A 144,179-nucleotide genomic window follows, 5' to 3' on the forward strand; every position below is an offset into this window, starting at 1 on the left:
AGAAGTCATCAGTACAGAGTGCAATAGGAGTTTTTACAAGGGACAGGGGGAAAGCACACAGTCTGTGTTCCGTGGGCTCCAATATGTCACAGCTACAATAAAATCAGCATCAATGGGTTTGTTCCAAGCTTGCGTGTTGCATTTCTGCAAGTAAAACATACCTGTGCACCCAGTGCTGCACCAGCTGCCCCATCTAGTCTGTGCTTCTGGATAAGAAGGAATACAGAATCTCACTTGCTTCCCCCATTCTTATTTCACTTGCATATCAGGAATATAGAAACCCTTTGTTTGCCATTGTTCTTAGTTACCACTGCTGTTTGTTTGGTCACTGCACAGGAGGAATCAGCCCTGATACCAAGGGCCTTAAAGGGCAGGCATGGATGTAACCCAGCACAAGACAGGGCACGTACCAAACACCAGCTTTGTTTTCATCAAGGTGCATCACTCTTGTGCTTAATAGCCAGTTTTGTCTAAAACAGGAGAGGAACAGGGCTGGGGATTGGAACTGACTTCAGAGAGTTTAGGAGTATATAGCTTTATATATATATATTCCTCAATGATTAATTTATTTGTACATTTGGTGGTTGTACTATGTAACAATCCCTTGAAGGCTTGGCTATCCAGAGGCTTCTAAGAACTGCCTTACAATACAGAGGTAGCATTGTGTTTCTAATAGGTTACTTTGTAACCTTGCTAAAGGAGCCAAGTGCAGCTCTTCAGTACTTAAATTACAGTCCCACTCAAAGGAAGACAGTTCCATAGCCAGTGGCTTAGTGACTTCTGAGAGGTTTTCTTCTCTGTTTGAAACCAAGTTTTATTTTTTCTTCTTCTACTGTTAATCCCTCTGATCTCAGTTTAGGATTTGATGATGAACCTACATTCTCCTCATGCACAGAGTTTCATAGTCCAAGTGTTGCTTCCAACCACACCTCATAGACCTCAAATGATATTCAGAGTTGCCTGAAAGGAATTCTGATATGATCAATTGCACAGGTGTACGTGATAGCATTGTCTGGAGCCAGTCCCTACAGAGGCTTGCTCTGAAGATAGGCCACTGATTAACAACTTGTTTTGTGTTTTTTTTTTTTTTTTTTTTGTTTTTTTTTTTTTTTTTTTTTTTTTTGTTTTTGTTTTTTTTTGTTTTTTTTTTCACTACAAGAACAAGCCAGAAAAGAAAAGAATCCAGTTCATGTTTCAGAGTTTGGCTGTTTTGGTGAGACAAATGACACCTTGGAACCACAAACAAGCAAGTTTTCATTAAAGCAATGAAAGGTAAACCCAAATGCAAGGAAAAAGTACATCTGCAAGAACTGTGATGCTGTTTTACTGCTGAGACATAATAATAATAAACATTTTAAAAGGTTAAACCCTAGTTTATAAATAATAAGATCAAGTTTCAAACACACATTGCCAAACAGCTGTTTGATGCTTTTTTTCCTTCACACTAAGGTTACTCCATGTGTTCAAGAGCATGAAGCAAAGGCTCTTCTTACCTGAACACAATGAGGTTTTAACTGGAGGCACTGGGAAGGCAGGTGAGGTTTCACAGCTAATTTACAGGGGGCTCAGTGACCAAGGTGGACCAGGGATAACAATCTGAGTCCTGCTGCTGCAGATTAATACTACAATTTCAAACGAGCACCTTGTGACAAGCTAAAAGAATCCAAACTTAGGGAGAGAGACAATGAAATGTAAACTGCAGGCTCTCACGCACAGCAGAATTTTCTGGCCAGGCAAAGACCAATACCTATCCTGGCAGGTTGACTGCTGTCACGTGGCAGGCACCTTGTGCAGTATTTTCAGCCAAATTGTCCAAGACTGGTTTTGCAGTCTTGCCCCTGGAGCAAAGCTGACTTTGCTGGGTACAGGGAGATGCCAAATATAGTGGTGGAATTTAAGACTTGTAGCTTAAGGACTAGGAAACAACTTCAATGCTTAATGAGCAAAATTAACCATGTACAGCAAAGGACCCAGGGGGGTAATGTCAGAGCTAAGCTGAGCACTGGAGGCTGCTGATTGCCAGGTACATGGATTTAATGCTGATGCCTAGACTGATGCCTAAAGGGGTGAGTCTCTCCCAGCAGCTTGCACAACCCCACTAACAACAGATCACACCCAGCTCTGGGATGTGTATTAAATACACTGCCATGACAAATGTGGTGGCTCCCTGCAAACACCACCTCTTTGGAGGGTTGTAGGGTGGAAGAGAATCAGCTAAATTTGGTGGCTCTGAAGTGGTGGCCTGGATACTCTGGTGGGGCATAGCAAATTCTCAGAGGTGCCATAAATCAAAAGGTTTTAAGCCCAACATTAAAATGGGTCATACAATTCAAATACATTATTGCAAGGCTTTCAGTGAGTAAGCAGAAGCTTCCTGTAAAACACTGCTGAATTCAGCCCAAGACGAACAGAGCATATAAAGTATGGGGCAACCCTGTAATACTTCACTGGTGTAAGGAGTCAAACACTGACAAAGTAAAATGAGACAATTTTCAGGTGAGACTTAAGAAAGTTTGGGACTTTAGTCTGTGTTTATTTGTCATGAATGTTTGATATTTGATAGTCTTATGTTACAGCTCAGATGTAACCCACTTATGGTATGCCCCTAAACCCTAACCAAAGTCGGTATTTTATTTTTATTTTCAATATAAGTACTTGTGAAGGAACTTTAAGGATTTACCCATGACCACGTGTGTGTAACAATTTAACACAAAATCCAGTAAGCCAGAGTTGAGCCTAATTTCAGAGGCACAGCCTATAGAGCTTTTCTGCTGAAATTGTATCTAGGACTACACATTGTATCTAGGAGAGCTGACAAACACCTTCCTCACTGGAGTCTGTGCACCCTTTAGATAAACTGCTGTCTCTCAAAGATTAATCAAGTACTTGGAAGAAGCTCTGCCGGCCTGCCTGGGAAGCCACACACTGTGCTAACTTGGGGATACCTTAATAAACAATATGATTCACTTTGGATTTGTAAAACACAAACACTTTAGACTTAAACATTTTGGAGGAAACCAAAATGAAAAAAACCTGAAGTTAATTTAGCAACTGTTCCAGCTTGGATTACTTTCCCATGCATACATGCATGCACACATACATGTGCACACAAAATATTCACCAGAGTTCAAGCAATGTACTGATTTTTAGGAACTGTGACTTTTCAGGTTTTCTGCACTACTTAGCACACATCAAACAGAGATCTGACACATGAAAGTGACACTAAACCATTCTTTGTACGTGGCAGTTCAGTGCAACAATGAGAATCAGCCCCACAGGTAAAATATCAAGGGATCAATTCAAATGATTTCCAGCTCAGCCACAGCAGGCATTACCATGGCTTGTTCTCAGAAAGCTCAGCTGGCAGCTGATGTCTTTTCAGTCACCTCTCAGGCAAACCAGCTCTGTAGCTGGTGATCTTGTGATACAAATATCCCCAAACGTAAAAACGCTGAGTGATGACAATGACAATGAAGAATAGGATTGTTCACTATATTTTTTACAAATACTTATTTCTCTGAAAATGTTCATTACTTGAGGACATGCAGATCAATAAATCAATAAATAAATGTATAGAAAGATAAAAATACCAGGCAAAGGGTTACATCTTTATTAGGAGAAGAGAACTTTCATACTGAATTACCTGGGATATAACACACAAGCAGGAACTTGAAACTTCACACTACTGCTGGGGTTTGTAATTTTCAATACCATTATCTCTGGTGTTGTTCAAAACAGAAATACAGTGTTGCTGTTTATTTGCTAAAGGCCTCAGCTTACACTGATAAGCACCAGTTAATCTTCCAAAATGCTTCTTGAACTATTAAGTACAGACTCAATTTTGTAACAGAGTTTATCTTGCTGTCCTGCTTGCTGCCTGTGTGTGATCGCCAATCCTTCTGTGCCAACTACAGCAGCTGCCACTTTGGAAAACTTAATTTCTATCCGGTTTTATAGAATGTTTTGATTTGCAAGGCAGGGAAACCAACAGCATGTAGCTGCTCAGTTCTTGCTCATCCAGCAGTAGCTCTGTATCAGTTCTATTTCTCTGTCAAAAACCAGTTTTCACCCTAGGACATGCTTGTACGCGGAAAGAAAAAGAAGGTGTAAAGAATGAGGAAAAGTGAAGGGGACTCCTGGAGGACAGTGAGACCAGCTACAGAGGATACTGTAGAACCATTTTCTGTACCTTCTTATGCAAGTTTTGGAAAGAAGTGGTTACAGGAGAGACAGAAGGGAAGATGTCTGTGACTCTGAATTTAACAAGGAAATTCTGGAGGGACTGCATCAAGAGATCTCTATATAACACACAGATGTCATCTGTGCAATCCCATTCCAATTACTGCAGAGGCTGATGGAATTTCTAGAGGCTATCTGCTTGGAATGAGGGCATATTAAATCAGTTACAGTGGGTGAGACCAGCTAGGACAGCAACACAGTGAATGGGGTGGTTTTCTCTTGAGGGTGTGTGTGGGGGGTATGTGTCTGTGGGTTATAAATTGTTTTGCAGAGTACTTCATATCATAGAGCATGTGTTGAGCTTTTGATTCTCAAAATAACAAGGCCAACCCTCTCAAACAAGTTAGAAACCTGTGGCACAGAAGTGATAAGTCAGCTCAGAGGAGTGGGGTAGGGATCACAAGAAAGGAAAGATGTCTGCATGTGGAGAAGGTGAAAACCACCAACTCTAACAATCATTTCTCTCCAGCTGGGTTACAGCAAGGAACCTAAAAAGCCAAGATTTGGGAAAGAAAGGAACTCAAAAGCAGGGAAACCCAGACAGTGCTAAAGATGTTAACAAACCATGTTCCAAAAAGCAAAGAAATGTGAAATGCTACTCTTTTACTTTCCTGGCCAACAGTCTATGCTGGGGAACACCTGTGGAATGAGCAGAGGTAACTCTCTGCAGTTGTGTGCAGGCTGCTTGTCTGGCTGTGAGGCACCTCTTCCCCAGGCATCAGCCTGGCTTCTTCAGAAGTCACTGCCAGGCCAGACAGACATCTATGGGATCATCTATGGGATCATCTATGGGATCAAAGCAACTGAGTTTCTCCTGGAAATACTGCAGAGAGGCATCCAACATACTGTGTCTAGCACATGGCACGCCCTCAAAGTTTGTCCTGCAAACTACAACAAACAATGCATGAGACTTGCATGGATCTGACATGATGGGGAATCACCTACGTGTCCCAAAGGAATGGTCCCACTATGGACACCCCATACTTACCTTCCAGTGTCTCACAGTGTTTCAAAGCACAATTTGATGGCAAACTCAACTGCTTCCTTCGGTTCAGGTCTGTCTTGTCACAGACACAGCAGCATCATCCCATTTGTTCCTTGGTGAAATCATGAAACACAGATATTTATGCCTTAAGATTTTCTGAAAAAATGACATTTTACCAGCCATAAATTATAAAGACAGTTATGCCTTTGCAAACTACTCCCAGCAAAACTGGATGGACTCCGTAATTACTTCTTGCAATCCCAAACATGCAGATCAAGATTATCTATTGAAATGCCAGGCATAAGTTATTCATTAACTAAAACCATTCTGTAATTTTATTGATATATTTTGTGGAGTTCACATATTTTTGTACAGCAAACGTAACACTGTAGGCCACAAGAAGCTGCAGCACTATTGTTTAATAGCAGCAAGGTATATTTTATAATCAGGGTATGTGGACAATAAATAGTCTGTTTCTTTGGATGTGAATGTTTAAAATGAAGTTCTGCTGCAGCTTCATAACGTGATTGCTATTTTACAGAGCTTATACACAAAAATATATATGCAATCTTTTTGTCTATATTTTATACAAATACAACAGTAGTTTGTGAATACATTTTAAAGTACATATACATGATAAGCAACTCAATTTCCCATATCACAGGATAGCAAATTTTAAATGCAAGAAACATATACAAATTCAGTCTGGAATGCAGGGTTTTCTGTGTTCTTTTTTTTTTCTCTATTTTTTTCCGACTCAAAACTTTTATCATTAAAAACATTTTAGCATACAAGTCCAAACAATTTTTCCAAGACCAAACAATTATAGCTAAAAATATCATTTCAGCAATCTGAGTCAGGTTTGGGTGTGACATCATTCACCAATATACTCTTCCCAGTTTTTGTCTAAGGCTTTTAGTAACATATAGTATGTTCTTCACTCCACACCATACAAAAAGCCCACATTTAACATTAACTAGCAGTCACCTATTTTTGTGAACAAGAGCTGGGCTTGTCAGCGTTTAAATTTGCATGTCCAAAATTTTACTTTTGCAAGTGCATATGAATACATTGTGGTGTTGCACAAAAGTTCATTAATGACAAATTAAGTCACAGTATAAAAATATATCATACAACTATAGGTCTAGTATAGTCCTTTTTTTTCTATGGGTAAAAATACATCTGAATGAGACAGGGAGGTTTGTAGCACCATGAGAGGAGTTGTATCCCAAGTTACATTAGCAGCATGATCCAATATAACAATATTGCAGGAGTGTTTCTGAGGAGATAAACATTCACTCTGGTTCAACTGTACCACTGAAGCTTATACTGAAAAGTGTTTACATATGATTAGCAATAGTTCTGTGTCACTTCCAGGGCTAGATAACTGTTATCAAAAGACACTGCCTTCCAACAAAAGTAAGACACCCTTATTGCATAAAAGCTTTGGGACTACCCAAACACATTTTGAACTACTGTGGCATTACTTGTAAGTTGAGCATGATGCTAAGTAAGCTGTGGTTTAAACTGTACACTGGGGGGAAGCAGGATGGGCAGCTAAGCCTATAATGGTTTACTACATACCAGATAAGTACATATATTTCAGAGGCTTATCTATAGACTGAGAAGAATACAGGAGAAGCTGCTAAACCAGTGTATGAGACAGACATAACAAAGGATGCAGGATCCCCATAGCATTTACGGATGCAGGATCAGGCCCAAAGTTAACTTCAGACAGCAGCATAGCGATAGGATGTGATAAAAAAAAATGTATCAAATACTGCATGTTAAATATTTTTGACAAAGTTTACCATCAAGAACTCCAGAAGACAGTTTGCAAATGGTGAGGACAAACTCCTAATTGTTTTTGACTGGTATTTAAAATGGCAGTAGAAGACAGTGTAGTTTGAAACATGTAAACCTAGTAAAAACCATTGTAAAACCCTTAAGAAAGACACACTGGTTCTGTGCAATATAGCAAATTGATAAGAAAACACTGTAAAAATGTACCTGTTTAAAATTACAATGTCTACCATTTTGTACACAAAGCATTATACCAAAGGCCTACATATATGTAATCTAATGGCACTTGAAACAAATTATAATAAAAGGTTTTATAATAAAAAGCATAACCTGTAAGAAATTTTCTTAAAAGGTTTAGGTTTTCTTTTTTGAAAGTGCTATATCTTGTAATATGTGTAACATAGAGGTTGACCAAGCTTTATTTTAAAAAATATTGGCCTATAATACAAGTTTAGCTCACTAGGCAAATGATCCTGAAAATATGTACTCTTAACATTCATTATTAGCTTAATAAAGCAATCAGCTCTGGCTCATGTTTCAGTCAGTATATGGTTTTTAAAAACCGCTACTGCCAAATTAACAATAAATCACTCTATTCGACAATTTACTACTAAATAAAGCACAAGCAACAAGTACACAAAAATATATATATTTAAAAAAAAAAAAAAAAACAACAACAAAACAACCTTACTAGAAGTTTAGAAGTTGCACAAAGAGTGGTGCATGATCAGCCAGCCCTCCCCCCTCCCACCAAGAATCCACGGGAAATCAAGAAAACGGGTTTTAAAAACTGATGGTTTAGTAGTGGCCAATAGTGACTGCCTAAGTGATGCTCAAAAGCACTCTGGTGGTGTTGGTATTGCTTTAAGGGTCAGTCTGCTTCCATGTTACCCTACATCCTAGTTCAGCTGCAAACACTCTGGGTGCAGCCACCCACTGAAACCCTGACTGAATGAGGTTCAATATCTTGTCTGAGGTCTCTATTTCTCAAGTGAAATGTATATCTAACACCAAGTGAAATGTCAATCCCTTTTCAGGAAGCTAAGGCACAAACAAGGTAGTAAGGGTTCTGGCTACGCACTAAGAAACGGGCGTTGGCAAAGTGTCTGTGGGTTTTGGTTTTCACAAGGTCTTTCAGCAGCTGAGGCCGATAACAAGTGGCTCCAGACTAGAAATTTGTGTGTCACAGGCTGCCCAGGGAGGGCAGCGCTGCCTGGCCACACTGCTGGGCCAGCTGCAGGATGCCAAGCACCTGCAGCTTTCCTCTGCGGCAGGAAGAGTTGCAGATGCTCGGTTCCACATGGGACATAACTCACTGCAGGAATTAAGTCCATTTATCTTCATCTCAGATTAAAAGGATTGAGAATAAATCCAAGTTTTTCTTAGATGCGTTACAGTCGTTCATGTAAACTAGAGCTACATTCAGTTGCATTCAGCTTGTGCTCTGTTCATCTGTGTTTTTCTTTCCTTTAGAAAGGTGAATGGAAAAAAAGCAATATTGAACAAATCATTCAACTAAAGATGTAAGCAAGCGAGCAATCTGTTTCACAGAAACCAGAGGAAGCAGTCGTGAAGCAGAGCTAAACGCCCACTTTGAGATAACCTGCTCCTAAAACCAAAATCTAGGAGTAGTTTGCAGAATTTCAAAAGGTATTTTCCTTATTAATACATCCTTATTTTAATGCCTTTGGAACACAAACACATTTATAAAAATGTTATTTTTCAGTAATAAAATTTAAATACACATATGTATAAAATAGTAAAACTACACCTGCATATTGCTCCTAGCATTAAAAAAAACAGTAGGAGCTACTGATAAAACATCCGGAGCATGAGCTCCTTAAATGGGAGCAACTTTTGTTTCTGTGAAGTATATTTAGTTTAACCACTTAAAACCTTGTATGAATTCTCATTATTCATAGTTTGAGAGATACTAATGTACTTGAGTTCCATTTTTTAATTCCTTGTACAAAAATGACAAGGAAAATAATGTTATTGTTGAATTACAGCAAATCTAGTTTGCTTTTATGCATCACAGGGTTGGTTGTTTTTTAGGGGTTTTTTTTCCTCTTTTGGTTATTAGGGGTTGGGGAATAGAATATATATTGCATTAGGTAAAAGTGGTGTAAGCAATATGCTTTTACTTCACTCCTAAGAGTCCTGTCTTTAAATCTTGGCAATGGGCAAAAAGTCCCTAACCAAGTACCCAGGTGTAGAAAGTGTGATTAACATCTAACTTGTTGCTTAGGAGGACATAACACACCATGTAACACAACTGAAAAGATCACTCCAATAAAAACAAAACAAAACAAACTGGTAGTTGCAAATTTACATTCACTTTCTGACTGCACACTAGTTTTGAACTGAAAATAGGTACACACTTTCTGGCTGGACTTGATCCACCCTTTGGCGGTGGCAGCGGGGAGAAGACTGACGCCTACAAACGTGAACACACTACTGGAAGGTTCCTATGCAGTACTCTCTCTATGCTACTAAAGAGACAAAAACAGCAAGTTAAGAATTCAAACAAAAACTGCGACAAAATATTCTGCATTACTACGTTACAACACTTTTATATTTCAAGATCAGCCATTAATTTTGCCTGTTTCCCTATACCAGAGTCACGAAAGCACAACAACAGTTTCAAATTCAACTTGAAACATCTGTCATTTAGGCAAGCAGAGATTCTCTGTCGAAATTCTGTTCAGCCCTAATTTTAGAGAATTACACTAATTTTTTTTTTTTCTGTTATCCATAACAGGCCACCAAAATTTAAGCCAGAAAATGGCAAAATTCTTAACAACTTTTATAATGACTTCAATACAAGTCAAAATGCTATATATATGTACATGTGTATATATGGACTTCTATATATACACACACAAGTTTTCAGAAAAATCTGAATTCTATATTAATTTTAAAAATTTAGATTTGTCATTATAGAACAGGTCAGATGTGTCACCATTTGGGAAGAGGATTTGTTTGGAAACAGAATGCAGATTTTTTTCCCCAAATCTCAGGAATCCTTGTGATACATATTTTAAATGGATTATTTGCAAATAGTAGAATATATTAAAAGGTAAAAGTGGCAGTTCTACCACTGACATTAATAAAACAGACTAGCTGGTATGGTTGAAAAAGTTTTAAAAACGGGATGAGTTTGTGAGTTTGCTTGGGATGACTTTCTACTGAACATTTTAAATGTGTAAATTGGCAGTGAAAATGAAAACAATACAATGAGACTGTTAAAAAAAAACAACAAACCAAAGTAAACACAGCTGAGAATAAACACTTTCAAAACATTTTAAAAAAGTTAATTTAAATTTCTTACTGGCTTCATGAGATTGGTACTGTACAAAAGCAGAGAATTCATAATGTCTTATAGTAGGCACTAAGTTAAAAATGGTCACCTAAGGCATTTCTACAAATAGACAGTTAACAAGCCAGCTTTGTACATCCTATTGGAAAGCTTGATGAAATCGTGGTAGGGTGGTGGTTGTGCTTAGACTGCTTGTGAAAGCTGCTGACAATGAGTGCAGAGACCCAAGACCTATACTATTGCTAGGATCTTGTGGATCCTGGGTTTGTGGTGGGAGTTGAGTCATAGAAGAATGTGCCTCCTCTTGCGTATAACTCATCCCGAGGTTTCCCACTGAAACAGAAGGATTATAGGGAGGGCCATTTACAGGTATGAAGTTGAACAGCTGAGAGAAGTCCAATGATGGGGCATTTAGAGGTTCACTAATAGGAACGGAGCCCTTGGAAAGGGAAACTTCCCCAGACCCATCATCTAGTGGCCCTACTTGTGGATCCAGCCCTAGTTTTGATGAAGATGCTTGAGAATCCTGGGATGAAGAAGGCATACCACTTTGCAACTCCATTAGGTAACTTTCTATTTCCCCTTTCAATGGCTGTTCTTTTTCAGGCATAGAAATTGAGTATGAGGTAGTACCGAGTGGGTATTTCAACGATAGCTGGTGAGAAGGGTGGACAGACTCCATATCTATTGGACAAGGCATTCCCAATGGTAACGACGTGGCAACCATTTGGTGTGCAGATGCAGAACTCTGCATGGACTGAATCTGAGTGTTGTAGAGATTTAATTGCAAAGTGTTTGTAAATGGCTTTGATGTCAGTTCACTGGAAGGTAAAGACATCACTGGAAGCAGCTCATCCTTAATAGGCACAGAAACATTGCAGGTAAAGGGATCTAGAAGGTCCATTGGCTCTGTTTTGACCTTCAGAAGTTCCTGGTTGTGACTTTTCTTCATGTGGCGCGTGAGGTGATCCTTGCGCCCGAATCTCTGTGCACAGTACTGACAGAGGAAGTCCTTTCTTCCAGTGTGCACTACCATGTGTCTGCGGACATCCTTTCGGGTGTAGAACCGACGGTCACAGTGTTCACACTGGTGCTTTTTCTCCTTCACTCCACCCGATGACTTGCCTGCATGAGTTTTTAGGTGCTCCAGCAGCACTCCTGTGCTTTCAAAAGTCTGCAAACATACCTTACAGGTGAGGTCACCACTTGTTGCAGCATGCAAAGCCAGGTGACGTTTGAACCCAAGCTTGGTATTGTAGTTCTTTCCACATTCTTCACACTTAAAGGCCTCTTTGTTGGGATTGTGTGTATGTAGGTGATTCTTTAGGTGATCTTTTCGGTGAAACATTTTCTCACAATAATTACACTTGTGGGTTTTCTCAGGAGAATGAGTAGCCATATGCCTTTAAACACAGATATATTCTGTAAGTAATTATTTTGATCAAAAAACACATGAGCTCATTTTTTAATGGCAGCTATATACTACGCTAAGGGCTGCTTTGCAACAGAACCTTTTAACTGAAAGCATGACACTACAAAGACAGTTTGACAAATTTAAATATAGCAAACCGCGAGCCATTTCTCTTAAACTGACACTTTAGTTTTGGTGGGTCTTAGCTACGGTAACAGGGGTATATGGGCAAGTATGAAAGTACTCGTGTAAAAGTCCATAGCCAAAGAACTTTCAGTCCATACTCTTTTTCTTGTGACAATTCCTTATACAAATGAAAATTCTACGCTCATTAAAAACAAAACAAAACAAAACAAAAACAAACAAACGGAAAACAAAAGCAGAAAACAAATTAAGAAACAAAATCAAAGACATTAGCTTGCAAACTTAGGTAATTTAGAATTCTAGAAACAATCCAATAGCTACTTTAATTAACACATCCTCTCTGCAATCAGCTGAAGGCGTACAGAAATATATACTTTTACACGGCTTAACACGGCCAACATAAAATAGATAATATAATCTGAAAGATAAATAGAGTTTAATACCTTAGTAATTTGTACTTAGAAACAAAGGCCTTGGTGCAGTCTTGTTGTGTGCACTTGTAGGGCCTCTCTCCTGTGTGAGAGTATGAGTGAACCTTTAATTTCTCAACACTGTTAAAGGCCTTGTCACACAGTTGGCAAGGAAAGTTTTTTCTTGGTTTGGTTTCACCACGCTTACGTTTCCCTGAAGGGACTTTCTGGGTATCTCTTACTTCTGACAAATCACCAGGAATGACAGTGGCCATCGCAGCCTAAACCAGGCCTTCTTGTTGGACACTTGGGAATTGCCCAACTCCACTAAATGATTTAGCTTTAGATGGCTTCTCAAGTTTCATGTGGTCGTAAAAGAAAGCAAAAGGGGACTGGAAAAAAAAAATAAGAAACAACTAGTTTGTAACTAAACTTAGATTTTGAAGTTTACTTGCTATGTGATGCTTCTGAATAAAACTTAAAAATAAAGTTAGGTTCAGCTGGTCTAACGTAATACCTACAGGTTTCTTTATACTATTTGCTGCAACTCTTAAAATGCATTGCTCAGGATGAACAGATCCACATATGCCCTGAGATCACACCTCACAACTTTCCCCTCAAGCACTGATGGAGAAGAGCAGAGTTTCTGTCAGATCAAGGGAGGCATCAGGCAAAGGCCTACCTACCCAGGCACCTTTTGGCAGCTTCCAATTTCAAAAGATTTACAGCCACGCCTCTGGTGTTTGCACAGACATCCCCCCCTCCCGACACACACACAACTATCAAAGCCTGTAAGCCTCAAAATGTTTGAAAACCTACAGAAAGCACAGCAGTACCCATGCAGACACTATGGAGGGCAAAGCTCATGTTCCCGATTGGATGTACCTCCCTCCCTGTGATTACTGCACATCTACACATCTACGCTGGGAAAATGCACGCACTGCCAATGATGCCTAACACCAGGTGAAATTCTCCTGTAAACTCACTCACCCTCTACTAACCGAGACTTGATCTATGAATGACACAAGTCCCATGGATTAGGGTTAGATTAGACAGATCAGGGTTTTATCAGCCCAGTGCTGGAGACCCCCAGCCTTCTCATGCTACCCTGTGAGACACGAAGGCTGTAAGCATTCAGACTCAGGTTAGCTCAGGATGGAGGCTCCAAGTCCTGCCCCTGTGGCATAGCAAAATGTCAACTAAACAGGAGGCTTTCACTGTCAGGAAGTGCATGACGTGATCCTCGTGTCTGACTTGTGGGTGAGAAGTTTTAAATTTGTCATCTGGTATCATATAGTGGCAACGGGGCACCTGGCACCACAGGGCACTCAACAGCCCTCCTTTGTCAGGGCTTGCTGACAGCTTCACTTCATCCTTGGAGCACAACTGCTACTATAGATACCAAAATCCTGTGCTACCCAGAGTGGGAAGGGTGGAGCGTGAGGTCTGCAGCAGCAGGGACAAGGAGGACAGCAGGACAGCACTCAACGCAAGCATTTTTGAGGGCTGGAAAGCTCCAAAATTTAGCCTTTCTCCCTTGAAAGTGCCAGCACCAACCCCCAGCCCCGGTGTCATGGCTGGCAGCTGCTGTCCCCTCCGGTCCCTGCCGGGGCAGCTGTACAGGAGGCAGCCAAGCTGGGCCGGGCCGGGCTGGGCCGGGCGGCACCGGGGCCGGGCAGCGCCTCAGCCCTGGCAGCAGGGCCGGGAAGGCCGCAGCTGCTGGGACAGGTGGGGCTGGGCAGCTGGAGCCGGGCAGGCACCACCAGGCTGCAGCTGCTCCAGCCCAACGCCATCTCCTTGGAAAACAAACCGGGCTCTTCCCTGCTGGCAGTGAGGGAGCCCTGGCCCTAGCTGGCCTCTCACCCCTGCTGGGGCTCAGCAGAGATGGAGGCAGCAATTGCTTCAGAGAGAAGTGGAGAGCAGCGCCCAGGTGTGCCAGGGGGGAAACTACACGGTCTTTGCAAGTGCCCCAGCATGGTCCTGGAAGAAAGCAAGAAGGAAGGAAAGCCTGTGTTTCCCTCAATGCATGACAGCACAGGAGAAGCAGGGAGAGGAAGCGGAAGTGCCTCTTTAATGTCTGCATTATAAGAAATCCTCAGACTTGAGACCTCCATTTGAAATGTGTATACAGAGTATGTCTTTGTCTAAGCCTTTTCCTCCTTTCTTCCCATTTTCCCTTGTCTTTAGAGGAGGAGAGAAGTACTGGTACACCAAGATGGAAATCTGCTTCCTTTCAACCCTGAAGTCCTTGAACGACAGGTTAAACTATGCTACCTCCTTTAAACTAGCAGTTTTGCAAGACCACTTTATTCCCTTAAACTTCCTAAGGAAACACTAACTTCTTTTAAAGATACCTCATGAGAGAAAAGGCATTTCTTTAAGGACTCTCTTGATTTCAGATTTGTCTCAAACTCATTCCCACTCGTGGGATGAAGCCTGGAGACATCAGTTCCATGAGTGGGAAAATGCACAGGTTTTCAAAGTATCAGCTTAATTTTATTTTCTGTCTCATAATCAACAATCTAGTTCACTAATTCTAGTTCAAAAGGAACAGTTGTTTGGAGATGTAAGAGCAATAATTTTCTTCGATAAAAGTAAATGAGGATCAGTTCCAAAGACTTCAATGAAGCCACCAATGTAATCAAAAGGAGAGTCTGATTCACATCAAAGTTGTGATATATCTGTGGATTGAAAGGTTTTTTTTAAAATATAGGCTTTAATCAGAATACATTAATAAAATTAATTTTGTTCTTCTGTTAATGAGCACACTGGTCTTCAGTGCATATTGGCCTGAATGTAGAACAAAATTTTGTTTTAGTTTAATCTCTCTTGACAAATGAAGTTCAGGGAGGAGAAGAAAAATCCAACCTGACCTACACTTGCACAGGGTACTTTTATACCACACAGGCACCTGCATGAGACGCACCACACAGAGCTGAGAGCACAGCAGTCACAGCCCTCACTGCATGGCCAGGGCACACCTCCAGCCCCAATGGGGTACAAGGGATCCAGCCCCTCTGGCCCCCCTGCCAAATCCATTCCTAGCCTGAGACAGGGAAGGCAGGATTAGCAGAAAAGGCAAGGAAACAGCCTCCACAGTCTGCTGCATAACAGTGGCACTGCTTCAGCTCAGCAGCAAGTGGAGTCTGTGCCCAGGCAGTGACAAGAGAAGCAGGGACAGCAGGGAAGATACAGGGAAGGAGGATGAGCCACATCAGGGAGGGAGAGTGCACAGAATCAGGATGGGGGTGTGGGGCTAGGGAGGCTCAGGGAGTGCTGCATAGGCATTGGGAATATCTAAGGACATGAGGATAGGGGTGAGCTGATAACACTGGGTGGGTGGGAAGGAACTGAAGGTGCAACAAGCTGGGGAGTTGCAGGATATGAGGCCATGCAGAAGGGTGAATCTGATATGATGTCAATAGCAGCCTTTGTTATGAAACAGCATATTAAGCTTAACAAATTAACATCTGACAACTTCTCACTCCTTTTCTCAATGCAAAGATCACACCTCAGGCTGGAGACCATCCTATATTCAGGCCAATATAAGATCACTGTTGTTTTCTCCAAAATTTCAGGTAACCTAGCTGCTGTACCAGTCAGAACATTCACAGGGATGAACAATTTGGGTTTTGCTCCTCTACGATCAAAACTAATTAAGCTGACTTTGAACTGTGTCTAAGTGTCCTTAAAAATGCATCACTAGAACAAATATAGTGTGGATCCAATCTTTCATAATGACAGAGTTCTATCAAAGAACACGTATGCACTATTATCTCAGTATCACTTCTCAATAGGTGAGGCAATTAAGAATGTCAGTATTGATCTCTGAGTAGCAAATAACCACTTTTTTTCCTTTTTTGGATGTGGATATATAGACTGAGCAATGGAGATAAAACTTTAAAAAAACACTGATCCTCAAATATTAAATTTTCCAAAGACCAGCTGAAAGAATTTTATGAGTAATACTGCCTGCTTGTGTCTCAACATATTATCACTTAAAATCCACATTCTTACTGGTGCTTTCACAACTGCAGGATGAATGATTATATGCAGTATCAAATACAACAAACACATTACACAAAAGCTCATATATAATACTATTTTTAAAGAAGCATATACTTAAAGAGGATTAAAGCAGCCTTTGCTCAATGCACACCTGATGTTTGCCCACTAAAGTCCTCAGATTTTGGTCTTAACCAGTTCCGCTGACTCTTCTTGGAGGAAACCAGAATCCAGTACTTCCCATTTTTACTGGTCTGAAAAACAAAAGGAACAATGGACTAGACTCCAGCGAAACGAGCGCATTCATAAAGGCTGTGATGCGGCAAGACCAGGGATTGGAAAGAATCACAAAGGAAAAGTTAAAAGGGACAGATCCAACCCATGCACAGAACATATATACTGTTAATTATAAACTGTAGGAATCATTCTTGCATTATCAGTAGCAATTATGCACTTCAATTTGCAGTATACTTACATAATTTCAACTAATGCTATGCTGGACAATGACACATAAAGAGATAAAATTAGACAAAAGCAAAGGAGTTTTCATGTAGTTAAAAAAAAATAAAAATCCACAGACCACAAATAATTTAGATGTAACAGCAAAACATGTGAAATGCTGGGCCCAGACTTGAGTTTCTTACTCAGAAAGGACTGAATAAGAGAAGATTCTGGATTAGGCCCAAATTTACTAGAACCTAATGCCTTCATTCTGCTTAATTATACAGGAAATAGCAGCTTAAAAGGTGACCTGCAAAGGAAAATAAAATTAATTTAAAAAAAATAATAAAACCTTTTAATGATGAACATGCTACAGGTAAATCTCAAAGGAGGACAAGTCTAGGTATGCCTGAGCAAACCGAGAGGGCCTTTTTGGAATTTCCCTTGTATCTCCCTTTCCCCTGCCATCATCCTTTTGTAAATTTGCAGCAGGTCTTCCTTGTCTTGCTAGAAGGCCTCCTGGATGACACAGCTATACACAAAAAACATGTTCAGTGCCTCATTGTAATGGGGAGGTTAATCCTGTCCAATTCTTCCAGATGTGTAAGGGCAGAGCCCTATACATACCCCACAGCAGGCTGAAGCTGTTTGGCAGAAGCCCTATAGTAATGTAATGTTTCTTCCCCCCACACAAAACATTTTCCCTTCTGGCTTTCCATTCATTCCAGAAATCATTTTTCCTCTTGATACCGAGTTCAGCTCTACACAGCCCCAGCATCCTGTGTTGGTGGGTGTGAATGTGAGCAAACAGGTGTCCCTAAACACCTATTGATGTCAGAAGTGCTTCAGAACAACCGACTGAAGCTCTCTGATGGCTGAGGAACATTTATGTGGGGCTTTGTACATACAGGCAGGAGGCAGAAACAGCTCCAGTACTCAAATACAAAGCTCTGTTTTCAACTAATGAGCACAACTCTCACCTCCACTTTTTGGGGTTCCCAAATCATCTTGTTTAAGGGAGAAAATGATGACTCCTTACCTCCTCCCCCAGCAAGACCCTTATAAATCCATTCCCCTGCAATGCCCATATCAACATCTTCCACCATCACAAAGGAAAAGTTTCATTCCCCAGATATTTCTACTGAGGTACTACTATTGTTAAGTGTTTCTACTAATGTACTACTATTGTTAGGTAGACAATATTAAAGACAAACACATAGATGTAATGGACTAAGTCCTCATGGACTTAGCTCCTTCACTATTCACATTTACAGACTATTTCCTGTTTGGAAAAAAGACTCCAACAAATCCTGTTAAAATATTATCAAGTCCTCTCAGTAGCATTTAACATTTTCTCTTAAATGTTTATAGTCCTCAATGCTCACCACACATCTAAAGCCACTCTAGCAAAAAGCAGATGACCTCAGGGACAGGCCACTAGAGACATGGAAGGACTATGGAATCAGGGGAAAATGAAGCAGCTGGAACAAGTAAATAAACAAGATAAACACATGATGTAGCTAAAATGCTAAGGAGAATGAAGGAGGACAGCGAGGTACTCTCATTCATTCATTCATTCATTACCTTACAAATTCAGCAAAATCACAATGCAGTGGATCCAGGTGAGGGCAATGCTACACCAACAATTAGTGGGATCTCAATTCCTACAGGGCCTTTATTATGTAAAGAGCTCAACAATGTACACACAAAAGGGGCTACGTTTGCATGAATAATGAAAACATTTACTCCATTTGACAGGATTAAGTGAAAAGATAAAACAATTCCTATTTTTCAACAATAAGCATGCTATTGGATAAAAGACTTTTCCTTATGCACAGAAGACAAAAGTTGCCCATGACAATGCTGATTTCTAGACCACCTTTCTCAGAAGCTTTTGGTGTTAAAAAAATGTCTGAGGCATAATACTAGACAAAGACGTACCACTCTCCTTGTAACTGCTTATAGTCATAGCGTTACTAAGCTTTTCACCCAGATGAGGTAGGAAGAATTTTTAATGAATAACAAAGTTCAAAGTATTCTCCACATGAAGCAGAGATGCATCACACTACAAAATGCATCGTCACATGCATGTGCCCAAAGCACATGGGTATAACACTTGGGTATAACAAAACACAACTTCTCTAATTTGTCAGAATTCTTAGAATTCTTACAATTTACAGATCTTCCATAATTTGTGAAGCACTAATTTTGCTAAGTCTCCAAACATCCTGATAATTGCAGGTTAGATAATATTTCAATTTCAACTAAAAAAAAAAAAAGTGCTCCAAAACCCTTAGGTGGAAGATAAATAATATAAAATATAAAATAATATATTCCTTTTTATTATTAAAAAGAGTAGCACTTTTCCCCCCAAATTCACAGTTCCTATTTAAAAATCTGATAGTTACATTTGAAAATATTTTACAACATTTGGAATCTCAACTGAAAGGATAATGAAGACAATACAGAAATATAACCAATAATCCTGCTCCTAACTTGCGTTTCATACTTGAGAGGGTTCAAGCACAGTAAAGGCAAACAACAGTTTCATGGTTATTTTCTTTCAAAATAAAAGAGCAATAATGAGAACACAGTACTGAGAACATACTATTTGTCATTTCACCTTTTATACAAAACAGCAAATCTAGCTTCAATTCCTGAAATCAATCAGTTTTAAACCAAAGGAAGGGTCCTAGAAATATTAGAATCATATTAATGGTAGAACTCAGTAAGGAGTTAACAGCATTAGAGTCATCGTGAGTTTCAAATACTTCTTTAAGGAAACAAAATGGAAAGCGGTTACTTACCCTACGGAACTGTGATTCTTTAAGCAGTGCTGTCCGCACAGATCCCAGGTGAGCACGTACTCACACGGACAGGACCAAGTCCTCTGAAGTCAGTAATGTCCATCCAGGCTGTGCCTGTGAACCACCTCAGCTCTGCACAAGGCCAAGGAGTCCCCAGCAGTGCCACCACTGCCCCATCTAGCACGGCCAGCAGCAGGGGCAGCTCCCAGCTCTGCCCTTCGCTCGCACCGCGGCACAAACCCAATGGCCCGCACCACTGCTGCCAACGCGCTGCTCTGGCAACCTCCCTCTGCCCTGCTGCTCCCAAACCACTGCTGCCACCTCAGGGGTTTGGGTGCTGATGTGACTTGAGCTGGCAAGGTTTGCTGTGGTTGATGAAGGGGAGCGGGGGCATGGGAGAGCAATACATGGGCAAGAGTTGATGTCCTAGCTGCAGTTGTGGTGTGAGGTTTGGGAAGCTGAAACACTGACCGGCATCCTAGTTGAAGAAGAAAAGAGGATGAACAAATGCAACCCAAGGAAGCAAGGAGTTGCTGCTGCTCAGGGTGGTAATGGAGCAAACTAATCTCAGGATGCCCCAGTCCAACCTCTCTCAGGTTTGCCAACAGTAAAGACCCATTCAGAGTAAAGGACAATAGATGACTTCTGGTGCCTCTACTGCCCATGTACCATAAGAGCCACCATTACTGTAGCATAAGTAATGATTTTTCCTCTTTTCTGTACCAGGTGACTAATAGTTTAAAAAGCACTGACAGGCAGTCACCTGACTAAAAAGTACTGACAAATGAAATCTGCTCTGTTGGAGAAATCAGGGACAGCTGGGGGAGCTGAGTTGATGATATCATCAGCAAGAGACAGCTGATCTCATCACTGTGGCTCAGAAGAGCCAAAATGACTATCAGACAGCACCTCCATTTGTAGAGAGGCAGTCACTGGAACAGGTTTCCCAGAGAAGCTGTGGATGCCCCATCCTTGGTTCAAGGGGACAGGCTGGATGGAGCTTTGAGCAGCTTGGTCTAATGGAAGATGTCCCTGCCCATGGCATGAGGGCTGGTACTAGATGATCTTTAAAGTCCCTTCCAACCCAAACTGTTCTATGACTCCAACTACAAACCCCGTCCCCTTTCAGCTGGAGCTCTTAAAATGGCACAAATGTTGCCAGAGCTCCTGAAGATGAAAGAATGTAGCCCTACATTAAGGTGACAAAAACAAGGAGCACCATGTAGGCATCTCTGGCTTTCCCTGCGCTGTGAGCTTACACACAAGCCTCTCACCAGGCAGTTCCATTTTGTGGGGAAGCAGATTCAATCCTCCAGCTGATTTAGCTGCTGGAAGGGGCTGAGGGTAGAAGTGGCAGAGTGCCTGCACTGCTCCAGGACAGCATGCTGGGACCTGCTGCCCTGCAAGGCTCAGACACCCTTCCTGGATCAACAAGGACCAACGTGCCTACTGCACACTTGAACAGGCCTCAGAGAGAGCAGGAGGTCTGACTGGCTCCATAGAAAAACACTTGATTTTTTGCAGCAGACACTTCAACTCAGAGTAGCTGCAGGCAGCAGAAGATCCAGCTTCCCACCTATGACTTTCAGAGAGAGAATTAGAGAGAATTCTCCCTCTTAGAATTAACTTTCCGCAAGGGAGGATCTCAGATGGAGAAGCTGATCCCACCAACGGGAACAGTCAAGCAGGTAAGAAAAATCCATGCAAAGATGTTGAAGTATTGATGCTTCAACCTTTTTAGGGTGCCTTTCTCCAGTTGAATTAAAATCAAGTCTTCTGACTGATTCAGGGGTCTACCTCCCTGCTTGTGCTTGGCAGGCCATTTGATCTGCATTTATTTGAACAGCATGTCATTTTTTAAAAGAGACAGCTGAGGGAGCCTTCTACCTTTGCTCATACTTAGAAAGAGAATCCTGGCTTTGGCAGGAAGATGCTGATCCTCTCCCATCTGGTCTTGGCTGAATAGGGGTGGAGAGGGAAAGGGGCAATGAAGGTCTCTCTGTGCTCCTACATCTGGAAACTCAAGCTGAGGCACTGATGCTGGAGGGCAGAAAGGAAGAATGGAAGAATGGGCATTGCTTGGGTGAGACAACAGAAAGTGAGCTTGGCCATGAAGCCTGACTAGGCCAGGAGAGGCTCACACCTGCAACTTTCACAAAGTGAAATTTAATTTTCTGTCTGCTTTTTTGTGTAATTTGGAAGAGATCTGAACAGCAAGCAACATGTGCAGACACCTGGCAAAATTGTCCAAAAATAAGGCACTGCCAAATGGCAGGAGGGACAGATCTTGGCCCCCAGAGCCCTGCATCTGGCACTGTGGCCTTTTGGATGGCAAGCAGTGAGGGGGGAGAGCTGGCAGGTACCCTACCTGAGAGCAGCTGGGAATCACCACGCTTTTACAGCTCCTCTTCTCTCATAAGCTGACAGACAATGTGAAAAGACAAAGGGGTCCAACAGTGAGGCCCCGGTGGGACAAGATGGCATTGAGAGGTGGGTGATGCCACCTGGCCATCTGCATTTTCTGACAACTGCAAAGAACCATTCAAAGATGCAGGCACTGGCCCTGTGGTACAGCGGTGCTTCTCGTAAAGGCAGCACGCACACACATGCAAACTCATCACAAAAGAACAGATAGTTTTGCTGTGTGGGTTTTTAAAAAATACATAAAAGGCTGTATTTATTTTATCTTGAACTTCAGGACCTGCTTATAGCACACAGCTCAATTCAGGGAAATCCTGCTCCAAGGATTCAAGCTCCAGCCTACAGTGCAGAGGGGTGGCTGAGGGAGCATGGTAGGACAGCAGTGAGAGCATGCACAGGCTGCAGGAGGACACAACCAAATCCCCAAATCCAGGCATGCAGCAGGAGAACTGCCTGCAAAAGCTGCTACAGGAAAATGGGATGATGTGGGCAAAACAGTGAAAATATCTCTCCAGCGATCTTAGATATAAACATAAGAATGACTTAGAGATAATAACACATAAGAGTTCCCCCCTGAGGGAAACAGCCTAACATCTAGAACACAATGAAACAACATAACCACTGAAACTAAAACCAGGCAACCATTGTAGTCTACTGTTAGTGACAGCACATTACTAATATCTACTGTGTGCAGAATGATGATTATGCTGCAAAGAATATAATACAGAAGACAGAAAAATGCAAGATTCATCAATACTAGATTTTATTTAAGGCTTTGCTGTTTTGGTTTTTTTTTTAAACACCCACAAAACAGAGAAACCTACAGAAAGTGCAGGCAGTAGAGCAAGAAAAAAAAAATCTCAACCCCTTCAAACCAGTCTGAAATCTGGGTAGCAATGGAAACAAATGCACTAAAATTATTGAATGTATTTCTTCTCTTGTGGGTAGCAAACACAGGGATTTCAGTAGTAAACATCTGTTAAATATACATATCTTTTATTAATTAATAAAGCAAGCACTTGGAGGAAAAAACCCACTAGATTCCTGTGGGACAGTAACCATCATAGAAAAATAGGTATTTATATACATATGACTATTAAGTTTAATGTTTCTTTTCATTGTCATAATTCTATGCAATTCTGAGAGCTATACTACAGTCATGAAATTTGGACAAGTTACTTTTTAATTTTAGAAAGCAACTCATTCTTATAATATGCTACGCTAGAAAAAGGATTACATAACTTTTTTCAGAATATAGAAGAAAAAATTCTATCATGCTTGTCCTTTTTTTTCTCCTTAAGTTTCTGGAAAAGTAGAACATGAACTTACTAATGTTTATTTTAGCATGACCTAATAGTCTGTAATTTAAAGAAAAAAAAATCACAATAGCATCCAGCATCTCTTTGTGGGCTTTCCATGTTTCAGATTACTTAGGTCCACTTTAAATCTTGAGAGCTCAGTTTTGGTTACTAAATGTTCCAAAGGATTCCTGGTTATATACTAAATTAAAGGAAACAAGAGCTGCCTAGAGCTAACCCATCTGATGATTGTGGTTTTATGGACTTTTTAAGAATCTCCACGGTACTGCATAGATGTTTTTCTAAAAACTTCGGAGAGACTGTGATACAAATAACGCTGTTAGTGTGATTACTGTTAGAATTTTTAAAACCTGTGGAAGTGTTTTTGTGTGTTTTGGAATCACACCATCACCACCACCACCACCCCTGTTCCTCATGAATAATCTGGACCCATTCTTGAAGTAATGATGCTTTTGTGAAAACAAGCTTTGGTTACTGTTTAATCTCCACACTATTTTTATAATAAAATGCAAAGGAAATCTTGTAGATGCACATGCAAGCATGATCACACAACCTAAAGGTGCATGAGATTATACACTAATATGGTCAGGAACCAATTTGATATTTTTAAGGAAAAGTATTTTCCTTTGCCACAAGACATCTCCAAATGAGTATGGGTGTGAGGGCAAGATTAGTGCTACATCTAGGCCAGTGTTCTATCTTCAGTAATAGCCAAAAGTACAGGACAGGTCACAGATGTGTGATATTTCTCTGGCTCTCTTCAGAACCCCCACTCCTTTGATGTCAGGGACTTTCTGAACCATACGTGGTTTGTGTTTAGCAACCTTGAGCACATCACCCTTCCAAGCAATAGTCCACGATTCTCCTGGAAACCACATAATTTTTTACAGTATCCACAACATATGTTTAACAAGTCATCCCATAGGTCTCTCCACCACTGATTTCATGGAGAACCTCTAATTTTTGAAGGCATTGAATGTGCCTTCCCTCCTAACTGAGCATGCTTTTGTTTTGAAAGGCAGTGGTCAATATTCATTTTCCTTGCTCTGCACATGTCCACAACATTGCCCTCAACTAATTACTTCCCCAGACCAAAGTTCCAACTTACAGAAAAGTTCTTTAATGGAAGCCACCTATGTAGCTCATCATCCTTACTGATCTTCCCTAAGCTTCTTCTAGTTCTAATACACCTTTGAAGGCTCCAGAAATACACACAACTTGGAAGCAACTCGAACATTCACTCTTGTAATGACATTCTCAAAATTTATTCTGTACTTTTTTACTCTAATACTTGGACTGTGTTTGGGTGACCAATGAGTTCATGATCACCAATCACAATTTCCAAATCTTACTCCTCAATGGCAATACTCAGCACAAACTCTTAATCCAATATATAAAAAAAGGGATTGTTCTGCCCAGTTGTCCTTCTTAGTTATCGTCATAATTTATCTACACTGAATCTTATCACCCATTTTGTTGCATAGTCCTCAGCACTTTAATGTCCTTCCACTGTTCTCCACAGCTAGCTCTGTTCTTCACGGCAAAGTTGCTCACCCAACTGCTCATCTCCTTAGTGATCCCATTCATGAACATGTTCCACAGATCTCTGTGGAAATTAACTGGGACCCCCCTTTAACTGAGAATTGGCCTTCTACCTTTTGACTGTACCTCTTAGACTGTAATTTACTTATGCAAAGACCTCCCCTCTTACATCATCTTAGTTTCCTTAAAAAGTCTTTTTTATAAACTTCACTTTGATTTTTGAACCAGAACATCTTTACTTTTTGCTGATCCTCCCAAAAACTCCAATTGCCCAAGGCAGGACTTCCTCACAAATACTTCTTTGACTCTTCTCAAATTATCATTCCTATGCAGCTGGCCACCAATGCTATGCTTTATTATAGCATCTACCAACCAAATGAAGATTTCAGATTTGCCTGGTACAGGCCTGCCTGGCCCAGACTACCCCTGAAACCATGATTTTCCATACTTGCATTTCAGAAGATTTTTCTGAACCTGAATACTCAAACATGTACCATTTGGACAATGTAATTAGGTAGCAGAGCACAAATAGATTGGACACGTGTTAAGTTTTGCTTTTTGAGACAGTTACCTAACAAATCATAACTAAAGATGTTTTTAACAGTTTCAGCTATCATTCAAGTAAGAGGGTTACTGTTGCTCTAGTCCTGCTAGTTAACACAAGCTCAAATAAGAGGGGCAAGTTAGGGGTTGAAAACAATCTCAACCTCATAGAAGCTGCAAGGACTGTGCTAGGACAAGGCTTTCCACAGGAGCTGATTTCTCTCATGATGCTACATTAGATGGTTGAGAAGATCAATTCTGGAACAAAACCACAACTCATGCAGGACAGATATAAAGTGACTGAGAGACAGGGTAGTCTCCCCACTACATCACACCACATCCTGGGTATAGGTGGCGACCATGCAGTAGTGCAGAGCCTGTAGCAAAAGCCCAGTCCTGCCCAGAGTCACACTGTGAAAACAACATTGCCTGGGGGCAAAACCTGTGACAGGGTTTAGCACTGTTTTTTTGTAACCTTGGATTTCTTTTAACCACATTATTTATTGGAGCTATTCCAACTGAAATGCTGATGATCATGGTTGCTCTCTTTCCCCTGCCTCTTATCCCAGCCTCAAGAAAGGCAACAAGAAAGAATGACCTATTTCCAAGCAGTCACTTCTAATACAACCTACAGTCAAGGAACTGGTGTTCTATCTGAAAAGAAAATACTTCACAGATTATTGTAGCTTTACAGTAAATAGGAAATGGTCATCCAGCCATGACTGCTTTTGCTACTACTGCTACAGCTGTGATGCTGGATGATGCTATCAATGACCTTATGAGCTAAAACACAAAATCCTTAGGGAAGGTTAGCTGAAAATGCAGAATACTTAAGGTAATGCCAAAATCCCTTTTCAAAGCTGCAACCAGTGAGCCTTTCTGAAACTGCACAGCACAGACACCAAATGTATTTCTGACTCTGTTCATGTACCAGCTTTGTGCAATGCTATTAGTACACACCTAAATTAGCTTACTCTGACTGAGTGACTACTCAGAGCCCCCACAAGCCCTGTTGCTACCAGAGCATCCTTGTGAACAAGGTAAGTACATAGCTCTGCATTTGTTCCCATTTCCCATTTGGCATGTTGAGCATTCTGCTCCAGAGCACTGTGATGCCATGCAATGCAATTTGGGATGCACAACTCAATGCATAAGAATTCTGAGATTTGAAGCCAGATTAGTGAACAACTAAAAGCAGTCATGCATAATTTAGAGCTACACAACTGAACACTGCAGTGGGAGATAAGGCAGGCAGTTAGTATCCAGAATAGCCACCCGGATTACAATATTTGGATTCAGGTGACCAGAAGCAACAACTAGATCAGTTTCAGCCAGCAAAGCCAAAATCTGCTAGAAGTCCACATAGATTTTGTCCTGGAGCTCCACCAACAGAAAACCATTTTGGGAGCTCCTGTCAGCCTGATGAAATGTCCTAATGATGTGGTCACCAAACAACTTTACCATTAAATCACAAGATAATCATCATATTATTGGCAGGACAAGCAAGCCAGGAAGGCTGACAGTAGCACAAGATTTCTCCATGTCATGTCAAGGGACAGGGATAGGGGTCCCTGCTGTCACAGAAACAGGTTGTGAAATGCATACATGTTCCCCTCCTCTGTCCCAGCTCCACCTCCAAACACACCGGCCTAAGACTTTCTCAGTCTTGCTGGACACAGTTTACCACAGTAAGCATTCACCAACACTCGCTGATCTATGATGAAAGACCCGGATTTCCTGAAATGTAAATTTTATTCTCCGCAGTCTAAGACACCAGGCCACTTACAAACTCTCTTTTTTTAAAAACAATTTAGTAGACTCTGCTTCCCTGATTTCAAGCCTACATTAAGTGATGTGAGAAAAACACATGCAAGACTTTGCCTCGAACAGCTGCAAACTGCTAGTAGGGCAGGCTTCCAGAAAGGTGGAAGGAAGATGGTGACAAAAAAGATGGAATAAAAATAGTCTTATGACTGTATGGTATGCATCAATGTTTCATGCATGTTATGGGAAAAAATTCTGGAGGGCAGATGGAAACATGAGATAGAGATGCTTTTGTGAATCCCAGAGAATGTCTTCCTCTAAAGTGCTCTCCAACAAGACACTTGGGCTCCTTTCACGCTGTGGGAAAGGAGCTCTAGGCTAGCAAAAAAATTTGCAATCAAAAAGGTATGTTTAGTTTAATTTTATTTTTAAAAAGTTATGAAGAGATGAATTTTACAATAGTTATGTGTTCAATTCATTTTTCAAACAGGTGTCTAGAGAGATGATTTATTTACTGATTTAGCTGATGGTGAATTTTTTTCAGTGAAAAATAATAACCTTAAAAACGAAGCAAGTCTTGCACAGAGTGCTTCTCTAGATGGTATACATAAAATCAGAGTAGTCAGGAGACATTTCAGCTCAACTGACATAGAGGTCTCAATCTGAAATACCTTCTATGTTTTGCAGGGTGTTGAAGATAAAATGCTTGACCAGCGTTTTGTCAGAACTGTTTAGGTTTAGCACCTTTGCACTGCCTGTTTCTTGTCCCCTTCCAGAAATGCATAATCCATCACAATCTTCTGGGGCTTCTCCAGGAAACCCTCCTTTCACCATTCTGCCTTTGCTGAGCTGACAATTTCAAGGTTCAGATCCACCTTTTGTTTATCTTCTGAAATCTGATGGCTATCTTTTAGCTATTAATTCCCTCTTCATATGGGCTGCAGCTTTTTTATGTGCTAAGAGAAATCAGAAAAAATAAAGATGTTACTAGTCACCCCACTCAATACCAAGTCTATTTTAGTACTTCTAACTAGCTTCCTCCTTCATGACAACATTTAGGTTCTTTTCTTCCAGTTTCTCTTTTCACCGTGTGCCCTTCAAAACTGCAAGATGCTTTCCAAATTACTTCCACATACTACATATGCTGTTGTAGGTTTTTCTGAGACATACGTAATGGGGTAAGTTGGTTGCTATTGTTTCAAAACTTGAAATAGTCAGACACTGTCGGATAGGAAATTTGAGTATAAAGGGTTCTGCTTTTGGTTGTTTGTTGGTTTTTAAAGAAAAAAACTAGTATGCATTACATATTTAACTGCATACATGGGAAACTCACTGTCCTTATGCTGAAGGACAGCGCTCCCTAACAAATTCTCCTGGGAGACCTAAGGACCTCATTTATAAAGACAACAGGCAAATTGTGATAACTGCAAGGTTACCTATCAACAAGTTTCATCCACAAGTGTTACTGTTAGTGTAATTTCCTTAGAGGGGAAAAAAAACCAGACCCCAAAACAAAAACCCAACGCCTCCTTTACCAGCACTTTTTGTGTCAAACCCCCCTCTTACACACTATTTTCACTCCTTTTATGGCTCCTGAAGATTACTGTAAAATACACTGTGAAGGTAAGAAATTTCTGTTGCAGCTTTTAGATCTACACAAGCTCATTTTACCACGCAGAAAATACAGAATAGCCACAGAGTTCAAAATTCTTTGTGTACTTCACCTTGAGTGAAGACTGAGCACAGAAATGAAATTCTGCAACAGCACAGCTTTGTATTTGAGACTGCTCTAGGATGAATAAACACTCTGAGCATGACTAAGGTCTGGAGCAGGGGGGCAGCATAACCAAAGCTGGGGAAGGCTGTGATTAGCGAGGAGGAAATGACAGATCAAATCAGCAGAGAAAGGAGGCAGAAAAGTGTGAATCATGTCTGGGACTTGGCACAGCAAAGATATACATCATTAAAGCTTTGAAGTAAAACTGATGAGAAGATGACATTTCACTGAGGGGAACAAGAGTGAAGAAAAAAAGCATGCAAAAGTATCAAAAGTGTGATTGAGAGCTCTTGCAATTGTGGAGTCAGGTACTGGACAAACTACAAAACATGAGTCAGCAGCACAGATGTGACAGTCACTGATTGGGAGGAAGGCAAACCAGCACTTGCTAAGCCGAAGGATGTCACACAGGCAGGGGTGCAGGCAGCAGCAGGAGGAAGCAGTCCCATACAACACCATCCATTCTCTATGTCAGAGCACACACCCTGAGCACATGACTCCCTCCAGCCTTCAAACTATCTCCCCTTGCACCAACCCGAGGAGCAGAGCTCCAGGGAGCATGGAGGTGAGCCATGCCATGGCTTCAGCTCAGCTGGCACAGGCAGCTCCTTGCTGTGTCTCACTGGGCTGGGCTGCTTTCTGCCTTCCCCACTGCCTCAGGGCCCCCAAGGCAGGGAGCAGGCAGTGAGCTCCACGGTGACATCAACACCAAGAGCAGGGTCAGCACTCTTCTTCTGGAGATCTCCAGGCTTTCCAAACAGGGCAAGGTAGGTACTGGACAGAGTTGCAAAGATTTGGACAGTGAGGAGAACTGATCTGGGCAGCTAAGATAATTTGATGCTATTCCTCATGAAATGGGCCTTTTACATGGAAGGTACAGAGCACAGAGAACAAGGGAAAGGAGAAGACATGGGAGGTATCAGGGAGCCGATACAGGAAAGTTTCTGAGAAGTCCTTCTGTACAGCTGGACTGGTAAGAGGGCGAGGCTAGCTGAGCAAAGACCAAGGAGAGGGGTAGGGGACAGTAAAGGTTGATACTCTGGATGACAGAGTAAGAGAAATTAAAGGATGGAGGGACAGTAGTTGGAGTGCAGAAGTTTAGAGATGGTCAGTAAGCGACAGCGCATCTGTGTGGATGAGGAGCTCACAGAAAATAAATAAAACAGGAGTCTGACATAAGTTTGAGAATGGCTAAGTTAAATTGCAAGGGAAAGGCTGCTACCTGAGTGATGGAGCGATGCTCCAGAAAAAGCAGTTTAAACCCTCCTGTGAAGTTATTTTGCAATTGGGCATGCAATACTTACCGGATCAGTTTCCTCCTCCAGCCTCCACAGGATCCTGTAGCTGTTTCTTGGGTATTGTTCACAGCTGAGGAGACACAGTGCTTTGCAGCAGACCCAGGCCAGGAGGACACTATGGTATAGGTGAGGCTACTGACTTTTTTTTTTTTGCTGGTTTGTTGTGGTTTTTTTTTAAATTCATTTACCTCAGGCCTCTGTTGTGGCACTGTGTACCATTAGAGAAAAGAAATATTCACTCCTGGATTTGGTGGCGATGTCACTTGCAAAACCACAGCCCTGAGCATGTATGAGGGCACTGATCAAGAATCCTGCTGAGTTTCTTTGTCTTCTGTTATATCCTTTGTGGTCTCTTGTGCTGGTTCATTCCTGAGGCCAGGTCCAGGTGTGTTTTCTCTCCTTCATTTATGAGTGTACCTGTACCTGCCCATCCCGTTACGATTCATATCCAGGCTCAGCCATATATGAACTGGAGGCCACCAGAGCCTTAGCAGACCCTTCAAAACTAATAGATTATTATAACCAACTTTCTTACAACCTCCACCACAAAAACAGCACTCTTGCCTACCTGCCAACATGTATGGAACATCTACCTCTACTCAGAATGATCCTGGAGTAAAGCACAACATGGGTAGTGAGCCAAGTGGGAAGAAATAAGAACTCCAGCGCATTATAAACAATCCAAAGAAACCCTGAGTGGAACCCAGCTCACCACAACAAGTATTTACTACAGTAAATACTCCTTTGTGATGCAACATTGAGAATTCAGCTCAGCACGGACACATGATGCTGTAAGAGGAACTGCACTGTATTCAAGGTAACATCCTACTGGGGACTAAGCCATAGTGAATTGGATTTGTTAATTATTTCTCAGTAATCATCAGCCTGGAAATTCTTTCTCACTTCATCCATTTTAAAGTTCACAAAGGGACAATCCTACCTATTGACTGCTTGAGTGAATTCTATGTTTCCGTACTTACAAAAGGAAAACAGAAGTAAAGAACGGAAATGCAGTGAATTTTACATGCAGTTTCTGTTTGTTAGAGAAAAATCTTTTTCAGTATATAAGAAGAATTTAATAATGTAAAAAAACCCCCAAAAAAACCAACAAAACCCCCACAATGGGTTATTCCTCATCCTCTACCTTCAAGAGATTACTCTAACAGATAACACAAATGGATTTGTAATTACTGTATTCAAGTATCTTCTATAAGCCACTAAGACACCAAAGGAATGGGTCAGGTGGATATGCACATCTCAGATCTGCTAAGTCCTGGTCCCATCTCTCTCACATAAGCAGCTAAGGCATATCAGCTTACACATTTTGATCAACTTCCAGTCCTTGCTTAAAGAAAGAAACAAAAATACTTAACCAAATCCAGCCTACCTCTCTGTCAAGTCTTCCCTCCTCTCCCAACAAGACCCATCTATTCCTTGTTTCTAAAGTGCAGCCCCAACCACCATGCTCTTTCAGAGCCTCCACTGCCCATGAGCAGCTGCAGAGCCACACTCCTCCTTCCAAGGCTTCCCTGCTCTGGTGGCAAAACCCAAGGAATCACTTCAGCTCCTTGCTGCCAAAGCGGGTAGGTCACTGTGCATCACAAACTGAGTCTTGGAGATTTCTATCAGATGCACAGGCTGTTCTTTGTTTACAAAGGGTTGGATATTAAGAAGACATCACTACAAAAAAGGAGGAGTATTTATTTACAGACATCATTAGCAATTTACAAGAAAATGAAACAAATAGGTCACACAGGAACAGCTGAAGCACTGAGCAGCTAACTGGATGTTTCAGCTATCGAAAATTCAGTATTGCATCAAATGTTGTAAGAGAGCGACAGATCACAAATGCCAAGTTAGTCATTTTCAGTAACAGTTCTCATGGAATTTTTTCCTTCTAAATAATCAAAACAATTGGTCATTGGTCCTTATAAGGAAAAGTGCCATACCAAACAGAATTTCATAAAATACAGCTGTTTTAACTTTACAGTTCCCTTTAGCATATCCGCAGCACCTGAATTTTGAGGCTGCATTTTTATGCTTGTGTCTTTATTGTTTTGGTTTTCTCTTTTATTTTTTTTTTTTACCAAGATAAAACTATTAAAATTATTGGCAGTGGAGTAACTTGTTCAGATTCAGAGTAACAGGTTTCATCTGTTCTTAGGATAGAGACTCAATAAAGCCACAGCATAGCAAATTTTAAATAAACAGCCACAACTTGTTTTTTAACAGCAACGTATTAGCCTGTGAGATTAATTGCCAGAAGGTAGCTTACAGTCAGACAGGAAAGATTTGCATAGATAACTGCATCATCCAAAATTATAATATCATTTCAAGAGGGCTTCAGGAAAAAATAATAGCAACCCTCTTTCTCTAGGACAAAACACAAATCAGCATAGAGTTAAATAAGAGAGGATCATCTCCTCTGTATCTTACAGTTATACCAACCCCTGAGGCATTTGATAGCACCTAATACCAAGACAAAATACAGGACTAAACAGAACAGTAGTCAGAATTCCTGTGTTGTACAGATCTAGAGAGGATAAGACCTTTGTGGACTCCAAAGAGCAGCCTCCCATCTCCCCAGAGCATCTTTTAAAACATGCAGTTGAGCTTGCCTCGAGTATAGCAAAGTGTATGCTTTAAAACCTCGGGCACTGGGATAGCCGCCAAGTCACAACAAATATGTATACATAATCTAATCTACTTAAATTCTGAGGGGAAACTCAGTGCCCTCCAGGTATATCCCTCAAGGCTACGAACAGCATGCTTGTCAGACAGGATGAAGTTTCCCCGTGTAAGTAATAACCGAGTGCTTCTGGCGTCTAACCACGCCTCCCAGCTTCGTCCAAACCCCAAGATCAGGGAGGGAGGAGTCATCAGCATGAAGGTGAGGAGGTTTGGAAACAGGGGCAAAATGAGATTAAGGAAGAGGAAACCAAGACAAATTATAGTGGAGTAGGAACAACAAGGCTCTCTTAATAAAACAGTTATAAGAAAGCTCTCTTTTTGCTTCACCTGTAGCAGATGAAAAGTTGGTTACAAAAACCCCCAAAACAAGGATCCTGCAAAGAGAAGGCAGCCTAAAAAGTGAAGCAAAGCCAAGCAAGGCAAAGCAGCAGAGTTAATGAACTGCAAGGCAGTGCTGCAGACAGGATTTTTCACATCACTGGTATGGTCACCTTATCTTAGGGAAAAGTGTCTAGAAATAAAGCCAGTGAAATCCTTTGGAGCCTGTAAAGGCTTCTACTGCTAAAAATAAAGATAACAAAACAAAAATCAAAACAGTTTAGGATACAAATAAACGTAAACACACAGGGGCATCTGTTGACAGCAAAAAGCAGTAGCTGTTGTCTTCTGAAATGATGGAATACAACTATTTTTCTTTAAAAGCAGGTGACTATTGAGTATGAAATTTCATACTGCACTTGTTTCTGTGACCTATGAACCCTCTGTTAAGAAAAGCTAAACAACTGGATACATTTTAATAAGAGATCTTTGCATTTGGACTCTAGAATTAAGATTTCACTGGCAGCCTTACTTCCTACCACTAACCAATCTCTTAAAATATAGTATCTACTAATCCTTTAAAACACTTGGTTTAATAGCACATGATAATAACAGCTTTATCTGAAGCAGATCTAGCGTGTTCTACGCTACTTATTTTAGCAGGTTTTTTTTTCCCTTTACTTCTAACAGATAATGTTACAATTACAAATTTCAAACTGCAAATGCCCTACTTACTGAAATCTGAGTACCAGAGGGAGGAAAGAGAGATGTGGAGACTCATGCTCATTCCATCAGCGTATGTAACTGCCCGCATGAGCAGTCTTCAAGGAAAAAAGCAATGCCTGTGAACACGAAGCAGGGATTCATGACCAGCTAACACTGGGTAGCGCAGTCTGACAGCGGGGCAGCCACCCAGGCCTTCTATCAGTAAGAGCACATGAAAAAGGGACACACAGAAACTCAGCCGTAAAAATGACATTTCTTTCCTGCCTCCTATCACCTCACAGAAATGTGCCAGAGCAAAGGAAGGTGTGCACCCCCTTCTGCAGGAAGAGCTGGAAGCTCATCTTACTAAACCACACTTGCTACATACCGTCAACCACACACAATACACTTATTTATGACCTGCAGCTTCCATCCCTCTCCCCAAACTCACCCAGTCCTGCCACCTTGCACAAGCTGCCACCATGACTAGTGCTGGGGGGAAACATCTGCTGAAGAAAAGGGTACAAAACGGTCAAAAAGAGCTAGGGTTATGCAAATGAATGGCTGAGAAAAAAGACTCACTACCAAAACAGGTACAATCAATGGCCTGATGATTTCAACATGTTTCTTTCTGAAATCATTTGCTTCCTTACCAAAGCAGAGGGAGCTTTTGGAGGAGCCTTTCCCAAATGAAAACACAAGAATGTATCAAACATTTACATTTTAAATTCTCACTGCTACCCTACTTGTCACCACAACTTTGAGGTTTGTACCCAAAAGACTGTACTTGCCAAGATGAGGGCTGATATTTCCCTTGAATTACACACGAACCAGCACTCTGAGGCATCAACTTTTCACAACAAAACAAAACTCAACACAAAACAAACAAACCCCTGAAAAAAAATCACTCAATAGATATAGCTACAGTAAAGATAATTGCTGTTAGTTAACCTCAAGGCCTGATCCGTCATCAGATTTGATATCTACCTTGGCAAGCAACTTCAGCAGTTACCTTCTCATCTCTGGATCTAATCCCAAAAGCAAAGCAGCCAGAATTAGGTAGCTCCACCTAAGCAAGCACCTTGTTTACTGGGTCAAGCATAGGCAGAGGCAACCATGCCCAGCCAAGGTGCCAAGCTGGTCAGACACAAGCCACGTCCTTGCTGGAAGCCAGAGCGTGCAGCAGAAGCAGCTGAGCTTTCAGCTTTTCATCCATGAGCAGCTCAGAGGCAGGGGTAACAGCTCTGGCACAGCATCTTGGCTAATGCTTTGGGATCAGAGATGGACACATCTGTCCAGCTGTCATGCTGAAGACAGCACACGTCAGCACTCTGTTAGTCTGCCCAGAACTTATTTTCAGCATGCCTCCACACTGACACAGTTCAGTGCTTCTTCCTCCTTTCCTTTCCTTTCCTTTCCTTTCCTTTCCTTTCCTTTCCTTTCCTTTCCTTTCCTTTCCTTTCCTTTCCTTTCCTTTCCTTTCCTTTCCTTTCCTTTCCTTTCCTTTCCTTTCCTTTCCTTTCCTTTCCTTTCCTTTCCTTTCCTTTCCTTTCCTCAGGTCAGAGAGCTAAAACATTCAAGTTAACTATAGAGAGCTAAAACAGTCAAATTAACTCTACAGGAAGAATTCCAACCATTTCCATGCAGTCTAAGTCTTTGGAGTGGCTTTGTGCCAGCACAAGAGGAAGCAGAGAAGAACCATCTCATGAAAAGGGATGAGCAGTTTGGGATTCCCATATCTCTAGCCCCAAGAGCATGCACAGATTTCCTTTGGTCTCTTGGTACTAACTGTATTCAGTAGCCATCCAGAGTCAGGAACAGCAGCAATTTCAGCACCCTGCTGAACATGGGGATTTGGCACCAGCTCTGTCCTGCAGACCCAACATCCAAGAAGAACCCACCTGATGGAACAGACTGAGCACAGCAGACTAATGGAGCATCACAGCACTGCAAGATGCTCTCACCTTAGCAGAGGTGATGAAAGGTGCTAAATGACCAAGTTCATATTACTATTGGCAGTGCATAGATCTCCTTGAACAAACTTGGTGCAATCTAAGTCTGCCAAACATCTACAATCACAACAGGAAGAGCGCTGGGAAACTGTTTGAACTCACTACTCCTACTAGAGTGAAAAAAATGTAGAAGTTTACAGTCCTCTGCACCATAGATGGCTGTCGACCACAGAGACCAACACAGGGCCTTCTAACAGGTGAATTTAGGAAAAAAAAAAGCATCTGCCACTCTTATATAATCTTACCTTTCATACTGAAATACTATCTTCTGATTTAACAGGAAGCAAGGCTGTGATGAGATGAAGCAGTCTCACCAGAGCATCAAATCCAAGTACACACTTTTTTGCCTCATTTCAATATTGAGAAAGGCGGAGAAAAGTTATCTGGACATACAACTAATGATGATAGCATGGCCTCTTGCTTGGAGCACATTTTCAATGAAAGAATGAAAACATGAAGGTAAAGAAAAAAATCAAACAAAATGTCACGTGATTTTTTAAAAAATGAACCATGTCGAACACCCAGTTTTTCTTCAACATTACAAAGAGTCTTTATACAAAAGAAGCACAACACTTCTAGTCTCACTCCTAAGGAATATTCTACACTACCACCAGTAATTTGTTGAGCTGAGGAGAGAGGAGTTAGTTCAAGAATAGCATGACAGGAAAAGCAGCTGATCAAGAGGAGATGACAACAGATTTCTTTCAGAAAAAGGTGGAAGGATGTTAGCAAGGGACTTCTGCCAAGATTGGTCTTTAGTCTTTTTTGATTCAACACTTCCATTTAGGATTTTTTTATGCCTTTAGGTGAGCACTACAAAAACATGCAGAAAATATGAAAGTAGGGGAGGTAGCAGAAGTACAGTGCAGACTGAAACAACACACAAGAAAAATTGTAACAAATCTTAAGGACAGAAAGAGGATGAAAAGAAACAACAAACAACAGAGTAATGCTCTCGGAGACAGTGGTTTCTGCTGAGAAGTGATGAACTGTTAGTTGGAAGCAGCAGAGAAGGAAAAAATTTGAGTATAACCCTCCTATAAGCAGCTAGTAAAAGTCACTAAAGAAAGCTGTTTCAGAAGAAATAAAATATAATGATTCAAAAAAAGCAGCTGTATTTTCAGTGCAGAAAGGGATACAAAGACACCACCACAGTGGACTACCAAGATCTCACTGGGAACACCATGTATAAATCTGGTAATAGATATTCACAAAAAACTTATCTGGGATAGTACAACAAAACATCTGACCAAAGGGAAAAAAAAAGACTAAAGTTCTTAATAAGTAAACCAAAGAGACAGTCAGTAGAGCTGGAACAAAGAAGTGGAAGTGTAAGCTTATCAAAATAAGTTTAGGCTGGAAATTAAAAGGCTTTCTAGACAACACAACACTGGCTTTCAGTTTACACAGAAAAAACTTCACTAGTTTGCAAGTGGCTCTATATAGGTTCACAGAGACAGACGTGGTTTCTGTGACAGCGAGGCATCTGGCTCAGCCAGGGTGATTTGTTCCAGTTCTGGGTGATTTGTTCCGGTTCGGGGTCCCTGAATACTCACTGCAACACAACGATGGTCCTTGCAGGCCAGAGCAAAAGTCCAGCAGCCCAGCAGCCTTGCTCCAGGAACAGCCAAGAGCAGATCATGAGGAAGACAAATGCCCAGTATTTTGGGGAAGTATCACCACCTGTGATTTAGGGACTTAGATCTAGATAGATTTCATACCCCCCTTTTCCACTATTTTGGCACTCTCTGTCATGCCCATGTAATCTTTTGTACTGACAACATCCCATGGCAAGGAGTGCCACAGCTTAATTTCACATTTTATTAACAACAGCTCTCTTTTAGCTTGTTCTGAGCCCATTTCCCACTACTTCTTTTTGCTCTTAGCTAATGATTTTGCTCACCCTTTATCCCATCAATACCACTCACTGTTCCTTTATCATTTTGTCTATGATACGAAATCTCTGTTTTCAAGGAGTGCCACAGCTTAATTTCACATTTTATTAACAACAGCTCTCTTTTAGCTTGTTCTGAGCCCATTTCCCACTACTTCTTTTTGCTCTTAGCTAATGATTTTGCTCACCCTTTATCCCATCAATACCACTCACTGTTCCTTTATCATTTTGTCTATGATACGAAATCTTCTGTTACAAAAGGGACTACTCTCCCTTTTGTAGTCTCTTACAGAGCTGAAAAGTCTAAACCAACTTAGGCCTTCTTTGAATGGAAACTGTTTCACTACTTTTTTCATTTATCACCTTGTCCTGTATCTTTGCCATGCTACATACTGTATTGTAGCTCTTGCACTGTATTGGGGAGACACACCACAGACTGCTGCCTGTCTGATTTCTTTCCTAGAACAGAATACCCAATGTGCAGTGAGGTACTGTAGTAAGCCTGACATCTACACCAGGCAAGAAAGCATTAACTTCAATGAACAACTGGGGTGTGAGTAGGAGGACACAAGAGTAAACATATCAGTGAAGAAGCAACATAGTTTAGAAAAGGATGTCAAGCTCCAAGAAGCAAGTGGAGTTTCTGGAGAAATCAATACAGATGCAGAAAAGGGAGATGCAAATGAATAACATGCAAGTACCCCTCAGCTGAAGTGGCTGGAGAGACAGAAAGCTGAACAGACTGGCAGCTTTTCCAATGAAATAGCTGGAGATGTGAAATTAAACAAAAGGACACAGGTATGAGAAGGCAATGCACTTGCCTTTTAAACATATCTGCAGTTTAACTCCTTGCAACAGCACGTTTAGACACTTTGCAAAAGCTCAAGACAAAACATAAAAAAGTTATGGAAAAAGTCCAGTAAAGGTTAGTAAATACAAACTCATTTTGCTTAGCTCAGGAAGCCTTTGACAAGTGGATTACTGAAGATCAGGAGAATACTCTGGGTGTATCACCCCTATTCCTCCTAAATTCTCATGACAAAGTAACTTTGGTTTTGCCAGTGCCAGAAACAGAGCACCAGGTTTTAATATACATACAAGTACAATTATTCTTACTAAATAAAATGCAAGCATAGAATTTGATCAGCATTTATCAGGTTAAATAAAAGTACTGTCATATCAGACCTTGATCAGGCTGTAAAGCCCTCCTGTAACAGTTCTTTAGCCACCCTTGATTTCGAAGCAGGACAATTCCTCTGTTAATCTGCACAAGAACCAGCGCTGCTGTCAGTAAGTACAAATGTGAATTCAAATCCAGTATATTTGACTATTTGTAGAATGAGTGGGATCACATTTCACCATGCTGCCAAACACTTGCCATTATATGATAAACTCCTCTATTTAAGCCAACCTACAACTTTGCCAAACTGCCATTGTTTGGGCTGAAATTTTACAAATTAGTATCTGCTTCCCTGTTTTGTTTCTTCAGTTTTTATTCATTCCAAACAGTGCATTTCTAAAACATAAAGGTTAATAGAAAAAAAAGTTTTGTTTGTGTCAAAAAATTCTGGCACACATTTCCTACTTTTCCTTTTCCTTTGAACACCTTTCTTTGAGATGGAGATTTAAAATTAGACAGGGATAGTGGTGTAGCTGTCATTCCTGTGAACTCCACCCAAATTCAAACAGTTTTCTAATTACTTATTCCACAATCCCATTAGTAACTCAGAAATCAAAGTTTTGAGTCAGATAATTGAAAGCTGTCCTAGAGGTCTCAGATTCTACTAGAGATCTCTGTGTCATTTAAACTAAATGCTACAGAGAAGGTCATTAATTTTCCCAGTCCTTGGCATGTGTCTACAAGGAGTGATTTGCAGAAATACTTAGTGCCTGAAGCTGAAGTGAAAGGCAGTGAAAGCTGCATTCTAAACAGATTATGAAGACAATGGTTTTGAAAAACGCTGCCTAGTAATCTCAGAACAGGTTCTTCCAAAAATTCCACAGAAATTTGATTCTTAAATAAACAACTACAAAAAAAACCTCACCGGAGTAATTTACTTTATTCTCACTACATTTTATCCTGTGCATGCACTGCAGGCTCTCCTCCTTTGGAATCAAGGTGCTTTACAGTGCAAGCATCACAATGCAGTTGGGGCAAGAGGTGTCTCTCCATCACAAGAGTGAGCAACAGTGTACAAGCAGCTTAGCATTTCACCAGGGCAGGGACTGTGGCTGTAGGGCAGGTTTTCTCAAAGAATCCAAAGCCTGAAGCAAAACATCCAACGTGCTAGAGAGCATACCAGAACTCTGTATAAATATGTTCCATTGTCAAGATCCATGTATAAGTTTCCAGCCAGAAAACTGGCTTGTGAACTCCCATCTGTGGGATACATACTGCTCTGAGAACCAGCATCCCACTGGGTATTTTCCTTCAAAGATCCTCAGCCTGAAAAACAGGATAGCATAGGAGTGCCCATGGTGATGACTGAGAGGAACATAATTTGGCTTTGTGAGCCTCTGTTGTGCCATACTGTTAAATTAACACACAAAATTAAACAGTGTGCACACATGTAACTGCAAGTACTCTAACTGCTTTTTTCCCTTTCCTTTCCACATGTCTCAGTTCTCCTCTTTCAAGCAACACTGTTAGCTTGTCAGGGGAAGGACAGATGCCTGCTGTGTTTTCCTTTTCAGCCTCTAGTACACTGAATCCTAAAAATGGATGCTATTTTTTTTTAAGACATTAACAAAGCAACACAACTCCTAAAGCCTCCTTTAGTTCTATTTATTCTTCTCCGGTCACCGGTGCTTGGAAACAAACATTCTTCCTGTCCACTGCTCTCCTGTGAAAGACCACAGTATCTATAGTTACTGGAGAAGAGTGTTTCAGTTATCTAGGCTCCAAACCTTTCCATGCTTTACGTTTCAGCTTGCCCCACAGGGCTTGCCCTCTCCAACATCAGAACCAAGATTTCTTGCTTTGGCTACTAAAATTCTCTCTCCTCACCAGGAAGCTTGTCAGCTCTTTAGAGAATCAAATACCACGATCACATCTGAAACTGAAGAGCTAAAGAGTCTCTTCTGATCAACTTACAGCTTCCAGACAACTTGCCAGCCCCCCCGCTACCCAGGGCAAGAAAGAGGTGAGACAGCAACTCTAGCCCTAAGAAATGCTGTCAGAGAGCACGGGTTGAGGCTTTAAAAAAAAAAAAAAAAAAAAAAAAAAAAAAAAAAAAAAAAAAAAAAAGAATTATCAGCTTCCCCAAAACCATTTTTTCTCATTTGTAGGCCTTCCTGCCAAAGAAAAGCATATTGGGCAGGTGGCACACACTACCACAAGTTGACGCTGCGAAACTCTCACCGGAAGGATACAAATAGCATCAGAAACAGCATCTCAACTTCCTTCAAAATATCCATGATTTTTTGACAGCCCCAAGAAGCAAACACCAGGATAATTCCTGATCCTAAGAATGGAATGGCAAGATTGAGCAGGGGGAGGAGGACTATATCAAGAAAGAATCTTTCCTATTCCTTTCTGAAAGCATGACTGCTTACAAGAGGCAATCTCATACAAATACACTATATTTTTGTCTGATCTTGTTCAGCTGTTTCTCCTTGGACATTTGAATACTGCATTTATTAAAAAGAATTCTGTCTTTTTGGTTAGAGGTGGATTAAGAATTTTCCTCCTTAGCATCTATAAGAAGATGCTTCCCTCTTTAGTTCAGTGGAGGAGCACAAACTTGCAGCTAAGAAATTTTGGGTGTAATTCTGAAAGGTACAAACAAACAAGCCGAAGTCCAAGTTCATGCAAAAATCCTCTCGGGGCAGCTGTTTATTTTATATAATTCTTCCAGCTGTGCAAAGGTGCTCTAACAAAACAAAGCACGCTGCAGAAGAAAGGATAAGAGCTCAGCACAACTGCAGTATGGCAGAGCTCTTCCCTGGGGAGGGGTGGTGGGGGCGGTGATTGGGGCGGGGTAGGAAGTCCGAGCCTGAGAAGCTGCTGTGGCACACAACACAGGGCAGCAAGACCCAGGAGCCGAAACCCTGCTGGAAGATGGATATTTCAGATGGTTCATCTCAAGGAATGTGTTAAAGAACAGTATGCAAGAATCCAGTGAAACATTCACGTAATCAGAGGATCGATATATTTTGCAGGTATGTAGATCCTCAGTCACAATCTGCTAGTGCTTTATCTAGAAACTACTTGACAATACACAAACATTCCTGTTTCCTAGTGATCCTATGTCACAGACCATCATCAGACTAAGAAGTGCAGAAACATTTTTTTCTGCAACTGATGAGTAATTTAGGAGTGAAAACTAAAAGCAGAATACAAAAGAAATCTGGTACAGAAAAATGGTAAAATGAAAAAAAGTAGTAATGAAACATTCAGAAACAATGAATCAAAACAAAACCTAAAGTGAACTTTTCCTATAAATCAAAGATTTCAAAGCACTAAACAATAAGAGACTTGATTAAGAAGAAATCTAAATGTGCAAAAATAAAAAGGTCAGATGAAGGTGTTTGGAAGCATTATTAAAATGATCATCCACCCAAAGAAGGTAGTTTTCAGATGCACTGACTACTCTGAACAATCTAATTTTATGCTCTCTCCATCTTTTCTTAGACATATAACTGAAAACCGTTGTTGAGGAAAGCTGCAGAAACTTGGAATAAACAGGAAAGAACAACAACATGAGAAACAAGTCATTGCTACACAGAAAAACAGAGAAAGCAGAAATCTGGAAAACCTGAAGCAAAATAACAAACAAACAGTTTAACCTTGTTAAGGACACTGGGACACAGTGATGATAACTAGGAACACATTCTTCTGGTCCTCTTTTACTGTAAGGAATTTATCATGAGCTCGACTTCTTGGCTGATTTGGCTTTTTAAATATAAAAGCTCCTCTTTGGTAAATACATTCTCATCTTTAAAACATAATTATGGTATGAAAGTTGACACTAAAAATAGCACTAAGGAGCTTCATATTTACATCTTCTTGATTTCTGTATCAATTTACTCGATTGCAACAGTCAAGTGTATGTGCTCTGGTCATCAAGACTCAAAGGAGTCATCCTGAGGGTTAATCCCGAAGATAAGTTTGACAGGGTGACAGATTTCAGTTTAAATCCATAAATTATAGTTGAAATTCAATGTGTAACTGTAAACACATTATGTCTAAAGAACAAAGCATTAACAAATGTTTAGCAACTCTCTTAAGAAAAGCAAGTATCTGAGAAAAAAAAACAAAAAACAAAACAAAACAACCAAAATTAGATTAGGGAAACATAAGAAAAAATAAAAAGAATACATATTCCACTAATCCATACTGGCATGCCAGGAAAACTTAAAGACAATTTGGAACAAACTTCACAAATTCTTACAATTAGGAAATACATGAGGAATAACATCATGAATAAGTCTTCAAATTAGCAAGTGACCAAGAAGTACACACTTTGCCAATTTCAGTCCAAATCAAAATACTTCATGATACAAGCATATTTTTAGTACTTTTACAAATAAATGAGTTCTTTGGAATAAGATCCTTCACTCACTAACATTCTCATTTTTTTCCCTGCAGTGTCAGAAACAGCCATTTCAAGTTGACTTTTCCAAATATCAAAATTGAAAGGGACACTTCACATGTAATCTCATACGAAGTTAGAGTCTGAAAAAAGGACAAACATCTTTTAAATATGAATCTTGGAAAAGCTGCATTTGGGGTTTTTTTTTCCCTTCATTTAATGACTATCTGAAATAACTACTGCACTAACCTGATGACACACTTATTTATTATATTTTCTTATGCCTGTTATTCACTTTCTGGCAGTAATACAACTTCATTTAGCAATAGTTTGGACCCCTCAGTAAGGGAATGTGTACATAGTAGCTCTCTAATCTTGCTGCCCAGCTGCTAAGACAGTCACATGAGTCACTTGCTGCCTTTAGAGCAACACACACCACTTGCTGAATTTAGAGACATTCTCTGTTTCTGCACTGGCCATACATATAAATTGAGTAATACCCTATCCTAACTACATACAAAACTCTCTAGGTATTTGTTTTTAGGTTTTTTATATTTAAATCAGTGAGTCAAAGAACATATTTTCCTAGTAATGCAGTTAACAACCCAGCTCTACAAAGTGATTTATGTACCAGTTTTCAGTGTTATCGCTCTCACGCCTGTTGGGATAACTTCAGCAGTCAGTTCAAATGTAGGTAACTGCATCTAATTGTTCAGTGAAAATCCAGCCCTGGAAGAATGAAGAACTCTGTCTGCCAGGACAATTCAGTATATAGCTTCAGAACAAAACACTTTACAATTCCCTCCTTATCAGTATTTTAAACTGTGACTATTTGGAACACCACCATATTCAACAGTCTATTTAAAAACAATTTACTTCAAGACTGGCATAGTTGCTTCCATGCAGCACCTGCTAATACATATAATTCCTTGTGGAAAATACTTTATTTACTAACATAATCCCTGAGTGTTATGTAGGAAGTACTATCTCATGCTATTTGGTGCAGTGCCTTACAGGAAAGCACAGTGAGGAGCCAGTTCTTTGGACTATTGCTACATTGCCAGGGTAGGCCTGATGATGTTTCATTTTTCCCTGCATCACATAATACCTCCTTTCCCATACTCTCCCTGTGTCTCTTTACAGCACTGCTCTTTGCAGATCAAAGCCATGATGTGTTGTGCTCTGGCCACACGTGTTTACTGGCCACCAGAGTAACAAAACCCCCACAGAACCAAACCCAGGGAGTCTCACACTGTATGAAACACACTTCTGCATTCTACAGTCCTTCTACACACATTGCACATTCTACAGTCCAAAACCACACTGGCACAAATTCCAAAAGACGTTTCAGCAGGCCTAAAGAAGAAAGCAGCGTATCAAACCTTAGCTAACTCTGTTAGTTTCAAGTATGGCCAAGCTTGCCTTAAAACAGACTTCTTGCCAGTAGGAAATCACAGTAGGCACTGTCCCAACTTGCCAGTCAGGCAGTAGCACATTTTCAAGTTAAATATTCTAATCTGTCAGATAACATGAAATAGACTTCCACAGCTAGCCAGAATAGAATATCACATAGTAGCAACTAACTAAACTTTTCACTGATGTTGTACCATTCTGAATTAGCATTTAAAAAATAAATGAAAATTGTTACTTCCATGCTGTTTCAGCAAAGTTTGCACAGTAGTTTAACTAAATACAAACAAATTCCTTGTAGTGGTATTTATTACCTATAGTCATTGGTGTACACAGAGCCAGTCAACATACACGTAAATTTCAGATTACCAGACATATATGTACTGTCCTTAAAAGCAACACTTCAGATTTCTGAAGTCAAAAGATAGGACAGAACTCTATTTTTCTGTTGCATTTTTTCCACTTCACCGAGTTTTCTGCCAAGTCAGTACTGCTGTTTCCCACGTCTGTGTGACTCTTTACTCAGCAACAGTATACAATTACAAACACTGAAAGGACAACTTCAGAAAACAAAGTGGCAGGGGAACATGGGGCAAGATTAGCAATTGAAACAACTAATCCAGATGAATCTCAGAGTCTCCAATCCAGCTGGCATAAATTCTCATACTCCTTTGTCTTTTCCCTAATCAGTACAGTATTCTATTCAGGAATTTGGTTATCACAATATAATATTCTCCATCAAAATTAGGAATTACTACTCTCTCCCACTGCAAAAAAAAAAAAAAATTGCATATGCCAGTTTTAATCATCAATTTGTCCCCAACAGCCAGAACTCCTTAGAGGAGGCCAAAACATGTTGTCAGTTCTTGGAAAAAATATCTCTAATTTGATAATGAAGGTATCATGCACTCTATTTAGGACGTTTCTCTCCTTAAGAACTCAAGTTCATGGGTAAATTTCTGGGCTATCCTGACATCTCTCAGATGGGCTCTTGTAAGAGGTAGCTGCTTAGAACAAAAACATTGCCTACAGAGTGATGTATGATGGCTTAGTGGATTAGCATGTTAAAAACATAATCTCTTTTGACACAGCTGTTTTTAAGTGTTCTTAAAAATATTACAAAATGTTAATTCTGTTTTCCAGTAAACATAACTTTTGATCTGCTGAGTCAGAGATGTTATGCATAATAATCACAGCAGGAATACAATACTATTTGTATTTTTTTGGAGGAAAAAGACTGAGCACAATTTTGTGCAAATAATAAAAAGAAAAATCACAGAGCAGAATTCAATTAATGTCAAATCCACCAGAGGGAACCTGTCGTTCTAACAAAACAAAATACTTGTTTTCCTAGGTAATGTCCATATTTCTAGAAAGTTAATTTCAGAGCCATGTAACACTCACATACAGATTTTATAATATGTACTTTCAACACTGGACTAAAATACTTTGTGCTACTAAGTCAGCACAGTATCACTTTCTATGTATCATTTTTAATTCTGAATTCAAATCCCCCAAACCAACACTCACTAACTTTAGAAAGCACTTTATCATGCACTGTCTGAATGTAGCAGAAGAGCCTTGTGTTTGTACAGCTCCCAGAAATCACCATGGAAGCTTCTGAATACCTAGGCATATCTAGGTTATGGATGTATGCAGACACAATGTAATTTTTTTCTGTGATAGAGTTATGATGGTTTTGTTATCAAAAACTATATTCTTTTAAATTATGTACATAATGTATTATATCAACAAATATGCTAATATACCAACATTCTTTTATTGAGGGATCCAAGCTACTGCTAAATGAATCTCTCATGACACATAAGTATTATTTACTTCACTGAAAAATATTCCCAGATTAGTACAGTAGTTATTTTTCTTTGCTTTCAAGACAGTTTAATATTTTTTTGAACATTTTAACTTCATTTGTGGTTACACTAATTGCCCTTTCAAGTTGACAGGCTTGTAAAAATCATCCTGAAGCGTCCATTTCTGATACTGCAGGAAAAAAATTAAAATGCCAGTAAGTAAAGGAAGCATCTTATTCCAAAGAATTAATTTATTTGTAAAAGCCAGAATTATGCATCTCCCTGTTCGCACTTTAGAAAGCAATCAATCCTTCACTGCTGGTCTGCTCCTTCCACATTCAGGACACCGTAGTTCCATCATTAAGAGCATCCCCTGCAGAGAAGCACATGAATCTACTGTTCCATGATGTACCCTCAATGACCACCAGCTTCTGAATGAAGCTACAAAAATACTGGGTTTTACTTACTAGAGAAAACCCTGAACAGCTTGCTTCTTGCCAACCTGAAAGACCATCCCTTTCAATGAGTGCCACCTGAAACAATCTCAAAAAAAAAAAAAAGATCTTGGGGAAATACCACTTGCTCCCTGAGAAGCACTACAGTTTTAGCTCAGATCGCCCTCTCTGAGATGGGCTCAGTATGTTGGCATTACAGACCGTACAGCTACTACTATGCTTTTACTAATGACTGACCTAGAATTTGACAGATGGAAATGGTGATTGGAAAGCATGAAATAGAGGCTTCATATCTCAAAGATCCACAGTGAAAGGAATTATTAGCATCCAACTAGATTCTAATAAACTTTGCAAGAGGAACATGGGGCATGCATTTTTACTAACTGTTTAATTTAATTTGTTTTCATTTATAGCAAAGCACTGTTGAAAAGAACAGGAAACTTTCAAATAATTTGGTCAAGATCAGATGGGAAAACATGTCCCTCTTCCACTAAGAAATTCTATAGCTCAGATCATTCAGTAACTTTGCCAGCCACCACAACATACTAAAAAAATATATCAAGAAACAAACTTCCTAAACAAGTGACAAATGCAGAAAGTAGAGGTTAAAAAAGGATTAATTTTTTTACCCCCTTATAACAGTCTAAAAGTACTCAAAGCAAGAAGACATAACACACACTCTTTGGGTCAGAACTCTGCCATGCACAGGGAGTGAAGTAATTTTGACTACATTCTCTCTCAGATGTACCCCCAAGGACAAAATCACATCACAAAATTATAAAGTTGCTCAGTAACAGTTAATTCATAAGTTAATTCACAAAGGCAATATAACCTTTGTCCAGAAGACCTCATAACCTTCCTACAAAGGCCTAAGTTACAAAAAGTCTGGCTATATTATAGAATTGTAAAATGGTTTGAGTTGGAAGGTACCTTAAAGACCATCCAGTTCCATGGGCAGGGACACCTTTCACTAGACCAGGTTCCTCAAAGCCCCATCAAACCTGGCCCAGAACACTTCCAGGGATGGGACACACAGGGCTTCTCTGGGCAACCTGTTCTGGTGCCTTACCACCCTCACAGTAAAGAATTTCTTCCTAATGCCAAACCCAAACCTACCTTCCCTCAGTTTTACTCCTTGTCTTATCACTACACACCATTACGAAAAGTCCCTCTCCAGAGGCTGTTGTCAGCCAAAATGGTGGGAAATGTTATATATATTTGGGAAGAACTAACAGTTAAGCTCTTTCCTAACTGTTCTTAAGTGCTCTAAGTTAAGCTCTTTCTTCTTCAAACTACAATCCCAAGGTAAGAAATGGGATTTAGGTATACTTCACAGGACAGTTACCAAGCAGTTGCAACCTGACAGCTAATTTCTGCCTGCCTTTTAGCTTTTTTTGTTAAGCTGCCTACATGAAACTTTCACGCCAAAACTACCTTCAAATACCAAGCTACCTCCTTTATGATGAAATTCAGATGCTTAGCAGAAGGGATTATTTGACCATCAACCACAGTTTAACACCTAAAACTATGACAAGAACAGACATTTAGAGCATCCATTAAATCTTGGAGGCTTTGCTCACAGTTGAGAGACTTTCTATTGTTTGGTTCCTGATGAAAAATGGAATAAGCAGCACAATACTCAAGTTCTTATTCAGACAAAACCTTTAGGAAATTTTATCTGCTAATGAAGAATTATGGAGTTCACTTCAAGACAACTGAATATATTATCAGTTTCAAGGCTGCAACATGACTATGTGACTGATATCACAAATTCATATGATTTAAATATTTTGAGAGGACTGAGGGGCAGTGATTTAAGTCACCAGAGCACCTTTTTGACCACATCTGTCTTCTAACTTGAGGACTGAAGAAAGATTCAGTCTCTTTTTATGTTTAGTTGTTTTATTAGTCAAACTATAGAAAAATTGAAAATAACAACACATATCCAATCTCCCCAAATGAAAGCATCTTGCTACTCCAATCAAACTGACAAGCAATCAATGCAGTTAGAAACTGCTTAAATGCACTTTCCTTTCAGTACAAATATTTAAGTATAATAAAGAGCAAGAAATTTGTTTTACATGATGCATAGATAAAACCTGCACTAGAAATCGAAATGTATTTTTCAATATGGACTTAACTTACTTGTTCTCAAATATCCTGAAGTGGCCAAGGTTTCAAAGGTGAAATAATAAAGGGGAGACCTCTAAAACCATTCCCCCCCCCCCCCACGAAAAACTTATTTCACAGTTTAACATTTCTGAAAGTATAATCTAGATTTCTGTTTGCCTTCCACAGAAATTGACACTAGAAGTGTGTCTGAGTATTTCTTATGAGAAACAATGATAGGACATATTTGACAAGACCTGGCATCTTTTCCTCACAGGTAAGTTTAATATTCATCCAGTTAGGGACCATTGCCATCACCCAAACACCATCATGATTAAGTTTCCTGTATTATTCTGCACTCAATTTTTCTATTTGTAGCATCACCAGCTCAAGTAAATTTCACAGTACTCCTTGGCACAATTTTTGTAGTACAAAAATTATCAATAGCTAAACTTAAAGGGACACAAATAGATTCTGAGATAATAAAAGAGTTTAAAACAAGTTAAAGAAGTGCTGAGTTCAGAAAAGAGTGTATCCAAAAGAAAAGGATACACTCAGGCAGCTAAGACAAAAAAACCCTTAAAATTATAACTGGGAAAACATTACATTTTACAAGTAATGAGAAATTAAACAAGTTTGATATAAGTATTTCATGTATACTTTTTAAAGCAATTTCAACACATACTAAAACCACCCTAAATAATTAGGATAATTAACATATTAGGATTCTTGGTTAACTTTTTAAGTAAAAAATAATGTAACTTTGTTGTTTAGGAATAGAGCTGATTTCATTGTACTGGTATGCTTATAACTGTACTTAAACACCATTTAAAATAGCATGTAGCAACACCATCCTTTGACAGATGCAATAATATTTTTATTACTTTTTCTGAAACTGATTAAAATATAGCCATAAGCAATATGTTTGTGCTGGGGCATAATTAGGAGTGGTTTAGTCTGAGCACAATCCTAGTATTCAAAATAATAAAAGAAAACTTCAAATCGCAGATGAAAAAAAGCCTAAAGATTTAAATAACTGGCATTCATGTCTAAGCTCTTCCTAAGCTAGGTGGTTCAATATTTCCTAGTGTCCTAGGTGAAACAAATTATGTAAGTATTGATCACAGTAACTTCCAGTGAACAAAATAAGCTTGAACAATATTGTGTTTAACTTTTAAACAGAACACAAAACTCTGACACTATTTTATATTTGTTTTATTTTACTTTAATACTCTTCTTAAAGTACTTGTGAGGAGAAGAGCACCAGTAACTGATAGCAGGCAGCTAACACCATAAATTTACACCTTTGTAATGTATCGTCTTATGAAAACATAAGAACAGCTGCAGGCAATTTCTGCTTTTATATATTTATATTTTATCTATACTTGCATGTGATAAATGCAGCATTACTAAGCCTTGCATGTAGGCAGCTGCAGTAAATGCAAAATAGTATAAATGAAAATTCCACACGTGACAGTAGGAGTTTGAAGAAACTTAACATTTACAAACTTGTAAATGTTTTATTACTAAGTATACTGGCTTGATTGAAATTTAATAGCAAGCTGCCAGAATCTCTCATTCTGCCTTTCCTTCAAAATGATCTCTTAAAAAAAAAAATATTCCTATTCCACAACTGATTCAAATACACGATATTGTCCCTAAATGTCTCCTAAAAATGTGTGCATGTCTGTATCTATCCCACATGTAAATGGAACATTCATGATAAATACATACACCCCACAGTAAACAGTTTTATTACAAGTGACAAGCACTTGAGACAGTAAAATCTCATTTGCCTACACAGGGTCTTTCTGCTGCTCAAACACGCAGTATAGTGAGATCTCATTAACTCACAATCAGATGATTTGCAGGGTTTTTTAGAAAACTCATGCACTGCAAAAAGAAGGACATACTCAATACATGAAGAGGTAAGCTAAGTTTTCTGACAGCCTCGCTCCTTTTTGGTTATTTGGCAATTCACAGTAAATGTGCATAAGTAAAAATCAGCAATCTACATCTTATTTCCTAAGAAATACTTTACACTTGCAGACTGCCAAATCTGATGTGACTCACAACCATAAAGAAAAGCTTTTAGGGTTAGAGATACACAGTGTCAGGCTACTGGTAAATTACCTGCAGAATACATAAGTAAATCTACATGCAATCTGTATTGCTAAATTGTATCAAATAAAGTATTATTACAGCAATATGGAAGAGATTATTATTAGTTATCCTAACTTAAGTGAAAAAACAACTTTGACAAATAATTCCCTTTAAACACTTTCTAATCTGATTTCTAGGGATATTTTCCTTGAGAGAGGAATTTAGCACATTAAGTGCAAAAGAAGATTATAGCAATTCAGTTTACTGTAACAGACACTTTTTGCATTTTTCCAAGTTTCTTTACATAGTTATTTCTTAATTGCATCTGATGGCAATTCTTGGGTTTTACTTTCCTGATTCCCACTTGACTTTCTCAAATCTGATTTGAGGTATTTTACTTCAGAGTTCTGAGTTGCTGTTGTATGCATTACAGCCACACTTGTCTGCATTCGTTTTTTTAATCTCACTTTTTAGTTTTATAACAGTTCAGACCTGTGGGTTTTTTCCCCTCTCTTTCCTTTCCTCTAAACAAATAGCTATTGGGCCACATTTTATTTCCTTTGTGCCCCCCTATAAGTGTATAAAAACCACCAGATTTGGTCATGAATAGAACAGGTCATCACTCTGGCCATGTATTTTAATGTATTTGACAAGGTATCTCTACACTCTGGACAGGCAATGAACCAGAAAGGAGAGAGAAGAAGACTACAGAGAAGGATATAATAGAAATTATTTATTCCTTCAACATGAGAATAATTACATATCCTTTCTCACTCCTCACAGTCAGGTATGTACTTACACAGTCACCTCAAAGCCCTGACATATATGGTGGCTAATTTCAATGCCATGATCCTACAGTAACCGTTTGCTAGACATGCAGGGTCCATTTAAATATTAAAAATTTTAATACATCGTATAAGAAGGCCCCATTCTTTAAAACTGTGAGCACACAACTACTCTAAAAAGCATGCTGTATCTTTTCAAAAGTCAAAAAACTCCCTCCAGTTCTATGAATTTCTGCAATTTGTCCTAAGATGAGACAGTAACAGGTGAACAGTGATACAGATGTAGATAGAAAACACTTTGACAACACAAACTAAATAAAAATAAAACTTAACCTGCAGTAATGGTGACCAGTTCTGTTTAATATTAGGTTTTCTGAACTTGCATACAATTAGGATCTTCTGCATTTGATATTTGGTGGACAACTGTTTATTTAAAATGAATTAGTAACTGCAATCTATGCAATTTCAGAAAAATGTTCACTATATCCCTTGACAACTAAAAAAAAAAAAAGCATCTGTGTAAGTGATTATATTGAGAGTTAATCAGTGTTTTACATTCAAGTTACAAGATCACACAATTTAAAAATCAATATAAATTGAATTAAATTCTAGATGTGGGGTTTTTTTAGATTAGATGAAAATACACAATTGTCTATTATCAAATGCCCAGATAACTGCAAAAAAAACCCCTCTCCAATGCTTCAGAAATTTAAACATTTTATGTTTGATCAATACAAGTGTTACTTTGTTCTAATATTTGAATTATTTTAAATAGTTTTTTAAGGCTACCTAAACATTTGGTAATCAGTTAAAGATGCTTAGCAGTTCAGTGGATAAATGCTGCACATTTCTTTCAAAAGCTCTGCAAGCTAAATCCTTACTAGGAGCAGATATTTGGAGAATGACTCCTTGAAAGCAAATTCTCTATCACTTCAGTGGTGGTCACTGCTAGCTCCTTTTAAGTCTACACTGATTTGAGAATGGTCTAAGTACTTGAACAGATTTCATGTTTTCCAGAATATTTCTGCTTGGTAAACATTTAAATTTGTTCAAGAACCCTACCAAAAAGTATTTGTTCACAAAAACTGGTTTTAACAACATAAGGGGTTATAGACAGAAAATTTAAAAACTTATGGTTTAGACTCTGAAGTAAAAACATTTATTTTACAAAATAACCTTGAACAGCTACAAACAGTGGTTTATTTAGAACATGAGTAGTGCCCTCCTTAACCCATTAATTTTAAAACACATGCAATACTCTGAAAGGAGGAGACTTTAGGGCACCATTTTGACTAACCAGCTGCAGAGATGGACAACCATTAGAAGTGGCTGCACTTTGTGCACAGTGCCTTTTGGAACTACATAAACTTTTTAAAAGTTTCTTAATTGAAATCTCAAAAGTTCTACATTGAAAACTAAATTTTCAGGATAATTACTAAATTAAAAGTACACACCAAGAGACACATTTGAGCTAAGCATTCAAGGAAAGCTGAATGCATGTCACTTTAGATTCCTGTATTGGCTTGAACTGTTGTAGAATACTGTAGTTATTAATTTTTAAACATTACTGGATAGGATTGGTAAGTCTCTAAAAAGGATTTCAATACATTTACACCTCTCCTGTTTACCTAGAAAAAGTAGGTTAACTTCACCAACAACAGACCATAGTATTTGTTTCCTCAGGTGTTTTAATTTCAGAAAATCTTGAAAAAATCAAACTGTATCATCTATGGAATCAGACCAATACATAATAAACAAGATTATCTTAACTCTTAGAACAAGGAAGCTTTGAAAGTTACTTTGTATTTTTATTTTTTAAAAAACACTTCTTCACTGTAAGAATTCTGTTTTCTACAAAAGAGTAAGTTTGTAAAAAAACAATCCTAAACAACATTCTTTTCTGCTATTATTATCTCCATCTGGATTATACCTTAAAATTAAATCCAGTTTAGAAGAGTATCAAATTCTGAGAGAACACCCTTTCCTCTTTCTCTACCCTAAATCCTGAATTTTGTACTATGGTTGGATACACCAAATTTACTTTGTAATACACAGGTGTAAGTCAAGAAAGATACTTCACAACACTGCTTCTTTCACATTGTTACTATCAGTGTCTATACCTATTTTCAGCATTAAAATATTAATGATTAAAAAACTCCAAATTAGGTAAAAATGTAGAGGCATGTTAAGCACTTCACACTGATGGTCACAGAAACAGCATTTGAAGAGTTCTCAGTACCATTAACTAGTTTATTTAAGTTAGTTCTGCACATCTAGTACCATCTGTCTCTCTACCCTGGTACATTAAAACTACCAACATATGGTGAACTGCTATTAATTTATCAAATTTCTATGCATTCCAGGGTAATGTTACTTCAGTCAATAAAAATAATAGATCAGTTTAAGAAATATTCAGAAAGGAACTTTAAAGTCTGAATTCTTACTAACTATAAAAAAGATCTCTACACCATAAAAGGCAGTTTTGGAAAAACATTCAATATCATTCCTTTATACAAAATGATTAATTTTTCTTCCTTAATGACCCTTTTTCTGACTTAAGAGCAGTTAATGTGATTTAATTTTCACAACTGTGAGTCACTGGAAAACTTGGAGATTTCTGCCCAAATCTTTAACCACAAGGCTATCCTAGGCAACAAGTTTCTTTGGTCACCCTTGCAGAAAGGGTACAGATCATTTGCAAGCACATGCTATTCAACACAGAGGGCTATCACAGCTCCTGCCCAACTGGCACAGCTTCACAGCAAACATGTGCTGCAATAGCCCCCACCAAGTCCAGCAGCCCATCTCCCCTCTCAAGAAGCGCATACCTGTACTCAGTTTTCAATCTAGAACTAAGTACAAAGGCTCCAAAACCAAAGCAAGTGTAAAGGCAACATTGCAACTCCTCATAAAGGTATCAAATTGCCATGTTAAGAGGCGATGCTAATTTTTTAAAATAGGACATTCAAAAATAAAATTAAAATACATAGGAGATAATAGAGACAAGCAGAGCATTTCACATCATCGCAGTTAAACATTTACAAGTTAAAAATTAAGAAAAAAACCAGTATCAGCCAGAACCCATGCTAAAAGCATGCATGCATACACTCATGCACACATATACATGACACCAGACCACAGTTAGAATGACTTTTCTTTCTTTAAATAAAGCCAGAGGCAATTCTTCCAAGTCATGTTTTAACTACACACCTAAGGTGTACTTGTAAAGAGCCCCTTCTTTGGCCAATTAAAACCTACAGTTATTTTTCAGTATTTTCAAAACCTTTGGGGATGGTTTAGGAGATTTAGGCATAGAATAAACTTTTGAACAAACTCAAATGTTCCCAACAAAACTGAATGTATTCAAAGTAAAAATAATGCACTTCACAACTTTCACAAAATGTCTGTGAAATTGCCTTACACACAGGGAATTCATCCCCTCCCACAGAATTCGCAGCTAGCAGAACAGCACTAGATCTTAATATTATACAACCTGAGACTATTCCATTTCTGCAGCATACAATCCAAAAAACACTCTCCAAAACACAGCGTTTTAATTGACACACGAAGAAAACTTCCCTGAAGACCTGCTACACACAAAAGAATTGCTTTGATCCCAACGATTCTGCACGTTTCCCACTGCTATCCTTCCCTAATTTATCAGACTAGGGCCGATTTGATACCTTTCCATTAAAAAAAAAAACAACGAAGCACCCCTCTGCTAGAGGCAGAGGTGCTGCAGAGGTGATGATAACCCCAGGAAAAGAGAAGCTGTCTCTTTAAAATGCCCTGCTATGTCCCTGATCCCACGTGGAACCAACATCAGCAGCACTTTCGCATTAACTTCAACGTGAGGCGAGATGAGGCATCATTATTTCATATAAATAAAACGAGGAGACTGCAGAATACATTCTTTGTGGGGGACAAACAGGTGAACTGAGCGTGCCAGGGAAATCAGCAACCACCCGCAGGAGAGGTGCCCTGCCCCCGAGCCCTCTCTGCTCTCCCCTATGGAGCATTAGCTCAACCCCACACCACTCTCAAGAATCCAGTTCAAATAGAGGAGTGAGCCACCAAGAAAACTTGAAATTCAAAGGCAACGAAAATGCACTTTATAAACCGGAAAGGTTTACTCTTTGCCTCACACATCCTAATTAGATCAGGAAAGTGACACTACAAAAGCATAACATTCCGGTCCGAAAAAAAAAAAAAAAAAAAAAAAAAAAAGGAAAGAAAAAGACAGAGGAAAAGAAAAGAGCCCCCATCTCCCCAAATCCCCCAAAACCACACACACACAAAAAGCATTAAAAAAGGAAGTTATAAAGCACCACATCCAGCATTTATCTTATCTAGGATCACTCCACATTACCCCCAAGTTATACACTTTCTGCACCATCATCTCCCCCTACCTCTCTGTCCTGAAAGGGATTTTCACGTTTTCTCATTGTCGGTGGCGAGTTATAAGAGGCTTTTGCCTTTCCAAAGAATTCATCAACAAAAAAAATAATAAATATTAACTCCTTGCTCCCTGAAACCTTAAAACGGTCTCGGGAAGACGCGAGTTTTATACTGTTACCTTGAGGAAGAAAAGGGGGAGCAGCCCCGATTTTTAGGTATTTTTTGGCATTTTTTTCTGATTTTTATTTTGTTATATGCCTCAGTTCTCCCTCCATTTTGGTTGTTTATGATACTGACAACAAGCTGTCCCTGCTCTCTCTCTCTCTCTCTCCGGATCTCTCCTGCTTTCAGTTAGCAAACCCCCCTCCCCAATGCAACACGACTCAGCACTTACTTGGGTTCACACTTTTCTCTAAACACACACCGATGGGGAAGGGAAAAGCTCCTGGGCTACTCGGAGGGGGAGAGCAGGCAAATTCGTTTCTTTATTACGAAAAAAAAAACTTTTGTCCAAAAAACGACGGGAAAGGGGGGTCGAGTGCCCCAAAGTCACTCTGGATCCCCCCAAAGACGCAGCCGCCAGGTCCGGGGGACACCCCACGGATAGCCGGGTCCACGGGGGAAATTTCTGTGCGAAATTTGTCCGGTTTGAGGCGGCGGGCGAATTTATATTAATTTTTTCCCTCATTTTTCGGCACCGCGGTCTCTAATGTCTTCCGCTCCCTCTCTCGCCGCTCTCGCCGCTGTCACTGCATTCACAGCACAGGCTCCGGAGAGGCGAGGAGGGGAGGGGGCGGCCGCGCCGCTCCTGCCCCTGCCCCTGCCCCGCGGCCCCGGGCCCGGGCCGCCGCGGGGGTCGGCGGCGGGCACCCCGCGCCCTCCTGCCGTCCCCCGGGCAGCCCCGCCGCCTCGCCCGCTCCTCGCGAACCAGCAGAGCGCCGCGGGGAGGGAGGGGAGGAGTGGAGGAAACTCCTGAGAGAGGTTTTTCTCAAAATCATCTCTTTCTCCCTCCGAAGGGGGGTGGGGGGGGGGCACCGCTCGCCTCGGCTCCCCTCCCCTGCTTTTCCCCCCGGGGGGGTCCGACGCGGGGCGGCGGGGGGCTGCGGGAGATGGGGGGAGAGGGATGGAAGGGAGGGATGGTTAACACAAACTTTTCCTCACTGCTCGCTGCTCCTCTCTCCTCTCCCCCCTCCTTCTCCTCCTCCCCCTTCATAATTTAAATAACCCTGATATTTCCCTGCTAAACCCCGGCGCCTGCCCCCCAAACCCGCAGCAGACTCACCGCGGGAGCCTCAGCATCCCCTCTGCGCCCCGTTTCCACCCTTTACAGTGTTCTCCGATTTTTCTGTAATTTTTTCCCCATATTTCGGGCTGGACGCGGCGGGCCTGGAAATTGTTTGCTTTCCCGTCTTTCCAGCAGCCATTGTAGTGTATGCGCTGCGGTGCAGCCCAGCCTGCCGCACACGCCGCGCCCACACCGCCCGCCGCCCACACGCACCGCGGGTTGGACGCCTCCCCCAGTCAGTCAGGGCCGCGGCCGCGCCCCGCCGCCGGCGCCTGCGGCCCGCGCCGCCCGCCCCGTTGGTGGAAGGAGGCGCCGCTCACGGCCGGGGCGGGCGCGGCGCCGCCGCCATTGGCGGCCCGGCCGTGCCACTCAGAGCCGCCGGGGCGTGGGCGGCGGCGGCGCGGGGCCGGGGGGAGCCGCGGGGCCGGGAGCGGGGTAGGCTGCGCCCGTACTTAAGCGCGCTGCCCGAGCCGCTGACGTCTTTCGAATTGGAGACGGGCTGCCCCGCTCCCGCCCCGGGCTCCAGCGGACACGGCCGGGGACGGAGGTGAGTGCCGCCGGCGGCGACCCGCGCTGTGCCCGCCCGCCGCTCGCCCTTCCCGGCCGGCGCAGAAAAGTCTCGCTCGACCTTCGCCGCCCGCGGGCCGGGGCAGCCCCGCTCGGGCCCGGCGGCGGCGCGGCCCGGGCACCGCTCCCTGGCGGCAGGTGGTGCCGAGGGGAGGCGGCGGGAGCGGCCGCGGGGAACGGGCCGGGGTGGGGGAAGGGGTCGCCGGGCGCCTCCGGCCGCTCCGCCGCCGGCGGGAGGCAGGGACCGGGCGGGGGGCACGGACATCGCCTCCGCACCTGGACGGCTCCCGGCCTTCCCCGGGAAGCTGAGCTGGGCAAGGCGGCAGCTCCGCGGTGCTGAGCGTCAGGGACCGCCGGCTGCCTCCTCCTGCCTCCGCCGCCGTAACAGCCCGAAGTGCCGTAGGAATTTTAGTACGGCCTTGGCTCCAGGGTTCGGAGTTTTAATGAGCTGGTCTACATTGCGGCATAATTAGCGATTTTGTGTCTATATGTATGCATTTAAAGTAGACCAAAGGCTTTTCAATGGGCGGGAGACTGTAGCGAAGTGCCCTGATTGTTTATGAACTGAAAAAGCCCCAGGGTTAAAGAGTGCCAGCTGCAGCCCTGGTTCTCTGTGGTACGGTTTACAGCTGTTAATGTGTTAAAGCATAATTAAGAGCTGTGGCATAGACAAGCCTTCGGTTGTGGTTGGGCTCTGACCTGTAATCTGAAAGCAGGAAGGGAAGCCCGTACATGTGCAGAACCTGGGAGGAGGGGGAAGCTCGCTTCCTGCCCAACTGCTCATTCGGTCACACAGCCGCGTTTCGGCGTGACCCGCCTGCCCTTCCAGCTGATAATGTTTCAAGTCTGAAGTACTTCGGAGAGGGAGAGAGAGCAACACGCGCAGGAGCTATCAGACCTTTTGGGTTGTACTAAGAATGTTTGAGCATTTGCCTGCTCCGAGCTGTGAATCTTCATTAGAACCTGAACTGCTTATTCGTTAAGTAGGTGTTTAATGGGTTGTGTGCATTGTTCCTTAGAACGGGCGCGGTTGCAGACTCTGGTAGTGTAATCAAGCTGAAAGCGTCAAGTGCAGTTTGTGTAAGGAACACTGATTATGACGGCCCATCCTATGACTCCCAAGCATTCTTTCGGAGAGTAAGTCTGAAGTCAGAGTATGTAGACTGAAGCAGACAACGTACACCTTGAGGCATGTCTGCTTAGGCGGCAATAGCAATGAAATGCAGAGTTAGAAACCAGACACGTGCAAACAGCTAAAAATCTTCTTGTATCTGTTGTGGTGAGTTAGGTGAGGCATTGTGGTATGCTGTTTTTGCTTCCTACTTCTCCCTTCTCGTTTCTTAAGTCTGTGATGATGCTAGTGTACGTGCTTGTGTTTCCATTTGAGTTGGAAATGCCTGATCAAAAATGCACTTCCTCCCATCACAAAGGAGAAAATTTGCCTGGCTTGTTAAATTAACTTAAGCACTGCATAGTTCTCAAAAGGAAGTGAAAGCATTTCCCCGATGTTGTTAATTAAAAGGCCCTTTTGCAGAAGATGATCATATGGAAAGCAGAGAGAACTCCAAGTACCAGGAAGGTATACGTGCACAGCTTGTAAAACCTAGGGCATGTTTACTGGAAATAGTTTACTCTTACCCAAAGAAGAAAACCCGTCTAAAACATGGTTTTCTATGAGCTACAAAGAGCAGTATTTGAATTTTTTTTTTTTTATCTGGTATCAAGCAAAACAGGCTTTTTCCTGCAGACTTGCACTTATCATTCCCTAATGTGCACAGAAACAGGTCTAAGTTAAGAATTAACACCGATTATTTTTTTTTTGAGAAAATAAAAAACAATATTGTGTCCTTCATTAGCAGTACTTTAATTTGCTCTCTGTGTTTCTGATTGCATTGATTCAAGCAGTCATCTGGTCAACATTATTTTTTGTTAGATTTAGTATTTGTTTGGAACACATACCTGTATTGCCATATGTGTGCCGGAGGCAATGTATAGGGAGCTGTAAAGGGAAAGAGGGTCTGCTGTTCATCTTGATGTCATCATCTTGGATCAGTGTAGAGTCTTGGCACTGAACTCCGTGTCTCTCAAGCTTCAGAGTCAGTGTCAAACTACTAAATGGTAAGAAATGTGATTCAAGCGTTCATACACAGTGTAAGTGGGTCTGGTCCCACCTTGCGGTGAAACCAGTTCTTTTTCTATTCAATATTTGCTGTAGCAACACAGGAGATAGTGGGCACTTGTTGTACCTGGGAAAGCTCAGTGACGATGCAGATGTGATCCAGCTAAGGAGTAGGGACAAATCTGGAAAAGTTTACTTGTACATTCCTCCCACACACTATTAATTGAAGTGTCTACAGTGTGTTGGCTGTGAGCAGCTTCTATGGAGCTGTTTCTCCTACACGTGGTCACTTCCTCCATGAGACACAGGCTGGTGTGAGAGCTGCTGCGGTGGCTCCATTCTCTGCAGGAATTTATCAGGGACTGAGCAGTCTTGGTGCTGGGCTAAACTTGCTGGTGTTGTCTTGCTGTTACTGCTTTGGAAATAACACTTTGCAAAAGAAGGTTGGGTTTTGTTTAGTTTTTTCTTTAAGATAACAAAACTGTGTGTTGCTAGAAGGCCTTTATTACATCCTGAAATTCAGACTTAATTCCTGAGTTACTGGTAAAAGTAGATACTTAACCTGTTTATTTTTCCTTTCTAGCCAAGGTACGAGTGTCTTTCTAGAATGTCCAGGCATGCAAAAAAGCTTAGAGATCAGGATATAAATCCATGTCTAGCGGTAAGATGATCAAATTGAGTTTGATTTGTCTGTACATTTCAGTATTAAATAATGCACTTTCTAGGGGACTGTTTTGTGGGTAGAACACTGGCATTCTAGCACTTTGCATTAAAAGTTTCTTAAGAGTCTGAAGGTGGGAAGGGCTGAAAATCTTCCATTATAGTAAGTGTGAAATAACAAGTTAATTCCCTATAAATAGGAGTAATACAACTGCTGGCTGTCTCTTAAATTTTCTGTCCCTAAAACCAGAGCCTGAAATCCTGGTTAGACAAGCTTGGTTATTTTTTAAAAGCATTTTGTGAGTTATACCAAGCATCATTGTAAACAAATATTCTGTGGCCTCTGCACTTACTGTCTGAAGAGTACAGACAGCACTCTATTATCTACAAATTAAATCACTGCTTGGAAGTACTGGTGATCCTTTGTAATAGGTGTTACTTTGCTCTCTTTGATAGTGTTCTTTCATCTGAAGAGCTCACTCCTATCTTCATAGATATTCTGGGACTTGTTAAAATATTTAAACACTTAGTACAGTAACTTCCCTCAGCTCTGAAGTATATTTTCCCCTATTAAAGGAAACAGATGCCACTACAAAATGTATGAATGACAACAACTATAACAAGGATATGTGTACTGATTACTTTTTGAAGTACAAAAACTGCAGAAAATTCTGGGTAAGCACAGTAAACTTTCTAAATTTTACTCCCTGCTTTGCTTTATGTATGTTACTTCTGACATCCTGCTTTCTGAACCCTTCAAACTCAGCTAAGAATGTTTTTATGGTAACTTACCAACCCAGTATGCATTGCTGTAAGACTTAAAGCACATGCACATCAAAGTACTTCACTTGATTGTTCTGGGTTTACTCTCTTAGATTGTGAGTCAGTGTTCTTGCAGTACCTGATGTTTTCCTTAGAACTTGAGTCACACATTTCTAGTAATAATTTCTTTTAAACTGATGCGGTGAAAAAATTCTGAGGCGAGGTAAGGTTATCTGGTTTCCCACTGGCTTGGATCATGGTTACTTTAACCTGATATAAAGCTTAATTTGGTGGTGGAGAAATACCATGAGGATCTACGTGCAGTTAAACTGTTTTCTGCTGTTTCCTTATGCCATTGAAGTAAAGAGGTTTTAGCTTAGCCTTTAAATACTTGTGCAAACTACAAAAAAAAACCCGTTTGCAGACAATTGTGCATTGGTCTGGCATAGAGTAATGGGAATACTGATTGCACTCTATTCTGAAGCAGCAAGGTAAACTATCAGATATCTTGAACTAACTACTAGTACATTTAGTTATCAGCTAATCAGGCTTTAGAGTACCTGAGTTAATATATAAAGCATTTTTCTATTAAAAATCTTGTTCATTCAGAGCTCAGGGAAATCTGTTCTCATGGTCGCTTTGTTCTATTTTCAGCATGGCATTATGATGCAAAGGAAGAGAAGTGGTGTGAAACCAGAGATGCCCTCAGCAGAAGAAAGAAAGAAAATCTTGGAATCAATGGGGAAGCCCTACTGACTAGAAATCTGAATTGACTGTTGTCACAATACATATGAAGACTTGGCAGCAGCAAGTTACCATTTCATGAACCGGATTTTACAGTTGCCATATGTTGGATTAAAATAAGATCTTAAACTTTGAAATGTGGGAGCTTTCTAGGATAGAATTTCCTGGGTTTGTTCCTACTTCCTGTCATAGGAACCTGGCCTCTTTTATTGGAAGATACGGGTCTCAATTCAACTTGTATAGAAACTTTTGGAAGTAGAAACTACCTTGCTGTGAAATGCTAAATATAAAATTAATGGGACTTGAAGAAAGCCTGTTTGAAAAGATGGGTTGGTGAGCATTGCAGTGTGGCTCTAAGTTCTAAGACTGGAGCAGGTTGAGAAGCTGGTACATGCAATGTGTTTCTTGCACTCAGCTGTTCTGCTCAATAGTATGGATTTACCATGTATGAATGTTGAATTCTGTATCCCCAGTTTAAATAAGACTGTTCATGAACTAAAATCCTAAGTCCAACAAGCTTGTCATTGGGTCTGCCACTGCACTTGTCAGTGACAGCAGAAGCTTGCAGTAAGTCAGATCTGCAAGCTGTGCTAGTTAGAAGGTTAGAGAGATGGGTGAAGATAAAACTGAACTCCTCAGGTCTGAGCTGCATAGTAATTTCTGTGGATAGTAAATAGATACTTTGGTGGCGGGCAGGCAGGGGGGACTTGCAGACATGTAAACAGATCCTCTGAGTGACATGGCAGGTTTAACTATAGCACATCTATCTAAGACTCTGGACAGCTGAAACCTGGGGTTTGGAAATGCTTACTCATATGAGATTACAAAGCTCAGTTTAAACAGGTACTCTAATCTTAAATAAAGTTGATTCTTTAGCTAAATTGAACAAGTAATAAATGTAAACATGTTGCTGTCTAGGTGAAATAGCGTTTTTTACCTTTTATCTTCTGGTGTCCTGGCTTAAAAGCTTGTATCCTGTGATAAAACAGAAAAACTACTGTCATGAGCTCAGGTTCCATGTGAAATCCTTTAGTTCATACTGGGATCAACTTGGCAGAACTCTGACTGACCTCATGAAGGGTAGTGTAAAAGTGTTGTCTCTCTATTTAGACTTTTTGGAAAGACTCCATGGCTTTCTGTTTCTCCTGTCTGGCTTGTCTTGTTTCTTTCCACTGTAGGCCTGTTTCTTTGCTTGCTGTGATTTTCTTGTTGTTTGATCTGACTAGCAATTCTACAAAATCTGCTTTTGCTCTTCCTTTCTGCTCTCTGTTTACATCTGAGTTTTGAAATTGATTAATCCTACCCTCTCTGTTGGAATGAGTGTGTAACTCTATGCCTTTTGAGTATGCAGTACTCCAAGCAAAGCTGTACAGCCTTCAAACATGTCACAAGTTTCTCTTGTCGGTTCCTGGCAAGGAAAATGTACTTTCTTCCATCAAGACCATAAGATTCTTTATTTCAAATTACTTTCTCTTCACCTAAAGTGCAAACTTTGACATTTTCTTCTTTTTGTAGTTGGGGTTTTTTGTTGTTGTTGTCTTTGGTTGGTTGTTTTTTGGTGGGAGTTTTTTGGGGGGTTTTTTGTTTTTGTTTTGGAGGTTTTTATTGTTGTTTGTTTTTGTTTCCCTGTGTGTGGAGCTGAATATACTTTCAAGGGCTTGCTCTTTGCTGCCACATCCTTGCTATCTTTTAATACCCTCCTACATACCAATCTTTCCACTTTTTTTTGGCCCATTTGACACCAGTTCTTTTTTGACTTTAACATTGATTTTAACATTTTGGTCTCTTCTCATTGCAGTTTTTTTCTAGTACCTTTCTTTCATCTCTGATCTAATGGTATAGTCTTGCAGTGACTTTCTAATAGAGCTCCTTTTGAAGGTTGTGTGTTCTCTGTTCTCTTTAATAGTGAGAGAACTTGCTTTCATTAAACCTAGCCATAATACTTCCTCATTAACTGTGCCTCTCTTTGATCTTCTTGTTCATCTGCAGATTTTGGGGAGCTGTTGTTCTCTTCCTTAGGGCCGTGTCTCTTCAGACTCTTCTGCCTTTGCTGCCTTTCTGGCTTTTTGCCTCCCTTGGTGTGTCTAAGGGTTCCTTCTCTCCTACTTGGCACAGGTTTGTCATTTGCCACCTCTGCTGTATCTTGGGACATGTTCTTTGGTCCTATGGCTTTAACTACTATTCTAGTGCTTGCTATTTTTCTGTTGCTGTGCTCTTAAATTCTGGGCTTATGTTAAAATCGACAGTATATTTTATGTGCAAGAAAAACATCATTCTTGAGGTGGGTATGCCCATTCTTCTTTGCATAAGCTCAAGTTCCTTAACATTACCTCATTTATCCCAGGATTTCCCTTCAGGTCTTCTTTGCATGTAGAAATGCTTATAAGTATAGTATGTAGCAGTGCTTATAATGCACTTACAAGTTGTTTTTTTTTTTCCTGACAATATTTGCTCAGGAAGCTTCCACTAATGTTATTTTCTTTTAAAGGATAACTGGCCTATCTTTTGGCATTGATAGGTGGCCTGTGCTGCTTTGTAAAGTGTTTGTAAAGAACTAGCACTGGTCTTCAAAAAATCAGCGAAGGAGATACATTACTGCTTTCAGGTGTCAGTGCCAGAATGTGGGATCACAGGATGGGCTAAGGCACATGGAATGCAGGAACAGCAGTCTAACGTTAGACTTCTGATCATCAGTGGATGTACATGGTAAGCTCCCTGTGCATGTTGCAACAAAAATTAGTTTAGTGTAGAACTGAGAGCAATTTAAGCAGTGACCTTGTTGATTTAATTCAGGTAATCAGTAATCTGTTGTAGGGAATGTAATTTATTTCCATTGTATATTCCTTACTGTTAAATAACACAAGTTTATAAAAAATCTTGAGGGAGCAAGGCGTTTTCTTCCTCATGTCGTAATGTCTCTCAGGAGTGATCTGTTACTTGAGTATGAGTTATTATTTTTATCCCTCACTTGAGGTTGCTGTTCTTGCTTTCACTGCTGAAGCTCGAGTGGTAAAGTGTGATAGCTTAAACATAGGCTCTTATGAGTTGAGATTTTTCCATTAATTTTTGTAGTGTGATTAACTACCTTTGGTTGTGAGCCAAAGATAATGGTCTTTTCCTCATACCTGAGAGCTTACATTCCACACTTCATGAAACAGAGGTAAGCTGCAGCCTGCCACTCTTACTGGACCAAAAAAAAAAACCCAAAACCTGGGCTGCATTATTAATTTCCCTAAAGCACACTCTTGTATGTTAACCCAGAAAGTGTAACACAGTGGATCATTATAATTCATTAAGAAACAGGGAAAGGGACCTGTGGGTTGGGTTTTGGTTTTAAGTATGTGTAATTACTCATTTTGCTTGTGTACAAGGACCAAATCTGGATAGTGGCGTTAATGTTTGATAATTTTTTTGTTTGACAGCTGGATGGTGCTGTTGCACAACAGACTGAAAACAGAACACTCCACCCACTACTAGCTCTTTCAAGCTTTTTTGGTCTCTTCCCACAGAGGTAGCAGAATTCATCCAATAGAAAGGAAAGATTGATCTGTCTCAACACTATAAACAGAAAAGGAGGACAGAAGTCTAAATCATTGCTGGGAAATAGAGGATTTCTGTGCAGCCGGAGAAGCCCAGGAATATGGTCCTTGATAGATTTTTTCAGTGTGGTTATTTGATCACAGCTAGGCACTGAACAGCAGCTGTAGGCTTTCTCCCAGGTCTGGGTGAATATCCTGATTCCCATCTGTTCAGTTTTGCCTTCTCATTTTTTCTGTTACTCTACAGTGCAAGGCCTTGTCTGGCTCAGAGTTTTCTGCTACCACAATCGGGATGAGTCTGTGCTCTTGAAGATATTCAAAGGAAATTCACAGAATTGCAGAGTATCCTGATTTGGAAAGGACCCACGAGAATCATTGAATCCAAGTTATCTAGCTCTAGAATCCTGAAAATTTCTTTGGATTTAGCTGAAGCTTTTGAAAGGCAGGGAGTTGAATCTGCTGCTGCTCCAAGTCTTTCATGATCTTGTAATGAAACTTCTGCACTCAAGTGATGAAGAAAATGTGCATAGAGGAGCTTTTGGTAATACTTTTGCAGAACAGATAAGATAAATTTATAGTACAAAATGTTATGCTGTTCTAATGCATTTGGAGACAGCCCTTAACTCATGTTTAAAGTATCTACATCTTTAAAGTTGGTCTTCCAAAATAGCCATGAAATAATTATTATGTGGAAAAACACCATTGCAGGTTTTTGTTTTCTTGGAAGAATCTCAGGCAACTGGAAGAAATAGTTCTGTAAGTGTTAAAGTAGTAAAAAAATAAAGCAAGCTGGCTATTTCAGAATATTTTAACTTTTATTGCAACTTGTTTGATATGAAGAAGAAAACAGAAGTACTGCATTTATATTAACTAAATACAGTGGATCACTTAAACTTAATTGCTTTATGACATATATGATACCATATGTAGTAACTCAAACCATCAGATTGTAAGTAATTTTTCTATATTCTTTGGGTTTCTACCTTGATGAGTCCTATCTCAAAATCCTTTTTTGGAGGAATGGTTCTGAAGATCCTCAATCATTACTTGTTCTTACAAGTCCCCCTACCCTTGAGATATGTCTTTACCTATTTTACTTCAATAAACTGCTGTGCACTGCAAACACTTCCTGATATCAAGTGACTGGCAGAACACAACAGAATTCTGCATAGAACAAAATTGAGCTAGTGTCTGTCAAAATGGAAAACAATTGTAACAAAGTCATGTGTAATGACAAAAAAAGATTATGCTCAAAATAATATATTCATTCAATCCCTCATTTCTATAAGCAATTCACAGCTCTAAGACAAATTTACACTAATAGAAATAGTGTAGGGACAGTAGGGGCCATCAGCTCACGCCTAACTTTGAAGAATCTAAAAATTTTTAATTTATTATAAAATATTGCAATTGTTTTGGCAAAAAAAAAAAAATTGCAGTGTTTTTGTGGAAATAGCCTGCTAGTAATATTTTCTGTGTCACACATGTATCTCAAATTTTTGTTTCCCTGAAATGTGGTTCTGTGAGCAGTCCTTGTCTGCAGTTGCCCGCAGCTCTTGAAGTTGTCAGCAAATGTGATTGCATATTACAAATAGGGTGGTATATTCTCCTATTTTTATTAAATAGTGGAATTGAATGAAGTTGCTGCATTGAAATATGTCAGTCATACAGTTCTTGCTTCAATCTATAGGTTACAAAAGGATGGAATGAAGCTAACAAGATAAATCCTTAGGTAGGGTGTACACTGTGAATTTACTATATCCTGCAATATCAGTTTTGAGTACTCTCTGCCTATATTTTTCCTGATGCTGTATGAATTTGAATGGGTGTTCCTGATAAGCCAAGAAATGTTGTGTTTTGGTATTTATCTATGTGACAGGTAAACTAAAGTGGTTCTTAAAGGTGACAGTTCAAGATGTTGGAGAAACCCCTTTGACTTTCAGATTGAAAATGAACAGGTCTTGAGGGTTCTGTATGTGTTGACTGTTGTGTTTAGACATCAAAAGCCTATGGATGATGGAAACTTTGATCCCAGAAGTCTCTGGTGCTTCATGTTCTGCCTTGCACTTTGGTGCTGCCAGTGCTGATGGACTGCTTGTTCCTACCTCCACACTACTGAGATTTATGGAAAAAATATTTCATCAGCCTTGAGGATTGACTGTGAAGTCTGCTAGGGTGTAGGTGAACAGAAGGAAATTTATTTTTCATCCATTGTTTGAATGGCCATCTTTACAGTCATTCCCTTCAGTAACTGCTGTTCCATGTCCCTTCTTCCTCCCTCCAGCAGGTGCCTCTGTGATCCCCAGCATCAGCGCTAACACAGGCCTCTACCCTGGGGCATGTATCCAGCTGCCTGATAGACAGCAGAGGGAAAAGGGAATAAGCACTGTTCTGCAGCCCAGCTGGACCTCTGAGCACCTCTCTTGTATCCCTTCCCTGGCTGGAAGGGACAATGTAGGGTGTCTGAGTAAGCAGCAAAATACAGGAAGCAAATGCTGAAGTCACAGCTGCTCTCACAAGTCAGAAGAGGCTTTCTGTGCTTGAAAAAAGGCTTAGCTGTTCAAAGCTGTGAGCACCCAGGGACTGTGATTCTTAAACTCAGAGCTGTAAGACTGGGTCCAACTGGCACTACCCAGTCCATCATCAAACCCTGTCCCTGGGCACATCTACACATCTTTCCAATAGCTCCAGGAATGGTGACTCCACCGCTCCTCTGGGCAGCCTCTTCCAATGGTTCACAACCCTTTTGGTGAAGAAAATTTTCCAAGTCTCCAATCTAAAGCTTCCCCTGGCAAAACATGAGGCCTTTTCCTCTTGTTTGTTACTTGGGAGAAGAAACTGACTCACCTCATTACAAGCTGCTTTCAGTTTGTTGTGGAGGGCAATGGCGTCCCCCACTGAGCATCCTTTTCTCCTGGCTAAACAACCCCAGTTCCATTAGCTGCTTCTCTTAAAACTTGTGCTCTAGACCCTTCTTGAAGAATACCTAGCCTACCTGGACTTGTTTTCCCCTCAGGACTGCTTCTGAAGCAGTGGTATCAACCAGGCTCCTAAACAGCCCAAAATCTGTCCAGTGTGGCAGTTCTGCTCGACACGTCTCCTTCCTACCCCTCCACCTGCTCCCTTCCTGAGACTCAAAACTCATTTCATGACTGCATGCCCCAGATGGTTTCCAGCAGTCCTTTTCTGTTCACAAATAGGGTGTACTCCCTAATTGGCTCCTTCATCAGCTCTGTTAGGAAGTTTTCTTCCACACTCCAGGAATGTCCTGGACTGTTTTCTCTCTGCTGTGCTTTATGAGGTAGCAAGCAGCTAGAAGTAGATAGAACCTAGAAGGATCCATGGTCTCCTATCACCTTCAGCCAGGCAGTCTAAATAGTCTTTACAGTGTGCTCATCTACTTTGTCATAGATGTGCTCACACTGCAATTGGGTGCTGCAAGCATATGTGTATGAGGAGCAGAAAACCACTGAAAAGGCTCACTGGTAGGTCTTTACTTACATCTGCATCAAAAGCAGCTTTCAGATTTCTGCCCTTTAAATTTTAATGTTCAAAACCCTGACAATCAATTACAATAATAAATAACACTTCAGTTCTTTTAGTGTCACTGTGAGACAAGAAGAGTTCACGAAATGCTTTGGTTTTCTGTAGTTGAGGAAAATTTCCAGCCAGGAGTTGGTAGAAAGCATCAGTATCTCTTTCTCCTCCAGTTTGGCAGCTGCAGGAAATCAGCCTGCCAGAAAAGCTGCTATAAAGCTGGATGTTAGCAAACAGGCAGCTGCTCCTTGAGTCGGGGAAATCTCGTTCTCTGACCCAAATGGGTACAGATCAGCCCAGTTCTGTACAGGTCTGGAAACGCAGGCTGCTCATTTTTCATTGTACTGGTGAGGTCATTGGTTGCTGATTATTGCTACCAATTGGTCTCTGTAAAGCTCCAAGAAGCTGACACTGTTTCTAAAATCAGAGCAATTTGCTAACTTAAAATATTGATACATTTGATTAATTTGGTTTTGTTCATATCCTTTCTTGGGTCTAGAATTGCTGTTTACTTGTAGAAAATTATTCTTTGGGCAAGCTTTTTCTCATGATTTATTTCCAGTTCAGCTTTCACATTGCTAGACTCTGCACCAACCCAAAACACATTTGCTGTTCAGTAAGGGACTAATACCATTGATGAGATATGCCTGACACAGGAGGTTCACAGATGTTCTGGCACAAGTCTTCAGAAGGACATTCAACATGTGACATTGCAGGAACATACTCAGCAAATCTCTAGGTAAGGAAATTGACTTGATAAACCTCTTCATCAAACTAGATGGAACCAAATCAGGTACTTTGCTGAGAATTTTCTGTTTAATAGTGCAGTATAATTTGCTGCTTACCAAGCTCTGGTACAGGCAGTGTTTGTGAGGGGAAGGCACGGTGGTATTTGGAAGGTTCCTGCTGGAAGAGGGCAGCTCTTGATGCAGAGATGCTCCTTCTCTGCATCCTTAAGGAAGGGACACGACACATTGCTACACAACCCATCCCAAAAAAATCACTTGATATGAAAACCAAAGCAAGCTGAGCTGTTTGGTAGCCTGTTTGCTGCTTTTCATTTCATCAGTGATAAACACCAGAGACACCAGAGAGAGGCTACAGTAGGAAATTGCCAGGATAGCGGAAGCCATCCCAGGACTCTGCTTACAGTCTCATAATTATTTCTGGGGTTTCTAACAAGAGGTACCATTCACTGTGCTACCTTCACATGCATAAACCCTTCTGTGGGTTGTGAATGTGTTGGCATATGCAGAGTTCTTTCAAAAGTCCATATTCAATACAGATTTCAACATCTGGACAACAAGTTATCTCTCTGTATCCCCAAGTAGCACAGGAGCAGGCCATATTTTATAATTAAGTGTGATTTCTCCAAAAAGAGATTATTGCAGGAAAAAGAAATTCTTCTTCCATCAGAAGTTGCCTCCCTGTATCTTTTTCTCTGCTGGAAGATATGTGTGGTATTTGGGATATCCTTTTCTTCACAGAGGATCTTGGATTAAGGATCATGTGCTTTGGATTTTGCCTAACGGGTGGCCTGTCAGGTAGCTCACAGATAGTGTTGACTCCCACAGTATTTATCCAAATGACCTTAAAATGACTTATTCAAAGAAACAAAATGAAGGTCATAGCCTTTCCCACCTCAACCCCCCATTCCAATAGCTGAAGTAGTGACATCTAATATTGGTTTGCCAGATTATTTCACATAATGTCACAAGAGACCCTAGCTAACCAAACAGTAGTCAGCATATGCTGGATAATGTAACAAGTGTAGAAGTAATAAAGTGGTATCGTGGGTGGTGAAACACAGGGCTTTTGGATGCCTTGCTCTGAGAAAAGCCATGATAAGGACCTGCCTTCATAATAAGGTATGAAACTGGCAGTCTAGTAAGCTCTCTTTGACACTGGGAGAATGATAGCTACTCAGGAACAGCAGGACATAATAAAGAGTTCCTGTACTACAAATAAGGGTAATATAAACAAAGTTTTCCTCATATACATTTCTTAAACTATTTATGGTATTTATGCAGATGATATTACTAGTACCTTTCTTCCTCAGGTACTAAAAGTCCCTCATTCTTGAGAGAAAAAATAAAGGTGTTTGTTAGTAGCTTGGTGCTTCTTATGCATTTGCCTTGAATTTTTCCCTGCTATGGAGGACAGCTAAGATTTAGTTAACTACAAGCAGAAAAAGAACTTCTAAATTCCTCATAAAGACCATATTCTGCCAGCTGGGCCAAAAAAAAAAAAAATCCAACAAAAAATATGCAAGTAATGGAAGCTAATGTTATTTCCAAATAGGCCTTCTCTTAATCCTATTATCAAGATGGGTAGTTTGTACCTATACCAATAGTTTAATCCCACTTCTTACACTTTTATCCAGGTTCCTTAAGGAGTTGCAACACATGGTAAATTCAAGTCCCTCCTGCCATCTGGAGAAGTTGGTGCAAAAAAAGAGGATACAGGAGTATTTTGCCTCTACTCATTTTCCCTTAGAAACAGCTTTTTTTGGGAAGCTGGAGCCTAGCTCTAGTCCAGTTTTCTTGTCCTGAGGTAAACCCAAAGTTTGCCTTTGAGAAGACAAGTGTATTCACTTTTTTCACCTCTACCCTTGATGGCAGAAAATGGAAGTGCAGTAAATGCTCTTGTTCTGTGGAAACTACAGATCAAAGTGACTATTGGGACTTATCTTGACTGTAGCCAAGTGTTCCAAAGCATTACACAGTCTGTGAATTTGTTTTTTCTTTGCTGTTAATGAATAACTCACTGTGTACAATGTTGCAAAGTTTGGTGTTTCAATTGTTCATTGCAGAACATGGAAAGCAACTAATTACTAGTTTGGGTTTTTTTTTTAAGTGGTGCCCATGATTAGTAGAAAAAACATTGTAAGGTGAGATAAATTGAAGGGCTGAGCTGTCTAACAGCTCACCATTGCTCCCTTTACCCTGTCCCATTGCCTAGGAACAGCCCATCTTCAGCCTTCCACCAGTTTTTACACTTGCTGGGTTCTTCACTGGACTGCTCTCATTTGCTAACAAAGCAGCTTAAAGGGGAGAGCTTCTTTGTGAGCCGTGACTGGTCGTACATAATTTCACACTTAAACAAAGTGATCATGCAAGCACTAGGACCCATGAGCCTCAGGCACAAAGCAGCATCTGCTTACAGATAACCATTTGTGATTGCTGCCCTTCTGTTCAGCTGTGGACATTTGAGCCAAGTGACCTCCCATGTAAGCCTGGGTTACCACCAACCAAAGTGATGAGTCAAGACTGCAACAGCTCACATCCTCTGTGGCTCACCAGAGAGACCTCTAACACCAAAATACTCTAGCTGCATGTCAGTGACTTCAATTCCAATTTTCCCGTCTAATTGTTTAACAACAAAAGCCTGCAAAAAAAAGAAGTCTGACTAACTAATCATGAGTATTGCTTCCTGTTTTCTGAAGCTAAACCCAGAACAACGGTTTGTGTAATGATGATGAACTGTTAAATAAAATTAAGTCTCCCTCCCTATGGACTTCATAATAAAAATTGTAAACAATGTTTGGCAAACAAAGCTGCAGGCCTATGGGCTGTCATTCCCAGATGGCATGAATTAGTGGAGAAAGGTTCGTTGTGCTTCCCTTCCCCAGCCGCCCACCCCTCCCTGGGTTTTGCATGTGCTAGCTTTGGACAGGGATGACTCAGCTGCTGGTGAATCACCTGCTGAAGTGCTGAAAGTGTTGGCTTGGCTGCAGTTCCTCAAGCAACAGTGAACTGTCAAGGCAGACTGGCAAGAGAATAATCCTCTGCAGCTGGGAGAACTTTTGTGCTTGCACATCTTGATTTGCTGCTAGCAGAGGCTGCACAGATACTACTGTGATTTCAGAAATGCCTATTGAAATCTTGCTTGCTGAAAAACTTCCTTGTGCAACTGTTTATTCATGATAGGGATTTTCATAGGCATTGCTCAAAAGCTGTCTTCATGAGACAACCGGCTGGTGAATGGCTCATGTATAATGTAACTGGAGAAATGCTCCTAAGGGATGTTTCACTGTTTTCCTATTGGTGACCTGAAAATAAGGGAATATTCCAACCAGGGAGATTGTTCCAGAAAAACATATGAGGTCTGAGGTCTATTTCAGAGGTAAATCCTTCTGAAATCTTGCTACTTCAAATTACTGTTTTCTGGATTGGTGGTGATGGAGAAAGACAGAAGGAAAACTAAAAACCACACAGAAAGCTGCCAGGCTCTACATCCCTACATGTCCAAGCAGCTGCTTGGGAGAAAAACATGGAAAACTTGTTGTCACTATGTGGCAAGTCTAAATGTCTTTTACTAGTGAGACTGTTTGAGAGATGATACAAACCAATGTTAGTTTATTACAATAATTTTTAACTTATGCGAACAATCCGCCTTTTTTACTATTTTATTCAGTGTTGGTATCTTCTTCACCTTAATAAGTCAAAGAATCTTTTAGCTTGAAAAAGACCCCTGAGGTCACTGAATCCAACCTATGACCAAACACCACTATGTCAACTAGACCATGGTACTGTCACATCCAGTCTTTCTTTAAACACTGCCAGGGATGGTGACTCTATCACCTCCCTGGACATTCAATGCTTAACAATCCTTTCTATGAAAAAGTTCCTCCTGATGTTCAGCCTGAACCTCCCCTGGCACAGCTTAAGGCTGTGTGCTCTCATCCTGACATTTGTTACCTGGGAGAAGAGGCCAACTCCCCACCTTGCTCCTTTCAGGTAATTGCAGAGAGTAATAAGGCTCCACCAGAGCCTCCTTTGCTCCAGGCTAAACAGCCCCAGCTTCCTCAGCCACTCCTCAGCAGACTTGTGCTCCAGACCCTTCACCAGCTTTGTTGCCTTCCTCTGGAAATGCTCCAGAACCCAAATGTCCCTCCTGATCTGAGGGGCCGAGAACTGAACACAGGACTCAAGGTGTGGCCTCACTAGTGCTGGGTACATGGGGACAATCACTGCCCTGCTCCTGCTGGCCACACTATTGCTGACACAGGATGCCACTGGCCTCCTTGGCCACCTGGGCACACGCTGGCTTATGGTCAGATGCTGTTGCCCAGCACCTCCAGGTCATTTTCCACCAGGCTGGTTTCCAGGCACTCTGCCCAGCCTGGACAGGCAGTAGTAGTGTACAGTGTGCAGTAGTGTATATGCCAGCAGCCTGTTCTCAGCAACAGCAGCACCAGCTGCCCCTGCTGATGAGCAGACATTGTGAGGACATCATCCCCAAGCCTCTCTTGTGGCCCTAAGGAAGAACCAGCACGTGGAGAACAGCAGTGTCATGACTCCTGTTTAGCTGGTTACCCCAGTCACTCTTTCCCAACAGGTATTTCGTATCATCATCTTTGTCAGCATCTTCTGAGCCAAAATCCTCTTTCAAACCAACGACTGCACAATGATGGTTAAATTCCCTGTCATGTAGGGTGGAGAAAACAGAGCCAAAAAAGGACTATTTGAAGTTACATATCTGTGTAACTTCTCATTGTGGCAAAGCCAGAGGGTTCATCACCTGCAGGACCAAGGTAAACAAACAAGTCAATCTCTATAAATTCTTATTTTTGGAACAAGTCTCATGTTATTAATATTTTGTGGGGGAAGATCCAAGGATGTGGCAGAATCCCAATATAAACCAGGTTTGCTCATATAATCTCTCAATAAGCCTTCAAACTAGTCTTATGATGAGCATATTGTTTGAAAAACAGGTAAGGGATTTACTCAAAGGCATTCCTTCATGTATTTTCCTATGAGGATTCCACATTAGTAATGTTAAAAAATAGTCTATTGTCTGGAATAGCAGACATTGGACTAGGTGCTATTTGAGGTTCTTACACAGAACTAGTGATCCAAAACATCACCTCATGCAGAATGCAAATATCCATATATATGCAGAAAAGCAAATGCAAGGGTGCACACTCCCCAAGTGCTGCCCACTCTAATCCCATTCCAGCCTCAGTGGAAAGCCACTGCTAAATTCTGTGTGCTTAGCTGCATCAGAGCATACACAAATCTTAACTACAAACAATTATTATCAGCATTGTACTGACTGTGATTTGCCTTTGTTTTGTCTTTCTACCTCAATTTCTTTTCAAACCATCAGCCACTTTAATGTTGGAAGTCTCCATATCACTGAAGCTAACTATTTGCATTATGTTAACTGTAATCTAAAGTTAACACATATGTGTATGCAAGTTTATAGGTATTTATCTTTTTCTTCTAAGACAATTACTTTTGTTAAGAGACTATAGTCTAGTTACAATCAGTCAACTCTGCTAATCTCTAAAACTATCCAAGGTAACAGTAGTCAGTTTATAGCAGTCCTTTCTCCATGCAGGCAAAATACAAAGGTTCTTAAAATTTTCCATCCAAGTCTCATTACAGTCCAGCTAGGGAGTGGCAACAGGATAAAAGCCAAGGAATTTCCAGAAATGTTGAAGTGCTACTAAGTCACTACTGACGCAGTGCCCTGACTATTTGCTTGATGAAAGATGCAGGGCCATTCTGCCCCTAATTAGCAGATATCAATGCATCCCAAAAAAAGTAAAAAATTCTTGCCTGCTTACAATGGGGAAAGAAAAAGGATACTTATTTCCCCATTTAGGAAAAAATACAAGATTTTAGCACTCTTTGACCCCAGTCTCTGGAAAAGACTATTTTAGTTACCACATTTTCTAAGTCCCTTCCTCAATTCATTCTTTATTCAGATTATATTTGGTTTACAGTTTAAAAGATTAATGCATCTATTAATGTGAAAATATCCTAAAAATATTAGTAGGTGTATAAAATCCAGAGACCAGTCCTCTGGCAGAATGTCTCCCAAAACAGTTTTAATGGAATACACAGGGGTGAAGCCCTAATGAATCCTGAACTTCATTAACCACCACAGAAGCTTTAATGGTTTACATGCAGGAATGTAAGAATGGACATTGTAGATTTCCTTGGGGTGATTTCCTGGATTTCAGAGTGGCAAGCTCACATGCTTCAACATAGTCATGAGAATTTGTATTTGGTTGCAAAGGCATAATTTATTGCACTACTCTGTCTCCTTCAAAACCCTCAGAAAAAGAATTGGTATGAATCCTGAAGTTATCCCTTAGCTTGTTCTCTTGATCTCCTTGGACTTTTACTGCTACTTTCTCGATTTTAAGACAACACTATTAAAAAGAAAAAAAGAAAAAACCCCAAACAAATCAATCAATAACTCAGGTGAAGAACACAGGTAGATACTCTGGGTATGTCTTTGTGGCTTTTTCTGCTGTAATACAACAAAACAAAAAAGCATATACATAGAAAAGAATAGTACAGGACAGGCCTTCACACTGGAAATAATGCAACAGCTCTTCCTGTGGATGTGAAAAATCTATTGTTTACATGCCATGTTCTGAAAAATAATGTTAAAATTGCTAGGCTTATGGCTGGCTGAATAAAAATAAATGCCACTGTCTCCTTAGTCTAGGTTCCTAGCAGTCAGGGGTGCTACTCCATAAAATGCTTGTGATAAGAGATTATTTCATCTGACAGACAAGTCACTACCTGGCTTCAGATGTAAATCTCAAAACTGCTACAGTATACTAAATTGTAAAAACTAGTTGAAAATACTTTTAAAAGGGGATAGGCTTGGAAACCTTCCTGTCTGCCTCTTTATACCTCTGTGCATGCAAAATCAAAACAAAATCTAAACATTATACTTCATATATGTATAACTGAAGTGTGCATATATAGATATGTTCATATATATCCTATATTCCACTCTTCTGAAGTGCTTATCTTTTTTACAAAATACCTTGCTTGTGAGACACAATGCAAACCTACCCCTATTGAGACCATATACCAACTAATTACTCATCAACAATATCACCCTTCCCTCTTTTCTTGCATTTTCCATATATTTAGTGGATTCTCATTTGAACTGGAGAATTCAAGTTCCTCAGTTTTTTTATCCCTCCTCCAGTCTTCTTTTCTAAGGGGGTTTTCCATTTTGGATGCTGTAGTTATTTTCCAACAAATCTAGCTGCCTCATTCCAAATCTAGGAAAAAGCAGATGTCAGGACATTATTTCTTGAATGTGAAGCGATTGTTTAAGTGCTCTCTCCCCTTTGAATGGGAGCTGAAAACCTGACCCATTTAGACAGGCAGAGTTACAATCATACACAAAAAGAAAGATACTTTGTTTTTTCAATTATCTGAATGCTAAGGACCAATCCATAAGCCCTAAAATGTTGTAATAAATGTCATTGCAGATAAAATTATCTGGATCTAAAAGCATGAAAGAGGGCAGTCAGACATTTCATTGTCAACGTGGAAAAAATAAAGGTTGAATAAACCAGTTTCAGAGCTGTCTTCCAAGCCCTTGGCAGAGGAGCAAGGTTGGAAACAGATTTCTGCCTCTTGCTGCCGGTGGAGATAATTGCTACAGCAGGCTCTGCCTGCTTCAAGTACTTTTATTTTCTTTTTGGTGGGATTAACTTGGTATTTCTTTTTTGAGGAAATTTTAACACAGAAATTTCAACTAGGCACATTGACAATTACTCCCATCCTCTGTTAGAGACCAACTAAATACCAGAGGGTAGAAATTACATACTTGCTGAAGGAAACACTGCAAACAAGCACTTCACCTGGCTATTCTAGTGATATTTGCTCCTTCTTGATACAACACCCTTGATGTGATTACTTGGAATTGACAGCTTTCTCTTAATTTGTTAGAAGCTCCCCAAAACACAGGTAGGACATTCTGCAATAGCTGTAGCATGATTCAAATCAGTTTTGTAGCTTTATTAGCTGTGCATGGTGCATTGTGTGAGTGTGCTTCAGGGTAAATCATCATTATCATGACAGAAATACACAGACAATGAATAATGCAAAGTGTGTTTTCTAGAATTAATATAGAGAAGACCTTCCATGTTAACCTTCTAACAAGAATTCCCATTTCTGGGGAACAAGCATTAAAGACCATGTGCTCAAGAGATTCCTCAGCTATCATATATCACCTTGCATTAATCTCTGAGCAAGCTGCCTTTACAGCAATACAGTTAACAGAGATGATAGAGATACCTGCCCAGGGGGACTGCACCATCACCCAGGTAGCCTAAACCATGGCACCTTCTAGGCATGAACTTCATGGTACTAACAGGCCAAACTTGTTCAGCAAGAACCTCTGTAATTGTTGTTGGTGGCATGTGCTGACAGGGTTGCTGCTGCTGCTCGTGCTCTGGCTCTGTTGATTCTTCTTTCTGTGCCAAAGCTGGGGTTGCTGCCTCTGGACCCCAAGAGGTGGGGAGACAAAAGTGTAACAATATGTCTTAGGGTTCATCCTTCTGGGGCAGGGATTGTGGAAGACTACTCCACTACAAGTCCTACAGAATAATGTTTCCTTAGATGTAGTTATGCCTGACCTTGGATAAGGTGTGAAATTTCTCAACATAGCTGTACCAAGAGCCAAGGTTTGTTTTAATCAAGCAGTAACTACCCAGGAGCTGCAACAACACAGAGCACCTTGGCATAGAACTTCTGTCCTTGTCACATCTTTGTCTTGAACATCTCTGTTGCAATCCTGAGGGCACTCATCTCCCTAGTGTGCTATTGCCAAGGGCAAAGGAAGAAGGTGGGATTTTTTCCACTTCTCTTCCCTAGGCAGAACTATGTCTTCCTCAGCCATAGGCCACAGGCTATCTATGAAGTTCTCACAGAACTTCAGGCTGTTAGCTTGGAGGCTTTGAAAGGCAGAGAAAATATCATCAAGCTGGAGACACCCAAGACTAGAGAGAAAGTGTGTAATGCAGTGAGTGGACAAAAATCCCTGCTTGTAGTGCTGCCCCTTGTAGTATTAAAGTGTCACCTGAGGGGCAGGAATCCTACATTTTCCTAGAATATCTGGGAACTGTGGATCCAAAATAATTTCTCTTGATTGCCACAGCAAAGAAAAAGTCAGTGAGAGAAGCCAAGTTATTTTGCTGAAATGCTTATTTTACAAAGCCTATGGCTTTGAACAGCTGCTCAGCAAACTATGCAGAGCACACTGGTGTCTTTGGAAGAACAACCGAACAAAGTTACCAGAGAAGAGGTACCTGCTTGGCTCCTTCCTAAAATGACAACAGACCACCATGAACACCAGATTCCAGGCAGGTGCACACAGCTCCTGGGAATGAATTCCAAATTCATAAAATAATAATGGAGCTTGTATCTCAGCTGCTGGTTTTTTGTTTGCCTTCCTTCTCAATCTTGTTCAGAGGATTTAATCAAGTTAATTTTTCTTGGCACTATGTTCTCCGTATTTTGAAGCATTAGGGGACAGCATGATTTCTGCTACCACAGGAATATGATCCCACATGAAAAAGAAATATAGCAGGCCATAAAATACTATGGATTGCTTTTGGATCACTATAACTATTGTTATTAGGCTAATGCAGCCATCCCAGTCAAATTTGGGACAGTCATTTTTTGGGAGAGACTATTTAAAATTTCAGGCAGTGGCCATGAAACCAACAATTCTTTTGTGGGAGCTGCCTGATATATTGTCCAGCAGTCAGACATTATGCTGTCACAAATGAAATGCTCCTCCTTTTTAAGTTTTATCTTCTTGTTTGGCTGTCACAGTGATCCTTCCATGAGTTTTCTTGTTGAGAGCAGAAGGAAAGACTCTTTTTTGGCATTAGGAAAGTAATCAGTCAAGATCATTGTTATGCTGGAAGTAAGCCACCTTTTATCTTAAGACATTTATATCTCAGATACAAGAAGATCCAAACACTCACTCTAAGCAATCTCCTGAACACAGGGGAAGGATGTGTGCTGTTTGACCTCCAGGATACAACTCCACATCTGTCATGCCATCACAGGAGATAAAAACCACCACAGGACAGGCTGTTATCCTCCAGGTACCTGATCTAATTTACCAGTGACCACAATATTTAATGTGGTAGCAGCACATTTATGTAAAAGCCATTATTTGTGTACTCCTACTAGGACAGCTAGCAGGCAGAGATTTTCTACTGAAGCTCTGTATGACATATTATGCATGCTCAGTCTAGTACAGAAATTGGTCTCTAAGAGATATGAATATGCTCATAACTAGTTCTTGCATATACGCAGTGAGCCCAGTGAAGGGCTGCAAAGATAACTAAGATACTGGAGCACCTGCCATACAAGGAGGGGGTGAGATTTCTGGGACTGCTTAGTCTTGAGAAAAGGTTGAGCCCCAATGTGTATAAGTACCTAAAAGGAAGGTGTGAAATGCAAACTCAGACTCTTAGTGGTATCCTCTGAAAGGACATGAAATAAAGTACATTGAATTTACACATAATTTTCATTTATCTGTTTTTAAACAGAGTGTGAAAAAACACTAGAACAGGTTACCCAGAGAGATTGTAGAGTTTCCAACCTTAGAGATACACAAAACTTAATTGAGCACAGGTCCTTTCCACTGATTCTGTGGGAAAATTCCATGGAGATGTATTTATCTGGCACAGATTTTCAGGTAAAATTCTCCTAGGGCTTTGGCAAACATGAACCTGCTGAAAATCCCCAAATCCTACTGCCAGACTTACTGCTTCTAATTTTCCTCAACAGAAGGTGTTCACAAAGACACTAAAAATGAAAAGCTACTTGCTCTCACTAGAGCTGGAGTTTGATACTCATAGTGCTCATATGCAGAGCTCACTTTTCCCCTTTGCTCCAGGAGGGAAAAGTATGTTCTGTTAGTATAAAAAGGTGAGGAGGCTGAAGACACAGATACACCACACAGTCATTAGTGGTAGAATTTGTGAACACTGCAATGTGTGCATGGATTGCACATTGAGACAATCTCTTTTTTACTTGGTTAACTTCTGTTTCCTGAGGTGTACTGTAAAATGAGTAAAAATTTTGAGGAAGAGAAGCTGAAGATGTGAAAGGAGATTGAAACAAATCTTTTCTTCATCACTCTAAACTCTAGCTCTCATCAATCCATCATAAAGGTAAGGTGATTTTTAACACACTTGTTTTACTCCGTGTTTCTTGCTCATCAGTAGAGTAGTAAAGTAGCTCTATGTGAACCTTTCTCTGCTAATAAACCTTACTATTTGTATAGTCAAGGGAAATTAAGATAGTTTCTAGGCCATCATTGAAAGAAAAAAAAGACTCCCCATTAAAAAAGTCCCCCTTTTCTCCATACTGTTCCAATTGCTATATCAATTGCTAGCAGAGAACTGTGAGATGAAGTGGACTTAGCATGTACAGAAGTGATGTACACATAAGCTTCCTTTTTCTTGTTTTGGATTACAAAAAGTCAAAGTAGCTTTCTAAGCATCCAGTGTCAAAAAGGACAACACCTCCACAGCATATGCTCAAAATAAATGGACAGTCCTAAGAGTAAAGGGAAAGTAAACCAAGTCTCTGTAGATACAAGGCAGTCTGTCACCCAACTCAGAGAAGCAAAACATCAAAGGATGGCTGTAATGATACCATTCAGTTCTGTCAACATCATTCCTTTCTGAAACAATCCCAAGAGAAACCCCTATTATACAACACAACACCCTTGCTTTTAGTAGTTCATTGTCTCTTTTGATGAGACATTGAACAGCCCACCTAGACTGGCAGTCTCATGCTTTATAAATACAAATTTATTCTTCTTAGGAGATGACAATTTAAAATAGTTCTTAAAATACTGTACTTAAAAGATACAAAGACTTCTGTTACAAAGTTGCAGTCATAGTATTAGCTTTTAAAATAAATTAGGCACAAAGTAGATTAGCAGCACAAATGCTTAGTTTATCTTAATTTACATATCCTTCCCTATCCCTGTCCCAACATCCATTGTCATCTGTGAGTTGAGAGATCACACCTCCAAAAATTAATAAATGTAACTGTTTTTTTTCACCAACACAGTGTGTATTTTTAATCTCCCAAAACTTCCATTTGTGAGAGTTACAATCTGTTGTTTGAGGAAATTTGTGAATTCCTCAGCTTACCAGGGAATGGTAATGGCACCAGCAGTACAGCTCATCCTCATGGTTCACTGAATGGCAGCAAGAAGTCAGATCCACTACAGGCTTTTCTGAATACCTGCTAAATACATGTGGTTTCTTGGTCTTTTCTTCCCCCCAGAGTTGCCAGTTATTGGTTTGTGATGCAGGACCCCTTTTAAGGTGTTATAAACCAATGCAAATAAGTTCAATTAATGTATTTTCATAATGAGGTGAAAAGAAAACAATTCAAAAACAATAGTTCAGATGAAAGCTGTTGATTAAGAGCCAGTTAAAAAGCAACTCTTAAAAATCTTGTTACTATTGAGAAATGAGGCACCCAAAGTTCACAGCTGTTAGTGAAGCAAACTTTTCCCACCACCACCTTTAACTAACTTCAACACCCACTTTAGAGCTGCTGGTCTCTGAATTTTGTGCTTTTTCACTCCTTCTTTGGTCGGCCTTTGAAGGTATTCATCATATCAACGAGTCCAAAGTAGTCTAAAAGGAGAACTATTGCTTTCACTGGTAGGAAGCTGTAAGGTAGGGACATGGAAGAAGACAAAAAGAAACAAAGAGATATCAGAAGAGTTGTGCAGTTTTATCACAGAATTAGTTTAACCTGGCTAATACTGGTAAAGGCAGTATACTCTTTAGAATACAGACCCACTGGTCCTCTCAAAATATCCTTTACACTCATTTGGCAACCTGAGTTACAGACAGATCAGTATTCCAGCCTGGCTTGCAACAGAGTCAAAAGTGCCCAAATGCTACAGCAAGACACCAGATGGATTTACAGTTGAACTAGGTGATCTTTGAGGTCTTTTCCAACCAATAATTCTCTGACTGCAGTTATGGAGAAGCAGGCGGTCTCTGCAGCCCCCAGTAAAACTGCCCCCCAGTGGAGTCAGCAAGGCACATTTAGACATTTCTGCCATTGTTCTATGGCCCAAGGGTAGACTGAACCCACAGACACAAACAAACAAAACCCTTCCAAAAATGTGCATAACTTAATGAAAATTCAAACCAGCAAGTAGAAACTTCTTTTATACTTTAAGCATCCCCAAACAGAAAAGAGAGATGGGAAAAGAAACATAACTTACCTTTTTAAAAAAGGTAAAAGATAAGCGATGCGTGGCATAAGCACAATTTCTTGGTTCTGCCGAACAGCACTGACTATCCTCTCGGCCACATACTCTGGATCCAGATTAGCAATCATACGTGGCCACCTGAAAAATATTTATTGCTATCATACAAATTGCTTTGGATTCACATTTTCTTCAAAGAAATCTCAATTTTACAGTTATTCAACTAAAAAAAGAAATAAATACCACAAGTCCTATGAACAACAGAATCTTCAGTATGTTAGAGTGAGTGGACATGATTATTTCTCCCCTGTATGACCTCTCATAAGACAAAACCAGAGACCTCATACTAGGACACACCAGACTTGTATTTGGCTCCCAAACTTTGTCATTATACATGCATACTGAGCAAAGCTATACCATCAATTTCAGGAGGAGAATGGGGGTTTAGAAACCAGAGAGGACAAATGGAGCATTTGGCTTCTGCAAAGGAAAGGACACCAATTACGTTTCACATTTCAGCTTAAATGAATAGTAAAGTACCTAGGCCTTTTGAGTTGCCCAGTCACTGGATAACACCCATCTGAAGTCTTAAAAACAATACAAGCAGAAAAAAGCCTGGCTCGTGATTTTCATAAAGGAAATAAGGATTTATAACATGCTAAAAATGCAACTTTCATAAAAACCTCACAAGAGTTTACTTACTTGGATTTAACACCATCAAACATTCCTGTGTTTATGACATAAGGACACACAATTGTGGTTTTAACACCAGTCTTTCTCAGACTTCTCATCTCTATATCAATTGACTCTGCAAAACCAACTGCTGCAAATTTACTTGCACAGTAATCTGTAAAATAAAACATTAATTGCAGTTAAATATTTAAATTTAAAAATTAAATTTTATTGTCTAATACTAAACCACTTCACATCAGAATAGGAATGGTTTTCAGGATGAGGTTAAAATTTGCTTTTGATCTGATCCATTCCTCTTCTTTCCTCTCCTAAATCAACTGTTGTTCTAGACTGGCAGACATTTTCTCATGACATCTCTGCTACCATTTTCTCACTCTCTACGAACGACGGTAAATGAAATTGTTTTTCATACCATTTTTTCTTTAAATCCATGCACTCACTTGCTATGCCTCAAACTCACATTTTCAAGACTCTCTAATGTGGTTTCAACTTGAAACTCTCTTGGAGCTAGATTTCTTTTACTGCTATGTCACCTTATTTCATATTCTGCCCTCTTTGTATACATATTCCAGAAATGCCTTCTGAGCTCCCTCTAAATCTAAAGTGGCCTCTCTCCTATCAGAAACCTGCAAGTAAATTTTAACAACACTGAGATTCTCAGCTTCCAAAGATCTATATGGCTTCTAGATCCTTCTGCCTTGGCAGAAAAACCTGTTTCACAGCACTGCTGAGCTTCTGGAAAATGCTTTGTAAAGAAATGATCTGTTTAAAGGCAGCTGTTTTGAAAGTCTGACTACTGGCTTTAACTCTATGGAAAGATCCAAAAATTCAAAATAAGTTAGGTTTTTTTTTCCCCCATAGATATTGGCTGCACAGTTTAAAATAGAATTAATATTAGCTTTAATCCTCTTCAGTACACTACCTGAAGCCTGACTGGTTCCACAGAGTCCTGCACAGCTTGCTATGCTAACCAAGTGTCCGTGGTTGGCGGCAATCATTGCTGGGAGGAAGGCTTTGTAAGTCTGCAAAGTAAATCAGAGCTGCAATGTAACATTTTACTAAGTAAGTTACACGCCACAATATTTTGAAGGTGTTTGATGGTTTTAGAGAAATTCTCCCAACAGATTAAATAAGCTTTCCCCTTCCATTATGGAAAGATGTGTGTATGTATGTGGAGCTTGAACTGCATGTTGTTTGAACTCCAACCTTCAACCATTTAAATGGCGAGTTCCTACCCTACCTGTACTACCCAAGACAGATGGTAACGTGATGAAAGCTAAATATATGGCTTAATCTAGTCATGAAGTTTCTTTCAAATGAGAATTAAGTGCTCACTGCAAATTTTGTGAAATGGCAAGGATTTCCTTCCGTTAAATTCATTACATCTTTATGATTAAATTTATTTCTAAATAAACTGACACATGATTGAATATTTTTTATACAATTCTTTATGATAGAAACACCATATAGGTGACCAGCCTTCACTGAAAGGAAGAAAATGCACACCAGGTTACTCATTCTGGACAAAAGCTTCACTTATTATCAAGAGGATTATCACAACGTGTGTGTTTCTTACTGGAATTATCACAGCCACAGAACAACTGGAACATTAACAGAACAGAAGAACTGAAGTAGAACTGAACATTTCTCGGGGCAGCCACTACTAACGTGGGCCTGCTTCATGTCAGTTAATAATGAGACACTGACTTATGTCTAGCCTCAGAATTTAGCAGATGGTGGACTTCAGTTCTTAAGAGAATTTCTAAATGTGAAGTGCTTCTACCTGCCTACACTAGAGATTCCCAAAGAATCCATTCTTCCATGCTTTCAAAAAAAATTTGACCCACTCCAGAGCAAATAAATACTTTCTTGTCTAATTTCTGACTGAACTTCCAAAGACGCCTATATGTTTTCCTCAATTCTAAAAGGCAAAATACATTGAAAACATGTTAAAAGGATGTCTTAGTATGCATATGCAAAATACAGGTTTTACCCAGAAGTGTGCCATTATGTTCACTTCCATGGTTTTTTCTACAAGTGAATCTGGAGAATCAAGAAATCTCTTCCCAACTACAATACCAGCATTGTTGATCAAGATGCTGACATCACCAACTTCTTTTTTAACCTAAAACAAAAAGCATCAAGAGAATGTGCAATAAATCCAGACATTCTTCCCAAGTATTATTGATGAAAACTTAACAGAAATATTACACATTTAAATAAGTTGAACTTGATATGGATCCAAACACCTCAGGTTCTTGCAGTCTCACCTGATGCCTTTTTAAATGTGAGCTCTCAAACAGATTTTCTTCAGATTTGTGGAGCTCAACAGCTCCACACAAACTTTGCTTTCAGCACCTCTGTTTCTGAGGACAAATGTTCCAGATAAGTCTTCAATGGAGAAAGCTTAACTAATACAACAAGTATTTTTCTACAGTAAACACATCTTAAAACTAAAGAGTAATTCTGGACTAGAATCTGGTACGCTCTACCCCAGAAATTAAGTTGGCTAAGAAATAATACATATACATTAAACTCAGTAAGAGGAGGTACAGTTTTCATTTTAGCTTCAGACTGAGAGCCTTCATGAACAGACCCATTTGAGAGAACAAGTGTAGGCCAGCTGATTGCAAGATATTATGTCAGCTCTCCAAAGGAGAATGAACATATTTAAAACAGAATTTGAGATACAAGTCATTGATCTGAGCTACCTGGGAAAAATGAAATGGGTAACACAGTGAAGAATTAAAGAATAATTTATCACCTATCCTTTATTCTAGTTCAACTTCCTCGTATTCCTTAAAAGTGCTCTAATCTTGTCTATTATTTTTAACTAAGCTTTAGGAGTTGGGTACTTCTGGAATAGAGATATTAGAAATAAATTTTAAGCTATCGGTTTTAATAGCCAAAAGGCTGTCCTTCATCTGTTGGTACAGGAAAGAAACAATGACCTGATACACGAAGAGCCTTTTGGTTTTCTTCCTACTGAAGTAACTTTTTCATGCTGTCTCTGTGTGGCTGATGAAGCACATATTAAAGATCCACATACATTTCATTTTGGCTATAAAACTGTTTCATCGGGAGCAAAATTTTCAAACATATCCTGCCCTACCAGCATAAATTTAGTTTGCAAGACCATAGTCTTGCAAAACTCCAAGCCTGCATAAAGCTGAATCACCAGAAGAGGAAAAAGGACCTGGAACCATGCTGTCATATCTCCCAAAGATATGAACACTAAGAACCAAAGTCTACTACGCTGCATGAATTAAGCAGTGGCACCAAGCACCACCTATACTAAAGTGTTTTTGTAACTGGTAAGATGGGATAATTCTACATCATCAGCAGGACATGACATTTCTGAAATAATGGTAGTAAGGTGTTTTCTTCCATGCAGATTAGCATGAGCATTATTAATGAATCTGACAGTTGCTGAACTGCTGACAAAAGGTTTTAAGTGAGGGACCACACACTGGACCCTACTGCAACTTCTTTGTTCCTGCAAGCTCTGTTTGCATCATCCTGAACCCATGTCACACAAATCTACGCTCAGTTCTCTTTTTCAAGTTTCACCAGCGTGGCTCAGCCACTGCTTTTCTCCATGGGCCCAGAGTGCTAGCCCTCAATTCAAGTTCTCAAACCTAAGGGTTAATTTTCATCTGCTTCATTCCAGTATCCTTCACACTACAATATTCCTCCTCCAGCTCTCCCAGTTCAATAGGAAGCACAGCTACAGGCCTATGGAGAGACATGCAACTTCTCTGCAAGGACAGCAGATGCCCAGCTCAGCTGGTCTAACAGCTGCAAGGGGGACCAAAGCTGATCAGCATTACTGGAATACAAAACCAATAGCACCAGCCTCTAATGAGCTGCAACTCATACACAAGCTTCATGTGTCAGAAAGCCTATCATAGTCATTTTTGCACAGATAGAAAAGGACAGAAAGCTAGAGCTTCTTAAAGAGCAATAAAACATTACTTCAACCAAAAGATGTTCCTGAACACAGCTGAACTTTTTATTAAAAAAAATCATCCCCAAGCAAGACACACTGTGGAAATCTCTTAGTTCAAGATCAGTTAAGATTAGCAAATTTTAAGTGAATGAGAACAGGTTCTTAGACTTGAAACTGTTTAACAATATTAGCTTTTGGCAACACTGCTAGTCTGCCCAAATTATTAAACCACATGCTATGTTTACAAAGCTCTTCAAAAATGAAAGAAAGAAATATTTAAGACATCAAGATACATTTATTAATTCAGATAAAGTAAGTCTGCCAAAATCTCTTCACAGCAATGGAAATACTTGAAAATTGCCTAAGCAGTTAATCCTTTTTACAATGTATGGTCTTTTGGTAAAAGGCTGCCAGAACTTGAAATACTGCTTTAGCTTCAATAAATTGATTTTCCGCACTTCACGATTAAGGGCCTGCTTGGTCATTGAATGAATAAATAAGAACCTACTCAGCTAAAATGAGCTACTGAAAAAAAGAGCCAGCTCTTTTTATTTTTTAAGGAATAGAGATACACAAGTCAACTCTAAAATCAAGAATTCTTGAAATAGATAGGAAGCAATACATTCAGAATTAATTACCTTTAATCTCTTGCTTTGAATCCACTAGAAAACTTACTCATGCATCTTACACCCATGCTTGCACTCATCTTGGAATAATGTCAAAGCCACAAATATACTTTACCTGGTCAGCTACTCTGTAGATATCCTGTCTTTTGCTACAGTCACAGACATAAGAGTGTACTCTTCCTGCTCCTTTTTCCTTGAGCTGTCCTACTGTGCATTTGAGCCCCTCTTGATTAATGTCCCAGAGGACCACCGTGGCTCCAAGGCTGGCAAACTTCACCGCTAAGAGTCTTCCAATGCCACTTCCCGCTCCTGTTATTAATACGATTTCACCACTAACATTCTTCTTCCGTACAGGAACAACCAAGAACACCAGTGACTCCAGTAAGTAGTAAACAAGAAGTACAATCACTTTTAATGTTTCCAGGAAGAAGTTCATCTTCAGGCTATTTCTTCAGATATCTGATTAAAAAAACCCAAAACATTTACCAGATAGGGTAAGCCATAGAGAAAACACAAACATCAACAGTGCAAAAACATTTTCAGATCCATTCTAAATATTCTCTACCCTGCTTTTGAGTATTGTTTCAAAGAAATATACAGGCATACACCTGCATATGTAATCCATTTGTCCTGTTTCTGTCTCCAGGTTGCTTCCACTTTCCTCTAGGATGCAGTATACAATTCATTTACCATTCAGCAGCAATAGGAAATACCTGCCCTCATCTGCTTTAGAAATTCCCCATCCCTCATGCCACAGGTTTCATTCTCTGCTCTGACAGAATGTGGACAAAAATCTAAAATAAATAAATACATACTACTACTACTAATAAAAATCTGCCCACTGAGCATCTCAAACAGAAATGCATGACAACTACAAATCAAAACTTATGGTTTAATTAAAGAACTTCAGTGCTCACACACTAGCGCTATAGGTCAGGAAAAATTCTCCTTTTAGGACCACAATGTTTTTTGCTTCGTAGGCACTCCCTGTCACCATGAAATTATATGTAGAACAAGTCACAGTCCCAATTACGCTGAAAAAACATGAGTATAAGGAGCTTCAGAAGACAATATGCTTGTAAATCTCCAAAGCACACTAGGTAAATACCTGTGTGTCACTACTGACTTTTCAGCTACCTGTAGTACCATTATTGAGGAGAGCCTGCTTCTGCAGTTGAACAAAGCTCTTTGGCAATGCACTGCAAAGCTGTTGAGTTTCTTCTCTTCACCTCCCTGCACTAAGCAAATGCCATAGGCATGAATCATACCATCTCAGGTACATGTTTAACCTCACAATCTGTACACATCCCAGTAAAGCTAACACCAAGCAGGCCTTAAATCCTTGGAGGAATGTTATTTCATTTTCCAGCATACAACAGCTCTGCAAGAAATTAATCCTTGCTTAAAACAGGTTTTAATCTTTGACTAACAACATTGTGAAGCAATAACATCTTCTTTCTCAGCTAAAGATAGAGCATGCTGGCACCTACACTTCAACCTTTAGCACTTTTAGACATTTAGCATCTTTAGCAACCTTTAGACATACCCAGCCTGATTGCATATCCTAGTTAACGTTGCTATCCATGTGTATAGGTAATCGTGTTTGACAAGTGCCAGGAGATAAGCAACTTGGGTCTCTGCTACTCTGAGCAAAGTTCATGAAATTGAGCATGTGAACATACACGTGTTACTATGAACCTCAGGTTTTCTACATGGGCCGGTCTTGAAAAGAAACAGGCCTCTGCTAGAGCAGAGCTAGTTATTTCAGAAAGTTTTCTGGCAGAAACATTGGAACATCTTAAAACTGTTCTGGTAACAGAAAAAAAAAACATTTGCCACAGATGTAGTGGGTAGGAAAACAAGTTCTTTCTGGCAAAGGCAGGGGGTGAATGCTTCCTGTTGAGTACTTTCTATTCTTCATTCTAATTAAAATGTGACATAATGGGTGCAGAGGCAGTAACTCCAGTTAGAAGTGAAACAAATACCAAAACAGCACTGAAACATTTTTCTAGAGCCAATATTAGCATTTCCTGTAACAGGCTCTCTTATTTATACAGATATTACAGTTCTAAGCAAAAACAGAGTTATAAAAGAAAAACTTTATTAAATTCAACGCACATAAAAATGTGCCAGCTTTTGGAAGCCCAAGTTCTTTGTTGAGTCTAAAACAGAAGAAACAAGTCTTTAAAATAAATTCAGCTTCTGAATTTAACCTGATTGCACTAATTTAATGCACTTAACACAAAACCCTCCATTTGCATGCAAGGAGACTGGTATCTCTGGCATAGATAAAGATGTTTAAGTTAATCCCTATAGAAAACCAAGTGAGGCAATTGCCTTCAGAGGCAATACACAATTTGAACTCAGTTGAAAATTTATGACAATAATTCTTCAAGTAAGAATTAAGCTTATATAGGTCAGAGGCACATTAGATCTTTCAGAAAAGCATGCCTATCACTTAACGAAGCAGAGTTGTTTATGCATGCCACAGCTGTTTATGCAGACCACAGGAGACTTCCTATTAGAAGATCAACTCTGCATCTTTCAACAAGATGCTTAATTTCTACGGACACATCTCTCCCCTAACCCAAATTTGACTAGGCCTCCAATCTCACTCAATGCATCAGTATTGCTAATTAAACCAGCTACTGTAACCAAGCATATCCATACAGACAATTAAATTGGCTGCTCACCCGGCCAATTTTGGTTTGTCAACTAAAGTGAGCAGGGATGTATTTACAAGTTAATTAACCAAGGGGGCCTTTGGCACATATCTCAAATCACTTCTGATGCCTTGTATTGTTTTTTTAGTATGGCTATGTTCACAGAGACATAAGTGTGGAGTGCTTTTATGCAGTAGAGAAATATCAGATGCTCTACAACGTTTTATTGTGGTTGCAGGCCCCCAGCTGGGTAATAATTAGCATTGATTCCATGATACTCAGAAGGCTGATCAATCTCTTTATTATATATTTAATTATTAAGAAACCCATTGCTTTTATAGACAGTTACGATACACCTGGACCTAACTGGCGCACCGATCCAAACACCATCACCATTGGCTAATTAAGAAACCACCCTTTGTTAAACAAATCTCCACAACACATTCCACATGTTCACAACAACACGTGCAGCAAGTGAGGGTAAGAATTGTTTCTCATTCTTTTCTTTGATCTTCTCACAGACTTTCCCCCAGGACAATGCCTGGGAAAGTTGTTTCTTTCTGTGGCCAGAGCACTGCTGCCACATTTTATCAGACAGACTTCGAGTGTAGATAATTTGGCCAGCAAAGGCTTGTTGGTATATGCCAACACTCACCACCGATAGGCTCTTGCAGACCTGAGAGAGTCTTAAAGACCATCACTGCTCCCAAATCACAGAGCCAGGACTGAGGCTGCCAGCTGAACGCACACCACTCTTGCTAGAGGGAGGACTCAAGGTTGCTCACGCAATCACCTGAGCGGCGTTTGGCAAGGATGCAATTTTCTCACTGTACCGGGAGAGCTGCGATCCCACAGAAGTACAGCAGTCCTGTAGCTGAGGCTGCCCAAGCGCAGCAGTAAATTCTTCAGCCCCCGGGGGATGCTGGATAACCTTACTCTGGCTTGGCACAGCGCGCCTACCAACCCAAGCAGCAGCATAAGAAAGCCCACAAGCAGCTGTGCCCAGCTCACCGCCCTCAGGCCGCCTGCCCAGGACGCACCACTGCCCCGTAGCGCCCGGCTGCCCACGGCCCTCGGTCCTCCCACATACGGCCCGCATACCCTGTCCTGTCTTGTTCAGTCCCGGCCCACAACGCCCCAGCACCGGAGGTACCTTCTCCTGCCGGCCTGGAGGACAGACAGGGAACCTCCGCCTCCCACCGTGGCCCAGCGGCTCTGCGGGAGGGCGAGAGCGGTGCGAAGGGAGCAGAGCGGGGCGGAGCCAGGCAGCCCTGCCTTCACAGACAGCCCTGCCTTTATCTGGCAGCCCGCCCCGGCGCGGGGCTGAGCGGATGCCCGGGGCAGGGCCGGTGCCCGCTGGGCCGGGCTGGGCGTGCGGGGCTGTCCGCGCTCCGCCCGGGGCTGCCGGCCGCCGGGATGGGATTCAGCCGAGCTGTGGGGTCGTCCCCGGGAAGGAGAGCTGCCGCCCCGGGCGGCCATGGGACGCTTATGCCCTGTGGGCTCTTCCTGAGACCGGAGTAGGTCAAAAGCTGCAAGGACGGAGTAGTTTGCCGGGTGGAGGCCCTCGGGACAACGCCCTAACTCCCACGCACTTTCCGTGGGTTGTTGTTTGTTGTGTTGATGTTTTTGTTTGTTTTAAAAACGTATTTATACACATGAGGTGGTTATCAGTCCGTGCTGAAACCTGCCCCTAAAGGCATGGTTGATGTAAAGAGGTCACCTAGCCTGTTTGAAGCCATGCTGCACGGAAGTGGCTTCACCGGCTGAGTGTGACCCTTTCAGGGTGGTGTCCTTTTGAGGGAATGAATGACACTTCAGTTTAAAAAATGAGTTCTGGCTCTACCCAGACGAGTATTTGGTTTGCTAATTCAGTGAAATGCTCTTCTGCTATATATTTACATAAGTCCCTTAGGGCAGCATTGTTTTGGAGGGTTTTTTTAACCATATGCTTATCCTTAGGCAGCAGAGCTCTGAACTGTGAGTTGCTGACCATTCACAACTTCAAAGAAAGTTTGTATGATGAGAGGACACTTAGTTCCACCAGAAAAAATATGACTGAAGGCATTTGCTTGGCGAATCATTATCATGATCGCCAATATGCCTACTTTCCAGTATTATTGTATTAAAGCAGTATATTTAGGAGGATAATGATAGTCAAACAGTGACACTGGCTGCTGCTGCTTTCTTTTTAGAAAAAATTATTTTTAAAGTGGCTCACTTAAAACAACAAAGTGTAAAAAACCCACCCCAGTTATTTAATTTTAAAGATGTTTAAATATGAGCTTTGCATTAATACTTGGAAGTTAATAGTATTTAACATTGAGAATGACCTTATGATTGGCGTTGGAGGCTAGAAGATGGAAGACACATCCCCTTTCCCCACCTGGTATGAAGATTTTGGGCATGTAAGAAATGTGCTGAATAAAACTTGCTGAAACAAAATTCACCAGACAGTTTCACTTTACTAGCCTACATTATGAAAGACTAAAACTAGTTTGTAGAGAAACTATTTTTAAGACTGTCAGATTTCATCTTTCAGTGTCTTGTGTCTGAGAATACACAGATGGAATCATTACTCTTGATTCTAGTCTAGAAATGGAACTATGCTCATTTGTATCAGATGAGGATGTCACCCTCTTGCCACATGTTACTTTTGGACTGATTTTTGAGTGCTGTCAGAATTCCAGGAGTGTAGAACTGGGACTGGTGTTGTTTGTTTGTTTTGTGTAACGTCCCACTGGATGTCTTCAAAGGAACCCAAGGTCATTCAAGTCATAAGAACATGTTTGAGGAGCTTTGTAAGTGCTGTCACTTCTGCTTCTCTGTAGTACTTATGCTGTATAAGTGTACTACTAGTCTGTAGCATTTTTTACTGAGGGCTGTATTGTATTTTGGCCTTCCTTTACTTCAAGAAAGCACTTGGCATCTGTTGTTGGGTAGGTAATGGCACCTCTTCTGGAACAGTGTACCCAGTACCACTCGGAGTGCTGTTTATGTGAATCTGTGGTAGATGTTTTATTACATTCACCTGACTTCACCACCACTTCATCTTGATTATAGATGTGTCACAAGAAGCATGGATAAAGCAAATAGAGAGTTAAGGTTGGTCTAAGCTGGATAAATGCATTTGCATGGTGATTAGAACAGTCATCCTCACTTTAGAGTAAAAAACAAGAATATCCTGTCATGCTATTGGAGCCGTATTCTCTTAAAAGCTCTCATATTATTTCTTTTTTTTCCCATCAGAACACTCAAAATGCAATAAATATTTTGATACTAAAGCATCAGTTATCCCCCATGTACCCCAGCTGTTGAAGTGGAGTAGTGTAACATGCTTGTAAACAGTCTGATCTTTCTGCTTTCTTTGAATGCTTACTGTAGAATTCTAAAATGACCTCATTGCACTTTTCAACATCTTCACAAGGGGAAGTGGAGGGGCAGAGGGGCAGATACTGATCCCTTCACTCTCATCAGGATTCAAGGAAACAGCATGAATCTGAGTCAGGAGAGTTTTAGGTTGGATCTCAGGAAAAGATTTTTCACCCAGGTGGTGGCTGAGCACTGGAACAGGCTCCCTGGGGAAGCGGTCACAGCACAAAGCTCAAGAAGCTTGGTGCAATCAGGTTTGGACAATGTTCTCAGGCACATGGTGTGACTCTTGAGGTGTCCTGTGCAGGGCCAAGAGTTGGACTTCATGACCCTGATGGGTCCCTCCCAACTCAGTGTATTCTGTAACTCTATGGTCAAGTTTTCATTGGCAGTATGAGCTGCTTTAGCAATTGTAGGTATGTCACTGCAATTGCAGCCTACACAGACTTGTCCTCAGTCACACATTGCAACTTCTAGGAGAGGAGTGGTCTTCATAAAAACCCTAGTGCATTGCTCATAGTAGTCATATGTGTCCTGTGTTGCCTCTGAAGGAAACAGGACAAACACCACTTTGCCAGAGTTCCTCAAAATTGACTTTTCCTTTTTTATTCCTGCAGAAGACAAACAGCTGGGGCAAAGGAGATTCCAGTCAAGAGGAAGGATTATCATCCTGAACACATAAGACTAAGTGGCATTCTGAATTTTCATTTACTATGTGCATTTCCTTTGAGTAATTTTTACTGTCTAATGGAGATTTATGGAATTCTAGTTCTGTGTATTAGCAGATTTAAAAATAGAGGAATTGTAAAAGTGACAAACTGTTACTCACTGGTGCCCTATTCATTTCATCTGGGAAAAGTGCCAAGTCCTGTTTTGTGAGGGTGAGGGGCTGAGATGTGCTGCATTAACATCTGTTCAAAGTATTTACAAACTACACAGCAAATACACCAGCAGCTTTGGTGTTCCTCAGACATTAGGAGAGGGACAAATTCTCATTGGAATAGTAACATGCCAGCACTAAGTATCACCATGACTTAGCCCCTGGATGCTCAGGTCCCATAGTTCAGTGCCTGTTAAGATGTGTTTCCAATGTCAGGACCTGATAGATTGTTTTTAATTCCCTAAGCATTTTTTGCATGTGTTGATATGGGCCAGCTCTGTGGTGAAATTTATTGTATGCTCACACAGTGCAGAGGATTGTGTGGCAAGAGGAGTGAAAGCTTGCCAAATATGACTACTTAACTGGGGTTCTCATGCCATAAGAAAGTGTGGTATGGGTACTCTTGCCTCTAACCATGGCAACAGGTAGTATTATACACAGGGGTGTGTGTGAAATTACGTTCTTTACCACACATGAATGCCTGTTACATGAGTCTGGTAATGAGGCAGCGTTGGCTAACCTCCCATCTCCAGAGTTAACTCACTTTATTCAGAACAGTGAGATGAATAAAAAAAAAAAAGTGCATTCTAGTTTCATGCAGAAATGTCACCACATATACTCAGATTTTAAATATTAAATATCAAATATTATTATGTGTCCAAGAGCTGGACAGCTCTAAATATAAAAATATCAATATAAAATATAAATCAGCTTTGTTTAGCAGCATATGTTTTCTGATCCCACACTAGGATTTTATTTGCCAATGTGTAAGCTGTAACTTTATGCACAATGACACAGGTAATCTGTTGGCTGCCACAAGCAGCTGCCAAGAGACTGCTGCTATGTAGCTGCTTGCTCAGACCTTGTGCATGCTCCCCTATGTGCCCATGGTGTGTTCTTATTAGCACCCTTACTTACCTGCCTGTACTGCAGGAGGAAGTGTCCCACAAGAGATTTTTCTGCTTTCTTCAGGAAAAAAATAATTTGTGAATAGTTACTGGAGGAGTCTGGGCTAAACATCATTTATGATGTACAGGCTGTCAGGATGGATTTAAAGGGAGAAGTTGAAAAAAAAAAGGTAATTAATAATTTTTGCTGAATAGTAAAGAGAATGGGAAGTTTCCTACCATTTGGGACTTGGAAAAAATGCTTTCTAATAAAGAGTAATGCAAGGTTTCTGATGTGGAAAAATTAGAGACACAGCAGGGAAGCAAAACCACCAAAGAAGGTTTGATGTCTGGGAAATGAAGCAGCAAGGCTGATATCCAGATAACAGAAAGAAAAGTTAGCAAAGTTTTAATTTATTAATTGAATATACAGGAAAGCAGTGGGTTGGAGAGTGTGTTCTAGTACAGGAATATGTAGGGATTGGAGGAGAACGCAGAATGGAAACAGCAAGGTATAACCAAAGAACTAATTTAAACCTCCATGTGCTGGAGGGAGGACTCTCAAGTGTGGCAGTCATGAGTATCTCATCTGGGCTTGCAGATCTGTGCGCTTATGGAAAGCCTGGGCAGCCTTACATGCAGGTAGGGGCTAGAAGTGAACATAAATGATAGGGGGAGAAGGAAATGAATAATGGTTCTGTGCCAGACATAATCTTCATTTCTCTGCTTTTCCTTCTTTTTAAATTCTGTTGCTTTTTGCCTTGTTTTAGATATTTAACAACCTGGGGAGAATGAGGTGCAGAGTTTCTAGTCTATTCTAATGCACTCTGTAACATCTGGCCACTAATTCTGAGCATTCAGCTTCATTCCATACCTGTGTCACTCTAAGCTACCATGAAAAAAAAAGTTGCTCCTCTGCTCCTCTGTTACTTTGTTTTTTGTAGGCCGGAAGGAGATGGGGGTTTTCAGCTCTGTACCATACTTTCTAGAGTATCAGCTGATGGAACTATTAAGGATTTTTGCCTATTCTCATGTAAGTGCATCTCAATAAGACAGAAAGTACCTCTGTCCCTCAGTAAAACTTTGTGACTGCCAGAATATACTTGCCATGTCCTGTGATGGTTGATTTTGGCTTGGACTGTATTTCTCAAAAGCTGAGATAATGCTGCTAATGTCTGTGAAGAAAATAAAGAGTGATTTTTTTCCAATATACAGGCCAACTCTGCATTGTTGGCCTGTAAATTGGAAATAAATGCTATGAAAAGAAAAATTGATTATATTTTTTTGCTAACTTTTATGTCCATGATATCTTACTTAGCTGCTGGTTGCAATGACATTAACCCTCACGACTCTGCTACATGCAAAATCACAGCACTTTTTTCTTTTGCATTTTAACTTGCCCTTTTCTCTACAATTTTTAAGTTATTAGGGTCTTCAGCTACAGAGGAAATCCACACATAAACACGTTGGTGAAATTATTTTCTCAGAGAACATATAAATTCATGAACATCGAGCATGAAGTGTGTACATTTACAGGAGTACTGGCTTGGACAATGTTTCACTGTGTTTCCCTGGTTACTTCAAAAGAGTTATTACAAACCTGCTGCTTTTGGAGTGATCCAGCTGATTTCTGAGGTACCAGAGATTAAATCACCTCTGCTTTGCCAGGTTTGATTCAAACTTAAATGTCACTCTCTCTCATCTGCAGATCTGGATTTCTATGATCCACTTAATAGTCCACTTAACATTTAAGTTGAACAACTCCCCAAAAGAAGCTAAGAGTGTACAGGCCTGATTTCCACAGGTTCTAGATGTGCCTCAGTGCTACACACTTATGCTGCATGGTACACATGACACAACATGCAGTGCAAACAGCAGTAAAATTCTGATCTAAACTAGGGAGATGATTTATATTCAGTGCTTTGAGGTCTTGAGTACTAATGAGTCTATTGATCTATGCAGTACTCTGCAGGTTAGAAAGTTATAGAGAATAAGGAAAAAGATATTTCAAATCCTAAAGGAGATAGAAAAATCCTGTCCAGCTCTTTTAATCACACTTCACAAGCCTTTTTTAAGTTGCAGATTTTGTCTTATTTTATTACTATATTTACACTTTGAGGATTTTGTTATATCCCTCTGCCTACACTTGTATGAAATGCATCCGATGCATTTGTTCATGCATTTTTCCTACAATAAACTGCTGTATCTTTGAGTATTATATGTAAGATTCTTATTTTAAAATTCATTGTTGTCCCATTTCAGCTCTGATTGTAATGCCTGTAGTAGCTAGCTATTGATGGATTAAACTGAGTATCAATCATGTTGGTAGGTGGCAAAAGGCTGATGCATGTGATGCCACAGCAGCACAAAATGGTGTGATGAAAAAGTCTCAAAGAAGTTTGTGAAGAAAGGAAACCTGTCCAGGAGATCTTTACTCTCAGTTAACCTAAGGAAAAAAACTTATCACTGTGTTTGTAGTCCTTTACTTGTCACTGTATTTTATACTAGAAATTGAGAAATTAAAACTTTTGTCCACAGCTGACTGAATAGCTATGGGAGATTTTGATTTTGTGATTTTTTTTTCCCCCAAAACATCACTTGCTAAGTGTGGAACCTCACCCACAGAAATCTTATGAAATCATCTCAGTATTACAGAGACAGAACTTTTTTGCCCATTTTTCTTCCATTTGAATGCAGGATATTATCTGAGCACTCACAGTGTCACTTCTCATATATCTGAATATAAAGTAAGTCCCTTATGTTTTCTGAAGGTCTGTATTCCTCACTATTGCTCCCTTAATTTCTGAAATTTCTGAAGTTTCTGAAATTGAATTCCTGAAATTTTCTGTACTAGACTTGAAATCTGTAACATGTTAATTCCATAGCTGAAAGCCATTTTTAAAATGCTTTATTGTTGCCCATTTAATTTCCTGTGGTTGAAGGAGAGTTCCACCAACGTTATCTTCCTCAACCTCCTTCCTGTCCCTGAAAATTACACTTGGAGAAAACAAGACCACAAGACCACCTAGTTTTTGACTGGATTTTGTTTCAAAATATGCTTTTTAAACCCAAATCAATGGTCTCTAAAGAAGGGAAAGAGTTTGGAAAGCATTGGGAAATATATCAGAATAACATGCAAAGTGATGTAATAATTTTTCAGGGAAGAAAAGATATGGAAATACAAAGCAATAATCACACCATGATCAATCCATCATGCACCCACATATTCCATGCTAAGTGAGAACTAACTCCCCTGCTTTCTACTCCCATATCAGAAAAGATCTAGAACAACTTGGAAGATGTACCAAAGAGTGAACAGGCTCTCAGAGTGTGCAATAGCTTTTGCCTAAGAAACATTTCAACAGCCTGGAAGAATTGAGAGGGGAGAGGTGTGATAAAGGAATATAACATCCCAAATAGTGTGGATGAACTGAATGCTTATTCAGTTTCTCACAATAAACAAGCAGGTGACAACAAGTGACTGGCATCCTCGAGGTGTAAATGAAAGAAACTGCCCTTTCCCTCTACACCCTTGGTCCTGGACAGCAGACTGATTTTCATGACAAAAGTTGTAATTATTTTATGCAGGTTGATTATAAAATGAATACATACACAAGAAAAAGTGTATTAAAACCCAGTGTTTTTAATGATTGCCTACTAGAAGTCCCATTTCAGAGATTCAACAGTCTTTCATGTATGTATGTAATAAGTATTGGACACTTTGCAAAGTGATTGTGGAGAACAGTCTTATTGCTCAGAGCAGCAGTTTCAAGAAAGAAGTGTTTCATTTCAGAAAGCTAAACTACACACCAGATCTGATATGTCTGATACCTATACAGCACTGGCAGCAACACTGGTCACTGCAGAAGAGCCATACTGTGTTAGTCAAAACATCTCTTTACCCTTGCATTTTACTCCTCATGCAGCCAGCAGCACGTACTTAGGCAAACAGTGTAAGAACAGGGAAAGCAAACAAGGGCTCCCTCAGTGCATATGGACTCAGGGGCTTCCTAAGCCACAGAAAACAGTTTTGCATTTAATGCTTCTGATGGATAAATGGAGAAAATATAATTGACATGCTTGTGCATTACAGCAGCTTCTGAATAATTATGGAAATGTTGCTTTTATGTCTTTTGATCTCTAGATAATGCCTGTGAACTTTCCCTTAGGAAAAAGACCTTTTATATGTAAGGTGCATGTTTTTGGTCCGTCCATGTTAGTATGTCATGTACTATAATTAAAGTCTTGGGGTTTTATCTCACTTACCTGCCCTTGTAGGTATTAGAGAATAGGCACATAATATTTATATTGTGCAATGAGAAGAACTATAAATGATTGACGATACCACTTAATTGGTAAACAATATACATCTGCCAACCTGTTGCATTTTAAGCTGTGATCCATGGATTGTTTTATCTGTGGATCATGCCCAACATATGTCAACAGTAACTTAAAAAGTAAACTTCTTTCCACTGGGCTTAAATTTTCCATATGGGGACATGTAGCTCCACTGGAAAATTTCTAGACATCTGAAAACTGAGATTGAAAAATATATTAGGAAGGGAAGGTTAGTAAGGAAGGTAGGAAAATACTTTCCATCATGTTCAATAAAGACCTCTTGGTTTTTTTTGTTTTTCTTTTTTTTGACAGGTCACTTATAGTTATTGAAGAAAAACAGTAATCTGTCAATCTGCTAAGCAAAGAAAATGCACAGGCCAGCTTGGGCACTAGTTTTCACTTAGAAGCAACCAAAACCAAGCCTGAGCTTTAACGATTCTGTTCTTATTTTCACATCTGCATTTGTTTGTGTGCACTCCCAAATACTGGTGGGTAGAGTTTTGTTTTGCATGTTTATGTAACTTCATTTGTAACTTCATCTGGCGTAACACTGGGAAACAAAACATTGGTCAGGAAGGTACGGCCAAAGAGATGGCCCAGATGGCAACCTCACATTCCTGGTTTTTCCTAGCAAGGTGTACAGTGGTGTACAGCTACAGCCTCACAGGGCCTGACTCTGCATGTGGAACCAACACCCACAAACAGTCCCAGCCCGGAGCCAACAGGATCCCCCAAGAGCTGTTGGTCTCCAGGATGCCTGCGAAGTGATTACAGAAACCATAAATTAAATAAATGATTTCCAAACCCGACCTCTGAAGCGCCACAGCCCACCGGAGGAAGGAACCGCTTCCCCCGTAGAACCACCTGGGAAGCGGCTGGAGCCCGCTGCCCGCCGCCCCCACTGACTGGCGCTGCCGTTACCGCTCCCGCTGCGAACTGAGGAAGCGGCGATGCTTTTTTTAGGCTGCGGAGCTTTCCCCCTTCGGCTCGCACCTACACTAAAAAACCGCCAACAACCCTTCCCTTCCTGACGCTCCGGAAAGCCAGCAGGCGAGGCACCGGCCCTCCCAGCAGCCCCAGCCGGGCCCAGCCGGTCCCCGCCCCGCGCTGCCGGGAAATGTAGTGCGGGCGGGGGCGGCCCGGCCTGCGGGGCCCGGGGGCGGCCGTGGCGGAGCCGGAGCGCAGGTCCCCGCTGTGCCTCCGCTCGCAGCCTCCTGGGCTGGGGGACGGCCGTGGGGGAGCCCCACGGGGGCCGCGGGAGCGGATCGAGCCTGAGGTGGCTCAAAATGGCACCTGCCGGATCGAACGCCCGGCGCGGCCTCGTCCCTCAGGGCGTTGGGCCTCGTTGCCGCAATGGTGGCACTTAAGCAACGAGGGCTGAAAGAGCAATAGGCACCTGATACAACAACGTGGCTCTCGAAACGTTTTCTCTGAGCCTCGAGCTTAGGTGTGCCCCTATAACAATGTTTCCATGGGTGGGGAAATGAAATAAATAGGGCAGAAGATCTTTTTTCCTTTTCAATGCCTTTATTAATAACCAGCCCGAGTGGGAAGAACCGACGGGTCGCACGGGTCGCGCTTACGCCACTGCTGCTCCCAAAAGTGCTCCCAAAAGGAGGAGGATGAAAACTGCAGTTTTGTCCACGGGTCTGTGGGCAGAGCTGGGGGTTCCATCCTCACCAGAGCATCAGGAGATTGCAGCTGTTTTGGATTGATGTTCGACCTCCTCTGTCCAGCTTACTTCTTTAAGTTAGGGGTAAAAAGGGTGTTAGCAGCTACTGGATTCTGTTCCTCACATCTAGACATCACTTTGATCCGTCAATTCCGTGTTGGCTCGTTGTTTTTAGGGGTTTTTTGCTAGGTTTGGTGAGGAAGTTCTTCATTTGCATGCTAGCCTTGATGTCATGAGCATGCCAACTCCAATGTCTCCTCCTCTTTGCCGTCTGGGTGCCATCCTCCAGGAAGCAGCACGGTGCCACTGGTCAAAATGGGGATTCCCCAACCATCAACAACAGGTAGTTAATGAAAAGGACAGGTGAATAAAACAACAAACAGAACTCCACCCTTGCAGCAGCTAGCCCAACCTGTGAACTCTGCAACCTTTTAAAAAATGGGCAACTTTTCTACTCATAACAGGAAACACACCTTGGTGCTTACATGCGAGTGGTTTTGTACCCTGTGCTCATGTTTTAGTTGTGGCAGGTTTCAGTGTTACAGGCTGTGTTTCAACCCGACCTGCTTCTCCATGTCACCAGGTCTGGAATCTCTTTTTTGCGTGTCCGTGATGCTAAAAGCTCAAGTCATCCACAATTACTGGCTCACTTTGTCTTCCCCACAGCCTTTCTTTTGGCGGTGGTGTGCTCTCCTCAACTCTTTTGGGATCAGAAGCAGATCATGTGCTCTCCTGTATGAGAATCCTATCTAGTTACCCTGAGGAGGGCCTTAGCCAACCCATAATTACTACATGTTGTAATCTTATCAGTCTCCCAAGTATCACCTCTTTGACATTTGGATGGGTGTCATACACACACCTTTTTATGGCCAGATTCTTAGCTCTTCTCACCGCTCCCTTTTTGTGCATTTTTAACTTAAACGCCCCTAGAATTATACAGTACTTCCTACTCAGCCTGCTGACCACTATTTTGTTCTTTCTTCCCTTAACTATTCTCTTCAATTTTGTTTTTATCTCTTTAAATCTTAAAAATCAATCCTTTACATGCAAATTGCAACATTAAAATAATATCCATGTTTCATTAACTTCAGAAGTCTAAGAAAAGACTTCCACAGAGGAAGTTGCCCAGACACTTGACTATCAAGACACAGAAATGTGCAGAAGATTATGAGAGGCTGCTAGCAGATCAGTTCCCAATACAGCAAAGCTAGAGACCCTCTTAAGCAAAAGGGATGTAAGAATGGAGAATGCATTGTTAATGACTCACAGGGTCTGTTTCTGTCTTCATTCTGTGTTAGCTCTGGAAAGCAGGGACAGGAGAAGCTGCTCGAGCTGCTCCCTCAGAGAAGCCTCTTCTCTGAGGTGAAGCAACAGTGGTCAAGGCCAGGATAGTGAAGCACATGGGAATGTTAGAAATGCAGTATAAGAGAGGTTCTGCTGCCTGGGCTGGGACTGGAGCTAGTGGGGAGCAGCCGTGTTATGCTGGCACCTGGGCTGCTTGACTTCTTTTCCTTTGCACTGGGAAGGTTCTGGCCTAAATAATGCCAAGCATGAACTAAGCTATCCATTGTAACTTACTAAAAGATTACTGTAAAATGCAAAGTTTCTCTCACAAGAAATTATAGGAGTACCTTGGCCACAGGCAGAACTCTTTCCAAACCCATACAAATAATGTCTGACTTAAATACTTTCTAGATCTTGCTAAATGTTCAAATATTTAGGTGCACCTCCACAATTTGCTGAGGTTTGTTTTCCACTTCTTTATCAATTCAGTTTTTGCTGTATCTAACTACCATGGAACTGCTTCTGCATGTAATGAATTATAAATGAAATTTGGTTGGGAGGCAAAGTGCTCAAGAACAATTCACTCAGTGGGTTGCTCATTTTCTTTGGGTGTTTGGTTGGTTGGTTTTGTTTCTTTTACAGGAAGAGATCTGTGTTTTTTTCTACCAGATATTTATTCTGCCATCATGGTGTTAAGGTGTGATAGAAAATGAAACCTGCTAGGGTTTATTTCATTTCCTGTAAACCTCTTTCATGTTTGGCAAGCTTACTTCGTATGTGGAAAATTGAACTATAACCACTGAAACTAGATGATCTTTCTAATTTTTTGAATTACTTAACATGCTCCATAGAAAATTTTATAATACTGAACATTATTTCCTGATAGCCCTATAATTAAAAAAAAGGAATTATTTCCTGAATGTCATAATTCAGACCTAGTAGATGTTTGAAGAGGTGATAGCCATCAGATGTTTCTGGATATTACTGGACTATTGCATGTACAAAGTTTGGTGCAGTACAGAGGTTTCAGGTTAAATAGGTTAATATGATTCTCAAAACAATCTTATTTTAAAGTAGATCTATTTATGCTTGTGTAGAGAAATTTCCTCTGTGTGTAATTTTAATATTACTGCTAAATCTCTATGATCATGGAATCTTAAGCGAAAAATGTGTGCAATGTAGGGCATGTGACTCTTGAACAGTTGAGCCAACAGTTGACTGTCCTGAACAGCTGAGTTCAAACCAGTGGTGCCTGGTTTTCAGATCTAATTCCTGCACTAGTCGGTCCTTCCAGTGGAGCCAGTATTTTTCTCACTGTTCTAATCTTCTTTTCGCTGGTGTCCCTTTGTAGAAAGTCCTTGAAGCAAATTTCTACTTTCATTTTGTGTCTCCTTCTTTATCACTGTATCCTGTGAACTTTTTAATTTCTTCTTGTGTGTCCTGCCAGCTCTTGTGAAGCTGTAATGTTGCATTCCTTCATTTGTTTAGGATATGTAGCAACCACAGTAAAAGGTACACACCAAGATATTTGATACGTAATAAAATGACACCTTAATTTGATTTATTACCAAGAAAAATAGGACAATTGTAATAAGGAAGTCCTGGGCTTTCATATTTGAGCAATTACACACATGTGGAACGGAGCAGGTATGATTGCCATCCTGCTGTGTAAGGTTAGGTAAGACCTCACTCCAGTTTCAGTTGTTGATGACCATCTCTCAAGGCCTGAAAGATCTGGAGTTGAATGAACACCAGAGATGAGATGGCTCAAAAGTAGAATATGAACTGAAGCTCACTATAGGAAGAAGTCAAAAGGCCACTTTATATTTTAAACAGTCAGTATGTTGCCTCGTACAGATAAGATAACTTTGTATCATCAGTAGATAGATTTATTTACCTCATGAACTTTTCAAGTTTGTCTATGTCCAGGTTTTGCTTTGTCTATTTTGCAACACTTAAAAACACACTTGCAAGTCAAAACTAAAATGAACACAATCGTTGCAGGATGTCATTTTCCACTATTCCACATCAGTTTCACATATTTTTAAATCATAAATAATCATAATAATATTTATTTTTGTGGAAAGAAAGTATACATTGTTTGTACTCTACAGGATAGTTTGCATAGATAAAATGCAAGCTTGTTAAGCTTATGACTGAGTTTACAGCTCACTATAACACCATTCATAAGCTCTTAAACCAGAAGAACAGGGCCAACACTGCATCAAAGACTCTTGAGTGATAAGATGTCTTTAATTTTTCTGAACCTGATTACCACATGACAGAAGAGAGGATTGCATAGAGGGGGTGAGGAAGAAGTGGTTGACCTTGTGATTTAAAAAGCTTGGCCATTAGCTCAATAGTCCTACAGGTTTCACTGCAGAAAATGTGTTACCACATTGTCAAAATTGTTTTGTAATGTCTCATGCTCTTGTAGGATGTGCAGTTCAATAACATTCTGATCCCTGAAAACCGGAATGTGGAATCAAGGTAGATGCTAATATAACCTTAGCTCTTCCTCACTGAACAGATGATAATCACTTGGAGTTGCCTGATGCTGTCTCCATCTTTAGAAGATGCTGATTTGAGGGATTAGGGGATTAGCTGGAACAGTTTGAGAAAGCTGTAATTGGACATGAGATGATTCATCCTTCAGTACAGGATGTAGGATGAAGGCTCTCTTGAGGACCCTGTCCAACTGATGATCACAAAGTTGATTAGAAGGAGGGAACATCTCCTTCTGAGGAAAGGCTGAGAGCGTTGGGGTTGTTCAACCTGGAGAAGAGAAGGTTCCAGGGAGACCATACTGCAGACTTTGAATACTTAAGTAGCACTTGTAAAATAAATGGGGACAAGCTTCTTAGCTGGGCCTGTTATGATAGAAAGAGGTGCAAACATTTTAAATGGAAGGAGGGTACATTAAAAATAGATATAAGGAAGAAATTTTTTGAGATGAGGATGATGAAACACTGATACAGGTTGCCCAGAGGAGGTGGTAGATGCCCAGTCCCTGGAAACTTTCAGGTAGGATGGGGCTCTGAGAACCTGATCTAGTTGAAGATGTCCCTGCTCATTGCAGGGGAGCTGGACTAGGTGACTTTTAAAAGCCCTTTCCAACCTGAACTATTTTATGATTCTATGATCCACCCCATTTATATGATCAAAAGAAGACAAGAGAGATTCCCAGGATTCCCTAAGCAATCCAGAATGGCCAGAACCAAGTTTTTATAGCCTGCATCAGTGCTGAATTCCTGTGTTCTTGTCAGGGCTTCTGATAAACAGGGTCCATGTGTGTTGTAGGAGTCCATGGTAGGCCTGTGAAAGGATAACATTGTGTAAGGGTTAGTGTGGCTGAGAACAAAATAACAGTTTATCAAATTTAACAGGGTTAATTCTGGGCACACGACTAAAAGCTTGAGTGCACAGCTGTGTGGGATGCTTGGTTTAATATGTCTTATGTAGACATGTGCTTAGATTTAGCAATGGGATGGAATCAGTATCAGAGCCTCAATTCTAGAATGGTACCTTCACAGGCAAAATATATTAATGTTAATTAAACTACAGATGCTCAAAGAGAGAAGAATTTAGGTGATTTTGGCATACATCTTAACTCATTATTACTTATCTTCAAAAGTCTGAGTGGCAGTGAACATGGTGCATGGTTGGTGTGTGACCTTATTCTTAGCCTTCCTCTTCCTGTACACCACTCTATAGGAGAAGAGGGCTAATGCTCATGCTTCAAAATAGCTAAAATATCTCAGGGCCATTGAGAGAAACAAACAAACAAAAAATTGGTTTAACTGCCAAATCCCTGCAGCACATTGGGGAGATCCTTCTCCTTTCCACTTACCTGCTCGCTTTCCCCCCAAAGACACCAGATTTATGCCAGACAGCATTCCCAGCTCACGCTTTAATTCCCGTTGAAGTCTTGTAGGTGGCAATGCAAGCATGTGAAAAGTTGATGCTTTCCATTTCACGTTTTATGTTGCTGGACACACCATAAATGTCAGTTGGGGTTCAGGAGTTCTGGGTTACCTGAGGTATCCTATGTGCCTGCAGGTGCCTCTTTATAATGGTGTCATTAGCTTCACTATTTTTCTTCGAAAAGAAAAGGCTGAGACTCTTCTTATATTCAGCCTAGTGAATTTATACCAAGATCTGATTAAAATAGTGAATGCATTGCAGCAGTTAAATCACTCTGTTGATCTGGATAGATCAGTGCCTTGGATGGAAGATGAGCCCAGGTCATTGACTCCTCAGTAGTTTATGCACAGTGCTGGTATGTTAACAAAGAGCTTGTGATTGCTATAGTCACCCAAATCATGTATAACCACATGGTTAAAAGAAATAAGAGGTCAAGATTTTCTGGCAGTGGCTTCTGGAAGGAGCAGAGCTGAGGTCTGTGATTTGCTTGTAAGAGCTTTATTTGTCTGTAGTGAAGAGACTTAAATAAGTCTCATGAAAGTGGAATGTGCTGCAGTTTTGTCCTTCCCAGTCTGAGGGTTAAATTTGCATTTCCTTCAATGTCTCTCCAGCTAACATGAAAATAACTTCCATGTGTCACTTCTCTCCTTAAAAATAGTTGGAGTTCCTGCAAAATTATGTTTGGTATTCAGTATAACCCCCCCAAACTACAATTATCCCCAAGAACTTGAATGTAGTTTTAATTTCTTTATTTCAGTGTTTTCTTGAGAACTACAATACTTAGTCAGTTCTTTCTTCAGTGCTAATAAACATCAGTATGCCAATATACAACCATTGTCTTAAACTCCCAATACCTTTCTGAATTTTAGTTTTAATAGGCTCTTCCATGTTTCTGTTAACAGACTAAGAAATGAGGAGTGGGTTCCTTTGTAGGGAGCACAGTGAAACTTGGTTTTTAGTATGTGCTGAGACCCCAGGACCCACGTCTCATGAGCGTGGTTTCTGACCACAATGACACATTACTAATCACTCTGCCAGTATATCATCAGGAACATTTGGCAGAATGGCATAGAAGTTTCATTTCCATACTTCTTGTGAAGAATTGCAGGAGAGAAGAGATTTGAACGGAGAGAGCTGTAGGAAGAATTGAGTCATTGCCTGCTCAGAGGCAGCCAATGCTTGGCCAGTCCTGCAGTGCTGTCTGAGCAGGGTGCCCTCAGTCCCCAGCCAAACTGCAGGAGCTATGGAGAGCAGACATCAAGGGTGTGAGCCAGATAGCCTCAGGTAGGCATGCAAGGGTTGACTGAAGGTGTGGCAGGGTCCTGCCTTGATGGGGAAGAATTGGAAGGGTTAGGAAGGGGTATGAGAGATTGGACAGGGGTGCTGTGTTGGTATTGCTGGGGTCATGCAGGGTGTTGTGCAGGGCCAATTAGTAGTGCTGCCCATGGAACAATTTGGGAGCTCTGATTACAGTTGAGAGAAAGAGATGAGAGGAAAACAAGGATGGCAAAGAATAGTTCTGTTTTCTTTTGTGATGAAGTGGGATTTCAGTGAGGGGTGCAAGATCACATTTAGGACCAATAATATAGCTTTGCAGGCTCTTTCACCAAGAATGTTTTTGTTTCTTTGAAGATGAGATTACTAGATGTGACAGAGCTGTCTGTCTCCATGGTAGCAGAGCAGGCTATGGAGGGAACAAATGCAAACCCAAGTTTTCATTTTGGCTAATGTTGTTTTCTCAGGGCTTGCCTACACTTGGACACTTTGGAATGTTAAAATGAAATAAATTACTGCACATATGCTAAGTTGCACTAAACTCCTCTTTGGATGTTCTCAGTCATTGTAACATACGTCGCCATATTTAGCCTACTAAAAAAATTAAACTGCCCTTCTTCTAAATGAAAATGGACAAAGCCTCACTTACATACATTGTCTGGTTATTTTTCTTGAGCATATATTTTCCTTAGTGCCCCATATGAATGAAGCCTTTAGTGAAGACAGTACTGGAGTCGCATTGTTGGGCAACAAAGGTCACAAGTTTAGCTGAAAGTGGTGTTAGGGTATGATAGGACCATCAACTTCTCCATCGGAAGCTCTTATTACAAATCTAAAAATATCTCCTTCTTGATGCAGACAGGCACATCTATTATAGCACATTTCAATCTGCCTTTTTGGAAAAGTTTATAGTGAGGCAATTCCGGAAATATTTGGAGGCTTCATATTTCCTTGATCTCTGCCAAATTGGTTTCAGGCCCCATTATGGTAAGGAAACTATAGGACTGTCTGTCTTACTAGCTTACTGGCAATTGCCAAAGACTGAGTTTACATATCAATTGACTACAAAAATCAGGTCAAAAAATTTGGGGACTCCATCACAGACAAATATACTTAATTGATAAATATTTTTCACAAAGGCATGGCACTTTTTTTGGTGTAGGAAGTCACAGTGAAAATGTCAACTGGTCTTGTCTGTAGGGCGTTTAGCAAGGCAGACTGAATACAGAAACTTGTGTAAAATATTGTAGAAGCGACCCCACTAACTGTCAGAGCTCAACATTTCCTATTTTGTGATAATGGGTAGATAAATGAATTTCATATGTCTTAAATACTTAAATGCAATAAATAAGATAATTAAGATGTTCAACCCAGTTAAGAATTCATTTCACGTTTTTTGTATCAGAAGATCTTCCCTTTCTTTACCTGAAAGGGCATTTCCATAGGATGAAATATGTAGGTGATATCCTTGTTCATAGTCAGGGGCTGACTGATTCCCAGAAGTCAGTTATGTTCTGAAGGTGGAGATGCAGGAGAGCCACGAGACTCAGCAATCACTCTTTGAAAGATCCTGAGCTTGAGACTCTAAGGACTGCTGTATTTTTCAGGTCATATGTCTGTCTGGACCTGGATAATATTCATATTCTCTAAAGTAAATGTTTCTCTAAGCCTCGAGGAAAATAAGGGATAAACACAGGAGATTCTAACTGAGATAAAATTGTTGCAATGAAAAAAGCAGGCGAAATCACTGGAAAAAGAGAAAAGAAATAGATTATACACTGAGGCCACCTACTGGTTGTTATTGAATTAGCAGAGCAAATGCTAGAAAAGCTGCAGATTCTGTTGGCAGGAGCCCAAAGCAAAGCAGGAAAACTATCTTGCTCTTAAAACCAAAAACAAACAAACAAACAAAAAAGTGCATTTTTATCTCTTGAGTGTGATGTTGTAAATTATGAGCATTAAATACCCATGTTATTTCTTTTAACTTATTCGTTACAATGAACATACTATCTGGATTTGTTAGTGGCAATGCAAACAAAGTTGCTTTGGGAGGAAGGTGGTGGTAAAATTGGCATGCTGGTGCTTCTTAGGCTTTGTAAAAAGGTGTTGCTCTTATCTAATTCTGTTAAATGATTTTCTTTTCTCAAATTTAGTATTTATTCTTTGGCTTTAAGGTAACACTCTTTGTGAGCAAGTTCATCAGTCCAGGAAATTCTTTGCACCCTAGAAATATCCTTGCAGTCAAGGCAGTATGAATAACTGACACACTTTCAGCAATGCCTTTGGCAGAACTTGGTATAAGTGTAGTCTGATGGAAAGGCTGAAAGATTTGTACAAGCTGAAGATTCTTGATGTTTGATCTTTTCTGCACTTGCAAAAATCTGTCTAAAAAGTAAACTGTTTTTGGAAGACAGAATGCCATCACCAGAAGATCCCTATCTTTTAGGCACATCTTCATTTCTTTTACCTTCCACAGCCCTTACTTCTGTTGGTATGGAAAAGCATGAATGACTAAAGAATGCATAGAAATTTGGCCACTGATTTCTGTGCAAAATTCACAGTGCTACCACCTGTATCAATACAATCTATAGCAACTAATTATTATAAATGTCTTATGGTAACACCAGGTTTTAAAGGAATCAGGGGTGTGAGAGATGAGCTTTGGTATGTCAGAGGGTGAAGCAGAAGCAGGCAATGCTTTGTGGGTTTTGAGAAAAATGGTTTTGAGTGGAATGAAAAGGAAGTTAACTTCCAGGCTGCCCCATTGCTGAACATGTCAAGACAAATAAGGTGATGGAATTTAGAAAAGAAATAGAACTGAACTTTGTGGAAAATGAGAAATTCCAGCCTTCCTGACAGGGTTGGCCGAGGCCTACCTGGTGAGATTGCTGCAGGTGATGGCACTGGAGGGAGCACAGTGCATCCCCTCCTTTCAGCCTGTATGCACAGGTCAGTCAGATGTGAAAACCTCCATTAAGCAAGAGGACTTTCCATCCATTAGGACAGGGCAAGAGATCAACCTGGTTTTCCAGTAAGAACCTGGACAATTTTGGCCCCAGTTGTTATGATTTCTGTTTCTGGTTGTTTTGTAACTAAATAGAAGTGAAGAATACAGAGCTCAAGAGCTTATTTCACAACTTGAATACAACAACACAGGCATGTTACAGACATGACTATATCGATGAGTAGAGAAGTCTGAGTAAAACAAATACTCTCAGGACAAATGATAAGGGAGAGACTCCATTTGCCACCCAGAGTATCAGAGCAGCGTCCAGTGCTTGCTGATGCTGAAACATTAGAATCAGGGACAAGCACTGTCAAGGCTGAAAGTCTGCTGTGTGGTTTTCCAGCAGCAGATTTATGGTTGGTAAGCTTGGCTTCTGAATTGCAGGGATGTATTCAATTTTTTTTCTGGCTTCAGTATGTTGCTGATCTTTTGTGCACTATTTTTTCTTCAGAAAAGTTTCCAGTTTCTAGTGAATGGATTATGTATTCAAATTCTTCTGTCTTCTTCCCTGCTAAAAGCAATATGCTGATCTTTCACTGGTCTGCAAAGACCAAGTCTAGCTTTCATCATATGTGTTACTTGGCATTTTCTGGAGCAAAATTATCAGTGTGCTAATGTCATCACTGCCTCATACAGTATAATCAAATATACTCACAATATCAACTGTGTGGCTTTTGTCTGTCTGAGTTAGATGAAGCACACATTGTCATGTCAGGGAACAACTGTCTGATATCTTATAAGGAGACCAGCAATTTGTACAGTTTGAGAATAGCCCACATCCCACAGCTTATGTGGTAAATTCATTCTTTGTTTGAAAAGACAGTAGTAGTGCTGGATTAATATGTTCCATAGAAAGTCTTCTGAAACTTGGGAACTGCACCTTGAAACTGCAAGTAGTATTGAATAAAAGTAATGCAGACGCTTGTGGAGGAAGGTTTACTATCTAAAATATCTTAAATTATTGTTGCAGGTAAGAACTCCAGTCATGGCAGTTTTCTTCTACTTTTAGTGTTTGCATTTGATTCATTGTATCTCAAAATTATTCATGTTTTAGTTGAGACATAATTTTCAGCACTGAAATATGGCATTTGCATGTTGAATATGAAGCCTTTTCATGAAATAAGATTTTTTGTTGTTGTTGAGTAGTGTTTGATATCACCTGTAATGTGTTGGCTCTGATATGCAGTCGGTTTTACAAAAAAAATAAAGTGCTGATGGAATCAAAAGCTTTTCCCCGATATCAACTTCCCAAAATGTACTTTGCAAAAATAAGCTTTTATTTAATTAGGATTACTCTTTTTCCTCATGCCATTGGCATAATTATTTTTTCATAAAACTAGTATTTATTTGGCCAACTTTCTTGCATAAACCACAGAAACTCATTCCAAAACAGGTTATGCATTTAAAAGATGAATGTTGAGGTTGAAGTATTGTTTTCTTAATTTAAGGAAGAATGCCATGCATAAGTAGATTCTAATTCATTTATGACACACATTATAATAATGTGTGTTTTTGGATTACCCATCTTAAAAGTCTTACAGGGATACTAGAATAGAAATAAAACTGTTAAATATGTCTGATGTAAGTCTATCTTGCCATGCACTTTGATGTGCATGACGCACACATATATATATGTGGCCTAAAACAGTATATGACTGATCTTATCCTCCCAAAATAATTAACTGCAGAGGTTCTGGTTTTAGTGATGCTGTTGGAGACCACTGCTGGATTGTATTCATTGTTTGAATATGTGGTGGAAAAAGCAAACTGTCCTTTTTTATGGACAAAAAGACATGCTCCTCTCTCAGCAAAGGGATGCTTAAAGGTTGAGTAGCAGTCCTGTTGCAAATTACGTGGGTGTTACAATGGACAAATAGAAGTCAAATTTGGACAAACACTGTGTTCTGGTGCACAATAAAGCCAGTTGCATAGTAGGCTACACTGGGAAGATCATTGCCAGCAAATTGTGGGAAGTTGTTTTGCACATCTAATAATAAAGTACAATAACCACAAGACTTTGCCTGGGATGTTCAAGGTGGACACTAGAGAAAACTTTACTACACTGGTAGTGTAGCCCTAGAGTGAGTCCAGGGAGATGGAGAAATCTCTTTCCAATTTTCAAATAGAAACTACCCTGTAGTGTTGAGTGGAAAGCTGGGTTAGAAACCCCCAGAGAAACCTTCCAGCTGATGTGCTTATGATTCTGTGATAAGTCTTATGAAAAAGATAATTCTGCCTGCCTGAAATCAAATCTGGCAAAGTTCAATTGTGCTTAGTACAGCCCATGAGTATTTTTCATGTGATTTAGGAATTATTCCAAACACAGTGACATCATTCACACAGCTCTGAATTGTACAATGGTTACACAGAATCTCTGCTATCATTCTTTGGCTGTCGATATATGTCTATATGGCACAAATTTATAACAGAAATATCTATGATGCACCTACAGTCCTCATCCCAGGTTATTTGTAGATGTGTGCTCCATAAGAATAGAGAGCACCTCTGTACTGTGAGTTTTTAAAAATGTTCTGCAGCGAGTGGCCCATGAGTCACGAGAAAGAAGTGATCAGTCACCACAGACTTCCCTAGCTCCCTTGGGATTGTGAGAAGATGCATCATATCCTTGGTTTTTGTCTTCATCCATTATTAGTGGCTTTTGTCCTTATCAGTCAGCCCTCCCCTAAACTGTGCATGGTCATGGTTAGAAGGACAGTGCAGGCCAGGGATCATTCACTGAGGCCAACCCACTTTGAGAAAATAATTTAGGTTTGTAGACTTCAGTGAGTAGACACCCTACTTATTATTTTTTGCAACATAAAAATGTCAAAGATTTTATGTATCTGCGAGGAATCAAATAAGAGATTGAGGCTTCTCAGGTGTCTCACTAGACATAAAGAAGATTCAGTCAGATGTTCGATCATCGAAGTGTGGCTAGTAAATTCAAGTACCATAAGAACTGCTCATCTAGTGTCTGAGATTATTTAAGAGCTTGCAGCTGTTCTTCTGATGAAAAGAAACGGTAACAGTTTACACATTTGTATCTACAGTGGATTTTGTTGCTAGTATGATTTGATGTTTCCCAGATGTTTCAGTACAGATTCTCTAGTCACTGTTTTCATGCCACCCTTGATTTCTTGACGTCTTATATTCTCAGCTGTCTGCTCACCAGGTTTGTTAATCCTACTCTATTTTATCTCTTCCTTATACAAAGGCACTTTGCAGGTCAAAATTACCCTTGCTAGGTTTTTCTCTACCTTTTCATTTCTGATATGCCCTTTCAGTCATGATCTTGGTATTCATAATGCATATAATTGACTTTATCCAGTGGCATAATGACATTTTTTGTCTTTTTCAGTATTCATTTCCTAATAGTTCATGTCATTTTCCTGAGTTTTTAGCAAAAAATCTTTATTTAAAAACTGTGGCATCTAATTTGTGATATTTTTGCGTAAATGTGTATTATATCTATAAAACCTCTCTAGTAGTAATAGTCAAGTTGGGGCCATAATTAGATTTGTTTGCAAAGTTAGGATTGTGTTTTCATGTGTCATTTTACATTTGTTTACATAAAAGTGATTTCCTCTGGTATTTTTTGTACTTAGTCACTCAATCTCCTGAGGCTTTTCTGTGGTTCATTTTCAGGCCTCATGATGCTGAATAACCACATCAGCAGCACACCATGTCTCCTTCTGAGTCACACCTTTTTGTGGTCACTTCGGATATGATGAACACTTTGGATCAGAACACCCTGCACTTTGTGGCACTTGGCATTTACTCCTATTTTTTTTTTTTTTTGATCAACTGTAATAGCACAAGGGATTTTCCTGCTAGCCCTTGTCAGAGTAATTTTAAAAATTCTTGTCAAATGTCTTTTTGAATCTATATACACTGTTATATTTTTCTCCCTTGTTTGTAGGCTTCTTGGTTACTTGAGAAGCAGATGCAGTGGCTTTCCTAAAGTGTATTAAATTCTACATTTGTTCTCTATTTCTGATGTCAGTCATTTGCAGAAAACAGATCTACTAAATATAGATAGAGATACATTGAATGATATGAGTGGAAATGGACACCTGAAACCATTCAGAAAAAAAGATATTGGAATATATAATTGACTTGGGTTGTTTGCACTGCTTTAATGATCTTCTGATAAAGTTGCAGCAATGTATACATTGCACATCTACCATTCACAATTTCCTCCATCAAAAAATATTGCTGATGGAACTTATATTTTACCATCAGCAATTTCCCGAGTCCTTATGCAGAGACAACTAACCAAAGAGATTTATTGCTTTTTTCCTACTCCATTGCAATGAAGATTTGAAACACATAAAGCAATACTACAGAAAGTCTCTTTTGACTAAGCACTAGTTTGTTCTGTTGTGTGAATAAGAAAGTAAAGGACTGTCATGACTGGAAAAGAATTAGGAAAAGGAAATACTGACAGACTCATATTTAAATACTAAACCTTCAGTCTTCATTGTGGTCAATTAGTTAAAGAAAATGAAATGTCAGGCATTACAGAGCTAAGGCGTGGATGACATCTCAGCCCCCAGTGAGTTCCCACAAGCAGAAGAAATTGGGTTATTCTGCAGAAGAAATAAGGTTACTTGATCTCAGGTCTGGACACTGACCTGCAGAGCCATTGACCTTGAGTGGCTACATGTCATGAACATGAAGAGAAAGGACTACTGAGAGAGAGCTAGCATGTTCACACCCTCTCATATCCTTTCCATATCAGTACTCAAGATGGTCAGCCATGAAAATGAGTTGTTTCCTCTGAAAGGGAAGGATGCTGGAGAATGTAATAAATTGCTTTGACTCCATTCTGCAGGCTTGCACTGATGAATAATTGTTAGATACTGTCAGGCTGCTCACATGTGGTTTTCAAGAGGGATGTCTCTTGGGTCTTTTTATCATCAAGTGAAGCTCATCAGGTGACATAAACACAAGCACTAGAAAAAGGTAGATGAGATACTGTTCTGTTACTTACTCCATACAACCGTGCTGCTGTTTCTGCCTTGTCGGCTCTGTAGTTGGACAAAGTCAGCCCAAGGATGGAAAACATCTGTGTGAAACTGAACCCATGCAAGAATCATGATGTGAGGAAAGCCGTTCTGAAGAGTGCAGTCTACTTTGGAGTTAGTCGCTGCACATCTGTGATTGATCAGCTGAATCTATAATTTAGAAGTCCTTTTGCATTCCTTGATTGTGCTAAGTTTGGACATAGCATTGCCCATGAGTAATGCTTTCTATAAGCTTTGATTGGCTAGAAGATCCCATCCCATGCTGGCAGACGATGACACGTTACTCAGTTATTCATGCTTCACTTGCTTCCTGGCTGGACTACAGGAGTCTGATGTGTTTGGTCACCAGGCTTTCAGCACTTAGAACAATTCACCTACAATAAAAAACCCTCAGCCATTCTGTTTACTTTGAGTGTATCATCAGACCTGTCCTCAGCTGTCTACAATCCCTCCCCACAAGAAGATGGTTCTTCTCATCGCCGTGGGGTTTTTCCACAATGGCCAAAAAAGTGTCCAGAGCTTGGTGTTGACAACTGCATTCATCTGTCCATGCAGACTGTTCCCTTTGCTCCCTATCTCCACCTCAGTAGGGGTAAATGCTGTCATAAAAGTTGTCTGTCTAGGAGACAGAATGTTCTTGGAGACCACTCTGAGACAGTGAAATTAATATCCTGGGATTTAAGGACAGTTACAAACCTGACCTTCCAATTAAAGTTCAAGGCATATTTATTTGACTTCTAGGAAAAATACTGAGGCAACATAATTGTTTATAATCAAACCAACTGTACCAAATAGACGAGACTTCACTGCCCAAGCATCTTCCCTTGGGAAGAAGAGGAGAGAACAAACAGCATGCAGCAAGCAGGAAGTCATGCTGCTTAATGTATTTTGGAATGACTTTCCAATGCCATGCTAGTGAGGTATAAAGAACTCTTGCAAAACTGAGCAGACAGTTGCTCACAGCCTAATTCCCATGCTGTAAGTTTTGGGTTTTTTTGGTGCAACCTTGATACCTGCTTTTTTGGGCAACATGTAAATGGCATTGAGGAAGTAAGCACACTCTTTTCTTCCAATGCATTTGGTTCTGCTACTTGAACATTTGCAATACTGTCATGGGACGTGACACACAAAACTGGTATTTTTCTCTTATTTAAGTTTTAAAGATTGAGGCCCAGACCCTGCAAAAATACCCTGAGTTCTCTGTGCTCAGCCTCAGACTCCTAACCCATGAACTCCACCTTGTACTCCCTCTGCCAGCTGCCAAATTTTTGTTAAGCTTACAGATTTCCTATCCAAACACATAAACACACAAGCTAAGAACCTGATTATCATACTGATAGGAAAGTGCAAAACCAAATACTGATAGAGCAATAAAACTAAATGAAGGTAGTGCCCATCTATTTTTGTTCTGCCTTTATGAGAATTCATCTTCCTTCATCAATACCTCTTGAGAATTCAGCAAACCTAAAAATACCTAACACTTCAATTGTAAGACATTTTAGTGACATGCACTAAAAATGCATTAATTGCAGTGGAACCAGCATCTTGGAAACCTGTGGAAGAGGTTAGTGTCAAAGTTTCATGGAAGACACGGAGTAAATTAATTTCCATGTTTCATTTTCCATAACATATAATTAAATATGAACTTTACCTCTAAAGGGACACTTTTTAGAGGTCATGGGTAATTTTGACCACTGCAGACAGTACTGAGCAAACACCAATAATAAATGACACCACATTTTCTCTAAAATTTATATATTTGTGTCTACCCAATATTAATTGAAGCTTACTTTCATTTAGACTCCTCGTAACTTCCAGAGCCACTACTGGATATATTTTATGCTTTGTGTGTTCTTGTTCTTCCTCAGCAGGTCTCATTATGAAGCCTTCAGTTGCCTCATGTGCTTGGAGCCACCATCCCATGCTGATGCAAAGCACTGTGTTTGCATGTTTGTCTTGGCTTCCCAGCCCCTTCAGGTGTGGGACTAAGTTTGGGATGGAGCAACTGAGAGGCATGTTAGCAAAAGGCAGGTGCAGGTGAAAACGTGTCTGCTGCCCTTCACAGAGGCAAGATTTTGATTTTACAGGTACCATTTTCTCCAGACATCCACTGCTACTCTTTTCAGAGGTCAACAAAATACCAAGAAACTGCAAATATATTTCAGAAGTTATCTGGGACACTGTTTCTTTATTCTGGGATGAACTGTGCATTGCATTGGGATTGTGTTCAGTTACTTTTAAGCATCCAGAATACTCTGTGAGAGGAATTATCATTCTATGGATTTAAATGTGAATTCAGTGTGTGTGTTATTTGACTGTGTGCTTAAACTTGTACATATCTCCACACAACGATACAGAATTTGCAGTTGAATACCAAAATGCAAGGAATTCTTTTTGTGATTTATTTGTACCCCATTGTAATTAAAGAAGCTACAAGTAATTAGGGAAAAAAGATATTTTTAGAATACTCGTTCAAAATAAAAAAAGTTTGGCTAAAGCCAGGAAACTTCAAGGCCATAATTTATTTCTTATGACTTTTTTTTTAAATTCATTTCACACTTGAATCTATTGAGAAAACTAGATTTTAGAGAGGAAAGAAATTAGACCTGCTCCATAAAAGCATCTCCCTTTAAAAAAAAAAAAAATTAATTCTTCACTTAATTGTAATCTTGTTTGTATTCAAATATTTTCATGGCCTATTGTTTGAAGGCAGTAATCTAACACTCTTCACAGCCGCGTATATAATCAAATTGAAGAAATTACAGAATTACAGAAGAAATTACAAGAATTACAAGAAATTTCCAATGATTTACTGATGAATAAAGCACAGTTTATAGAGTTTACAACAGATAATAATGAAAAATAATCTTGTGTGAAAGTACTTCCTTTCCTGCTTTGCCTGCAATGTATAAATATATACTAAAATATCTTTTTCTCTTTTACTGCTTAATAAGAAAGAGATGATTGTCCAGCTAGGTTTATTGTGAAACTCAATGTGTTATGTGCTTTTTAAAAAATAATGAACAGAACTGTATGTGTGAAAGAATAAAGAGAAATTTTCACAACATCTTTTTTGTTTAAACAGATATTATGAATACAGAAAATATGACTTAAAGAAAGATTGAATATAAGTAATTTATTAATTCTGCAAGTGACTAAAGAAGAAGTTTGTTCACCGGTATCAATATTTTAAATATGTCTAGTTTCAGTCTTTCCTTTTTTGAACAATGGTCTTATTTAGGTAGTTGAATATCCAAAAGTAATTAAAAAGAAATATTATCATTTTCTTTGTGCAAAAGTGAGGTGGCAAATACAGACTTCCTCTTAGCCCAAGATACTGTGAAAGTCACCTTCTTCCTCATCTTCAATAAACCAATCTAAAATGAATGTGGTTAAGTCATGCTCCATGGTATTTTTTTAAGTCTCTGGAGTTTTTTTATTAGTCTTTGCAAGGTTGCTCAAGAGGCAACAAAAGCAGAAGAACCCATATGGCCAAGAACACAGGGTAAATGCAGTAACAGAAATTGCTAAATTGCTGGCATTTAAGATCTTCAGAGCCATTTTCTTTCATAATTTCTTTTTCATCACATGAGTCCTCAACAAACGGAGTAATTTCACTCTGTGAAAGTTTGTAAGGTAAATGAACAATGTGAGCATCAATATTGGCGGTGCCAAACCAAGGAGACATTTCTAGTTAGGCCTGAAAATATTGTATTTTGCCTCCACTAATGATATCTGAAAACCCCTCATTATATCTACAACCCTGCCCCCCATACAATTCACAAAAACTATGTTTATATATAGTTATTGCAAATTTTTTTTTAACTATTATGGAAATACCATCTTGCATTTACATTTCCAACACTGTTTTTCATGACCTAGCTGACCTTCTGAGGCTGCAGATGAAGCAGGACGTTTTCTTAAATTATCCTCTGTAGCTGAGAGAACTGTCAGTAACAGAGGCTTCAGAAACTGGGAATTGTTGATTCCTCCTGCAGAGGGCATTTTGTCAGAGCACTCTACTTTAGACTAATGGAAATTCTTGGACTAAATATATGCATGCATAGGACTGGAAAAATGTATCTGAAGCATGTGTCTCTATAGGAATCTGATTAATCTAGAGCATAAAATTTGAAAACACATTTTCTTTGTGACTCAGATTGAAAATTACCATGAGCATGAAAGACTATTTTATTGCAGGGTTTTACCATGTTTGTAGTAATGGGTATTTGCTAATCAATATTTGGCAAAGAGAAGAAAGACATCATAAGGAGGAAAGAAACATCCTTAAGTGCTTAAGTAGGAATGTGCTTGAGTTTTTCCACTTGAACTTCAAGCTGATCTTTCTGACAGTGTACCCTTATGTCTAAGTAGAAAATAAAAATGTGCACCTGATAAAATAAGAAGTAGGGATTTAAAAAAGTGTAAAGTTTCACTTTCAGCTTTTCTTGTTTTAAAGCAAATTATTTCAATATCCATTCTCCAGTCTCACAGAGTTACCTCAATAAAATCTGTAAGAACAGCTGCAGACATTGTGAGATTTTAACAATGAATAAATAACACTTCTTCCAGAGCCTGGTGAAATTTATAGGACTTTTTCCCACAGTAACAGACTTGTTCAAATGTTTACTAACTCATGGTGTATGTAAATATTCAGGGTTCTGTGCCTGTAAATGCATGCCTAACTGGGGCCAGCTGAAGGCAACTGCAGTTTCCTGCAGCATGGACACTTTTCTGGGAAGGCAGACCTAATTTGCACACTAACATGCACAAAGTGGGCTCAAAATCTCTGTGGTACTTCAGGCTACTCACCTGCCTTCCGTCTCCTTTTCTTGGTCTTTTCACTGCCTGCAAGGGGAATTTGTGCCAGCAACTCTGGTTACAGTTCTCAGCAAATTCATTAAATAGGATGTATTAAAAACTGAAGCTCATGGCTGATGAGCTGTACTGCTGGGACAAACCTTATCAACATTTCTTGGGATATCACCTGTCTAGGCAACTAAAAAGGATGCCAGAGTTTCTGGGAAAGTAATTTTTTCTTTCTTGTGCCCTGTTACACTTCAGAAAAATACCTGTGCTTTCCAATGGAAACTGAAGGAAAATGCATGAAGAATTGCAATGTTATTTGATGGGGTGTTTAAACTGAATCTAAACTTGATGGAGAGAAAACATTTATTTTTCAGAACTGTAGCATATTGGGAGCATACAAAGATTTTATCACAAATGTGTGTGGTAGCCATGCAGTGGGTGTCTGTGCCTCAGAGAGCTCCAGATTATCTTCATGGTCCCTCTGGTTTGGATGTGCCAGTGAAACATATCCACATGATGTGCAGGCTTTGCAGAGCCAGCAAGTGAGAGAGCTTGTAGGTTTTACAAAGTTTTACACTGCACTAGGAAAAAAATTTTTTTTGTTTGTTTCTGAGGGTACTTGTTGAGTACCTGATATCCATGGGGAACTTCATGTGCTTCATGAGAAGGAGGACTAGGTCATCCTGAGTGCCAGACCTGTACAACAGGGACATCACTCTTTTTTGACACTGCTCTTCATCCTGGATGTCTTCACGTTTACGGCAAGTGACAAACCTGTTAAGGACATCTCAGCCGAGAAATGCCAGAGGAAATCTTCATTGGAGTGTGAATGAGGGCAACTGTCTCCTGCAGTAACCTGCAAATGCATGACTTTTCATTGTAAATTAGACCAGTGATTTATTTGCCTCTTTATCAGGGCCAGGAGGACACTATTGCTATTCCATGCTCAAAACTGTATCTTCACTACTCTTAGAGTTCCCCATGTGCAGGGAGCTATGGCTCTCCATCCCCAACTCTTTGACATTTTTCAGTGTTCATCCTCCTCTTTCCTCATAAACTTTGGGCAACATCATTGGCTTCTGCTATTTCATGTTACCAAGGGCTTCCAAATTTGGCTCTGTCTCATTTCTAGTTTTTTGGATCCAGATCCTTTTGGATCTGCACCTCTCTTTTTAAATAGCTTGCTTACTTCCATAAGAATTTGCTGCATGATTTTCACTCTTGTACCCTGTCTTTTCTAGTTGCCAGGCTTTCAATTATTAAGGTGTTATGAATGCTTTTGTCAAAAATCATAAAGAAGTGCCCCAGCATATGAATGACTGCAAGATGTTTTAAAAAGTGTATATGGATCTTCTCATACACGGGACAATTTTCTAAAGAAAAGGCAAAGAATTACTTGCAGTTCAAAACCGCGACAATTTCTCTTAACTCCGAAACGTTCCCGGCAAAACATTGCTTTCAATATACCGGTATTGTTATTCACTAGAGGGCACTCCTGTGTGCGCAAAGCTTGTACGGCACAGCGCGGCCAGGCAAGATCGGCTGGGTTTAGGATTTTGCGATTTTATAACAGTGTCATGTGAGAATGTTTCCTTCACGTTTCTTTCTTGATGTACAATTCTATCGTGTCACTGAAAGGCGATCTTCTCATTCTGGGGGCTTGTGGAGGCCGGGGGCGGGAGAAGGGAGTGAAAAGAGCGACTGACCCCTCAGTCTTCTCCAGCGGTGAATGCTTTCGCCGTAAATCACACACTCCAGTGTGAGGGGGAAATATGAATGGCCACCATCTGGAAAAAGGTAAAGAATTAAGCGCAAGTACCCTTCTGCCCTTCAAGTTTTGCCGACAGGATTGGAGGAGCAAGTGAAGAGTCTGTGGAATTGCCTCTTAGCGATGCAGGACGGAGCCGCCGGTGCTGCTCCCCGGCCGGCGGGTTCCCCAAGGGGCGGCGACCCCCGGCAGCGGAGCCTCGGTCCCTCCTGCCGCCCTCTGCTCCAGGGAGCAGCCCTCTCCTTCCTCCAGGGATCCCTGCTGCCGCCGAGCGCTGCGCACTTGTGGTCTGGCCACCCTCGAAGGTTTTTCTCCTTCTTTCCAGATAGTTGATGCGTATTAAAAAATATATCCTCGGGGAAAAAAAAAAAAAAAAAAAAAAAAAAAAAAAAAAAGGGGGGAAAAAAAAAAGAAAAAAGAAAAAAGAGAGATGAAGTGCTTACATGGTGTTTCATCAATAGGAGAGGTTCCTGGTGTGGAATATTCCAGTGTAACAGGATTAAGTAGCCATGAGTACAGCCGTGAGCGCGTGGGTCGGTAACACAAAGCGACCCTCGATGCTGGAAGCAGGGAGGGCTGGCACGGCAGCCCGGCCCGGAGGCGCACAGGGCAGATCGCCCCGGCGGCAGGCGCGGAGCGGGGGTGCCGGCGGTACCGGGAGCCCCGCAGTGCCGGGAGCCCCGCGGTACCGAGAGCCCCGCAGCACCAGGAGCTCCGCAGTGCCGGGAGCCCCGAGTGCCGGGAGCCCCGAGTGCCGGGAGCCCCGCGGTCCCGGGAGCCCCGAGTGCCGGGAGCCCCGCGGTACCGGGAGCCCGGCGGTACAGGGAGCTCCGCAGTGCCGGGAGCCCCGAGTACCGGGAGCCCCGCAGTACCGGGAGCTCCGCAGTGCCGGGAGCCCCGCAGTGCCCGGTGCCGCCTCCGGGCCGCTGCCGGCAGCGGGAGCGCCGCATGCCTGGCGGGCGCGGGGCACCGGCTGGCACCCGCCCTGGGGCGTCCCGTCCCCGCCAGGAACCGGGAGAGGGAGCAGGTTTAGGGCAGGTTTATTTTCGTGCAGAACTCTGGTCTCTCCTGTACTCCGTAATTTCGGGACCAGCTGATGAGCTGCAGGAAAATTCATTGAGAACTGTACTGGGAAACCAGGGAGAAGAGGAAAATGGAAGAGGGCCACAGATTGTATCAGCAGAGATTTAGATTGGAGATTAAGAAAAAAGTCTTCTCTGAATAAGTAGTCAAGCATTGGATCAGGCATGGGAAGTGGTGGAATCCCCATCCCTGGGGGGATGTATACATCCCATGTATTTAAAGACATGTACATGTGGTTCTTGGGAACGTGGTTTAGTGGTGGGCTTGGCAGTGCTGGGTTAACAGTTGGACTCAGTGATCTGAATAGGTCTTTTCCAACTTAAAGGAATCTATGTGTGTGTGATGGAATGCCATTTTGCCAGGGTGTTTTCTGGAATTTAGTGTAGCTGTTGGTATGTAAAGCTGTGTTACATCTATGTCTAAGTGCCAGGCTCACAGGGACTATGATACCTTTCCCCCTTGCTCACACACCTCAAACTTATAACGGGCCATTTGATTCCTCTTTTCTCCTGTATTCTGGCCATAGTGCAGTTCACCATTCCCACAGAGTCATGCCTTCCATCAATTAACCTGAAAATGTTGACCAGTGTTTATTTGGGGAAAAAATGAAACTGAGGTTTGCCTTAGTTTAGCTGGTAGCTAGCTATTACATCTCCTCTAAGGATGCCTGGGACACAAAGGTGCCAAGTGAAGAAGGGAGTGAAATAAATACTTCAAGTGTCCTTAATATCTTCAGATGATTTTGCTATTTCATCCTCTATTCCAGATCAGTAACAAAAACACGAAATGAGCGCAGCACTGGGGTTTCCCAAGCAGTCCACCTCCACTCTGGAAATTAACTATTCACTCTTTCTAGTTGTTCTTCCATATTAAACCCACCCTCTTTACGCATACAAGGGCCCTAATTTTCTGGTTTATAGCAGCTTAGTTTTCATAAGTGAAAAGCAGCATTTCTAGTTAACATAAAATCTTAAAAGGCACCCTGGAAATTTGCATGATAATAAGGAGATAAAAAAAATCAGAACTTGAACTCAAACTTTATGTCTACATCAATGCATTTCAGGACCTGGTTTCCTTTCTGAAGCTGTGAATAAGAAAGTGCAGGCAAACCTTTTAGCCAAGACCACCTTCATCAAAGCTGCTTTAGAAATGGGAAGTAACCTCATTCCTAACCTCAGCAGCATGTTTGAGGATATCCTCCAAAGTGTAAAAACCTTTCACTCCACATTGATCTCCATGAGTGAGGTGAGCCAGATTTTTCCAGAAAAAAGGTTTTTACCTAAAATACCAATTTGAACACCTATTGATAATTCAACAGCCATAGGGAAGACATCTGGTGTTTCAATTGCCTGCTTCACTCAACTCAGAATCCATTGTTTCCAGCTTGCCCAATCAGTACAAATATATTAGTTATAAGTAATTGCTAATCTTTCAAGTGAAGAAAAGAAGGAATAATCCAACATATCGACAGCATGGTGACATTTTGGCATTGCAGGTAGCTATAATATATGTTATTTTTAATATGTTTAAACTTGGATATAAATTAGCTATATCCTCTCTGTCTGTTTTGTGATGCATATTAAATGTCCAAATATTTGAGCTGATATCAATAGAGTATAGGTTGACACTACTTTATCCTATTTTTAAACAATGAAGTGGACATCTCAGGACAGGAAATCCATCCAAACTTCCTCATCTGCTGGTGGAAATAACTTGATGCTCTGAGAAAGCAATCAGGCAGTGAAATGAGTAATTTGGGTCTGCCACCTCACATCCAGATAACTAAAATTAAATGAGGCAGATCACTTGCTTACTTCTGCAGGATCATTCAGGTGAGCAAATACATTTTAGCTTAAATAAGCAAGTGCTGCATATTCATTTCAGTCTTCAGCTGAAAGTGTGCTGCAATTCTATGTAATGCACTTTGAATTCAAACTAGCACCATCAAGAATATTCATTCTGCTTTTTAGGCTCTGCAAGGACCTTGCATGATAGTTGGTGATTAAAAGGAAGATGATAATGTGTAAGCAAAGCAATTGCTATCATGTTATTATAAAGTGAAAATAGGAAAGATTCAAATAGATTTAATTTAATTGTTTATTCTGTGGTTTTTATGTGAGAAAAAATAGGACATCTAGAAAAAATGCTGTAAATACATTTGAAATTTATCAATCAAATCTGTTTCACTATGATTGGTTAAAAAATAGATGAACTCCCTCTATTTTTAGTTCAGTCAGAGAATTTTACTGGCAGGGAAGACAGCTTTTCTGCCTTTCTTAGGATTGTGAAGCAGTGTTATTCAGAGAAATTGTCCTTGCTTACAAGCACAAGCCTCTCTTGTTTGTGCCAAGAAGGGTGGCAGCCATCTTTAAACACACTTTTCCTTTTTCTCACTCACCTACTCTTTCCTTAGCTCCTTTTTTCAGGATGAGAAAATTTAAGCTGTGGAAAATTTAAGCAGTCAGCTAGGCATTTATCAGACTTGTAGGAACAGTTTCTGCTTAAATGGAAATGTGAATTACTAGTGAAATAACCATTATTTTACAGAATATTTCTGGCAAGCATTACATTGTTTGGAGACACATTGTTATCCAGTACCCTTCTGATACATGTTTCTCAAAATGACTGCAAACTTCTGTGTTTTTCCCCCCACATTTTGTGGAAGCAGGAGGTCACTGGTATCACAGATGTAATTTTTTCTGCCAATATCTACTCAGGATAAATCCCTTTTCTGCCAAATTGTTGGCTCTTTCTACCAAACTGTGACTCATGTCAGTAATTCCTTGCTGTCTTTTGCTTTAAAGCATATTCTAGGGAGGCAAACCAAAATGCTCTTCCATACCTGAGAGTTTGCACACTGATTTGGCAAAGGTGCTAAAAATATTTTTCCATTTAGCTTTCTATTTTGTTGGTTTTCATTGGTCTTGTTGGGACTTACAGTTGTAGGCAAGGTGGTTTGATCTTTCTGGCTATGACAGGCTGAAATAAGTAAGTATGGAGATAAGTATTAGAGTTTTCTTATATTTCTCTGATAAGAAAGAGTCTTTGAAGTTTTTGCCTCTTGAAAATGGGCATCATTTACAAGCCATGAGATTTCAAAAGTGGACTTTTTTTCATATTTGCAATCAGAGGAATACTGTTTGGCTGTTAGATTTTAGCAACAATTAGGTGCCAGAGAGCAAAGCTGGTGAGAGGTGTGGTAGAAGAGCCAAGTGAGGGCAGAGCATGGTGGGTCTTTGTGCTGTAGCTCTGGTGAACACCACAAGCAGAGCTTTCCTCTTGTTGTGCCACCCAGGCAGAAGGCAGCAGCAAGGCTGAGGCTCTGTGAGAAGCTAACACTGTCCTGGATCCTAGACACAACCTGAAAACACAACGTACCAAGCACTGCTGCTCATACACACTTGACTAAACATAAAGGGCAAAACCAGAAGTTTTCTGCTCCTTTTTCTTTCTTGGTACCCTTTGGTACCTGAGTCTCATCCAGACAAAGGGAAAAACTTCATTTTTTACAGATAATTCTGATCTTTGACCAAAGCAGCTAGTATGTTTTATGGGAAAACTTAAAAGTGAAGTATGTTCCAAGGATATTTATTACAGACACAGTTTAAATGTCTTTTTACAACTTCCTTGTTGAATTAGAAAAAGATCACAGATTTGTTGGTTGACTCCCCTTTCCTAAATGTCACAATTTAATAAACATGATTTTGGAATATTTACTCCTTTAATGAATAACAACAGCAATAACAAGTAAGAAATCCTGTCCTTCCTCTGTGGCCTTCCTCCTTACTCCTGCAGCCCTGTTAGTAGGCAAGCATTCCTTACACGTCATTTTGTCCAGATAACCTAATGTTCTTTTTTGTATTCTCTATTAGTGACCTAGAGCACTAGGGCAGGTTCAACTGTGTCTCAGCTTAAGGCAAACTGCCTTTCATACAACCTGAAGTTCTGATTTTATTGTTTTTGGGGAAATAAGAATGATAAAAAAGCTTCAAAGAAGATTGCCAGTGACTGAACTGTCTCTGAGAAAAATTTAAAGTTGCACATGAAAAATACTAAGGATAATTTTCTAATAAGAAAGCAAAGAAACCAGAATCAAAGAGCTGGAAACATAAAAATACTAGGACAAAAAGAAGGCATGTGCCCTTAAGAATTAAACATGTACAACCTCTCTCTTGCATGAAGCACCACCTAACGTTAAATGATTCTTTCTCATATTTCCCCAGAAAGATGACATTTCCCATTAATATTACAAGAGCAACACATTGCTGCAAGTGTAGTATTATCAAATTCTTCTAAGAGCAGCCATCTGCACTTCCCTTTTAGATATTTTACCAGGTTAAGAAGTATCTGAATGCATCTCTGCTGCAATAGTATTGAAGGAGCTATTTTAAAGGTATTTTGTGAGTGGTGGAAAACAAACCACTAAAATTAATTGTTGTCATCAACGTCACTAGACATGATGCCACCTCCAAGATGGAAACACCTTTCATTTACAAAGAATGTGTGATGAGAATTCATGCCAACAATGTATCAAGTTGCCATTATGAGTGGTTGAAGTGATTTCAGTTTCCATTGTGACATCTCTAACAGCATTCTCAAATTGTGGGGGTTGTTCTTGTGTAGGAATTCTGTGTGTTGCCTCTGCAACTTTTTCCATGCATAAAAGAAGTGATATTTAATTATCTGATCCTTACTTTAGTTATTGCAGTGGCTTCTGACTTTCATGTAGAAGTATGTTCCTTGCTTGGAAAGCAGATTGTAAAAATGCAAATGGAAGGAAATAATTAATTAGAAAGTCATTGTAAAACCTTTGCAAAGCAGGAAATCAGCTGCCATGAAATGTTATATTAAAGAATTGTGTATATTAAATAAACACCACCAGTGGTAAACAGATGTGTGTAAAGCAAGCAGAGTCCTATGTAACATGGCTTAAATATTGAAGAGGTACAGTTTGCTTCTAATTTCCACTCCTGCCTGATCCCACAGTGTGGTCTCTCATCTCCTGCTTTTGCAGACATGGTTAGAATCATGGGTCTTCTCTTAGTTTGTGTGGGGACTCTTAGATTTGCCAGTTTAGGAGTCACGACACTCATATTCCTTCAGCTTCCAGGGAAATCCAAGCTATAGATAATAAAGGGCTTTAGACAACAAAGTAGACATCAGGTCTAGCCTGATTTCCTACTTTTAATTTATTTGCTGTCACACTCTAAGTAGCTTTTTATCTTTTCAGGACTATCATACTGTCTGGCTTCCTTTCCTGTTCTGTAGGAGTATCTAATTCCTTATCTCCTGGCTTATCATCCCAGGCAGACAGGCAACACGACGGACTCTTGAGGCCACCTCTACTCAGCTCATTCAGCTGCAGAAAAGAAAGTATCTTTGAGTCCAATATCCAATTAGACTTTAAATCCAATATCCATCCAAAATGGATATTGGAACTATTAACATTTAATTTGTTAACTACATTTCTGAGAAAGAAGGTATGGGGGAAGCAACAGAGCAACTGCTAGAATGGCCCTTGCACCACCACAGTGCACTGGATCAATGAGCACTGCAGAAGTGTGGAGTTTATGAAAGCATTGAGCAATGCCTTGTGACTTCTTAAATCACTGCTACCTCAGGCACTGCTGCCAGCTGAGATTAGTTAATGAAGTGGAAGATCACCTGACCATTTATTTGGCTTCAGCAACAGTTCTGTGCAATGGTAGAAGGCAATTAGAGCTGTATTAATTCTTTTTTAAATTACATAGTCATTCTTTATTAGCAGGCTGTAGCACCCTGAGGAATCTGGAGTATTGAACAGAGGCATTGTATTGACTGCAGAAAGAGACTAGAAAAATCCATAATAGTAATCAATGTAGAATTTTGATCTGTTAATAACTGAGCTCTTTGGATTGATTCAGAGCTTTCTTCCTCATTAAATTATATTAAATATGGAAAATCATCAGGTAATATAGAAAGTAGTGACATTTCTCTAGGTGTAAAAGTAAAGAGATGAAAATTATTTTTCTAGTCACCATGAAAAATTGTATAATCATGAAGCCTCTTCTTCCCAGGATAGGGATGAAAGACAGGGACAGTCTATACTCATTCAGGCAGCTGTCCCTATTTTTTGTGTTTCTCAGGGTAAAAATAAGGTCAAAGACAAAGGTAAGTGACAGGGAAACAGGGAATTTCCTGGCTTCCAGTGCTAAATCTATTCCTCCACAATTGTCCCATAATCTGTGGGAACTGTGAAGTAAACATCTTTCCAGAGAGAGACTGAGAAAATACAAGTTACTAATGAAAAAGACGTAAAATATTGCAGGATTTGGAAATATGTTTTTCCTTTTTAATATATGAAACTTGCCTCAAATTAGCTTTGAGTATTCTTAGAGTGTCTTCTATAAAAGCCATCCTTCTAAGATAGTAGATGGTGATCAGGCCTTTAGAAAGACAGAGGTTTTTATGGGAATGTTTTCAAATTTAATGGGGCAATGCCAATTCAGGTGATAAAACAGAACAGACTATCAGAATTTCTGGGAAAGTCCAGTTGTTTCTATGATTTCCTGCAAGTTGCATCTCAGTGTCTCTGGGCATTTGTTACGTGCTTAGGTATATAAATGAGGAACTTGAGCATCTATGAAAACTGTAATAATGGCTTACAGGGAACACATAATGAATTTGGGTGGAAACATTAAACTCTGAAGTAAAAGAGGAACTAAATAATGTAGAAGAATGAAAATAATGAGAAATTAAAGTTGCGTATCATTGCCTCTAAGGTTTATTCAAAGATTTAGATTACAAAGTGACCCAGAATAATTCAGATGTTTCTTTCTCACAATGCTTATAATTCGAATATGATTAATGTTCTTCATAAGATACACAATACTACAACTTCCTTTATATGAAAAATGTGCTCTGAAGGGCTATGCTGTACCAATGGGCATAAAAAAGTACAAGAAACTGACATCACAGATTATCTCACTATTGGTGCAGCAACACAGGCCTTTCTTCATCAGTTTTGCAGAGAACAAGGAGCGAGAAAACGATGAGAAAAAATTAACATAAACTAATGCAGTCTCATTGGCAGCTTCTGTGGTAATAGAGTTTCTCCTGTAAAAATGTTTTTGTCATGGAGGAATTACAAATAAGATAAAAACCTCAAAGAAAGGACAGGATTCTCAGGAGCTGTTGATAAGTCTGAGATACTTCTTAAGTGGCACACTATATTTCAAAATATGAAGATAATTTTCTGTTAAAAACCACGAACACCATTCAAATTCACCTTCTGAACTTTAATAAGAAGGTTTTGGCTTACAGTTTTAAAATTGTATTACTGGATCTATCACACTTCTTTTCTGTATGGAAATGAAACTACTCCCCCCCGAACACCACCATCATCAACCTATCCCAAACCCCACATTTTTTATCTGGTATTTTCATGGAAAAGAGTGAGTTACTGATTTCTAGGACTGATAAGAAGATCTAACAGATCACTATGAGACTTAGAAAGTATAAGCTTTACAAATTCCTTCTTGAGACAAGCAGATTAGCCTGAAAAGAATACGGAGCCAAAAGTGCCCTTGGCCGAGGTTCTGCAGGATGGCTGTGCAGAAAAGCTGAAATACAGCTTAGAGAATAGGGTATTATTTCCTTTGCACTATTCTTAACCTACTCATGTCCTGCCTATGTGGTTGATGAATTTACAACTGCAGATGTAGGTGGTAAGGTAGACGCACTTCAGTTAAGAAAACTGAAAACAAGAAAGGCATCCTTAAAAGTGGGCCCTCACAATGAGCTCCTTGCCTGCAAATATTTCATCCTGAAACCTTTAAGATTTAAATGATGGATAGTCCACCATATATTAATGTCACTGGCACGTGACACTACTTCAAGTAGGAGTCTTGTTTCACAAATAATTTTTAAATACATTTTTCTCATCTCATGACCCCTGCTCTTAAGCTCTTAAGCTCTGCAGCACCAGCAATGAAATTATGCATTAAGATGTTTGGGCTCTCAATATACTCCCAAACATAATGTCATGTCAATTTGCATTGACTCCTGTAATCATACTTTAAAATGATAATAGATCTAGAGCCAAACAGTAACATTCATGCAGAACAAGGGAATCCAATATTCAACATATTTGCCTGCAATTGAGAAATTGATTGGTATTTGCAGGAAGTAATTTAGACTTTGCTGTCTCATTAATAAGAGGAAAATAATATTTAATTACTCATAATCTACAGAGTTTTAAACAATATAAATCAATAAACCTTGCTTTCCAAACAGCCAAACTTAAGATAGCTTTTCCCTTCTCTCAGAGAAAAGTTTCCCTGTGATACCTACTGGTACATGAAAGAATTTATTGAATGCATACATGCTTTGGAAACACAGGGATTTCAATAGTGTGTACTCTAATAACTATTTGTATCTGGGAGCTTGTAAGTTCGAGTTTAGTTAAGTACAATTGAATTATGATGGCAAACATGGTCAATAGATGATTGTTAAATGATTTCTGTAATTCCTTAAGGTTTTGTAGATTCACTATTTGGCAATGCAGTTTATTTGTTTTTGAATTAAGACAATTGTGAACATTTTATGTTAGCATTTTCTGAAAATTTACATGAGGATTGATGTTTATCAATCAAGTAGTAGCACATATTTTGTGTAACTAATCTCCAAACTTCTGCTATTGGGGAATTTCTTTCCTTTAGGACCTTTATGTTGTAATGTCATCCAAAGACAGTTGAAGAACATGGGTGTGACTTCTCTCCAAATACAAGGAGAGATTTCACCCATAACTTCCCAGGTATTCCTCTGGTCTTCATTTTCCCATGATTTACAACAGAATTGTGTTCCACACTAACAGGATACCTCATTGAAACTTCAGTCTGAAAACAGTACAGTCTGTGCAAAGTTGTTGCTTGGTCATTCAACATAATACCTAATTTATTTTAGAGTTCAGTGATTTTTCAAAAATTTCTCAGAAAATTGCCACACATAAAGGCTTAAAAGACAGTTGTAAAGAATTAAATGGCATGCTGGCCAATGTAAAATAGCATAAAAGAAGTGAATTTTTTGCCAAGAAATAAATAGAACTTAAAATTATTTTTTTACTAAAAATGTTAAATTAGATAGCTTGAGATCTTTAGAATACTTTTTGTTTCAATCCTTTTTCTTCTGAGCAAAGGCTTCTTCCATGCTCTCAGGGAACTTGACATAAGACTCGAGCCATAGCACTGCTTTTCTAGGAAGGAAACTGAGGAGACAAACACTGAGTTAGCCTATATTTTTTTTTAGATAAAGGTACTCTGTAAATAAAGAAATGACAAATACATTATACGTGCACGATACTTCCAGTGTCTGGTAGTAGCACATTTGGCACTTCAATGTTATGAATTGGGAAAATGAATGACAGACCATTTTGTGAAAGCCCAGCCTGCAGTGGTGGCAGGGACTGGAAGTAGACAGTGCTCTCAGTGTATCATCTCAGGAAAAATTTTGAAGTTTCTACACCCAACTGCAGCTTAAAACATTTCTTGGAGACAGAAGAGGCCAGAGGAATGTTATTCATCTAGATTATTGAAAAATCAAACCCACTGTTTCTTTAAAATTTGGTACATATAACTGGATTGATTGCAGGAATATTAACTAAAGGACTGTTTGACTAAATGTTCCTGCTGATTTTACAGGCAAATGGCAAAGGAAAGAAGGTAATGCTAGAAGACAAGTCACATGCTTACATTTTGAGACCAAGTAAGTATACAGCTGGAGGCATGATCAGATAAAATTTCTCCTTTTTAATTGCATCCACGATCCTACTGGCTGCATACTCAGGATCATAAACAGGAAACAAACAAGGTCTCCTGTAAAACAAGAAAAAAGGGTTATGAAATGATAAAACTTAACTTTTGTGATAAATACACACACATGCATAATTGAATAATTTATGCAATTTCCCCTTCCCCTCACATAGTCTTGAAAAGGATCTCCAAACCCTTTTGTTCCCACTATCATCAAAATAAATTGAAAAGACTTTGATGATGTTGTGAATTTAATGACTTTTTGTAAGCTGACCCCAATGAAGTTGGTGCCCACACTGATTGCAACTTTGGAAACTTCCAAGCTTAGCCTTACTATGTGCTGCTCTGTGCATCACTGCTCTCCAGCAGTCTTTTTCTGCTCTAAGTGCTGAGGTGACAGCTGAATGGACCAGCCAGGAGGTGACAAGGAGGGCTCTGCTCTGCATGCATATGCTGCTGCACGATGCTGAATGGTGCAAGCAGGAGCAGAGCACTGAAAAACCAAGATCACTGGTCCTGCACTCCTGCAATGGCTCATTCAGTGCTTGCAGCCTCTCCCATCAGTGCAGCCACAGAGCCACCCAGCAGATACCATCACCACAGCTGTTCTCACTCCAAGTACAGTTCCTGCCAGTGCAGACAGTTAATAAGGACAGGTCATGGATATCCTGATAGTCATAACTGTAATTATACTGACAAAATTACTTGGTGCACAGAACATCAGCAGTCTCCTGACAAATAAGGTTCCCTTAACCCTTAAATACTGCTGTGTATCCCCAGCTGTTCCTTGACTGTGAGGTTATTGCACAGTTCTTGTTATTCACTGTATGTAAGACCTGCATTTCCTTATGTCTGTGCCAATAGGGCAAAAATACTGAATTGAAAATCAAATCAACCAACCAAAAACTGAATATGATGTACCCAGTGAGTGGCAATTATTTTTTATACAGGAAATAGTACAAATCTAAGCTTTACTTACGCGCTTTTGAAGCCTTTGCTTAACCTGGTACTAATGAAATAAGGGCAAATGATTGTGGTTTTAATGCCTCGTTTTCCTCCATGATACAGTTCTGAATTTATGGCTTCCATCATTGCAATGATTGCAGCCTTACTTGCTCCATAATCTAGAAAGGGAAGAAAAGAGAAATATCCAAAATTTTAAAAGTACCACAATAAAAGCTAAATATAAACTGAATTCTTTGTAATACCATTTAAGCCACGATATTATTTACTTCTATTATTGGCAGTCTTATAATTAGTATTTAAAGCATATTCGTGATCCAGCTCTGGAGATTAATTGCTCTTCCCATGAATGATGCACAATTGCCTAAGGATAAAATGAATCCTTTTTAGAGGAGGTTTTTTTTCTTTTTTTTTTTTTTTTGGTGCACTATAGAAAGATATAGGCAAATGAGCTTATTCAGCATTTTCTGTAAATTTCCAGATACTCCTATACCAACCATGCATTCTTTCAGTTCAGAATGTCTTCAACTTTTAATATCATAGGCTACATTTCAGATAGAACTATTTCTAGTAGTAAAATAAAAATACCTTACTTAAATGCTGCTTCAGCCTAGCCTATTACTTCTGATTTGCCTTGCAACAACAATACTATTTTGTTTGCCCAGGAAGACTAATCTGATTTTTATTGTTTGATGAATGTATGGAACCCCATCCTTGGAGATAATGAAAACCTGCCCTCACACAGCCATGTGCAACCTAACCTAAGCTGAGCCTGTTTTTATCTGGGGATATGGACCAAGTGACCTTTACAGATTTCTTCCCACACAAATTATTCTACAGTTTTCCAGTTGTTAGAAATGAATTTAATACAGTGCCTTACATGTAATTTCCTAAAACCTTTTCAAATGTGTGTGAAAATAGTCGCTAGATACAATGAAATCCAATTTTGCTAAAAGACTGACTCCAAAGACTGTCATCAGAAGTAGTTTGCTGTTCTTCAGGAGTTCACTCACAGTGAGTGATGGGACCACACAGCCTAAAAATATATATCTAAGGTGTAAAAGGTCATAGTGCATGGATGGGAAGGCCCATTCCCATGAGCCTAACAGTTATATGATGAAAGCTGGATGTGACTTGTGTTATCAATACCAAATATTGATAATATATCAAGGTAACCCCTAGGTGATAGGTAGCAAGTGAACACTACAGTAACACCATCAACCAGCAGAAGAAAAAAAGAGATCCTTATTACACTGAAGTTCAAGTTCTCATAGGGTGACCTCAGAGATACAATCAACATCTAAGAGGCGTTTGAGGAGAGACTGGGAAGCAGACTCAGGCTGATGAAATAGGCTAGGCTGGCAGGCTGCTCTCTTGAGGGAAACATCTGAGAATACTGAGCTTTAAATAGCTTAAACCATACTTCATTCAAATGAATTTTGTTGAAAATTCTGCCAGAATGCCTTCTGCACTTGATAAACCAACTGAATGTGTAGTTCCAGGTTACAACCCTTGTGTCTCAGGTCTCTGAACATTCACCTGCAGAAAAGCTGTCATGAGAAAGCACTACACAACCTATATGCAGGGCTCCCTTCCACTGCACATGTACAAGCTGAATTGTCCTTTCTTTTGTGGAAAAAACATAGTCTGTAACCAGACAGTAACACCTGCAGAGAGCTCCCTGTGGTGCTCAGGCATGTGACACCATCACCTCTGGCACCCACAGGCTCTTGTCAGTACAGGCTGCTTAAGCCAAGCATTTATAAGGCACACAGGAAAAGTGATTAGTATGTAGATCTATTCTGTAATGGCATTTGCCAATAATTACCCGACAGCCTGTAGAATCCCATTATTCCACCTCCACTGGCTGTGTTAATCAAGTGCCCACGGTTACAGGCCACCATGGCTGGAAGAAAGGCCTTACAAGTCTGAAAGAATAGAAATACATTTATTTTAAAATCCTCTTTACAATAGGCATAACAAAAATGTTTCTTTCCAAAATTAGGTGGTACAACCTGACTTGCTTTCCGGGTCTTCAATATACAAGGAGCCCAAATGGTATTTTATTTCTGTAACAATTTTTAAATGAAAGACAACATTTCCTTGAATGACTGCCTCTGTCTGAAGATCTAACAGCATTAAAAGCATCTTATTAAAAGTAGCAAAGTTTGTATTTTCTCTGCTTTCCTGGCTCCACACAATTTGTCTATTGCTAAAGGTTTGGTACACAAGAGGGAGCTAGAAGTCAAGACATAAAGGAGAGTTCAGCTCTCTGTGGGTTCTTTTTGTTACAAGCCGAATTGCCTGACGATTCCAGAGCTCCAGGACACCACTGTGGGTGATACTAACTGGGAAGAATGTTAGTGTTTTACTAAGGGGGAGATAAGAAAAAGAGACAAGAGCAGTAACAATTTATTTTTTTCAATAGCTGAGGAATCCTATTAGACTCCAGATGTGAGGGCAAAGTACATTGCTGTCCTCCTGCCCTGGATTTCTTCAGACCTTTCAGGGGGAACACCTCTCCCAGTCCATTCTCCTCAAGTGTTTGGAAGAATGATGCAGTGTGACTGGGGATTACTTAGAGAACTTCTATCTGCAATGATTATCCATCGAGGAATGCCTTTAAACAAAGGAGTTGCAATGCTATATTGTTCCCTGGTGCAGGCTGTTCACTCAGGCATATAAACAAAAAATGCAAGAGGGGCAATAGTAACACTCTCTCACAAAAAACTCTCCTAAATCTACTGAGACCCCAAATAGCTGCAAATTCCTCCAGAGATAAAAAAAAAACAAAATAAATTTTTACTAGCTGGATTAGTTTTCTATGTATTTCAATCAGATGGTGACTAGGAATGAAAGCACAGCCTGAAGGGCAACATGTGCAGCATAAAATAATGGAATCATTTAGGCTGGAAGAGACCTTTAAAATCACTGAGACCAACTCTAAATGTACCACTGCTAAGTCTGCCAGGAAACCATGGTTGTGTCTCCCTCAATGCTGCAAGTCTCTTAGGCAAAGCCTTCAGATGCCAGGAAGCATCCAGGAGCAGGGAAGTCACATGCCATCATGTCAGCACTCTCCTTTCAACCACAGCTGTTAAAGGTAGGGTGTGTTTCATGATGCAGCTCCACAAACTTTGATTTACCAGAGTGCCCAGGCAGGTTTGTGTTAGCATTGCTGAGACATACTGGGGAGACTGTCTCAAACTCCAGGACGATCATGAAAACAAGTATTCCCCCAATCAAGGTCCTTCACATCCCTACTCCCAGCTGAGTTTTAAGGTAGAGGCCACCATTGTGGTTTTCACACCAAAATACTTGTCTGTACCTTTTGGTCACTCAGGAGTAAAAAACCCACAAAAACTTTACCCAGACTTGAGCAAAGAAGTTGATTCTGAAGGTCTTTTCAAAGTCTTCATCTGTAAGATCACAGAACTTTTTCCCAATCAGTATGCCAGCATTATTGATTAGAATAGTAACATCCCCAACTTCTTTTCTAACCTGAATTAAAAAAAAAAAAAAGGATAAACAGAAAGCTTTAGAAGGTATCATTGCCTCTTGTACTTCATTTATGAAAAATTTTAGTAATATTGGCAATAATTGATATATATGAAAACATACGTGTGCAAGAACTGTTGTATTGCATCAGATCAAATTCATGGTGGAAAGCAATGAAAAAAGGACCCAGGCTCTAAGTTCTCCTGTGTGCTCAACTTTTCACATGCTGCAATTTAGGATCTTTTGAGAGGTATAAGATATTTATATAATTGTCTTTAATGTATCCCAGTGATTCTCCACCTTGCCCTCCTCCCCAAATTTGTCTAATTGCTCCCTGAACTCCAGAATACTTTTGGCTTCCACAGAAGCCAAAGGTGAAAGGTTATGCAGCTTTAGTATGCACTGTGAGCACGCTTTAACTGCAATCAGAACGCTTCCAGTCCCCTCTTTTTGGTATTGTGAGAACCTGCATTCTTCTGCTAAGCCTGCTCCCCCTTTTCCCTATAATTTCTACTGAACTGGAAAGAATTCAGCTCAGATACCTGGGGGATACTATCCTCTGAGCACAATAGTATCTACCATGAAATAGACAGATGAAATCATCATTAGCTCCATTTGAGTTTGTTTTCAAAAGATTTTGTGCCATGATTTGGATTTGTATCAAAGCAGTTGGCCAAGATTTACTTATAGTATGAAGAATAAGTCTCACAGATTTCTCTGCTAAAGGTGGATGATTACCTGTGGTCTCAAAAATTATGACTACAAAAACGTTAAAATCCTACATGTGTTGTTTTCTGGCAATTTAGGAACAGGTGATTGGATCTGGTGCACCAACATTTGACCTTCCTTTGGCTCTCTCAGGGAACCATAGCATTTAGTGAAGATTTGTTTGACATTTCTCCAGCTGTGTCAGGTTTAGGCCTTCTCATTGGCAAGTATGGCTCAGATACTTGCACCTTTCCACCTACATAAATGAATGTAAATCTAGACACTGTTCACTATGGCAGGATTACTCAATTCTTCCTTTGAGGAACACAAAGTGTCTGTACTTTCTCTCCACTCTTTTAACTGCTGTGTCAGTCCATATGATCCTCTTTTTCTTAACATGACATCATATCTTCACCAATGGCAGCATTTTATTTACCATGGCATCGATTGTCCTGTTTACTCACTACTACAAAATATGTGTGAAGCTTGGCTTCCACTAAGAAAAAGGTCAAGATGATTATTCTACATTATTTATAATTTTAGGTGTCTGTTTATTCTTCTGTTAGCATAATTTCTACTGGTTTTCTGTAAGACAGGTTCATAGTGTGCTTGGCCCTCAAGAGAACTTTAAAAGGCTCTCAAGTGCCTTTTAAGACTGGCAAATTTACTGTGCTTTACTTGTTTAACTATGCTTTGTTCCTTGCTCATCTGTTGTGGCAAAATACACATTCTGCATTTCTAGCCACCAGATCCATGTCTGATTTCCTTCAGAATTCCCAGGTGGACGCCTCTTGTTCCTGAAAATCAGTTGCTGTTCACTTGACCAGTTTGTGCTAAAACCTCTTCTTTAGAGACTTCAATGGTCTCTTTTGTTTCCTAGAAGCAAAACTTACATTATGGGAAAATACTTATGCTTTGCAGCAGTGAGTATACCAAATAAAACCAATTAATTTAACTTCCTTGCTATTGCTTTCTCTTCTGTGTCCAAGATCAAATCTTTTCATATTACCAATCAAAAATTTGAAGGTATTTCCAAGAGAAGAGGAAGCCCATATTTGAAAAGCTCTTCATCTAAGAAAATTTCTATCTCCACCAGGACTGAACAATATATGTAAATATCTGTGAATATGTTGGTGTTGTTAACAATAATTTGACACCTTAAGAGCAATTTTTAAATGTTGAACTGCTCTTTAAGTTTCTGTTGGCAGGTCAATCTGTGCACTTCAGAATAGTGTTTGCTGGTTTGGGCACAGAAAATTCCACAGGCTGGAGTCCTGTTGCTGATTTGGATAATGTGTTTGGAGATTGAAAATTACTGGGGGGCACAAAACAAACCTTTCAAGACTCTGCTAAGGTAAGAGCAAACAAGTAATTTCAAAATGTTCATTTTTTTTTTTTCTACAGTGTGAGTGAGCTGTGGCCCACATGCTACTTACAAGTATGGGTGAAAGAAACCCTTGCTGATTTGAAACCATGAGAATTGCAGTTCCAGACACTTACAGATCATGAATCCGACTTACCTTTTAAAACTACTTTTCCTCAAGAACATTTCTTGAGGAAAAAAGGTATTTCCAACTTTCATTAACTTACTCAGAAAGACTTTATCTGATTTGGTTAAAATTAAAAACAACAATCACAAAACAAAGAGCTGAGCCCCCCCTCTGTCCCCACCTTTTCACCCACAACTTATAGAAAATAAATGTTACATTTCAAGTCTATTCTGAAACAATCTATCAACATTCACATCATAAAATAATTTAGCTAATTTCTCTGATGTGTGCCTTCAGACACAGAATGTCAAAGATGTGACTTGAGAGTCATGTATGTAAGCACATACATTGAGAATTTAACAGAAGTTTACACTTGGATGAAGGTTGCAGAGTGACTAACTGGATTAACAGTGAAGTTACACTGAGAAGCATTTTCAGGCAGTTTAAGGAAAAGTAAAAATTAATCATGTTAATTCAATGTCCAATTTTTGAACTCTGACAATTAGATTAACAAGGTAATAGTTTACAAAGCATAGGTCAGCATAGCAGAAGACTTTCATTGAAAATGGAGCTCTTTACCTTATTTTCCACCTGTACTGATCAAAAAAAGAACTGAAGCTGAATAATCAATTTGACTGGAGACTAACCACATCCCAATGACATGTCTGAAAACATTACATTCCGCATCACCCTTAAAGAACTACAGTTTCCTTCCTAAACAAATAGGCAAAGGAAGTAATCTCCCTTTTACAACATCCACTGATTATTCTTTTCTTTAAAAATTATTTATTGATATCTTAAAGAAACTATAACACCTACATTGGTTAATGTATGGAGATAACCTCTGCTGCAGGCTTTACCACACTCTTAATCTAAACATTACCATCTCACAATGAAGAACAGAAATGAATAAATCTCAACAGAACTGATTAAACCCAGTTACTTTGTTGCAACCATATTTTAAGTTCCATCTAGGAACTATTCAAAACTAGAAAGACATTACCCTACATGATTACTTCCCTCTAGGTACGGTTTCTAAAAAACAATAAATCCAATAGGATATTCTATTAGAAAGAAGCAAAAATGCAGATCTTACCTTGTCTGCCTGTTCATAGACCTCCTCCCTCCTGCTGCAGTCACAGTGGTAGACAAACACCCGGTTGGCTCCATTTTGTTGGGCCAATCTGCTTGTTTCTTTGTTACCTTCATCATCGATGTCCCAAAGCACTAAGGTTACTCCCAAAGGAGCTAATTTTAAGGCAACCAGCCTTCCAATCCCATTTGCAGAGCCAGTAATAAGTACTATTTCACCATCAAAATATTTTTTTTTGCGGAGAGGAAATAAACAGAAGGTGTTCTCGATAATTAAAAAGATAAAAAATTTTATGTACTGTAGTAACTTCTGGATGCATCTGAAGTTGAACATGATTTCTCAGGTACAAGCACCACTCTTCTGTTGTGCAAACACAGAAACACAATACATTACAACAGTGGGATATTGACTGAAAAAAAGAAGAGGTTGACCTTCAAACAGCAAGGTCTTTCGCAGTGTTCTTCTGTTTAGACACAAAATATATTATAGAGACTTGTTTTGTGAAAGCTACCTTACTAGTAGGATTAAAGCAACTGTTTTCCTCTAGATCCTACAGACCTGTTTCATCCCAGGCTTCTCACCTTCCAACTCTGGTTTTAAAAACGTTTAGTAACAAAGATTTTGGGCAGGTATGTTACGGCAATAGCACTTTGTTTTCGCAGCAAGCTGATGCTAGCTGAACAAAAAGTGCTGAACACATTGGTGCAACATCAACCTTCGGAAGGAAGGTGTCCTCCTTAGCAACAAACCTGACCTCTTTCGGGAGCCAGGAGTGTTCCCACACCCTGTGTCTTTTCCAGCGCCGTGCGGCCGAAATCACACCACGCATTCCCATTGGCAATGGGCCAGCCGCGGGGCAAAGCCTGGCCCTGGCACTTACGAGCCTTGGTTTTCACCCTGCTTTAGGCAGCACCACTCCCTTTTCTGTGTTTGGCAGGGGACAGGAGGAGAAGCGCTCGCACCATCCCGGCGGATCGGATCGGATCGGACCCGGACCCGTCCCGTCCCGGTCCCTTGGCCTTTCCCGGCCCTGCCCCAGCAGTCAGTCACATCTTCGCCCCCTCCCTGAGCCCGGTCCCCCCGCACTCACCGCCGGCTCCTGACTGTCCCGCAGCCGCCTGCCCGCCTGCCCGGGGCTGGCCTGGCCCTGCCCAGCCCGCGCCGAGGGTTTGGCCCCGTGAGGGGGCGGCCCGGGACGGGCGGGCTGCGGGGTGCGGGCCTGGGCGGGCGGGCGGCGCTTCCCGGCTGGGCGGGTGCGGGATGCCGGCGGGGCCCCCTGGCTCAGGGTACCGGGGTGCCTTCCCGAGGGCACCTGTTGGGCGGCATCCCAACGTCGGGGCATCCCGCTGCTGCTGCTGCTGCCACGTTGGTGGCCCTCCCGAGCCCGGCCGGCCTGGCCTGCGGGGAGGTATCACTGGCTCCATCCCGCCAGGCCGCTCCATCCCGCCCGGCCGAGGGCTCGGAGAGCAAGTGCTCCCTCCTCCGTCTGCTGCTGCTTCGCTGGAGGTACCAAGTTAAACACTTCTTAATTTATATAATAAATTACTGTTCTCCAGCTTGCTGGACTGGGAGCAAAAAAGCAGATGATAATTGTGTGGCCCATAAAACAGTGAATCCCCTGATTATAATTTCACACCTTTAAAATTATTTTTGTGGGTCCTCAGTTTCCCATACATGAGTTATCC

The 144,179-nt window shown here is 40.2% G+C and overlaps 4 protein-coding genes across 5 annotated transcripts; 1 reads left to right on the forward strand and 3 right to left on the reverse strand.

Moving 5' to 3' along the window:
- Nucleotides 1–5,556: 5,556 nt before the first annotated feature.
- On the reverse strand, nt 5,557–57,855 carry PLAG1 (PLAG1 zinc finger). 2 transcript variants are annotated; one of them, XM_058032987.1, is made up of 4 exons: nt 57,736–57,855; nt 16,471–16,570; nt 12,345–12,703; nt 5,557–11,749 (listed from the first exon to the last, which is right to left on the reverse strand). In XM_058032987.1, the coding sequence occupies exons 3-4, from the start codon at nt 12,584–12,586 to the stop codon at nt 10,486–10,488; spliced, it is 1,506 nt and encodes a 501-aa protein (XP_057888970.1). In that variant the 5' UTR covers nt 12,587–12,703; nt 16,471–16,570; nt 57,736–57,855; the 3' UTR covers nt 5,557–10,485. The 2 variants fall into 2 exon arrangements, with proteins under 2 accessions (XP_057888970.1, XP_057888978.1); XM_058032995.1 differs by lacking the exon at nt 12,345–12,703.
- A 278-nt stretch (nt 57,856–58,133) lies between these two features.
- On the forward strand, nt 58,134–67,252 carry CHCHD7 (coiled-coil-helix-coiled-coil-helix domain containing 7). The gene is made up of 4 exons (XM_058033007.1): nt 58,134–58,285; nt 61,008–61,085; nt 61,661–61,759; nt 62,501–67,252. Exons 2-4 carry the CDS (start codon nt 61,032–61,034, stop codon nt 62,600–62,602), a joined length of 255 nt encoding a protein of 84 aa, XP_057888990.1. The 5' UTR covers nt 58,134–58,285; nt 61,008–61,031; the 3' UTR covers nt 62,603–67,252.
- Nucleotides 67,253–79,558: 12,306 nt separating this feature from the next.
- Nucleotides 79,559–92,873, reverse strand: LOC131088754 (epidermal retinol dehydrogenase 2-like). Its single transcript, XM_058033013.1, has 7 exons — nt 92,785–92,873; nt 89,084–89,427; nt 86,387–86,518; nt 85,316–85,415; nt 84,403–84,547; nt 83,716–83,841; nt 79,559–83,148 (listed from the first exon to the last, which is right to left on the reverse strand). The coding sequence occupies exons 2-7, from the start codon at nt 89,402–89,404 to the stop codon at nt 83,055–83,057; spliced, it is 918 nt and encodes a 305-aa protein (XP_057888996.1). The 5' UTR covers nt 89,405–89,427; nt 92,785–92,873; the 3' UTR covers nt 79,559–83,054.
- Nucleotides 92,874–134,104: 41,231 nt separating this feature from the next.
- Nucleotides 134,105–142,827, reverse strand: LOC131088963 (epidermal retinol dehydrogenase 2-like). The gene is made up of 6 exons (XM_058033448.1): nt 142,498–142,827; nt 139,075–139,206; nt 137,534–137,633; nt 135,722–135,866; nt 134,683–134,805; nt 134,105–134,198 (listed from the first exon to the last, which is right to left on the reverse strand). The coding sequence occupies exons 1-6, from the start codon at nt 142,825–142,827 to the stop codon at nt 134,105–134,107; spliced, it is 924 nt and encodes a 307-aa protein (XP_057889431.1).
- Between the last annotated feature and the right edge of the window lie 1,352 nt (nt 142,828–144,179).

The sequence above is a fragment of the Melospiza georgiana genome, chromosome 1 (genome assembly GCF_028018845.1).
Source record: "Melospiza georgiana isolate bMelGeo1 chromosome 1, bMelGeo1.pri, whole genome shotgun sequence".
Taxonomy (NCBI): Eukaryota; Metazoa; Chordata; class Aves; order Passeriformes; family Passerellidae; genus Melospiza; species Melospiza georgiana.

What these genes read in the sequence shown, in the direction of transcription:
- PLAG1 (XM_058032987.1), bottom strand. Translation starts at nt 12,586, where the DNA reads ATGGCCACTGTCATTCCTGGTGATTTGTCAGAAGTAAGAGATACCCAG. An exon ending in TCTAAGTACAAATTACTAAG is followed by an intron (nt 11,750 to 12,344) that starts GTATTAAACTCT and finishes CTGTGTTTAAAG; the next exon opens with GCATATGGCTACTCATTCTC.
- CHCHD7 (XM_058033007.1), top strand. Translation starts at nt 61,032, where the DNA reads ATGTCCAGGCATGCAAAAAAGCTTAGAGATCAGGATATAAATCCATGT. An exon ending in ATATAAATCCATGTCTAGCG is followed by an intron (nt 61,086 to 61,660) that starts GTAAGATGATCA and finishes CCCCTATTAAAG; the next exon opens with GAAACAGATGCCACTACAAA. An exon ending in AAAACTGCAGAAAATTCTGG is followed by an intron (nt 61,760 to 62,500) that starts GTAAGCACAGTA and finishes TTCTATTTTCAG; the next exon opens with CATGGCATTATGATGCAAAG.
- LOC131088754 (XM_058033013.1), bottom strand. Translation starts at nt 89,404, where the DNA reads ATGAACTTCTTCCTGGAAACATTAAAAGTGATTGTACTTCTTGTTTAC. An exon ending in TGGAACCAGTCAGGCTTCAG is followed by an intron (nt 84,548 to 85,315) that starts GTAGTGTACTGA and finishes TTTATTTTACAG; the next exon opens with ATTACTGTGCAAGTAAATTT. An exon ending in TTTGATGGTGTTAAATCCAA is followed by an intron (nt 83,842 to 84,402) that starts GTAAGTAAACTC and finishes AATATTTTTCAG; the next exon opens with GTGGCCACGTATGATTGCTA.
- LOC131088963 (XM_058033448.1), bottom strand. Translation starts at nt 142,827, where the DNA reads ATGTTCAACTTCAGATGCATCCAGAAGTTACTACAGTACATAAAATTT. An exon ending in TCTATGAACAGGCAGACAAG is followed by an intron (nt 139,207 to 142,497) that starts GTAAGATCTGCA and finishes TTTTTAATTCAG; the next exon opens with GTTAGAAAAGAAGTTGGGGA. An exon ending in TACTTACTTGGTCTCAAAAT is followed by an intron (nt 134,199 to 134,682) that starts GTAAGCATGTGA and finishes TTGTCTCCTCAG; the next exon opens with TTTCCTTCCTAGAAAAGCAG.